Source organism: Platalea leucorodia, assembly GCF_965183815.1.
Source record: "Platalea leucorodia genome assembly, chromosome: 7".
In the NCBI taxonomy this organism is placed as follows: Eukaryota; Metazoa; Chordata; class Aves; order Pelecaniformes; family Threskiornithidae; genus Platalea; species Platalea leucorodia.
This window is the reverse complement of record NC_138829.1, coordinates 53,388,746-53,532,924: the sequence shown is the minus strand read 5'-3', so window position 1 is coordinate 53,532,924 and position 144,179 is coordinate 53,388,746. Positions and strand designations below refer to the sequence as shown.

General features: G+C 46.0%; 3 protein-coding genes across 6 annotated transcripts; 1 reads left to right on the top strand and 2 right to left on the bottom strand.

Moving 5' to 3' along the window:
• Positions 1 to 52,058: 52,058 nt before the first annotated feature.
• On the top strand, positions 52,059 to 57,015 carry POLR2L (RNA polymerase II, I and III subunit L). Of its 3 annotated transcripts, none has more exons than XM_082317360.1 (3): positions 52,059 to 52,140; positions 52,805 to 52,912; positions 56,544 to 57,015. In XM_082317360.1, the coding sequence occupies exons 2-3, from the start codon at positions 52,818 to 52,820 to the stop codon at positions 56,650 to 56,652; spliced, it is 204 nt and encodes a 67-aa protein (XP_082173486.1). In that variant the 5' UTR covers positions 52,059 to 52,140; positions 52,805 to 52,817; the 3' UTR covers positions 56,653 to 57,015. The 3 variants fall into 3 exon arrangements, with proteins under 3 accessions (XP_082173486.1, XP_082173485.1, XP_082173487.1); XM_082317359.1 differs by having other exon boundaries at positions 52,132 to 52,262; XM_082317361.1 differs by lacking the exon at positions 52,059 to 52,140 and adding an exon at positions 52,311 to 52,329.
• Positions 57,016 to 73,357: 16,342 nt separating this feature from the next.
• Positions 73,358 to 110,834, bottom strand: CD151 (CD151 molecule (Raph blood group)). Of its 2 annotated transcripts, none has more exons than XM_082317221.1 (9): positions 110,735 to 110,834; positions 93,258 to 93,378; positions 87,327 to 87,430; positions 86,008 to 86,199; positions 81,205 to 81,279; positions 78,599 to 78,703; positions 77,575 to 77,730; positions 76,653 to 76,739; positions 73,358 to 73,659 (listed from the first exon to the last, which is right to left on the bottom strand). In XM_082317221.1, exons 3-9 carry the CDS (start codon positions 87,408 to 87,410, stop codon positions 73,651 to 73,653), a joined length of 708 nt encoding a protein of 235 aa, XP_082173347.1. In that variant the 5' UTR covers positions 87,411 to 87,430; positions 93,258 to 93,378; positions 110,735 to 110,834; the 3' UTR covers positions 73,358 to 73,650. The 2 variants fall into 2 exon arrangements, with proteins under 2 accessions (XP_082173347.1, XP_082173346.1); XM_082317220.1 differs by lacking the exon at positions 73,358 to 73,659 and adding an exon at positions 73,674 to 75,853.
• A 5,621-nt stretch (positions 110,835 to 116,455) lies between these two features.
• CRACR2B (calcium release activated channel regulator 2B) lies at positions 116,456 to 142,870 on the bottom strand (the record flags this gene model as incomplete). Its single annotated transcript, XM_082317394.1, has 17 exons — positions 142,643 to 142,870; positions 141,015 to 141,126; positions 138,050 to 138,221; positions 135,690 to 135,836; positions 135,293 to 135,383; positions 135,070 to 135,162; positions 131,694 to 131,881; positions 130,931 to 131,002; positions 130,451 to 130,505; positions 126,158 to 126,237; positions 123,395 to 123,689; positions 123,074 to 123,215; positions 122,761 to 122,842; positions 120,160 to 120,274; positions 118,361 to 118,468; positions 117,572 to 117,648; positions 116,456 to 116,540 (listed from the first exon to the last, which is right to left on the bottom strand). Exons 1-17 carry the CDS (start codon positions 142,853 to 142,855, stop codon positions 116,456 to 116,458), a joined length of 2,127 nt encoding a protein of 708 aa, XP_082173520.1. The 5' UTR covers positions 142,856 to 142,870.
• Between the last annotated feature and the right edge of the window lie 1,309 nt (positions 142,871 to 144,179).

Sequence of the window (144,179 nt, the reverse complement as noted above, 5' to 3'; positions counted from 1 at the left end):
ATGCCAAAAGGCAGGTTCAGAATCTCCAGTTAACATATGCAGAAAAAAAGGAGAAATAATTTTTACTAAGCAGACATCAGTTACGCAAAGAAGCAAATGAGATCCTTCTGATGATAGAGATTTTTCTGTAACCAGGTCCAACATCTCAGAGAGCTCAGAATTACAGAAAATCTGAAACCACACCACTGGCACGTTAAGGGCAAGATTTTGTGATCCAAGCAAACAATTTTTTAAGAGACCTACAGAACTGGAGCAGTACCAGATACTTTTACAGATTACATCCTGCTACAGCCATTGTGCGTGAAGTGCTCTAAGTATATTACAAAGAAATATTTGTCCCTGCTGAGGACTTTTTACTCAGTATGACTTCGATTTTCCCCTACACACCTTAATAGAGTCTGAAAAATACAAATCAGCTTCTCCCAAGCTCATTTGGGTGTTGAGTATTTCAAGCTCTAGGTAACTCAAAACTTTAAATATAGCAAAACAAGTTGAGTGCTGCCATCTCACTTAACTTTGCTGACTGCAGAAAAATATCCTAGAAACCCGTTTCCTCACTCAGCTAATTCATCTTCCCCGCGTGGCCGTACAACAGCAGAACAGTGTGCCAGTGACAGGCACTGATACACTGCCTTTTAATGTTGATTTCATATATCTTGTTGGAGTGAAGCCATGACAGAGGCATTTGTTATTCCTTCTCCTCCAAGCTTGTACCGAAACAGAAACAAACAAGGTCTTCACTGTAAGACCAGTAAAAAGTAGTTAGCTTGTTTCCTTAAAGCAACATAAAGTATCTTAATTCTTATTTTTAAATTTAAAACTAGGTTTGCCTTCCAAGAGGATTTCTTAAAAGGAATTATGTTACAGCCTAATTCTTCCATATTCTACTTAGGACATACAAATAACCTTTCAAGTATTCCAGAGAACAATGCCCACCCCAAATTTCAGTGTTAGAAGGTTCTTTTTAAAGTTGCACACATAACACAGCTTTCACTTTTGAGGTTAACTCAAGCTTTATAAATATAGCAGTGCCAAATACTGCTTTCAGTAAGTACCAAAGAGTGAATGCTCCTATTTGCATTTTCCCCACATGCCAATACTTCACTTGAAAAATAGAGTTGAAAAATCAGGGCAGTTTGTTTCTCTTTCCTGCTCTACAGCTACAAACAAGGTGGAAGAGTCAGAAGTCTACTTGTTCTAGAAGCCTAAATGTCATAGGACCCGTCTTTTCTTTAAATTAGTGCCTAGCTGCATCTTTTAGTGTCAAAATATTTTTTGTAAGTCAAGCTCCCAGTGACCAGAAACAACCACCTAGTAATGGCTCTGTTTAAAAATTTAATTAATGTTATATGCAGGTCACATTATGATAAATCAATCTCTTTTCTTAACCTGCATTCAAAATATGAAAGGTGGGGGAGCAGGGAAAACAAGTTAAAGTGAAACTAAAATTAAAGTACTGTATGGGTGTCATTTCAGTCTCTATTAAAATGTATTCAAATCACCAGTACTCAATTCAGCTATAGCAAGCAATGGCAAAGCTAACAGAAAAAAAGCATACAACACAAGATTTAAAAGGGGTTGTTGAAGTTTTCTATTTGCCAACACAGATCACAGTCACCATCAGGGATATGTGTCTCTGGCTTGAATCGTTATCCTCAGCTCCAAGCTACAGCCATATGTTTCACATTAAAACGAAGGACAACTAAGGGTCCTTGAAAGATCAGACACAGTTATCTTTTTAAAATCACGCGCTCATCCCATGGTTGCATAACTAGGCACAAATGGACCTCTGCTTCCCCGTGATTTCCCTGCTGCTGCTAACATCTGACAGCATTCCCAAGCTGGACACCAAGAGACGAGGAAACAAATGCAACTTCTCAAAATAATGGGGATGTGTCAAAATAAGTGTCATCTCCAAGGCTGGCAATACAGAGGACTACCATAGGTGAACTGGCTCCACCCTGCAAGCAGCTTGGCTTCGTCAGACATTAGTGATTTGGCAACCTCTGTTTGTTACCACAGAGCTCCACCTGTTCGGGATTGTTGTTGACCTGTTGAGAAATACTTAATGAGCACCACATGTTCCCCCAGTGTTCTGGGATGTAACCTAGCACAACAGAAAAACACAGCCACGGAGACAGCTTAATAAATGCCCATACAAGCATTTTGGTTTCTATGGGTGTCTTGCAGCAAAACATGCAGTGGTCCATGCTCTCTGCCAGCTTTAGAGAGCCTCTGCCATGAATGCGACTGATAGTATTGCCAACAGTAAATCTACCACCCCAGCTGGGATGAAACACTCCTATCTTTACAGCTGGAGCCCTGATCTGCAGCTGGATTAAGATACACAAATCTCCCTCTAGTGTTGCAGGCCACATGCAGAATTTCTGAGCATAATATGAACATATCACACAGCCACATCTAAAGACTTATCATCAACGTGAAGATAGGAAGCATAAGAGGAACGCTATCAGAGGGCGCCATTTGCAAAACGTATTTAGAGACTTCAAAAAAAAAAACCTACAACACTGATTTAAGAGTTTTCAAATCAGGCCTTAAAAAAAAATTTTTTTTTACATTCAGAGAGAGCAAGCATCCTACACTTTAGTTCACAGAGCAAGTTAGCAGCAGAGCTCCAAGTCTGCTCGGCCCCATAAACCACCATTCTCACTGCTACAGCTGCAGTTATGCTAAAGATACACACAGCCATATGTATTTACAGCATTACACAATAAACCAACATAAAAATCAATGCTAGGTTATATTGTGGGAAGTGTCATCCAGATGGCGGGCAGATCTTCAAGTTATTGCTGCAGGCAGCCAAGAAAGAGACCCTGGATGGAGGGATGCTGCACTGGCAGGCAGATGAACTAGAATAGCAGCTCTCAATCAGCAAGACCAGCCTCTTCAGCAAGGCGCTGATGTACTGGAGATGAAGTACGAGAGACGGCCTGCAGTATCCCAGAGTTGTACTCCTGGTACCAGGAATTCACCCTTTTTCACCAGAAAGGCTGCAGGAAACATGGGAACCATTGGGCAGCAGGATCTGAACAGCTCCCCTCTATGCAAGAGCGAGCTCCCAGAGAAAGCAATACCTTTGCACACGCAGCACAGCAACCTGCTTATCTATGCCTCAGGGACAGCAATAGCTACAAGCAACCTGACATTATGCAGAGATCAGCTGAGACTTTATTGAAATACCACGTCACCCTTAAGATACCAATATCCACTCAAAATCCATAGATCTGACTAAGCTGGCTCAACACTCCCATAGCCTCTATCCCTCCCTCCACTGACCTACATTTACTGCCCCTTGCAATCAGACAGACATTTTTCCAGCCTGAATCCTCACCATACTGTAGAACAGTCGCTTGCCTTCGCAGTTAAGTGTAACACAGCTCCCAAGACCTAGCTGAGACAGCACAAGTCTAAGTGGCACAGAGTCCTTTCAGTGCCGGGATTTAGTCCCACCTTGCACAACAATTTAGGAACAAGCGCAGTGGTCCCACCACAGGCTCCTTCCAGGGCCTAATGCAAAGCTCAGCAGAAGCAGGGGTCAATGGAAAGTTCCAGTTGGTTCAGGCACTTTCATCTTTTTTTTTTTTTTTTTTTTTTCCCAAAGTTGTCAAAATAAACTGACACCGACTGTCAAAGAGTCCCAGTGTTGGATACTAGAGATAAGAACCGTTATGCAATAATGGAAGTGGAGAAATTAATAACACTGAATTATCTCAGAGAAAGAGAGAGGCTGAGAACTTCAGAAGTGAAATAGGCTACAGCATCACTAAATTCAGCCTTCAAAGGTCCCTCCTTTAATCATCTAGTGCATACTCTAGACAAGGAATGCATTACTTTTTACTGCTAGCTGGCTGAGGGTAATTTCATTTTCTATAAGGAGCACCCATAAGACATGATGGAGCAAATGTCAGGAACAAAATAAGTAGTGTATGGTACAACTTTCAGAGACAATTATTTCCCAGCAATCATTTGATCATTTGCAAGGTTTTATTGCATTGGGTTAATAGTCATTTTTTTTTATTACATAAACAGAGCCCTGCAAAATGTAAAAAGAAAAAATAATCACTGGGAGAAAGTAACAACCTAAATGGTTCTCAAAACAAAACTTAATTGGCAGATTAGCTTTCTCAAGGAAATTTATCCACACACTGCTTCCATTTGACACTGAAGTCCTTAGCATTTCCACTTAAAAATAAAAATTCACACTGCAGACGACAAGTGGAGATCCTATTTACCTTACTTACTAAATTAGTAAGTTTGCTAAAATTTCCTCCATGATCCTAAGTAACATCATCCTCATACTCATTTACTAAAAGACAAAAAAAAAATAATTTGGCAATAACAAACACCAGAGACAGCTTCTAACATGAGACGCAGCTTCCTTAAAGCAACGGAACTGTTTCCAGCTATCACACAAACCTCATTACACTCACTGCTTGGCATGCACTATTTCTTGCATATTTATTCTGGCAATCTCTTCCAAAGCTTACTGGAGCTAATGGGCTTCAAAATCAAGTTCTAAAATGGAGTCAGATTCTAAAATGAGCAGCCCAAATGCAAGTTATTCAAACCAAATACATTGTGGGAAAGAAATCCATCAACTTTTTATTCTGCCTGAAACTTAAGAGCTCTTTCCCTCTACCGCTGAGCTATCATCACAACAGGACTGATTTCAGCTCTGAACCACGGAGGAACATTTCTGAGTAATCTCAGTGTGCATCCTGGATTGCAAGGACAAATTAGTGCACTTTTTGTGCACGAGCTCTGCCATCCATCTCCACTGTAAGTTATTCAGTTAGCAGGCAAGAAACAGAGAGATACAAACACTAAGGTAAATCCCTCCCCCTAAAATACACATCTGTTTACAATCATGTTTCCATTGGCAGGAGAAAGTGAGGTTGTAATTGTGTGCAAGCTGTACGATGCTATAAATCAGTGTAAGTATATTTCAACATTCAAGTAACATCTCTTTTAGACAAACTTCATTTGAAGAAGGGATGTTCTCAAAGAATGAGAGCAGAAACCCCTCTTTGCAACAGGACAGATGCTGATAACAAAATCCACAAGCCCTCTACATCAAACAAATATTCTGAGAACATCATACACCTGACCTATTGATGGTCAGATTTAAAACTGGGACCCATTTGCATTTACACAGTTACAGTCAGCATGCAAGTCTCCCAGCTGCAATAAATATACCTACAGAAATATGGACAGAAGGCGGAGAGTCCAGACCTCGTTCAAGTCCTGAATGCTGAATAACAGGCTCTAAGGATTTGCAAATTTATTGAGGAGATTAAAGGCACGCAGACACCTAAAGGGGTTTTCAAAAGCACCTAAGCAAGTTAAAAGCCTTTGAAAATTTTACTAAGCATCTGTTCACATCTTTAGAAACTTAAATACATTTGAAATCCATCCCCAAGAGCATATTAAAGGCAAATTCAATCTGGGGAACTTAAAAAGCATACTAGACCTCATATTCTCCAAAAATTGTGTTTATTCGCACTTGTCTTAATTGAGGAGAGCTTTTTAGATGTCTCTCTTCTAGACTGCTTGGCATGAGAAAACAGGAAAAATTGTGCATGTGAATGAACAATGAATCTAAGAACAAGAAAAGACAGGTCGGTCTAGGGGACAGCATGCTTAGCAGGCGTTCAGAAGAAATGCAGTCATACAACATGACCTGGACAGTCATTTTCCCACTCTGAGCCGCAGTCTTCCAACATTTTTCAGCCTTGTGAGTTTGCAGGCTTTTTGGGTCAGCGAATCTCTCTTACTATATACCTGTACAGGGGGGTAGTCCATAGCCACCGTGACCTCCATCAATGCCTCTAAGCAAACCTCCCCAGCTCTAGACCCATTTTCTGATGGGAATCTGGTTAACCATATAACATTTAGAATCACCTGAGCCTACTACTGGCTGCAGTTTTTCCATGTATGTCTGTATCCAACACCACTGTTCAAATTAAAGGGTCCTTAAATACTTAAAACATGTTTAAACATGTTTTAGTGTGCCATTCTTTATACACATATATACACTTTTTTTTTTTTTTTAATATATAACACAGAAGAATGCAAACAGCAGGCTCTTGGGTATGTAATTGGCATTTTATAAAGGTCACCTTTCCATGCAGAAAGAAAGACTGCTGAAGGTTAATTAAATTAAATTCTACATTTATCCAAACTCTCCAAAGCAAGGACTTTAATAATATCCTTAAATAACAACTAGCATTTTTAAAAGAATTTTGAAGACGTAATGATCAGATAAGTCTTGGAGCAAGACGAAGAAAATCAACTGCATCGTACACGTTTTATTTCTCAATTCTCTTAGAGAAATCTGTTGTGTGCTTTAGTGGTTTTTTTTTTTTTTTAATATAAATATAAAAAAAAACACCACACATTGGAAGTAGTTTACTGCTTCTGAACTTCTGCTGTTACCATTCCAAAACTTGTGTGTAACAATAACCTTTCACAATTTAGCCTATACAGGCCTTCAGATGGCAATGACAGCCTTTCAGTCAAGACCTTTGTGCTGATGTGTGTTGGCACAAAACCCAGCAGAAGAAATCCTGTAGTAATAAAACAGCGAAAATCCTGTCAAAGGCCAAAGTAATTTCAACCATTACACTTCTGGGTGCTTGCTGCAAGCACGCCACAAAACACAAACAGGGTGAAGCATGTGAGAGCTTATCGCTCTCTTGAATTCAAGGCAATGCATAACACATGTATCCCAGCTGCATTAGGATACTCTATCCTGTGCACGCCTATCTAGGCCCCAGAGTTGTCACGCACTCTGGACCGGGTGCTCTTATTCCTGTGAACTCACATGAAGAGAAGAATGAACGGTTGGGAAAGCAGCCCTGCGGTGGCATCCGCTTCCACCAGGCAGGCGGAGCAGGAGGATCAGCTCTCATGGTTACACGGTTCCCAACGGAAAAGGTTAGAAGATCTTGCTGCTTCCCCCATGTCCTATAAATCACGTGCTACAAGTTAACACTAGACAGCTATAATTTTTAGTCAAGCTTTGTTACACAGCACTAATGCTGAGGCACTTGCTATCACCACATCTGAAAAATGACACAAGGAGACAGTGCCCTGCACTGACATCAGGACAAGAAGAGAATCTACAAATGTGGCTTTTCAACCTTGCAATTTAAACATGTTGTTCACAGAAACAGAATGAAAGGAAGGTAACAGCCCTGTGCAAAGGACAACTAGCACAGCAGAGAACTCATCATTCTTCAGGAAATAACGTTTTAAAGTTCCTTGCTCTGGACAAACCTGACAGATAACCTACAAATAGAAGAGTGAGCAATAAGCAGCCACCTGCTTCAGCGTATCCTCTCCAACCCACAATGCTGGGTCAACCTGTAGAGAAGCAATAGCCGAGATGGCTAGTGAGCCAGAACAACATTCCCCTCTTCAGATTTTCTTATGAATAGCATACAACAGGGTCTGGTTTCATAACAAACTTCAGAGGAGTCAGTGGGAACAGCCACAGCCTTTTACCACCTAGAGAAACCCTGGTAACAAACTGTGTTCTCAGATATCCAGCTGTTCCCATCTAATAAACACACACAAGAAGCCCATCAGGGTCTATGCTCTGTACATAGGTCTCAGAGCATTTAAATTACTGTTACAGCAGCACTGTTAAAAACAGACTACTTATAAATAACAATTCCCTACCACAGATTTCATTAGCAGCAGACATACTACTAGAATCAGATATCTACTGTCCGGACCAATCAAAGCAATTAAAAACTCTGTTTCTGCAAAGACAAACTACATAATCCCTAGGAGTCATACCACCCTTCGTGCATAGATCCAGTGTAGGCCAGATCCTATGATGTGAATTATTGGCGGGTTACTGATTTCATTGGGAATCTGCCAATTTACACCAAAATGACAGCAGGGGAAGTCTTTCATTTCCCATGTTGCTGCAAACACTTCCGTCCTCCCACTAGCTCTATGCATTTAATTAGATCCCTCAGCATGGTGAAGGAATTCACTGCAATTCATTGAACTACATGTAGCCAAGACACCAACATCTGCTCCTGTTCTCAACAGGAGACAACAGTCACTTCCAAAATTTGTTCGCTAGGACCTGCCCTTTTCAATCTGGCGTGGTCTGTGAAGAGAGTTTTTTAGCGTACGACAGATTCCTTGCAAATGAAGGGAGGGGGCATAAAAAATAATCTGCATATCTCCCACATAAATCTTCACGAATGCCTTGTGATTTGCAGGGAGTGGAAGATGATTCATCATGCTAGTTGGTCAGATTGCGTAGAGAAGAACAGGACACAGAGAGGCAGTCTCTGTGCTCTGCTCAGCTCAAAGTCTTCAGCTATGGGTCAGTATGGCTGATCAAACTACGTAACTTCATTATCAGGTGTGACTGCTGAAATTATAAGTATTTCCCACAGTTTATGAAAGGTGAAAATATAGTCTCCTTTGACTAGAGGCTGAATTAGTTCATTAGACAGTGCTGCATTTCATGTAAATTTTTAAAGGTTTATTTTTATATCATAAACAACAAGGGTATTTGTGAAGAAACAGAAATCCTCCCCTATATTTTCTAGTATGTACATATCAGTAGTAAAATACAATACATACATTCATAAGTTTACATTTGTATTACCTTTCACATCCCCGTGCACATTTGTCAGTCTCTTTAGTTGCCTGGAAAAGTTAATTTTCCTTCTTCAGGAGAGAAAAGTCTGAAGCTATCTTGGAGGATCCTTGTCAAAAGTTAAGGATGAGAACCCTTGTTATTCCTACTAATTCCCCTTGTGCTTGTCTTCTTGGAAGCTCCCACCAGAGAAGTACAGAGACAGCATAATGCCTCAAGTTTTAGGCAAACAATGTTTCCACTAAAATAAGGTGAAGAAACACCTGCCTAATCCAAAAGTATTGATGCATTTAGGTTAAAATTTGCCAGGCTTTGTTGGCTTAGAAAAAAAGAGCCCTGGGCAACAGAGCCTCCCTCTCTGCCCTTCTTGTGCCTCATAGTTCGATTCTCAAGCATCTCAAAGACTGAGCTCAAGCTGATGCTTTTCCCACAGCCAGGACGGTTGTAACATCTAGGTCAAATCCTTCCCATTTCAACACAGAGCAGGGATTTGAGCCAGAGTCTCCCACAATTTAGGAGAATACATTAACAACTGGGCAGTTTGGAGCAAGCCTCAATTGCTCCCAAAGAAACTGTGCTATTTGGCATAAACAACTCTATACTTGGTGGCCAGAGGAAACAGGAGAGAAAGAAGAACATGAGCGCATGGCCAGCCATCGGGATGTTCATTTGCAAGGTAAGAATCCACATTGCAATCTTTGCCATAGATGACCATTCTAATGTGGAGGCAGATGTCATTTATGTAGCTCTAGTCATGCTCCCATTAGAATTTAAATTGAATTTGCAGTGCCAGATCCTCACATACAAAAAAAAAAAAAAAAAAAAAAAATTGAAGAACACTCATTTGAGCCAATAGGGCAATATAAACACTTAACACAAAATCTGTAGTTATCTGCTTGGCTAAACCAAGAGTGCCTCTGTCTTCTCTGGAGCTCTGGGTGTTTATACCACTTAAGCAGCTGACCCCCTCATTTTCTTCTTGGGTTAAAAAAAATACCTTAAATATGTCAGCTGGAATAAAGCCACATTAGACACAGAAAACAATATAATCTCTGATGTTTACTATTTATCTACATGACCCAAGATATTTGTAAGACACACTCCCATATTTCTGCTCCTTATTAGGAATCCTAATATTACTCCTCTGAGAGCCCTACTTCACTAGTAGCAAACGCTTCCCAATAAGTTGCGAAATGACAATTTGATTTTAGAGGGATTGCCAACCACCGGCATTTGGCATAAGATCAATTTGCTTATTTATTGTTAACTAAAACACACACAGAGGAAAAAGGGAACAAACTGCACCAAGCTGCATGTTAAATCATGTCACTTAACATGCTAGTGGGTGCTCAGTTACTATACTGACAAGGAAGAAACACCAAACAATAATGCAGTTACTTTAAATGTACAATTATAGGGGAAATTCCAGAAACATGAACTTCAGCAGAGCTATCACTTCATCCAGCATCTTCATTTTCTTCAAATACATATATTAATATTCAAATACATATGTATTCAAATACATATATTAATATAAAATTAATATAAAAAGCAACCTTTTCTCCTTTATCACATACTGAAGACATCAGTAAAATTCAATAGCTAGCACAGTACTCCACTTAAACTCCGAATCAGTAAAAGATATTTAGTTCTCCCTTTAAAAACACACACATTTAATAACTCTTCTTTCTATACACAAATGAAATCAATTCTTGTGGCATTTTATAGAGGGGTTTTTTTGAGTGGGATTTTTTTTTTTTTTAATGCAGTTATAAGAGTTACACCATCACTAAGCAAATATCTTTGTGAAGTGCAGAAAAGCTATGAAGTAACAACGCGGTGAGCAGAGGGGGACACACAGGGGATGGAGGGAGCACGGAGGATGTTATGCGGCCAAACATGGTTTAATTGTCTGAAGAGATGAAAATATAGAAATAAACAACAGAATAGGTCTAAAAAGCTTTTCAAATAACAGAAAGATAGCCTTTAACCACTAATGAGTTCAAACACTTCAAAAGATGAGTCATTGGGGACAGACTCTCAATACACCACTTTTAATTTTGACAGTATCTTATTAAGCTCATAGCCTGACATCGTGCCTGCTACAGTATTGTTTCCAAGCTTTTAATTTCCACAGCAAACTTTAGTATGAAACCACATCTGATATTTAGCAATGTTACTTATGAAATTATTTTTTTAAAAATCTAACTACAACAGCTTTAGTGTAGTTTCATTAATATTCTCATCTGGTTAATATCAGAGCACAGAATGAGAGAAAACTAACAAAGCATGCATCTTGTTCTCAAATTAAGGATAATCTAGAAAATACACTACACAGTTATGTAGTTCATCTTCTCAATTCCATTCATTTCAAATAGCAGATTATAATAATAGCCTTGATACACACCACAGTGTTCAATGCTGAGGCTTCACTGGCAAGGAAACAGATGTATGTGGTGAATGGTTGGAGAGGAAGGAAGGAAATTTTCTAGCATTGTATAGTTTAATTTATGTCTAGACTATAAGTCTTTGAAAGCATAATATTGTTCTTAAAAAGAAGGGCTATTCATATGGTGAATAATACTTGGGGGGAGGGGAGGAAAATAACCCTCCAAAAAATCTCACCCCGTGCAATCATATGTACTCCTCCCACCTATCTTTCTCATACTAAAGAAAAAAAAAAATCCACTTGCTAGTACCGTAAGCTACAGGTGGAAGTTTTCTCAGTGTATCCAAAATACCAATGATCCACTACCTGAAGAAACGATCTGTCAAAGCAGCTTCCACATGTCTGTAGTCAAACAAGCAGGAGTCTGATATTCTCAGTTCTACTTGTAGCTCAGCCATCGACTCACCTTGACCCTGGGAAAGTCACCTGGAACAAATGAGCAAAACACTCTGCGACAGCTCGCAGCACAGCTTGTGGAGGCCCAGGAAGAACCAGTTTTCAGAAATTTGTATGGGCAAAGACACTTAGAAAACTAGGCCAAAAGAAAGCACAGCAGCAGCACTGTCATGTGCATCAATTCTGACTGCAGAAAGAGCACAAATCCATTAGAAAGGGTTTTGGCTCTTCTATGCTGTCACCTCCCATGTCTCCAGACGTCAGTTTATCTCTACTTCTATTGACTAGGTAAAAAGATATCAAAAGCATGAGTGGTCAGAGGCATCTTGCCACCTAAGCACAAATAGATTTAATAAATAAATCCATAAAGAGATAAAAATTGGGAGGTCAGTATTAATTACACAGTTACTAAAAGCACATGTCCTAGGAAAGCACAGATGCATCACTGCCATTTCAAAAAGCCTCTCCTCACAACATTTTTCCACCGCCCACACAGCACTTCTGGACCCAATACACAGTAAAGCATACACAGTTGTGCATGCTTGCAGCAGGCACTGTAAGAGCTTTACAGTGGCGGGGGGGGTGGCATGGATGGACTCTCTCAATCAGAGACCTGGAACATACCCTGAAGAAAGACTCACTACTAGACAGCATGGTGCTTCTGCAACCAGATCAGGTCACTGGCACTGTAAATACCTTGCAACCCTACCAGCACTCACCTGGATCAAGATACAAATTAACTCACGCCTTTAGTATACACTTTGTCCTTGTGTCCTCTCCCTACAACACTCTTCTCCTTCCAAGAAAGAACAAGCATAAACTTAAGTTTACTTTATACAGTGGAGAACCTCTTGAACATAATACTTTGCACTTCCAGACCCAAGTTCACAGGCACTGCTCGGTGGGCCACACTATTGGGAACCGGCACAGAGAAGCCTCACCACCTTCAGAAGAAAGCACTTCTAGAACACGACAGAGGTGGGTATAGGCAGCTGAGCTTAATCTCTCATTCAAGAGGGCAGAAGACACCCTATGCAAGTGACGGGGTGCCCCTCGGATCTGTGCTGTAACCCCTCTCCCTGCAGAAAGCTAGCAGGAACTCGGTCATGCAGTGGCTGGTTGACAAACCCCATCTGCCCTCCTTCCTACAGGCCGAACAGGCAGCAAGTTATTTTGCTCTGACAGCACCTCCTACTTTCCATAGTCACGGCAATTCAAGGCCACCACAGGACAAAGAGCATCACTGTACACAAACGGAACTGAGCACTACGAAAGGACCTCTGCCACTGTTTTTGTATTGGGGTTGGAGGGGAGCAAAAGTCAGCAGGAGTCACGCAGGAGGGAAGCAGGGAAATCCCACAAGTGAGATGAACCTACTCTCCGATACCTTCCCCGTAAAAAGTCAAACAAGGCTGGAAGTGAAGTGATCTTCAGCAGCACTCACCAAGCAGCGAGTTACTTATAACAACTTTCTGCAAGTCTGGGCAGCTCAGGCAGAAGGAGCAGCCACAGGCCCCTCTCTTTGAAGGCTTTCAGCACTGCACAGCAGCAGCAGTGGCATGGAAAAGCATGTCTTTCTGCAGGTCACATGCAGCTGGTCATCTTCAGAGAACGTAGAACCTATGAGCAGACTGGGAATCACCCAGACCTCCTCTCTGTCCTCCCCTCCCCAGTTCAACACCGCAACTGCATTTATAGCCTCCTCCCCTCTCACTCACAGAAAAATTGCAGCTTGAGTTCTCAATGAAGGCTCAGCAGCCAGAGCAAATCAAGTGCATGTCCAGGTTTGCTGCCCTTTACGCTCACAGGAAAATATAGAGTCTTGACGACAGCACTCATACAGTTCTGTGGAGAGTCATCCCTCATATAAATGACCAGCACACAACTATTTCTACATACGCCTGGTGTTGGCCTTTAGCACGTTAACCCATTGCACACATCCCCAAGCATGCACACAAAACCTTTGTGTGTACAAAAAGTGGAGGCCCACAGGTGCCCTCTACTTCTCCTAGTCATGGTCTTCTACTCAAAGGAAAAAAATGTGAAGCCGGCATTCTCCCTCTCCCCTTTCTCTGTCCTTCAATTCTACAATCTTTTTACCTTTTTTTCCTTTGGAGGGGAGGAGGTAGGGTACATGCCGTCTCTACACAAAAATGAATGACTCTAAAGCAAGCCTCCTGCACCCTCTGGAGTGTGCAAAAAGTTCAGAGCTACCTTATTCATCTCACTTTCACAAGTTGTGTGTGAAGTTTATTTCACAAGCAGGCCTTGGTAGACCACTGCCTCACTCCACTCCTCCAGACTGGCCTCTAGTCTGAGTTACTGCATCTGTAAACCGAGAACAACAAATAGTAAGACAAAGTTATCAGGCACATAGCACCCCGTTGAAATCCCGCATGACAAAACTGAAAAGCTCAGGTGTCAGGTTTTGAAATTCCCACCTCAGTAAGTTTACTCTCAACAGAAAAGAAGCTCCCTTCACATTGTTGTTTCATCCAAACACACGTCTGTGTGTACAAGCCATCAAACTGCCTGAACAGATTCAGCAGGTCCGTAATGAGCACAACAGCCAGTACATTCCTGGGCAGCTACGTAACACTTCAGGCTAACCAAACTGAGGTACAGAGTAAGGACAGCCTCTTCAGAAAGGCAGATAGTCTCAGAGAAACCTGCCGGCTGCACTGTCCATTGATGGCACTGCACGTGCCACCTGATGACAACAGGGAGAAAAGCCCAGGGGGACTTACTGGGTGTTACAGCAACAGATAAGACAGAGTCAAGGACAAAGTCCTGACTTTTAAAGCTATTCGTTTAAATACATGGTCATTATCACCAAACTGAAAGATGTATCTGAGAGGGCGACCAGCAGCTTTTTAAGCAAAGGTAACAGATGAATTTTACAATAGCTATTATATAGATCCTCCTCCCATTTAGCATTCATGGGGTGCATGAACTCTGTTCCTTTCATTTGTACAGTTCCATTGCTAACAGTAAACACAGCAGATAAACAATACTTCATGATCCTTCTCTCACACAAAAAAAGTCTGCCTTCTATGTGCTTGACAGAAAAGAGTAAGCTCCAAGAAGAGATACTCCATTTTGCTGTTTCCTTTAGGTATACTACATTTTAGATGTACAGATTAAATCAGTCTTTACAAACGCCTTAGAAATAGCTGCACTCCTTCAAAGGCAGATGCACGGATAACTTTCTCCTCTCCCCATTTCTATGAATGGCATCTTGTGGTGATATAATACACTTATTCTTAACTTTAATGGACAGCCACACCAACCTGTTCCAGTTGAAAATACATTACCTAACATTGTATAGTGAAGAAGCCTGAAAAATCACATCTGCAGGAACAAGGTGTAGAAAAAGCCTGCTTCTGTTCAGAACAAGCTCCTGTGGGTTGAAGAGGTAAGAGCGATGCACTGTTCACACAGTTTTCTATCAGGGGAAATTGATGGCATTTGCTTGACCTAGAGTACCAGTCAATCAAAAGTCAGTAGAGAAAAAGCAGAGGGAGAGGGGGAGAAATGAAGTTTGAGCTGCAGCAGTCATTTGCAGAGAGAATTATGGCTGAGAAGATGGTCTGATCTTTTGGGGATGCCTGCCACAAGCTGGCTTGGGGCAGTGCTGTGGGCCATCCTCTCTTCCACGTCACAGAAATCTTTCCTTCTTAAAGGAAATGCAGCAGCTCATAGGTAAAGCATCAACACGTACACGTGTGTGCAAGAAAAACAGAACAGGACTGGCCCGCAGACCAGATCTGGCCCAATTGCTGACACAGTGGAACCTCTGAATTACATCACTAGTTCATGCCTATGGTTGTTACACCCTTCCCATCTCTATCTGATTCCCTGGTCTTCACATTACAATATATATTTTTAAAAATTGATGTATTAACACCTACCAAATTACCACTCATCTAGCATTAAAGATATTTTCTCCCTGAAAGGTTGTTGCTAAAGCTCTGCTGTATTACCTGGAATCGTGTGCTTTGTTATGAACTGTTATCACATGCGCCATGACCACACATTCAAGGCTGAAATGTGCAGAAAGATGAGACAACAGGATCACAAGAATAAAAGAAGCAGCTATTAAATAGCTGGTCAGCATGCTTCCCCTTGTCCTCCCTCACCATGATAGTTTGCTGCTTTTGAACAATTGATGAAGACCTGCAAAACCCCTGCTACACAGACAGCTGAACACCATGGCAGTAAGTCAGATACCAGAGCCTGAAATCCACTGAAATCTAATGACTGATCACCACCAACTCCAGTAAGCCTTTGATCAAGCCCAACCTCCAAGTGCTCATTAAACTCATTTTTATATAAAAATCAATAGCCCTTTTGCTGCCTCCCTCAGCTGGGAGGGAAACAACAGAAGCACTTCTACAATCAGACTTACATCTTATGCAGGCTAAAAGAGTAAAGAGCTCCACAATGAGATTAATCAAAGTGAAGAAGTTGTTAAAGGCTTAAAAATGAGAGCACATTAATAACTGCTCCCTTGTGGTAAACAGAGCTGGTAATCAAGCACAGGTTCAGCAGAACTTCTTATCCATCGCTGAAACAGAATTAGCTCTGTAGCAACATGAACGAACAAGTGATTGCCCTGCACAGACACAGGCCAGGGTGGAAAGGCTCTGAAGAAATTCAATTCATCCATCAAAAACCCAGGAGAAGAAAAAGACACTCTTCTCTTAGAAAAGAGATCACGTCTGTTGGTCATTTCAGTGCAAAGCTCAGGCTTCTCTGTCCACCATCAGGACATTTTGCACTGCCAGCACCTAGCACGGCAAGGATGATATGACAGTCCCTGAAAGCAATCCTTCTCCACTGTTACTCCAGGGCTAGCACAGGACCCCAGGCTCCAGCTGGAATGAGCCATGCTTCTTCAGCACAATTCATTTATGAAGACCAACTGATAGGTGTCCAGTTTTCTTCTTCTGTATCTGTGACAAAAATGTATCCTGACAGTTCTTTGCTGCCTTTGTCTTGGGTCAGGAAATTTGCCTGGAGAAACTCGCTCTCCCACTGATCTTTCTTTTGTCAGCTTAGCAGTCTACGATGCTCTGATGCTCTTTGAAATTTAACAGAAAAAGCAAAACAAATGGAGTCTCATCTCTATTCAAAGTTATATTTTGTCAGTGAAATGTTTTCAGAACTTTCAAGCTAAAACACTGAAATGGGAGAGGAGAAAAGAAAGCAAAACTGGCTGTATGCGACTTTTCACTAGACATTCTGGTTAACCCCAGCCAGCAACTAAGCACCACACAGCCACTCGCTCACGCCCCGACGGTGGGATGGGGGAGAGAATTGGAAGAGTAAAAATGAGAAAACTCATGGGTTGAGATAAAGGCAGTTTAATAGGTAAAGCAAAAGCTGTGCACACAAGCAAAGCAAAACAAGGAATTCATTCACTACTTCCCATTGGCAGGCAGGTGTTCAGACTTCTCCAGGAAAGCAGAGCTCCATCACGTGTAACGGTCACTTGAGAAGACACTCCAAATGTCCCCCCCTTCATTCTTCTTCCCCCAGCTTTACATGCTGAGCATGACATCATATGGTGTGGAATATCCCTTTGGTCAGTTGGGGTCAGCTGTCCCAGCTGTGTCCCCTCCCAACTTCTTGTGCACCCCCAGCCTACTTGTTGGTGGGGTGGGGTGAGAAGCAGAAAAGGGCTTGACTCTGTGTAAGCGCTGCTCAGCAATAATGAAAACATCCCTGTGTTATCAACATTGTTTTCAGCACAAATCCAAAACACAGCCCCATACTAGCTCGTATGGAGAAAAATTACCTCTATCCCAGCCAAAACCAGCACAACAGGAACATGCAATACCTTCCTGTTCTCCATCCTCCTATGGGCACTCAATATATGAACTCAAAATCCTGACTGTACTTACCTTCAGAAGCCCCTTGGAGATAGCTATCTTCATTTCACAGACAGGTAAGTGGTTTGAGAGACAAGCTGGCTTAATCAAAGTCAAATAGCGAGTCTGCAGCTCAGCACTGAACTGCATGAGATTGAGTTTTGTTTTTATTTATCTACCAGTTTTAGCATTTTTAAATTCATTTGAGGGAAAAAGAAAAAGTTGGATGAGTAGAAAGGAAAACCACACCATTATGGAAGAAGAAAAAGCCCACACATGAGAGGCTAAAAAAACCCTTCTGAACTTGCTGGAGTCTTTACAGCAGGGCCCCAACGTACTCTTTAACCAGCTCCAGGACATAAGACTTGAAGTGAGAATATTACCTCCCCCCTCCCTTGACAAAAAATACTAGAACGGCTAGATAACCACTTACTGCCATAGCTCATCTTCCAAATGAATGACAAGCTACCAGGAGGAATGCCAGCTGGACCCTGAAAGGTCTGTAGAACTTGGACAACAGTAGGATTACTGAGTGAATTCAGGGGAGGAAAACAGACTCCAAAACCCAAAAAGAGTTGACTCCCAGCTCCAAAACTTTTGATTTTACATAACACAAGCTCCTATTTCAAAAAGCCCTTTTTTCATTGAAGATATGTTCCCTCTGTTCTTTATGATTTGTTGTACCATGCTGACAAAATCCACCCTTCTTCATCATTACTACAGTAAGCAGTTAACTGTCCAAGCAAACAGACTGAGCTTCTTCTAAGCATGTTGTGAAGTCTTTGCAAATAGACTCTGTCTATTCAACAGGAGAAGAGGTTCTGAAGCTGGGTCTCCTTCACACAGTTACCATCACACTCAACTAAATACATGTAAGCTACCAGCATGAGAACCCCACAAGCCGAACATCAGCCTCCAAAGTCAAATGTCTCTGATTGCAAACACTGCGTGTTCTCAAGGTACACCCTTCATAATGAAGTCAGTTGTTGCTCTAAGGACTATGCTTGGGATTCAAGCCACACACACACAAACACCTGTATACAACCTGAGCTGTTTAACTGCCAGATGCAGTCTCAGAGGGACATCTTAGCTCCCTGTACAGCCAAAGGAAAGAAACAGCAACTCCAGTATAGCCCATCTTGAGGAAAGCCCTATTTGAGGTGGGATGAATCTCCTTCTCCGAGTTCCCTTTCTCTTTCTTTTCCCCCACTATCTGCAGAAAGAAGCCCTAAATGATTGGTTAGATGTTTAATTCTTAGACAGCTTTAGTTACACAGAATTAACACAAGTTGAAGGTTTTACTCTTGACCATAAAAAAATTGCTCCACAGCTGGAGCAGTCCCTGTAGCAGCCAAGCATCTCCTTTGCAGGAAAAGCAACTTGTTGGTTGGGGGGGGGGGGGGGGGGGGGGGGAATTGATAATGGGCAAAAATACAGTTTTAGGCTCTAAACAGAAAGAGATTTTGCTCTTAATAACCAGACTACTCCCCTTCTCCCCCCAGTGCAGTTTTCAGACATAGATTCAGAATATTAAAACAAAGGTCTGGACCAATTATAAATATGATATAAAGCATAGAGTTTCCTTGATCATCAGAGATTTTACTTATTACCTGAATTGCCTTATTTGCCTGATTCACATGATGAAGGTTTTCAAAACACCACTTTGTTCTTAAGTGATAAAAAAAGCAATCACTATAAACAACATCCTCAAGTGTTGTTTCACCTACTGACTAAGATTAGATGCCAATTTAGATCACAGGAAGCTGTAACACTTCAATTTCTGTGTACTATGATATTTTTACTAGGTTGCAAAGATTACCTACATAATTCTCTCTTCATTTTTTAAACCATAAAACTATCTTCTGTCATATCTATGTGATGCCTTGAACAAAGCTTTTCAAAACGAAGCTACTGGAGCTTGTTCACAGTGCACTTTGTCTCGTTGCTTCTGTCATTTTTATGTTGCCCTTCCAGCACAGCCGAGAAGATCATACAGCATCCCAATTCAAATGCATGACTGTGACCCTTGAAGAAGGGTTTCCATAAAACAGGGTCAAACAAAACAGAAAGCAGGTAAGAATTTCTGCACACAGAACAGGAAAACAAAGGCAGAAGAATTTATCCAAGAAAAAATATCTCCACGTAATTGTCAGTTTGAAGACATTATCATCTTTTATGACACTACTGGCTTCAGGCCTCAGAAAGAAGTAAAAGTCTCTTTGAACAACATATAGGGAGAAGCCTATCTGACAAGAAATCAGCACAGGAACGTGCCCAAAGTGCCAACATACAGTGCCCATGCAGACATAGCATTTTTAAAGATCAAGTTTCTTAAATTAAAACAGTGCTTCTGAAGATCAGTCTTTCATGGCTAGGAATATAAAGTTCTCTATCAGGAAACCCTTTCAGAAATGAATTCAAAATTCAGAAGCCTAGATTGAACAGAGTAGCTTTGCTGTGGCAAAAAAGAGAGATGGAAAAGCCACAGTCTTTTAATGTCTTTCCTGCTGTCCAAAAAACTAGATAACTACAGTTGATTTCAGAGTAAGCACGTGAATTTTACATAAAAATAGTGATCAAGAACTTGGTATGTAAGGCATGTACTCTCCGACACCAGCACCCCTTGCAATATCAACATACTTTCTTCAGTTGGCAGCACTTTCACTGCAAGTCCCAAAGCCTTGATACAGTCTACTCTGTAGGTATTGTGGAGACAGCCTCTTTTCCCCCCACAGATACACAGTTGATACATAAGCAAACCATTTCTCTCCCTTGCCTGTAAGGCCTCATGAATTGCTTATACAGCATTGCCAGCATCTTCAGAAGGATGCTGTAAACAGCATCCAGATGCTCTCCAGATAGCTTCAGAGAATCAATGTTCATACCCCAAGGAAAGTCAGTGACAAGTAGGTTCCTAAATCCTAAAGGAAGTTTTGGAAAAATCCTGTCCATAAAAATCATTCAAGAAATTATATTGTATTAGTTCATGGATTCATGCTTTCTTTGATCAGCAAACACCATGGGGATGACAGGAGCTTGCCAGCTATGCCGAGGTGAGTTTTCCTGGCAGATATGGCTTGCCTCAACCTTAACAAGAGCTGCCTCCCTACTTTCTTGCATTTGCTGGAGCCACAAGGTGCTCTAGCTGTATTTACAGAGTAGTTAGGGGCTGTGGAGGAAAAATGCTTTTGGCTTAGGTGCTTAAACATAGCTGTGCTCTAGAGAAATACTGTAGTGAACATCAAACACATAATCCACTGGCACAGACACATTCTCTTCTGTGCTGCATCACTTCTGACGCTGCCTATATCACTGTCATATCCAAGTGCCTCCCAGCAGTGCACTAAGTGCTGCAGCTAATATCTGATGTTCAGTTTATTCTCTCTCTTCCCTGAGGGAGAACCATATGCACCACCGTCTGAATTGTTTTGAGAGAGTATAGGTTTTAAACAGGTACAAATAGCTTCTTTTTGAAGCTGAAGGCACGTGCCCTGAATGAAAGGCGCTTAGGCACATCACGCACAATAAAAGTTCATTTCACAGACTAGGGCAAATATTCCCTCTTCATTCCATTAAAACAGTCTCTTCTGCAAATAATGGCTTTATCCTTTTGGAACAATGTTCTACTGAACCAAATGCCAAATCCTCAACCACTGTCCTACCATAAACATCCATGGAATTTTTTATGACACATACTAGTGCTGAAGTACACCGTGACTGTACAACCAAATCACTCACTGATGCTTCTGAAGTATTTTGGAATCCTTGAATAAGAGGAACTATCAGTTTATCATCTGATATAAGATACCAGCCTTTCTTTCCTCTCTGTTTTGCAGACTCTCTCATTTTCATCTCACCTGCACCAAATGCTTATACTCTGCTTGAACTACAACAACTCTTTTCCAGGTGCTTGGCAATACTCCTCACTCTAATTTGGCTTCCTCAGCTATGCACATCTTTAGCCTTGCATGCAGTTCCTGAAACAGGCCTGCCTAGAATATTTGATAAAATCTGAATGAAATCGCCTGAATAGTAACGTTGTTATGAAAATGCCATATCTCTAGGGAATGATACAGTTAAAAGTTTTCTTAACAGCTTGTGCACTTGATGGACAGAAAACACCTCCTCCTTAGAAATGAGCAGAATGGATTAAACAATTCCAATAACACTGGAACAAAGAATTAGATTTTTCAATGCAGAACTTTCTCATAGGACAAGAATGGTTTCCAGAGGTGTTTGAGGGTTTTGTTATTGGTTTTTTTGACAAGTCATCAAAATCTACAGGCCTTAATACTAACGATTCTTGTTCACAGACCAGAATTTTTCCTGTATTCAGAAAAAGACAAAAAAAACAAGAACAATTAAAAAAAGATTCCTGCCAAGAGGACATAAGAAAAAAACCTAATCAGTTCTGCTCAAAAAGAGCTTTCCTATAATTCCCCAATGGACCTACAAACAGCAACCAATATAACAGTTCCTAACTCTCCACCTGTTGATGTAGCTTTCTTTTCCACGAAGAATGAGTCCACATTACCAGCAGAAAACAAAAAACAAAAAAAAAGAGAAGTTACAAGAAAAGAGACAACAGCATCCCTGTAGTCTTAACACTATTTCAGATTTTCAACAATAAAAAGTCTTCTAAGAGCCAGAAAGTCACATTCAAGTCCCATATGTAGGTCAGAGACAAACTGTTCTTTCTAAAAGAAATTAGCAATTAAAATTTAGAGATTTGATTTAACTTCACACAAAAAAGTTTCCAAAGAAGCACATCTGCCATCACCGCTGTGCTGGTGGACTGAGATGCTGTGAGTGCTAGAAGCACTGTCAGCACAGGAACCTCGAGATCCTGGAGGTCTAGAGCTCAGCCCCCAAGCTGTTAAGTCCAAAGTCACTGAACAAGTTCTGGTGACAAGCAGATGTTTTAAACTGTAGGGGTCTAGCATGAATAACCATCCGATTTTCATGGATGAAAAAACAAGTCCGAGGTACACAACACATTGCTCTTATCACAGTGGTCTTCTCTAGAACGAGCACCTCCAAGTCTCAGCTGAGGACTTTTCTCAAGTATTGTAGCAGGTGAAAGTGTCAGCCAACACAAGCAGGGCAATGGAAAGGATGGAGATATAAATATGTAAAGAAAAAAGATTCTTCTTGAATTTTGATGAGTGCACCATATGAAATGGGATCAAGGTAACTCAAAAACACTACAACCAAACAGAACAACAGTGCCCAAGGGAAACTTGTATCCCAAGTTAAAATTTTTCTACCTGTACCTGCTTCAGGCTGACTTGTTTTGCCATGCTGTCCTCTTTATCACAGAGCCAGTTTGATTTCAGAAATGCTTAACACACAAAACAGTTATATCCCCATGTAAATAATAGAAATACTTCTCTTACAAGAAACATTCAAAATCCCAAACCTCTGCAAAATGCTACAACAGAATTTGCACATATCTTCTAGTGCTGATGGCATGACAATCCACTTTGAATCAGCTCCCATGGTAACCACAACATTAAGGTCCCCAGAGAACCATCTCGCACACACACAAGATTGGAAGGGATGTGTCTGTAGCTTTGCAGTTGAAGAGACAGAACACAAACTTGATTCAATGCAGGGAATCTCTCCACAACAGTACCCTCCTTTCAGCTAACAGGATTCAGAAAGATACCATTTCTTTCCCTTAGGAAGGGGATTCAGCTCTCATGTCACCTCCAAGACTAGAGCACGCACTTCTCTTTAGGAACTGACCCTTGCTACCCTCTTCCCTCACACCCCAATGCAGCCTAACTGTAACACATGTACTTACATCATTTCACTAGGAGCTTTTTCTTCCTCAGCAAGACCCTGCTTTGTAATTTTTCTAGTTGGGTTGGTGGAAGCCCAAAGAAGCCAAGAAACAAAGCTCTGCATATTTTTCAGTCAAATGGAGAGCTAGCTGCTCTAGAGAAACATTGCGGTGTAGTCAGCCCAGAGATGCAGCCCAGGGGAAGTCCCCTCCCCTCCCTTCTTTGCCATACAGATGACTCCAACACTCCTGAAAGCAAAGACATCCTTTGCTCACTCATATTTCATCAAATTCCCCTTTCCAAGGGCATGCCTCATCTCACAGTTTCAGCTCCCTCACTAATGATTTTTTTTAATTGGCCAGTCTGAGCTGCTGCAGGATGACACAACATCATGCTCCAACAGCGCACTGATTCAGGAGCAAGGGAATGAAATACATCTCTCCTACTTTGTCAGCTCATGAAGATGGAGTAGTAATGACTAGACTGCAAGCAATGAGGCAGCACTTACTGTTCCACCACATCACTGTGCTGTTCACTGCCACACACACAAAAAAGTCTGTGTCTTTCTCATTTCCACCTGCTAGCAACTGCATTTCATGCAGGACTTGGTCTAATCAGAACTCAGAGACCCTCAAGAAAGGGAGTTGATTTAAAAAACAAAACAAAACACCATAATTACATTATCAGTACCTTTCTGACCTCTAGCTTACTGTGGGGTACACACTATGACAGGCATCACAGATTTTTAATGCAAAAAGATCTCTTTGCATAAGGAATATTTATCAATCCTTTTCATGGAATACCCCTTAAAAATTCAGATAAAGAGCCCTAGAAGAGGCACTTTCAACAATATCCCACTGACAGACACAACTCCATTACTGTCCCTCCTTTGCAGCCCACTGTAATTTATTAGTGTCATAATTTGCAAGCTCAGACTCTAGCAAGACAGAAAGAGGCAGAAAAGCAGTTTGAGCGAGACCTAGAGCAATGAGAAGGAAGTGTTTTTCAGGAGAAAGACCAGAAAGTGATGGTTCACTCTTTGCCCCGAACGAGGTTATGTCTCTCAGAAAATCAAACCCTTTTGTTCATCTCCCAAACATATTTTGGCTGAGCTTCCAACATCTAGTAAAGAGGCAGGAAATAGCAAATTAATTATAGTATCATTAAAACAATAGTAGCTTAGAAGTTTATACAGCTTAAGGCCTCTATTAAAAATAAGGGGGTTTTGTCTATTATTTTCTAAAGTTGTTCTGCTTAACATTTATATAACTTCAATTACTTGTAGATAAAAACAATGCACACTATCTAATGAAGATTACTATGAACACTACCCTTCCTTTGGGAAAGTATCTCCAAGAAGATGAGCCAGAGATACTTATGCAAGCAATGGGTATTTTTGATTCAATTTCTCAGAAGTGAGAAACAGAAGAGAATTTAAAATTCCTGCCCATTAAGCAGAGCACAGGGCTCTTTCTGCCTCCCTCTCTGAGCCATGACACAGTAATTCACAAAGTGAATTCAAGTCCTGAACGTATCTGCTATTTTACATCTGGTTCCTGCTACTTTAACCTCAGAAGCAAATTGGGGGGGAAAAAAAAAAAAAAAAAAAAAATCAGATTTCTGCTGATTGCTTACACTTTCCTAAAGTTCCCTTCCTTTTTTCTATCAGCCAGGTTATTTAGAGGGTTTTACCCTAATCCAACAAAGAACTTGAGAATATGAATATTTCCAGTGAAGGCAAAGGCTCTAATGGATCAAAATGCTTTATTTATTAGAGTTCATCAGCTCCTGCTTCATATCCTAACTATTCCACTGAAATACCCTTACAGTTTCATTATTATGCCTGTGGTATTAGTGATAAGTCAGGCATAGAGCATGTACGTTCAACTTGGGAGTTCAGTTCTACCTTCCTAGGGGCAACTTTTCGTACATCAACTATCAGATTCTTCTTCCTCTAAACTTTTAGCACAGCTATTAACAGCTGACACGGGGCCAGTTGCCTCTGAAGAGCAAGCGGTCAGAGTGCACATGCAACATCCTGCCTGCCTCGGGGAATAACCAGAAAACTAGCAGCACAACACTTGTGTACGAACAGCCAGTCTGCTGCTGCTCTCTGCCCTCCGTACGGTCATGATTGCCCAAAGCAGACCCACCATCAGATAAGACAGGACCAGGCTCTCCTCCGTTACACCGTGGCAGTCCTGCTCACTTCACTGGGATTTGCTCATTTAAGTCAGAATAACACGCAACTTTGTACGACCACAGACTTACCTAATGCAGTTACAGAGCAAGATCTGCAAGCAAGTTAATGAGTTTGTAAGGGCATGTTAGTCACTAAAATAAACACTGCTCAAGGAAATTCCAACCGCTTCATTTGTCATGTCTTGTATTGCCTGACAGAAGATCACGTGAATTAGGAACAAATGGCATTAGCATTGCAATAGTCAAGAATTCAAAAGAAATGCGTGATAAGACAGAAAGGTTGTTCCTGCATCACTGTTTGCTTGCTGTATTTGGCACCAGCTGTCAGTACTTCCACAGAACCTGCTCTATTCCACTCTTGCTCCATCCCATACCAGTTACCCAGCAGACAGGCCAGAAAACATCACCTCTGAAACAGAGAAGAGAGAAAGGGGGCAGGGGGGAGATACTACATACTCCCCTGGCACCTTCTTTCTCAAAGTCATATTGCGATACCTCCACAGTAGCTTCTGCTTCTTGCTCTCCTTCTTTAAAAATAAAAAAAGCAAGCATTACCTTTGCCTGCTGGTGTCAAGGAAATAAACAATCTCAAAGCTCAAGAGAAGCAAGATGCACTCTCACTTGGAGCTCCCTGTAGTGAATCCTATAGGAAAGGGCCCATAGCTAGCACTAGACAGCTGCTATTACTACTGGAGTCTAGATCCCTTTTACCAGCTCCTCGTGAGAGACACAACCCACTCAGACATGGATGTGGCAGGTTCCAGGTACCAATGCAAGCCAGCACTGCTATCCAAAGCAGAGACCCTTCTTTACTGCACCTCACTCGGCCTCCCAGAACCACTCCCTCGCATGGCTGTTTGTGTGTTCATGGTTTGTTAAAATTAGCATCTTCCCCAGAAGAAAACTCCACAAAAAGGGGCCTTGGTAAAGAAATAGTCAGCCATTAGCATGGGACAACCTGACCGGCAGGGAGGGATACATCTCCCCCTTGGAAAATCTCCTAAGGCCAAACTGCAAGTCCACAAGTCAGCAGCAACACACAGACATCCCCAAAGCCTCCCATCTGCCTCTTCTCATAGTTCTCAGATTCCCCTGTTACAAAATTGTACAAAGGATCTTGTTTTCTTACAAGGGAAAGGAAGAAGAGCCCAGAAATTGAAGGAACATATTAGAGCAAAAACATTTCAATAGGTTTCTTTGGACAACTGATGCAGAATTCATCTATAGTGATAGAGTGACAAGGTACCAAAATATATCAGTGCTCTTCAGAAAGCAGAAAGACAGCACTTACCCCTCTTTATTCCAGCTTGTTCATTTAATCCTAGACAAACAGGAACTTTAGACATTTTTCAAGCATTTCATAAAGTAATAGCAATAAAATATCTAGGTAAGGAAGCTGTTTTACATTAAATGAGGGGGAGGGGAAGGGGGGGAACAAACAAAAAAATAACCAGCCTCCACTTCCTAGCAAAAAGTATGCAAGTGAGGGGGTGGGAGGAGGGCAGGAAATGGGATGTCACATACTGCAAAGAAGAAAAACTACTGCATATTTAATGGAGTACAAGATTTTTATTTGGAAACCCATCAGATTCTGAAAGCCTCATCATCTTCCTTCCCTCCCTTCCTAACCATTACCCTCTCTGCTGCAAGGGGGGGGCACACTACAACACCCCACTGCCCTGCCAGGGGGACTGTATCCCAACTTTACAATAACATGCCCCGCAGTTTATTAGGCTCTTCTCACCCCAAAACACCAAAACCAAACCAAAATCCCACACTTTGCCAAAGCAAAGAATAACAGAGTCCCATCTCAGAGTCTGTACTCCTGTGTATCCCATGAAGCTTGCAAGGGAGCAGACCTGTCTACATTAGGAAACACGCAGATCCTGCAATTCCTGAACTGTTTGATTGGCCTCACTGATCCAGCCTCAATGTTGGACTACACATGTTTTCTGTTGTTCCATGGCCATACCAGCCAGTAGTCTGGAAGAAAGGAAAGTGGTGGTTGACATCCATGAAAATCAGAGAACATTCTTTATCTCAAGGAAAGAGGGAGAACTTTATTCAAGGCAGTGCACAAGAGTCATTGTTACACACCAGAATAGCTTACAAACTTCATCGATTAAGGCACACAGTCTGATCCTGGTGTGAGTTTTGAATAAGAAAATGTTTTCCTTCCTTTTATGCCAGACCACAGTCTAAAATTACTCATCTTTACCACAGCAGAAAGAAAACCAAGTTAAAGTGCTGACAAAAATGTTGCTTGAGAGTTTCAAGTAACTGCAGCCTCAGACCTCTTCCTTACTGTATTTTGAAAAGGAGAAGAAGAGGAGGGCAAAAAAGTTACACCACACATTCACAGAACATGACTCTGATCTGTCTGAAGGAGAAGCCAAACTCTGAGTCTCTCCTGTCCAAAACAGACAGGGACACTCACACCTATTAGGTTTCCTATGCTAGCACCAGTGCGCTAAAGTCAGCTCTTTCACAAAGTTGAAGGACACAAGAAGGGTACTTGGGTGGGAAGGTGGGACCTCCACCTTCTGACAAATTTGATTAAAATTGGCTGACAGAGTCAAACATTATCAGCATAGAGTGATCGTCTGCATGTGCCTGACAACATCACGCATAGCATGATCATGTAAGCTGATTTTTTCAAGTGTAGTTTCCAAAGGAAACATGGGAGGGAAAGGCATTTCACTGGCACTCCAAGCAAAAACAGAGTTTAATCTGGCACCCTTCACAAGTACTCAATTAGTTTCCAATTCAAGAACAGAAAAGAACAAATTAATTGACCAGTAAAGTCTTAGAATAAGCCTGGTACTGTGCCATCAAATGGAAATGAGGGGAATCAGGCTACAAACAGCTCTGCTGCAGGCGTCCAAAGTCCTCCTCTGCCAACACTTTTCCCACGGGACACCTTTGGTTCTCATCAAAAGAGCCAACATCATAATTGCAAGAAAGACAGTAGATTTGAATGCATGTGCCAAGAGAATTTCCAGCAGTCAAAATCCACACATGCAAAACCAGTGAGCTGACATACAGACATACCACACAGATCAGACTACCAAGTGGTCTAGCCTACACAAACGTTACCAGAGCACAGATCAGTACCGTAACATGCGAAACAAAAGTGGATGAACGAAAGCCACCAAAAAGCTGCATTCTGCAATCCGTCTTTACCCAGGAGGTTAATCAGAATGAGTAAGGGAGTGAATGTTTTCACTTCTGTGTGCGCAGTATTTCCCAATGGTTTAGTCATTACAGCGAGAACCGAAGCCTTTAAAGATAGATCTGCCGAAGAAGCTGAACACTTCAGAGAGCAAAATTAACTTGGTGGTTAGCTTCTCTTCCCAAAGAATTGTATTAGACAATTATCTACAGAAGTCAAAATCAGGCCAACATTTAAGGGCCACAAGGGGAATACTACAATGATTGCAAAGGAAAAAAGCAAACAATGGCTAGGTGCTCATATTTGTTTGAGTCATATACACAGTGGCATTCATAATGAATACTAATTTTGAGTTCTGCTTTATAAGGCATATTCCTAAAAGGAACTTATTTTCTAATTATGAGCTCCAGTGACCATGCACATTAAACAATGAAAACAAACGGCAGTAGATATTAACATTGTGACAGTCCCATTATCTCTCAAGCAATGCATGAGGATAAAGCTGTTAGCCATCCTCATAGGCAAAATTTACTTGAAATGTCAGTTCTATCCAAGTTCCTACAGCTGTCAGTTTACTCTCCCTCTATCCATACCAAAAGGAGGCAATTAGAGAAAACTGACTTAAAGATTAAAATTCTTACTCACCAAGAAAATATCTATAGTTTAGAGTACATGTCCTTTAAGTGTTCTTGCTAGCTTTTTAAAAGCAAAAACTCGAAACAATCACCCTTAAAAGAGATTGAGAAATGACTGGAATTTTAGGTTACCTGTTCTTCAAGCAGGTGAGGCTTTGCTATTTTGTCACAGAGCACTTAAGGCATGTAACAGTCCTTCATTACCTCCCTAAGAGCCTTCATTGGCAAACACAGCAGTACTGTATTTCTCAGCTGAAAGGCTTTAAGAAGTATCTTTTAGATGTCACCTCAAGGCTCAGCTGAGTCCAACAAGCAAAAGCAGAAGTTTGATGCTCAAGAGCCCCAGCATACACAGCTCCCTAGACAGGGTTTTATTTCCTATTTTACTAGATGCATTAAGCAAGAATGAGGCATGACAGTTTCCGAAGACATTCACTTAGAGCTTCAGCCTTGCAGCAGGTGAATTTCAAAGCCAAACGATATTACTAAGAGAAAGAAAACACCCCCCGATTTAGAAGAGGCAGGAAAGTAAAAGATGTGCAGCCTATGGTACAGTTAAAACACCCCCTTGTAGGACAAAACCATGTTACTTAATGGTTTTGTGCCTGCTGCATTACTGCGCTCTCAGCACCACAAGTGATTCCAGACAGACATCAAGCCCATAAACAGAACAGAAGCCCAGAAGTCTCAGAGGAGGTAAAACCTACTGTTTTATCAGTGGCAAAACCTATAGGTATTTCCTAATGCAGCTTTTAGCTTAAACATGCAGTAACTGGCACAATACCATCATTGCAGGGCTGACACCAAAAATTAAAAAGCTACAAGACTGCACAGAGAAATCACAGGCTTCTCCCAGAACAGACACATGGACAATGAAGAGTTATGTTTGGAAGACATTTGAGTTATCCCACTCAGATGAGAGAACAGCAGCTCATTTCAATTGTGGGAACACGACTACTCAGTTACTCCTCAACATCCTGAAGGTTAAAGATCAACCTCTAGCAAGTCTTCCAGCGATTCCACAGAACAGACTTTCAAGGACAATAGCATGTGATGAAAGAATATTCAGAGACAAGACCACGTAAGACTTTTTGTCTTCTGTGCACTGTTGCATCTTCTCATCAGGCGTAAAGGATGCAAGCTAGCCCTTGCCTTAGTCTGAATTCCTGAACAGACACACAAATAGCAGTAATATAGGCATATGCTTAAAAACAGGATTCCTATGCTAATTCATATGGAAGCTAGGACAGAGAATGACGCGTTCTATGCACTACATTTCAGAAGTTTTGAACAAGGCATCCAATTTACATTTCTTTTAATAAAAATAGATCTGCTTTATTCAGAATTGCAGCTATTCCTATTGTAGTTCGTAAGAAATGCAAATTCCCAGAAGAAAAATGCATTATTCACTTCCAGTGTGTGAATCAAGAAAGATTTGCATATATTAGACTGACTCAGAGGTAAGTTCAACTAATGCCAATCACATGAAAAATCAACCACAGGATCTACTCATTACACAATAGCAGTGACTGACATCATGCAGCAAGAGAAATATTTTGACCTATCATATGACACTCCCAACATGTAAGGGTTTTTTTCTGTGTGAGCACACAAGTGTAACCTAGCAACAGCCAGAGTCTGTACCCTCTTTCACATGCATCTGACCCCAATAAAGCACATCTTTTGTCCCAGACCCTAACAGGTTTTTCTGGCAGAAAGTAGTAAAAGAACAGCGTTCCCAAGAAAATTATGAACTACACGCAAATACGAACATATTAGAAAGGAGGAATATATTCCAGCAGATTAAAGGTTTTCCCAACTTAGTTTTTAGTCTAATGTTCTCTAGGTGCTCAATATATATAACCAAATCCCTGCTTAGCTCCAGGAAGGTTTACTGACACTTCATTTCAAGTCCAGGATTGCAACCTTGCTTTTTGTCTTGTTTCCTCCACTCAGGATCCTGAGCTCCATCTCATGGTCACTGCAGCCAAGGCTGTACCCAGCCTTAATATCCCCAGCCTTCCCTGTTTTTAAGTATGTATGCAAGCAGAACGTCTTCCACTTTTGCTCTGCACACTGCTTTTTCACAGCACTTCCTTTCCCCTTGCCTAGCCCCTCACACGCAGGGCACAGATGAGCACCACTAGCCTTACCCAACTTATTCCCATCAACCAGAAGTAGATGCAAGCTGCCTAAATGCAGCTCAACAGGAACAAACCTGCAAAGCAAATAAGCTGTTCCCAAGGGCCCCCATCACCCACATCATTAGCATTTTCGGATAGGGTACTTTGGACTAGACTATGAGCATCATATGTGCTCCTGGAACACAACTTCCAGTTTAGTTTTGTCCAAAAAGGAATCAAATACACATTATGAAGCTACTCCATTATTCAAATTTAAGTGCAGTAAGGTGGGACAATCGGGAGAATAAGCTTCAAAAAATGCACTCCTAATGCAAATTAACTGTCCAACATCAGTGCACACACAGAAGCCTGTGGTCTAATTCACGCTGCATTTGTTGCAAAGGGCCAGTACTACACACTTGGAAGATGCAAGGTGCTCTGCAGAAAGCAATGTGGGCCAATCTGGCCCCAAGGAAATCTTGTTCTAATTTCCAGAAGTTAGGTATCTATTCAAAACCCCCAAAACACCAAAGGCTTGGTATCTCTTCCGAAATGCTTGTTTAAAAGTGACTGAAAGAAATACCAAGTAGTATATCTCAATTGTTCTACCTCAGTGGCATCTGAATTATTTTCATTGTTAAGACACATAAGTACTTGTTTTTGAAACACATTAAAGGGACACAATCAGGTTAGAAACAAGCAGGCGCATTAAGTGGAAGTCAGGCTGAATGAAGATAAGTCTTTGGCCTTTACTTGCAGCATTAGGCAACACTTTGGCAAGCATGAAGATGTATATGCTAATATACAATGCCCTGTCCTCCAACCAGACATATTGCTTGGGTTCTTTACAAGAAATTCTGCCAAAAAGGGCTTTAAGGCAAATGCTAGCGTTTTCTGTGTGTATTCTGACTAGACAAAAAAAAAAAAAATTAACATTAACATACACTTTCCTAACTATCCAAAGCTTAAGGTTAGTTGGAAAAAATATTTTTCTATATACAAATGGGGGACAGCATTTGTGCTCACAAGTATAGCATTGGATGTTATACAATTAAGTGAAAATCAGGTACCTATTTCCATGCTCAAAGGTCAGGCCTTCAAGAGTCCTCATGTCTACTGGACAGACTTTGTACAACAGCTAGATCCACGGAGTGCTTCTTAAGTTACACATTTGAATAAGAACATCCATCTTTGAAAATCTAAATGTCTCAAAAAAGCAAGTGGTTGGTTTTACATATGTATTTTTAGATGAGGAAAATAAGAATGACTGAAAAGCCTCATCTAGTAAGTATAGTTCTGTTCATCCAGAAGTCAAGCTTATCTCCTGTCTATGGATACACACATACCTTTGAGAGGCAGTGGGAAATCCCAATTGCAAGCGTAACGAAGGAGCATCTATTCTTAATGACTCAGGCTAGCTGTTTCAAATGCCTTGAGAAGTGGTCAGTAAACCTACATAGATTAACCTACATAGATTAAGAAATGAGTTGTTGGTACTTTTCAAAAGAAGTGGTTGTAAGCCAAACAGGCAAGAAAAATCCTTTATGAAGTTCTCCTCACCCTACTCTTCTCGTTTTCCCTAACTATTAAATGGCGTAAGGAAAATAGATGTCAGCTGCATCAATGGCCCCTCTGTATGGGAATTCAATACCGAAATACATATTTTAAAAACAGTCAAATCTGCAGCCTGGGGCAATTTTGGAAACCTAAGCAAGACATTCATAAACGTTCCTCCTCCAGATTTCGTGTCAATTCACAGACACCCACAAGCATCAGGAAGAGAATCCCAGCTTCTACTAGGAACCTGGGGTCTTACTTATTTTCATTCCCCTTATTTGCACACCCAAGTTCAAAAGTTCTCCAGCTGAATGGCCACAACAGAACAGCTATTTCCAGAGAGCAGCAGCTAAAATATATAACACACCAAAGATCCAAAATCAGCAGGCTAGCAAAGAGTGCCACACAAGCCTGTGTACCCATCAGTAGCTGGGAGGCTGGACTAAGTGCTCAGGAGACCCGGGCTCCATTCCCAGCTCCAGGTATGCTAGAGACACTCCCTGCTCATCTTCCTCCATTCAGAGGACCTGTTCCCAAGGACAGGAGCTCTCTTTCCTTGCGCAGTGCCTTAACGCAACAGGGTCTCCAATAACCAGCAGAGAAAAGACTAATTTTCTCCTCTTCATGCCTGCAACAGGAACAGGCTGACACAAAACTGCAAACCATCAGTAACTGTAAATAAGAGAGAAAAATACATAATTGAGGAAAATTAGATTTGGAAGAAAACATTGAAGGGAAAGGAATAAAACAGCACTCTTCATCAGCCGAGACATCACTTAGTCATGATCTGGAGTGTTCACACCTGCTCTGCTGTCACAAACTCCCACAGCTCTGAAACGCACTGCAGCAGCACCCCAACACCTCTCCTTCTGCCAAGTCGAACCAACGTAACAGGATCATTTTGTCATTCAAGTTCCCATTTAGCTAATCGCTGTAACACCTTCAAATCTCTACAGTGTTTCTCACGCAGAACGTCTGCACAAAGTAAAGCAGGCTCATGGGTCTGCCTCCGCCAGCCTGGTGCAAACTCCTGAGCTGCTGAAACCCATGGGCGGTCTTGCCACCAGTCAACAGTGGGCTTGGGCTGCTGGAACAGTGGGCATCCTCATTTATCTGCGTATTTACACAGTCATTTGGGCCTACTAACAACCCTGTTCTGGTCACCGTTTCCCATCATTCTTTTTTGACCTGTTACATCATGAAGGCCTCAGTTCAGAGAAAAGCTTTGACGTGTGCTGCTCTGTCTTGGCTAAGCCAGACCGATGCAAGACAGGTCTCAGAGCCAAAGTGTTCAAGGAAAGAGACTAGCCAAAGACCTAGGAGGAAATTCGCCATGGACTCTGGACGTCCAGGGCATCTGTAACACATTTTGAAAGCCCTTTGAAGTGCTGCTCTCTGTGCCTTCATAGACTTGAAACCCTTTGGAAATGCACCTCTGAATACTTAGCTGAATAGGGATTTGTCAGTACTTTGCTGAATAGGGACCCAGATGACAGCAGAATAAATGATACGGGATCTTTATTTTCTGTACCTTGAAAATTCCTTCCCAGTTCCCCTTTCTTTCACCCCCTCAGCAGTGGCTATTTATCCACGTTACATCTATGCAGACCTGTTTAGTTCAGCTCCTACTCTGTTACCGTGGGCTTGGCAGGTGATACAAGGAATGTTTTGTTGTTGTGATAAACATTCTTTATCAGGATGTGATATTTTCAACTACCTAAACAAAGAAGTTTATATTGCACCTTCCAACAGCTAAATCAGTCCTTTATTTGAGACACGGTGGTGACAAGAAAATTCAGCAGCATAACCCTTCCTTCCCAATTACAGCTGCAGACAGCCACATGGGTTGGTGCCAGTAAAATGTAAGCTTCTGCCTCCATGGAAGTGAAATAACCTCTACAGACTGAAAATGGAGGAGGAATAAACAGAAACCAACATCAGGTCTTGTAACTCATATTAGTGCCTGCATGTGGTTTAGTGTTGAAAGTTTCCAAGGCAAAACAACGGGCAGATTTAAAAACATCTTTTTGAAACTGCAATGCAATTGCCAGATTCATGGTTTTCAACCCTAACTGTTCCAAAAGTCCTGGGTTCCCCGTCTTATTTGGTCAGATATCCTCTTCTGACTCTATAGTATGGAAATGACAGTATTGTCACGATTCCCAGCTCCTGGTCTTCTGCCACAGGCTGTGAACCTCTACCGTACATCCAAATGGTCTGGCCAAGCGCAGAACCACCCCTCCCACGTATCCAGAACTGGGGTATTTATCCAAGCCACACACTATGGCTGTCTCTGCATACCAACTCGTAACCGAGTTTGTAATGAATCTTCGGCAGGGCCAGCTATGAACATGACACTTGTCCACACATCACAGCTAAGTGCTTAATTTATGAACAGAGCTCCAGTTTATGTTTCTGCAAGCCTAAGTCCTGTACACAACCCACCAAGCAGCTGACCAGAATTATTTTGTATCTGTACAGTGAGGAAACTTTCAGCTCGCATACAATTGTAAAGCATGCTGCTCTGCACAGTATAGCAAGTTATTACCCAGCAGCTGATTTGCAGTGTGGTTTTTTTCTATCCATTGCAGTAGTTGAGTGCTGCCATCAGACCAATATAAAATCAGTTAATCCCAGGTCTGGGGCTTGTTCCACCAGACATCCCTCAGCAAAGCACTGAGTGAGTAATATTCTGACCACCCCCAAAACTTACCAATACCACCTCAGGTAGGCTCAAATCCCAGCCTGAATCCAGCAAAAAATCCTATCTCACCATTTAGGCACCATAAAGGTACACTGAAGTCTGTGACAAATAGCACACAAGCAAGTGATGGGACCAAACAATGTGCCCAGCTGCTGGCAAGTTTACCTATTTAATGACCAAACACCATTCAGCGTAACCAGGTACCCACTCAAAGCCAAGTCAACAGGAAAGAGCTCCTGGTATGAGTTAGCTCTTTCACCAGCTATTACACTGCAAATCTTCCATCAGGTAAGTTAATAACAGCAAAGAAAGTTGCAACATGGATACCATCACCTGCGAACCACTGAGATGTCAACAACTCCTAAATGGCTGTAAGATGGAAAGAAGGGGAGGAGAACTACACTACAGCAATAGACATTCATATTTTGTTTTTTTTCTGGCCTAAATCTATGAAGAATTAATTAAGTTATTTTTCTATACTACTGATAAACTACTGAAAATACTACTGATTAACCATCCAAACACAAAATGCTGGCTATTACAGCTGCATTCTTTCCTTCTCTTTCAAAAGATATTAGCCACAGTTCAGATACTTAAGTGTATAAATTCAGCCAGGCATGTTTAATGAAAGCGTTACCTTCTATCACGGCATTTTTAAAGTACAGAATAGGCTGCCTTTTACCCTTCCAGCATCATAATGAAAAAGTAACTCTCTCCATGGAATTGAAGAAAATACTGTGGCTAGCAGAGCCCTGTTGAGACACAGATTAATTATCTACTTGAGTGTGCATGCAAGAGTAAGCTTGTCACAGCTAAGGGAAAAAGAAAAAAGCCAATCAGTTAGGGAAGGTAGCAAAGCTGCTGTGCTAACATTCTCCTCCCTTAGACCTTCTGCACAGCTCAGTGCAATGAGAGGGGTATGGTGTTCAGAAAACAGCAATAAAGCAAAATCAGGCTGGGGAATTTGCTGCCCTTTGAACGGGACAAGACAGGTACTACTTGCAACCCACAGTGCCGCCTTACCACACAGGGCCACCCCACTCCATTTTCAAGAGTGGGGAAGACACATTCTGAGTGGCCAACCTAGAAGGGAACACAATGCCCTTCAAAACAAGAACAAAGCTGCAGCCTAAAACAAGCATAACCAGAGTGCTGGCTTTCTAGGGACTGGATGTTGCCTGGAGCTCTGCATAGCCCAGAGACACCCAGTGGTTGAATCGTACATCACAAGCATGTATAATCCATGGGAAGGTTAGGGAGAGCATCCGTCCAGTTCATTTATTTAGTACAATCTCAGATTGACATGATGCTTCTCTGCTCACCTCCAGCTCTCAGACTGGGGGTAGGAATGGTTAGGGAGGTCTAGGAGAGAGACCTGATTCTGAATGAGTGACAAAAAGCAAGAAAGTTCAGAGAAAGGAGGAATCTGCAAGGTTTCACACGAAGTAGATGTTACCGACATCCTCTGGCCCTTCCTGTGCTCTGCCATTCCTGAGGAAGTCCCTGCAGGCAAGGTTCTGCCTTATTTGAGGACTCTGGCTGAGTGTGGGTAACCATTACCTGCAGTCTGAGATAGGGGCAAGTGCTATGGCACACTGAAGGTCAAACGGCAGCTAAATGCTCCTTGTTGAGCTGCTACCATTGCCAGCAGCAGCTACGCTTCCTGGCTTAAAGGAGACTTAATGACCCACAACAACCAGTCAAGATACACATGCAAAGCAGAAGTAAGGCATCACCCTTCACATTACTAGAAGCATAGGACATCGACTCTATACTAGAAAAAGAGAGAAGGAAAATAGATCCAACTTGAAGCAAGCTTTTAGCAGCTCTACAAAAGTATAAGCAGAGTTTCCTTTAACCCAAGTAGCAGCAAAGCTGCAAAAGGTGGCACGCACAATGGGTCTCCCATGCATTGCATGGGCTCTCCAACACTAGGCTTAACTCCATCCAACCCAGCTTTAGGCACTCATGAAATACCCAAGTTAGGCAGATCATCACAGTCAGCCTTCTCTAAGGTCAATGGAGACAGATGGACACCTCTTCCCACTAAGATGGAAGTCATCATCGAGACACAAGCATCTCCCCACCTCTTATTTTAGATGCGTCAATTAAGTGGCATGAATCCAAGCCAAAGTATATTAGGAACAGCTGGATTACACAGGGCCAGCTAAACAGGATTAATATTATGCTCCCTTACTTGGCCTGCACTATTGTTAAATCTGAGTAGCAATTCAGATGAAAGTAAATGGTGAAAGTACGGTAATCTCCAGAGACACAGAAGTGCGTATTTTAAGCTTCTTTGTGGCTCCTTCTGGAAAACAGCACAGCAAACTTTGTTTACAACCCATACCACATGCACAAAGACAAATGCAACCTTCAGCCAAGTTCCAGCAAAGACAACACTGTTTTTTCTAGAATTGAACTATCATTTTCCTAAGGAAACAGTGCTTTTTTGGAAATAGCAACTATATTGTAGCAAGGGACAAACATCATGGAAAAGTAATAGGTCAAGGTCATGAATGGGTGACCTTACTGTGATCATTCTACCATAAGAGACTTAAGAATAGCTTCATTCCCTGACAGAAAGCTCAGACATGCAGCAGCACCAGTAACCCAGAAACACTACAGTGACTCACTTGTGTTCAACCAAGTATCAACTCAGATGCTCAGGGGAAACAACGAAGGCATTCAACAGGCCACAGGCTAGCCAAGTAGATGCAATATGGCAGCACAACCTGGACTCAAGCCGTAGCTCTTTTCACTGACTTGCTGGACACCTCACTTTCTGCCTCACTTCTCACATCCCATAAAATAAGTCCTCTTTTAGCAAAGGTTTGACCTACAGTTGAACATTACAGATAAGCAGTAGGTGTTCTCAGAACACAAGCTGATCATGGCATACTGATGACAAAGAAAACAGTACGAGGCCGTTTCATGTTCCAACACCCCCAACCCTAATACACATACTCAACGCAGAGAGGAAGCAAGGGAAACATCCCAAGTATTGCAGGAAAACTCACAGACAGAGCGAATAAACCTGAGAAAACAGAGCAGGCAAGGTTGATCACCGAGAACAGCACATGACTAGGGTGAAATGAGAGCACGAACAAGCTTGGAAGGCTTGAGGTCTTCTCGCAAGCAGAGGGCAGCATTCAGGATCCTGCTAGACCCCTTAAATCACACTATATCTGCTCTTGGGCTCTGCTATCACAATTGGCAAAAAAATAAAATAAGAAAAGAAGAAACAGGTAGGGGACAGAGGTACGTCAGCTGCAGCCCCCTTCTCTCAGCTGCTCAGAGCTCCAGCTTCCAGTACTTGCCTCTCTCATTCAGCCCTGCCCATGCAATCGCTTTCAGCTGTCCCCCATATGACTCAAATTTGTGGCACTTGCTCTGCACCACTGTGCATACAGAGACACTGACACTCACACCGTGTTCTCCTTCGTCAGTGATACATATAAGCAGCAAAAAATTAAGAGGAATGGTTCCTTCTCCGTCCCTCCTCCTGCATAATTAGAGCCTCATCTTTTGCTCTGCGAAGCTTTTAAAAAGAGAAAACAGATCTGAAATGAAATGGGAGGGGTGTAAAAAGTGTCTGGAACAAAATACCATATGTGCAATGCCTCTTCTCCTGTTCTGTGAGCTGCAAAAGAAAACAGCACCTTCCCTGACAGAAGCAACAGGGCTGTCTTAAGTAATTGGGGGATGAGGGGAGAAGAAAGGGGCAAGAAAAAAAAACACATATTGTCCACAGTTCAGAGAAGAGCCCCTTTCAGCTGCCATGAGTAAGAAAGTTGCAGAAGTGACAGCTTCACTGCCTCCCTGCCCAGAAGCAGCATCCAACACCACAGGAAGGGCTGGCGTTGTTTTCGACACTGTTGGCCGGTGGCCTTATACACAGGATTACAGAAGGCTGCTTTCCTCACAAGTTATGATGGGGCAATTTATTTTCATTGGCATAAGCAGAGAAGGAGAGTCCGTCTGATCCACTCTGCAGCAGCAGGACACTGTGAAAGGCAATTTTACGTGTGTACATCATAGAGTCATAACACAGGATGCACATTACGCACACCCTGTCTTAGAAGGAAACCTTCGAAGAGAGACCTTTGACTTCTGAAGATAAACTGAAGCATCTACAGTCAGAATCTTCAACCTTCAATCCCCATCATCCTCTGTGTGCTTCTACATCAAAGCAAAACCCTGTTTTGACTTCCTTCATGACTTTCAACTCTCCATTTCCTCGTATTTCCACAGCAGTCTGCCCTATAAAGTCACAAGAGGATTTTCCCACCCTGTTGACATCATCTCCTCCTTGTTACACCCAGTCCAGTCCATGCCACTCAGCACGAGCTGCAGGCTGAGTGCTGGGTAAACAGTACCAGATCCATCGCACTCCAGTCATCCTTGCTGACATTAAGGCTCATGGGCAGCTATTACAAGTCAAAGCCAGCCTAGTGAGCAACAACTTTCTGTGCATCTGTGGTGATGCAAACTGTTCTACAGTAAACCTAGAAACTACTGTCGCACTCTGCTCTCATCATCTGCACACACACATGCACTTACACTCACAGGTGCTAAATATCAGCCTGCCTTTCTGCATCCTCTGACTTCTTCCCTCCCCAGTCCCTCACATTTGTTGTGTCCACTCTGACCCTTCAGACTTAATAAACACTGAGGCAGCTTGGCAGATCAGATTTCAGAAAAACTTCTTTCTCCCCAATACTTCCAGCTTTCAGTCAGTCCCTTGCACCCCAGCTCTTCCAAACTGTGGCTCAGGAACACATCTCCTGACTTGTTTGCCGATATCCATGCAGCTGACCAAATGCTTAGCTCTACTGTAGTGCTATCATATGTAAATCTTCAATTACTTCAAATCAAGTTCCAAATTAAAACAAACAAACAAACAAGAACAAAAAACACCAAACACAAACAACTTAAATGACTGCTAAAAATCATCAATATATCAGCTGCAATAGCAACATTTTGGAGAGGATTTTGGGGGGCTTTTTATTACTACTATTATTATATCTGCAGAAGGCAAGCCAAGAAGAGGGAGAAATAGATGGAACCAAGCCCTGCATCCGAGCAAGCTCTCGGCGAGCAAATGCAGACACGTTTCAGGGCTGGCAGAACATTGTGCTGAAATTAAGTGGTGTGGGTTCTGACGGAAACAAAATTTTTCAGATCTGGTATGAAATCTGTAATGCATGCCACTGAATAAAAGCTTCCATAGGCTGTACAGCAGCACCTAAATATTTGTCCTACTGCTGTTCATCCATAGCTGGCACGCATTCAGAGACTGCCAAAGAAAGCCAAACCAGAGCTCAGACTGACTTTTCTACCTCCAATTTGCATTGCACTCTTCCCTCCAGGGATCTCGCATGGTTTGGTTTGGATTCCATCCCAGCTCAGTCCCCAACAGAGAGATGTATCAAACAATTTCAATGCACCAACACATTTCATTTTAAATTTGAAATGACTTTGAATGCACATTCTCGACATTTCAATACTACTCTGGATAACTTTTTAATCCACCCATTTTTTACTAAGTGGTTAGAGTGTAGGGCAATTAGACTAAACTAAAAACAGAAGAAGATCGCACCAAGACAGACATTCACAAAATAAAAGCTGTTCGGGTGGAGTACCACCTTCCCAAGAGAAATGAAAACTTCATCACCAGCTATTCAAAATTTGGTTGTATGAACACTGTCCACCATGAAGCAGGACAAAGCCATGAGCCAGCAGCGAAAAAAAAGGAAACTCCATGAGGCAAATAAGCTAGTTCTTACTTTCACCCCTTTCACTGCAGTGGCAGATAAGGGGACAACAAACTGCCAAATACCTTGAGGATCTGAGGCAAACATGCAGGTTCAGAGCCAACTCTTCAACTTACACAAAAGCCTGCCCAGCAGAACTAGTCAGCAACAGGCAAAGGCAGGGTTAATACATACACTCTGTGTGTATGTATGCACGTATATAGTTATACATACACTAAGGAAATACCATGAGGAGAGGTCATCAAAACCATTTTCCTCACGGTAACAAATAACTTGGGCAGCAGTAAAGAACAGTTGGCTTGTCCACAGCAGCACTTGCCATCAGAATCAGTTCTACACATGGTAAATGGGGCTTCCAGCTGCCAAAAGCCACAGGGTGCAAAAGCAGTCTGACTTTGGATGAATCATTGCTAGGACTGAACCTGCCACAGGTAAATTGGGTGGATGGAGAAAGAACCCTAGGGGGGGGGAAAAAAAAAAAAAAAGCCAGAAAACAAGGCTTATTAAACTGTAAATGCTTTGATACAGAGAATCTTCTGTGTTCTTACATTGGCCAAAGCAATGGCCCAGAACTGGTTCTCATTTCATAATACAGTACACAAAGGAACCTGAAACCATTATTGTCTAGCAATGGCTCATCATGGGTCCCATGAATAAAGGACTTGGCAATAACCCAGAAGCCACAAGGCTTATGACAGCTTTCTGAGGAACCTAGGAGAATTTGACTTCTTTCCAATAACTCCCTTAGGCTCCCAGAGGAATCCCCAAACAGCTTTTCAAGCCCCAGGAGTCGGGCCAGTTGACAGCAAAGAGTATACCCAAAAGACACTGCAATGACAATCCCGCAGCAGAGCAAGAATGCATGCAAGCAATAAAACTGATGCTAAACAGGTCCACAATAAACTGACCCTAACCATAAATAGTAGGGCACTGCAAAATGAAATGGTCATTTACTGACAGAGAGCGCAAAGAAACATAAAACCCCAACAGAACAGTAAGAGATCACAGACAACTGTCAGAAAACAAATGCTTCTCAAGCCTACCACTGCATCTAGATGAAGAAATCTCCTCTTCTACTTCCGAGTGTAGCTCTCTGTGTCTGCACCTCTAGCAAGGAAGCAGGATCTTCTGGGCAGTTCTTGCTTTCTGGTATAAAGGCACTCTATTATCCATTCTCCAAGGAAGAAATTTTCTTGTGTGTGTGACAGAAAAGTCCTAGTCATCCCACAGTCCCTTTCCTCCAGATGTCCTGATTCACTCTGACAAAGGCAGAATGCCTAAGTAGCAGTACAGGCAGCAGAGCCACTGCAGCACAGCCCTAGCCCACTACCACTGTGGCTGAAGCTAGGAGTGCTTCAAAGAGGGCATCGAACTGGCACTTCTCTACAGCAGCAATAGCTCTTCTGTGCTCCACAAACCCTTCCTCGATCCATAAAGTGGCTGCACATGTGCTGGGGGCAAAGCCATTCTTTCACCCACATACCATTTTGTTCTGCAGGATAGAAGGGAAAGTGTATTTGTTCAGCATGCATTTTAAGATAGAGCATCTCTGCTTTAAACTGACCCCACACACTGGGGATGTGGCTCAACAGAGAAGCAGAAAAATATATCTCCTTTGCAGGAATGCAAATACATCCAAATACACCTCTGGCCCAGATGCGGACAGGTGGCATCCTTTGAGTAACACTGTGCATAGCTAACATTCACCCACATAACTGAATTGTGTGTTGTTTTAACCGTAATTACAGAGCTAAGCAGAATCCGCACACAGACATTCATCTTCGGAGGTTTCTCAATACAAAGAGAAAAAGCTATCTTTCACAGAATACAAACACTTTCTTAATACTAAGCTTTTTAGCTTCTCTAGTGAGACTGGCAAATGTCATAAATCAAGAAAAGTGAAGCAGCTTGACAAGGTCATACAAGAAGCCTGTGGGAAAAAGCCCTGGCTGGGGGGGACGTCCCAGGGAAGAGAACCCATGGCCATTCGCTCAGCATGCCACTCATCCGGCCAGAGGGGTGCAAGGGTGAAAGGTGGAAAGATGTCTTTGTTTTATGCCTACTTGGGAGAGAGCCAATTTAAGGAATTAAAATAATTTGGGGGTCCTCAAAATACTCAGCATATCCTAAAGGAGATGGGAAAAGTGCTCTCCAGATAGCTTTGGGGAAAGCAGAGGTATATACAGTTAAGTACCATTTTAGATCCGGCAGGGATTTGAAGGCAAGCTGCGAACAAAACTGCAACCTTGATCTCACCGTTCTTTTTCCTTAGGCCAAAAATGAATGCAAAACCCCAACCAAACCCATCAGTCCCTGGGCACAGCTCAAGCAGCCTATTGTTCCGAAAGGACTTATCAATCACTACAGACAACTCTCTCTGATCAGGTCATATGATTGAAGGCTTTACTTTATTATTCCCTCACACGACCACCAAGCAAAACAGCAGCAGCGTATCAGATTAGACAAAGGAACTGCTGCCCTTCAGAACAGACTCCTGAATAACTGCTCCCTGATGTGCACGTGTGTGTGATTTAGCTGTGCGCAGCGGGAATGCAAGAGTAACATGCCACGTGTGCCATTACTTACTGAGTTTAAAGAGGCAACACAACCAAAAACAACCAGGACATTCAGAAGTCAAGTTGGTCTTGTATCTTGAGTTTATTAAAACTTCATGACTATTTAACCCAGTGTGTTGCAGCATTCCCAAGTACAACACACATGCTGAAGAGTGCTAGAACTGCTGGGTAGAGGCAAGAGATGATGGAAAACTCAGTGAAAGCTAGCTCTCCACAGCTCAGTCCCAGCTCCAACATACTGTGTTTCACCAGTGCGCAGGCCTCGGGGCTTCTCTGCAGCAAGCTGGAGACCCTCCCTCAGCTTCCTAGTCCTGGGGCTACTACACCCCACAGTTTCCCAACCCTCTGCTACTCCAGTGCCACTGTGTTGTGATTAAAATGCTGGAATTGGCTCTTGAATGAAATTCACCTGCAAGCAGAACAGCTGCAAAATCCATATTCATAAAGAGTGCTTGAGGAATGTAGAGGCTTCTCCCCCTTTACCCACTGAAACATAACAGTTCTTGGTCTTTCATACAAAACATGCCATAATTTCTTTCCTTCCTGCAGAGCAGTCACTGTGCATGTGTCTACCACTGTATTACCTCAATATTTTTTTCAAGAAGCACTTCTCTAACAAAAAGGAATTCACTCGTACAAAGAAAACTGTATTGCTTCTGCAAAATTCATTTGAGAATCCACAGTGGAAGTGCAGGACCCCTACGGTTACCAGTTCTGCAGTGTGATAGCTTCAGCATCCCTTGTGAGATGAAGCATGTCACCTTAATGCATCCTTAAGGTGAGAGAACAGCCAAGCTGATTGGCTTCATCACCCTGAGGACACACAAAGTGACATACTTAATCTGATGAGAGACGCTAAAGCAGTGCCTCTTAATATTTTATGAAACGTTTGGCTGTTCTTAATTTTAAAAACAGCAGCTCAATAAACAAAGCAATGGAACGTTCCCTGTGGATGGCACAACGATAGGTGCATAGCAGCCCACTCATCTGAGTGATAACATGATACCTTATGCATCAACTCTGTCCTCCTCCCCACGTCCACACTGGAAGTCCCATGCAGCGGGAGGTCTCAGGCTCTGCACACTAACTGGGACTTTTCCAGAAATAGCTGTCTTTCACCAGGATGCCAGACATAGCAGGGGCAGCTTTGGAGCTAGTTTAGGACATCCAGCTTCTATACAGCACCTTAATCTGGACACAACAGGTAGACATGCCCAAGCTGAGTAAGTGGTTTTAATCAGAAAAACTGTGTTTTCTTCCCTACCTGGTCAGTTCTGGAAGAAGACTACAGTTACAGACTTTCATGAAACACAAAATGCAAGCATTCCACTGTATTACTGCTGCACACTTGCTTTAAGCTTACCTTCTTCATTAAATAGCCACTACTGGCCACTGTCAGAGACAAGGTACTCAGCAAGATGGATCTTTGCTCCTGCTTGCAACAACCATCTTTTATTCCCAGTCCCATGAGGGCTTGAAGGATACAAGACCGGCCAGAAGACAGATGGAAGGAAAAGCCCAAGCATCAAGTTTAAATACAGACATAAGCATCCCCAAAAGGCCCAAAGGAGAGCCTGCTCTTTAATTCTTTGTTCTAAATACATCCATCATCACTTATGAGACCCTCAGAGATAAGAACTCAAAAATAAGTTCGAAAATCCCCCATTCCTTTTCATTGGCATTCAGAGACTCCTAGATGCCAAGGCAAACTATTACAAGAGGACTTGCTTGCTGCAGTCTCTTTAAATAGAGATAACTCTTGATGGGAGAGGACCTGCTTATACATACGGAGAAAAAAGTTCCCAGCCAAAGAGAGGAAGTACATCAGAGACAAAAGGCATCCATGAGCTCAATGGGAATGCACATATTGCTTTCATCATGGAAGAACACCACCTTGGGGCTCCCCCCTTCAAGCATTAACAATTGACAAGTCCTGGCCTCACCTCAGCTTCACTGTCCATCCTTTACTCTGGAAGGAAAGATTCTACAGAAATGAAAAGCATTATCCCAAGAAAGGGGATTATTTTGTCATCTGAGGACACTTGCATGGAAAAGCAGAGCTGATGGGCAGCTCCTGTGATCTTTCTGATTAAAATGCTGCCTCAGGATATTACTCTCTCCCCACCAACATGAAACAGTCAATTAAGCTGTGATATATTCATGTAATAAAGGCTTTTTCTTATAAAATATGTCAATCCAAGACTGGCAAACATTATAGTTTTGCCTTGAAGTGACCTTACTGAGAACAAACATGACAGATACAACCAGTCCTAAACTAGTTAAATACTGACATCTGAGGAAGCAGAGAAGTGAGGGAGTAGACGGGTGTTTTTTCCAGTCCCATTTCAGTGCTTTAAAAAAAGAAAAAAAAGTGGGGAGGAGGGCAAGGGGGGGTTAAGGATGATAAGCCATTTCCATGAAGGGCTATCTTACCTTTTGATTATTCATTTCATATACATGTACATATATACACATACGCATGTATATACATATACAGACACACAAAAAACTACGCTCACCTGTCACTACAGCAACCTCTACAGGTACAATAGCATATCACACGAACGGAATTTTGCGCTGTTTGGTGGCATCAGACACAATGGTGTCTGATGACCATCAACAGACAATTCTTAGACCAGTCTCTTACACTAAGGAACCTTACACCACATTAAAAAAAGTCATTATTAAAACAAGAACTGCCTTTGTGGAGCACCCATCCCTAGCCAGAAGAACACCTCATCTCTCCTAAGCACAACCAGGATCACCCTGAAAATACAGATGGTCGAGCTATGCTTCTCCATAGCAATGCCCTGCCTCCAAGGGCCCAGTGCGAATGGGAGGACACCCGAAATGGCACTAACATACACAAGCAGCAGGGAAGGATCCACAAATCTTAGAAAGCTACTAAACACCACGACTGCTCGCCACCTCCTCCCAGTTCATTAGCAGGAGCGATCACTAGATATGCCACAGAGATCATTAAAGATATCTTTACAAATACATGGACACTGTCAGAGTCCCAGGTACAAAGCACCATCCCAGCATCTTAACTCCTGTCCAGTGAAGCAGAACAAAGTCTCTGCCCCACAAAAATAGCAAGATAAAGTCTCTGCCCCGTTCTCAAGTAACAGGCTTACATCTTTACATCTAACACAAGGACACCTGAAATCGTTTTATGGAAAAACATTTGCATTTTTGGACACATCTATGGGACTTCCTCATACACTCTATTTAGCAGAGACATCTGTTACTCAATATATATATATTTCATATAAATCCCACCTTCTGAATCTTTTCCATCGGTTGCCACTAATGAAGCTTTGTGTGCAAAACCAAGTGCATTCTGCCCCCATTAGGAAGCCAATTACAGCAGGAAAAACAAGCAATTAACAAGGTGTAAAATAAACATCCTGCCACCTGCCTTTTAATAGCAACCTCACTTCAAACATGTCACAGTCTCAGCACAGCTTTCAGACTTGGCAACTGATATTATATATGTATTTATGCAGCAGCTGCTCTTCATTGCAACAAATATTACAGGCTTACCAGATAAGGTCAGCATATTTAAAAAAAAATATATAGCAAGTATTAAACCCTGCTTTGAGGCCCCAAATGTTGCTTTTAATGAAATCAGCAGCATCAGGCTTGTCTGGTATTACAGTGAAGCTGCAGTCACATCCCCAGCTTAGAGAGGTTTCTCTTCATTTCTACTTACTTAGCAGCTTCTGTATTTGTTTCACTAAATCCAGGGGCCTGAGCAGCTATTAAACAGCATGCAGGGCAACTAAACAATGCAAAGCTCTACAGAGTAGACAAGTCTTTCCTCCTTCCATCATCCCTACCTCTCCTTCTTTGCTTTCTCCACCTCCCTACCATCACATATAAAGCTATAACCAATTGCGGGGGGGAGCGGACACATAATGGGGCAGAAAGCCACCCACTCAAAAAATCAAGGGGAAAGCAAATCAAGATTCCAGCTTAGTCTTTGCTCCTTGAGCCTGCAAGTTTTAGAGGGAAAGGAGGAAGTCCTTCCAAAGTCACACTAGCTAGCTCCAGAGGGAGCCACTTTTCTTTCCCTTTTGTGGAACGGGATGAATGACACACTTCTGAGTAGTTAACCAGGACTAGAGAAAGCCCAACAGCAAATCTGCAGGTTTTAATAGACTTGGAGTGGAGAATGTGCCTGAGAAGACAGCAGCCAAGCTTTGTCTTGCATGTTTGGGGTTTTTTTTGTTTGTGTTTTCTTATCTTCCCCTCTTGCTCTGGCTCGCTACTGCTACATATTTATTCATTAAGTTTTCCATGTCACATTTCAGTTCCTGACTAATGTCCTATTTAATCACCCATTTCAAGATTCATGCAAGTCTTCTCAGGGAGTTCTTCTCTCTCTGGCTTTGTTGAGATCTAAGGACTACAACACTGAATATGGTACCATGAACTTTTGCAATCATGTACAAGATTCTGAGGTATTAGTCAGAGATGGAGTGAAAACTGATAACATTCTTTCTCTAAATGGCCACAGGAAGCAACAGGAACCAGAGCTTTTCACTCCAAACAGAGGCAACAGGGCTATCCACAGGTCTACAGAAGGTTGCGAGTCATGATCAGTAGTACCAAAACAATCCTTCACTGAAAAGTTCTTCTAAAAAGCCCTGAATTTAAATAACAATTCACTACCCTGGAACACAACTGCTACCTAACTGGCAAATCAGACCTTAAAAGACTCAAGTCTTCAGTTCTGGTGATTATCTACCTCTATGCAGAAACAAGCAAAGTCAGAAGAAGGGGAACAACCACAGAAGATGAAAAGCAGTGAAAGGTGAAAAGTCCCCAGACTCGTGAGGGTGCACACCCAAACTTGACCTACTGCAACCCACAAAGTGGAAAAAAAAAAAAAAAAAATTCTCAGCCACTGGTTTCTCACGCTACCAGTGCAAGTGCAGAGATCCCACGACTCCTTCCTACAGCCCTAATTACAGAGACAAGGTCACAAAAGACACAATCTGCCAACATGAGCTGCAGGAGGTCATATGGCCACTCAAGCTATAAAAGTATTTTAAGAGTAGTTCAGTCAGTCAGGTCACTTAACCGACTTTTTTGGGGTTTGTTTTTTAAACAAGCAGCAATATTTTCTCTTACAGTTTGTAGATGGGAAAATAGGAAGCAGGATCTACTCCTTAGTCACCAGTCTAGGATTTCAGTACCCATCACTAACAATGCCATGGAGCAGTCATGCCTAGCTGCATTTTGTAGGTCTAAATCCACAAAAAAATGCCAAGAACAAGCCTCAACCCAACAGTGATGGTGGGACAGAACACTGTCAGCTTTCAGAAGTTGTTCAAGATCACTGGAAGAAGTCCTATACTGCATCAACCAAGAAGTGAGATATATTATCTGCAATGCTCCACAACACAGCTTCACATAACAGAAGCTGCTCCAGAAGCGCATCAGAAAAGCAGTCCACAGTTCTCAAACTTACTTCAGCTCGATTAGTTGTAGGAAATTCTCTTCTGCTGAATGCTGAGGAGCACTCCAATGGGTTTCCTGACCACCAGGCTGTCTGAAAGCCTTTGGGGACTGCTGCTTGTTGAAGGTGGCAAGAGACCAGAAATGAGACGAGAACTTACTGTGAGAAAGACCCATGCAGTTCTAGGATTAGTTCTAGGAGACAGGACTCAAATTCTTACAATTCTTCTTCAAAGATGCTTAGAGAGACCTAATTCTCCAATTCTTCCAGTCCTCTTCAGAAGGATGGTTGAAGAGACCAAATTTGACTAAATACTAAACTGCAACAGCTGAGTGTTGGCAGTACCCAGCTCACCTGAAAAAGGGGAGTTGAGAGGTGGCATGCCACAAATGGCTCACTCTGCAGAGTCACCCTAATCAGCACGAGCTACAGCCCATAAAACACTGACTGATTCCTAATAGTCACATGTGTGCACATCCCCCCCCCCCCAACTCTTTTAAACAGACTTCTGTGGTTTGGCAAACAGTCAGATTAAGCAGAGGATACGTGAAGTTGAGTTGAGAATGTTCTCAGTGTGTAGCAGTCTCTCCATGTCGTAGATCATAAAAACCCTTATGCCCATCAACCAGCCAAAGCAGGTTATCCAGAAAAGGCATAACAAAGTTAAAGTAATACTATGAGAACAAGCCGAGTAAATTTTTGTTTGAAAAAAGATGCTAAGCAAAGTCAGATATAAGAACTAGGTCTGAAAGTTAAAATTCAGTTTTGTTTTTAAGAAATAAGTAAGCACATTTCTACAAGGCAGCTATAAGATGCTAGCCTATGTCTAATGATGTGGCTCTGCCATGAAGCCCCTGTGACAGCCCCTCTCTCTCACTCCCAATTGCAAATTTCCATCTCCAAATATAAATGTCTTTCACTACACAGTTCAGTAAGAAAATTACTTTGGAGCCCTGGTGCTGAAAATGCATCAAAGCACAATCTCCAAATTCTCAACCCCCTCCCCAAAAAAGAGAAAAGACACAGTTTGGCTCCTGCTGGCCTACAGTAACAATAATGACAATAATCTAGAGATCACAGGAGGTTCATCTACCCTCCATGCCAAGTCAATTTGCTCCATTCACAACTGCGTATAATTGTTCCTGGGACTGCAAAAATTACTGTCTTTTCACTAGCAATCAGAATTATAAAAATGATTTCAAACAACCTCAAACACTTATTTGTTATTTGCTCTTTTACGGTTCAAGTTAGGTCTGGCATTTCTGTGCAGAGGGTCAATAATCCAGTCGTTCAAAAAATAGTCACGAAAGACGTATTAACATAAGCTGTGCATTAAGACACAATTATTTATATGCCTGACAGTAATGGCTCTGCGCTGTGCACTGTATCAACTCACAGATACTTTAGCAGGGAAATAAAACACTTTTGGAGAATTTCTACTCTGCTCAAGGACAATTAGCATAACGCTAACGCTGTGACAAGAGAACAATAAGGACTGACAGCGTTCAGACTAATGCTTCATCCCAGAGTCTCCACAACAGCAGCGTCTGTCCCTAAAGTTTGCAGCCACCACAGCGTGCTTCCCCTGGCTAAGCACACGTAGTCCGTGCCTAATGCTTCCCCAAGCCTTGGATTAATGAAACACAAGTCAACAGTTTCAAGATGCATTACCCTCTGCTACCAAACCTCCCCGGCTTAGGGTACGCAACAGCACCGGCCGCTTTGCCTGCGAGCGGCCACCGCCTCCCTCGGCCCCCGGGCAGCGGGGGAAACGCCGAGGGCGCTGCCCCGAGGGGCCGGCAGCGCCCCGAGGGCAGCGTGCGCCTCTGCCCAGCCGCTTCGTCCTCGCTTTCGCCGTGCACCGCTCGCAGCAAGACGCAGCAACGTTAAAAGTTAAACGGGACAGCGTCAAGTCCAGTCTGACCCCCGAGTTTAAAAACTCTCGGCAAATCTGCGGCCACGACAGCGCCCGCAACTTGACTGGGACTCGGGGGCGGGTCTGCCTTCCAAGAAATGAACACTGCCCGGGCTGCGCGGAACAACGAAAGAAAACCAAGCGCCCCTGGGCCGGCGGCGGGGCGGGCGGCAGCCGCTCCTGCCTCCCCCGCCTGAGGGAGCGCGGAAGAAGCCGAAAAACGGCCGCGGCGCCAGGGGCGCGACACGGCGGCGCCGCGGGCCGAGCGCTGGGGGGTCCCGGCCGCCGCCCCCCCCGGAGCCCCTCACGCCCTCCCCGGCCGGCCGCTCCTCAGCCACGGCGGCGGTGACGGGCTCTGCAGCCGCGGCGGGCACCACCGCACCGGCGCCCCCGCCCGTGAGGGAGCGGACCGGCGGGCGGGCTGCCGCGGGGTACCCCGGCTCCGTCCCGCAGCCCTGCCCGCCGGGGTCCCCATCACGCCCGCCGCCGCCGCCGCCCCCCCCCCCCCGCGCCGGACAGGGCTGGCGGGTGCCGGGCTGCAGCCACCAGTTGCGCTTCCCGCCCCGGACGGCTCCGGTACCTCAGCCAGGATAGGATGAGGAGTCTCGTCGCTGCAAAAGCCCTCTCGCAATGCAACAAGTGCCCACCCACCTGGGAGCGGGGAGGAGCAGGGGCGGGCGCCGCGCGCGGTCGGTCGCGCCGCCGGTGCCGCCGCGCTGCGCTCCCGGCGCCCCAGCTGCCACTCAGCGCGCCACACGCGAAACGCGAAAGCAAGCCCGCCCCGCGGCCGCACTCGTTTGAGCCGCCCGGGACGCCGTACGCTCGGCCGCTACCATCCCGCCGCCCCGCGCAGAAACAGGGGTGCGCCGGATCGCCTCCCGCCCGCCCGCCGTGCCGGCCCGCGGGGCGACGGGGCGCCTTCCCCCGCCTCGCCGCACTGGTAGCGCCCGCAGCCGTGACGGGAGCGCGGAGGAGCCGCCGCGGTAGGAGTCGCCGCTCGGGGCTGGGTCCCCTCCGTGCCGCGGCCGGGCTGGGAGCCGCCTCGCCGCCGTAGGGCGGGATCGCGGGCGAACTCCCGGGGAGGCCCGGCCCGGCGGGCGAGGCCTCAGCCTCAGGCTGCGGCTGCCGCGGCCCTATAGCCGCCTCTTAGGCCAGCTCCAGGCCTGTTTCTGCCGGCCGCGGGGCAGGGGTAGCCCGCTGCCGGGCTCGGACGCTGGCCGGTTTTACCAGCCAGAGGCTGCTGGGGCTCCAGCTGCCGGCAGAGCGCCGCTGCCCGCCGCCGCGCTCGGAGCGGCCTGGCGCGGGAGTCGTGCGGCCCCGCCGTCGGTGGTGGAGCGCGACCCGAGCCGCGCCGCGCCGCTGGAATCGGCACCGCCGTAACGCGGCCTCCTGCCTTGCTTACCGTCACGTAGTCTGCCGAGCTGCCGTCTGGCACTCGTGCAAGTTCTCAATGTCCCTTCTGATATTTGAATATGGTATTTAGTCATTTTGCAGAGGTGTGATACTGTGTTTTTTAATGTTACAGCCACAGTGCAAAGATGATCATCCCAGTCAGATGTTTCACATGCGGCAAAATAGTTGGAAACAAGTGGGAAGCCTATCTTGGCCTTCTGCAAGCAGAATATACAGAAGGGTGGGTATTATTTCTGTATGTTCTTTGACTCAGATTTTAGATGAGATTGCACAATGCGTAAGATGATACACATAAGTGCAGGATCGTGGCGTTACGAAGTAGCTGTGAAGAGGCTAAAAACCACAGATACATTTGGACGCTGTTTAACCAGAGGTTAGAAATTGCAATAGGTAAGAAAGCGCTCATTTCCCTGCTGAATCTTTCTGGGTAGGAATGTGGAAGTTGCCAAGTCATAACCTGTATACCCAAAACAGTCTCAAATGTTTAACTCTGTGTGGAACAGGAAGGAAAGGCATAAGTAGTACAGGCAACTTTAACACCCATGTGTTTTTTTTAAAGGGGAGAGAAACAAGTAGTTACAAGTGTAAGAAGCAACTAACATTGTTAACAAGAAACCCTTTTAGCTTTTCTTAAAAACATTTCACATTCCCTACCCAGAATTGCTAAACTTGTTTGAAAGCACTGGTTTGCTGGGGGGAAGGGGAGGTTTAACTGTTCTAGATACCTGACTGATAGTCCTAACAACTCTATTTTAAGAAGTCTGTGCGTGCTTTGCATAGCCATAATGGTCTTTTAATAGTTCAAGGAGGGTCTAGCTGTGGTAGGACTACTTCAGAAGGGTTTGAGAAGGTAACTCAGGAGAAGTATTTACATTGTTACCAAGTTTAAGTATGAAGAAAAAAAACCCATGGATGTTTGCAATTCAAAGGAGTGAAAAAAAAAATTAGGATTTTGAGAGACTTGTAGAAAGAAAAGAGTATTTGCTCTGCGTTCAGATGACTAGGGTTACTAATAGGTTTTTAAATGGACTTTGTATATTAACAACACAGATTTCACTGCCTTTTCTCTAAAGTAAATCTGAAAACATTGGTATGGTTTAGGATACTATTTTGTCAAATGTTAAACAGTGGAGCACAGAACAAACAGGGAAGGAAACCTTTGTTTTTTAAGCCTCATCTAAACTTGTAGGAAGTTGTGATTATTCTCTGTGCTTCTCACTGCTTGATGTGGAGTTTGCAGGGGAAAGATGTCCTGTCCCCCCACCATTTATCAGTTTCATTAAAAACTGTCCAGTGAAAATCATTCAATACTTTTCCTAAATCTCATTAGGTCTGTGAGTGGCCTTTTTAGAGTGCATTTACATCCCAGAACCTGTAAAACGTAGCAGAGTAGAATATTGCAGCTGCTAAACTAAAGGTATTTGGAAAGTTCCTACAAAAAAATATTTTTTTCCTTTCATTTATGGAGTTAAAAGCATTAAAATAGTACGGGTTGCTAATCGTTTCTCACTAATACTGCAATTTACCAGAGCTATTCTGGTAGCACTTCTGACTTATTTTCCAAGTATTACATTTTAATATTTTTCCTGTCTCCATTATTCCTCTGCTTTTGTATGGGACAGGAAGATGTACGTTGTTATTGATAAATGCTCACCGGAAGACGACTGCTGTGGTCACTGGTGTGGTTCTGGGATGCCTGTTCAAACTGATGCAGTTATGGTATTGTAAGATCAGAAGCAGAGTTTACAGATATCGAACAGTGAAAATCTTACAGTGCAGTGTCAGAATCACTGTTCATAGTGACTTAAGAAATGGATGGACAAAATGGAAGAAATAAACTTGTCTAAACAATTTGTGGTTAAAAAAGACCCACACCTTTCTGTTTGTCCCTTAAAATTGCTCTTTTTCCACAAGTTCTTTGAAGCTAAAGGAAAAGGGAAATACAACTGAAGTTGTTTTAGCTGAAATGTATGGTATGACTTCTAAAGTTGTGATTAATGCTAGTATTTTGCATCTCTGATAACTGCATTCAGTTCAGAACTTTTCAGATAGCTCTTAAAACTTACATATCAACAGACTTCAGATGCTTTTGTTCTCAAGTGTTTTAGAAAGTTTAGATATCATGTGATATTATTTATAAACATTCTTTTTTAAAAAATACACTGTTCACATACTTCTCTTAAATAACTTTTGCAGGTGATAGTCCTAAAACGAATAGCCCTGCTATTTAAGCCCTTAGAAGAACAGTTCTTAGAGGTTCTTAGAAGAAGAACAGTTCTTAGGAGAACTGTTGATAGGTACAAGGACTAATTGATGTCATCAGAGAAGCTGCTGGAGTTTGACTCCATGCAGTTAGACTGTACTGCTTGAAGCCAAACAACCTTTTACCATGGTCCAGCTTACGCAGAGGCTTCCTTTCAGTCGTTTGTGCTTCAGAAAAGTATCTATCAGCTTCTTCCTACAGGAGAATTACAGGTTTCAGGAAATGATATTTGTTTTAAGCAAACGCTGGATTGTTGCACTGCATCATATAGATCTAAAGACCCAAGATCAGTCGTATTTCATGGATGTCAAATTCTGAAAGGAGTATCAGACTGGCTTTGTGGTTAACAGGTTGGTGCTAAAGAGCTTGGATAGTATCACTTATCTTTGAGACGTCTGATAGCCATAAGCATTGAAAACACATGCAGTGGTTTAAGCTAGGATGACTCATACATTCTCTACCCAACTGTAAGAATCCCGAGCAGTCAATCAGAAGGAATTAAGACTGTAAAACACAAATTTCTTGTTGAGCAGTCTGTACATCCTTATTTGTATATTTGTGGAAAACAGGTTGTATAACTGAATGCCTTCTTATATGGGAACTGGAAAGGATTTTAGCCTTCCTCAGAATTAGCATCCCATCCATATGTGAGGTAGCTTGCATTTTGAGTTATTTTAGTTTCTATATATCTCTCACACTTCTAACATGGCTTAGATCACAAATTTATCTTGTGAAGTAGGCAAGTATCATCCTCAGTTTACAGAAATGTTGTGTTGTAATGGTGCTTAGAGATGCTAACAATAGCATGGATAGCAATGCTTAGAGATGCTATTCCTTATTCCTGTGTCAGGAGACTGTCCAGTGCCTTCGTGCTGCCTTCTACCATACAACTAGCAGGAGCTGTAGCCAGCACAGGTAACTACGGACTCTCCAGGATTTTAAGAGGAGTGGAAATTACTTCCCACGTTTCAAAACTATGTTCCTGTTACCACATTCACACCTCTTGATTGATCGGATTTTTAACCAGATCAGGTCCTCTCTTTTCTACAGACTGGTGTTTGTAAAAGGAAGACCGAGTTACTGTAACTAAATAATTGAGGTTAGAAATCTACCATATTTCGAGTCTCTTTCCAGCTGCAAAGACTAAAATTTTATTTCCAGAACCAAAATACTTGCATCTCGCTTAACCTTGCTGTTTCATGACCAAATATGCCCTCAAGAGTGCGGTGGTTCAGAAGAGGAAATTTGTAAGAGTTAGTCTGTTACAGTTCTGTTCCTATGGGAGTTTGGCAGACTTGCCTCTGAAAGTTCGGTAGTTGTGTCAGCTAGACACCATCTTCAACAGAAGATCATGTGGTCTTGCAGGCCAGAGAAGAAGCAAACACCCTGTCAACAGCAGTAAATGGAAAAGAACATTAACAGCACATGCTAAATTTCTATTTCTTAGTTTGAACTGCAAACAAGTTCTCCTCTATGACTAAGCTCAAAGTAATCAGTATGTTGCTTAGGAACACTTAGAAGTGGTTCTGACTCATTTCATCCTTTTTTTTTTTTTTTTTTTTTTATTGTTGTTCTTGTTCATTAATAGAGATGCCCTGGATGCCCTTGGTTTGAAGAGATACTGCTGCCGCAGAATGCTCCTAGCCCATGTGGATCTGATTGAGAAGCTTCTGAATTATGCACCCCTGGAGAAATGAGATGAAAAAAGTACCATGCTGCAAGCCATGCGGAACGTATCTCTGCTTCTAAACTTGAAACTGGACTTCAGGCAGTAAAGGATGAAAGCCACCTGTAGTGCAACCATTGAGAGATTTTTACTTTCTGGAGAAAATACTGCCCCGAGCCACTAACCTCTTTCAAGGAAATGAAGTAAAGATGAAGTCCACTTAATCAAGATTTGGAGATTAAATTAAAAGTTTGGATGCTTCTTTTTAAATCTGTGTTTGCAGTTGTTTTGTGAACTTTTAGATGCTTCTGCTAGCAAAAATAAATGTTTGTTCATGTAGAAAAAAATATTATATTTCATAAAAATGTTGAAATAAAGGAGGTATTTCCTTGTAGCCTTCCTACAGTTTCTGGATAGAGTTAAGTGTATGCTTGCCTCTTGCCATTTGCTTGTGCTGGTTACTTTGAGGTAACCTTCACAAGCCTTGCACCTCAGTGTTTTGTTCCGGCAGGAGAGCACAGAGCGCTCTCCGTTTGGCCAGGCACTGCCACACCACACGCACAGCACAACGTGAAGCCAATGAAATGACTAACAAGTGGAAAGCTTGCATGTGTACCAGCTACAGAGCGGTGCAGGTGCTTGGCAAGATCAAGACTTCGATCCTCTTCACACTAGCATGCGTAAATTCTCACATCCGATGCTTTCCGTGGGAACACTCGTACATGTTTTACCTAAATGAAGGGCACTGCACCATCTGAATCACTGTTTTTTATAACACAGCAGCCCCAGTGTTTTGTAAGAACTGGAGCAGAGACCGCAAGTTGACTTTAACTGCGGTGGAAAGCGCACTCTGCTAGCTCCAGCGCTGAGAGACAGGCACTGACCCTGCCAAAAGGTCTCGCCTTCCTATTGCACTATTGGCTTCAAAGCTGGGCCACGTTTCACGCTGTTCTCTGACATCCAGAAAATACATCGTTCCGGGTGGCGTGTGCACAGGCAGACACGCCCACCTTACCTGAAAACGAAGGAGGCCAATGCCTACGTCTGTGCATGCTCGGGATTCTGTTCACATGCAGCGTTAGCCCGTATGCAAACGTAGGACAAATCCTTGTTACAGCAGCCTTGTAGAAAACAGGCTGGAACAGGTGATAATCCCTTAGCTTGCAGGCTGTTATTCCTCGGTACGGCTAAGCTTTCAGCACTTGCATGTCGGCTGCTGGATAAGAAGTATCTCTGTGGATTCTTTTCCGTAGTTTAAGAACTACAAAGAAGTTGGTTTGAACAAAATCTGGGTTTCCAGAGATGGCAATTATTTAATGTGCTTACTAGGTCAAACTTGTACGCACAAACCTTAAAACTAGATTGTCTCACAAAATAAGTTGCAGGACAGCTTGCCTTTGGCTATCACCCCACCAATCTTTACACTTGAACTCGCTTTTCAATTTGGTACAAGGCAATAGTAGATGTTTCCCATATTCAGCAGTTCTTCACTGAAGACATTTTAAAACAGTATGCTTTATGCTAATGCAAAGAGAATTAAGCAATTAATTCTAGCATTTGTTTCATAGTTGGTTGGATAGCTTATGTTCTGCATGCCTGCTGTATTAGCTAGCTAGATGCACTTTTTAAAAAAAAACACACGTTCACTTCTCTTTCAGGCTATTTTTTAAACAGGACGCTATGAAATATAGGATGACCTTTCCAAACTGAACTCTTGTAGGACACTTTTCCATGTTACAGCGGAGCGTTACATGGAGATACGTGCCAGCTCGTTCACAGAAAGATCAAAGCGCTCGCTGTGTGAGCTGTACTGAGAAAGCGCAGCAGCCCAGGCTGGTACGTCTGGCAGAGGCAGCCGTGCATTATGCCGTGCAGAAAGCTGTCCTGCATCAGTGCCAAAGAACTGGATTAGACCAGCCGACAGGACTTTGTTTCGATCTGCAAAAGCAATTTTCTAATCTAGTTTTCTGCTTTAGAATAACATGTTTCTTTTCAAAGCTGATGCCAAGTTGTCTGATATGAAAAGCTATGGCTCTTAAATACTTATGATGAAGATGCAATTTGCAAAAACACAGCAGGCCTCATTCAAAAATTCAAAGGAAAAAGAAAAACCACCTTGGTTGCTCTCATTACTGTTTCTCAAACAGATAACAGGGTGCAGTGGAGGCCGATGACAGTCTGATATCGCTCCGTCAGACAGATGTTACACAAGGAGCAGCAAAATACCCGAGTAGCAAGACTAAGTCACAGCAGGCATTAATATTAGCTCATGCAGCACATGACAACCTGGCTGCGTCGCAGCTTTTCCTTGGGAGTTTGCAAACGCAGCATTGACCAAAAAAGCCATTTCTGTAATACGACGAAGCAAAGAGTTTATTGTGTTCATACGAAAGGTTGTCTCAACAGTTTTGTCCTTGGGAGGGTTAGGTTAGCAGAGCTTAAATCCTGTTCCATAAAGAGTCAGTAGATTTTTCAATGGATTTCTATAAATCCCAACTTTCACCGCTGCTCTTTGGTAGCTAGGAAAGTAATTCCCTTTTCGCTGTCATTTCTCCTGTGCTTGCTTCTGCAGCTGTTAATAACATAAGCGTATTGGATCTGCTTTCTAACCTGCCAGATCTCTTTGAGAAGAGCCATTCAATATGCCCACAACAACCGTACTTTTTAAAGCCAATGTAAGAGACACATGCATATACACAGGAAAAAAAAAGCAAGCCTCGGTTTTCCCTGAATCTTAATAAAAGGGAGCCCTTAGCAGAATCAACAGAGAGGCAGAAGTGGCAAAAAAAGAGACATTTTACTGAATATGCGGTCCTTAATTACATGCAGAAATCTGCCAATTGGAAGATTGCCCAAAAAAACCAAAAAATCCCACCACCCCTCTACAGTCGTTTATTCACTTTATATATAAAGCATTTTGGAAATTTTTCAAGTCTGTTTTGAAAGACTGTTGCAGGGACTGTTGCACCGCTAACCTGGTGTTGGAAAAGCAAGCAAGCACAATCATCAGAAGTATACCAGAAGAACCCCCATCCCCCAGGCTGCAGCCTCCCTGGGGCCAGGGTGGCCTCAGGCAGGACTTTCACACATCGCTATCATATAAAAATAATGAAGCAGTGCCAGAGAAGCACATGGTGGGAGTTGAGGTCATGAAAGTACAGAGGAATCTGCTTGTGGAGTCCAATGTCCTGCTCCTACCTGCAGCATCAGCATCAAGGTATGTGTGTGCTTGGGAAGCTTTACGTTTCTTGAAAGGACAGTTTTAAACAACAACAACAACAAACCCTCTTAATCATGATTCTGAGCCCATCTGCAGGAAGGAAGTGAAGTGCTTTCATGCCTATCCCTAACGAGCCTCAAACCTTATGTTTCAAAAGGAGTTTTGCTCTGAAAAACAACTTCTTTTGAGGGTCTTGCCCCAGGGTGATTTACTGAGAGGAGAGTGCTGGCTTTTTGTTCTTCCCATGACCCTTCCCCAAACGCAGCCTGGAATGGGATACTAAGGTCTGGCTTCCTGTAGATGCTCTTGTCTATACGAAGAAAAATGAAAACTCTGAAAACCCTGATTACAACCAGGGCACAAATCCCGTGACTGTACATTTCCATAGAGATGTCTAACTATCCTGTGGCTACAAATCTACATTTCATTGGTAATAAACTATAAGGATCCAGAACACAAGCTACCTCTTTCCCTGCAAATAGCAAATAGCTCTACAGGAAAAAACAATTTTTCTCCCCCTGCCAAAAAAAAACCCACCTCCAAAACCAAATAGCCTATTTGCCTCTAAAAGCAGTTTCATTCCAAATAGTTTCTAACTTCAGTACTGATCCTAGTAAGAAAATAGCACTTCTGCTTAGTCCGTTCTCTGAGCAGACCCATGTACATCCATTTGAGCTTAATTAGCCAGCGAGATTTCCTTACTCCTGGAACTTCGCGGTTGAGACATCTCCAAAATAATGTTGTTTCCACCTGGCTCTGACTGCCCAGATGATGAAAGCAGCTTTAATTTCCCCTTCAGCATGTTTGCACCATGATTTACGTTGTGGCTTTGTTTTCAGGAGCATTTGATCCAGTTCCTCCAGCCAGTGAGAAAGCATTTTTATTTGTTCAATAGGGACAGCACACTAGCGGTGTTTGAAACCCAGGGACAGGAGGCACGTGGCTGAGACTTTGGCTTTGCCATGCTGCAGTTTGATGTGCTGCCCACTGAAGTCTGTGGGAGTCTTTTCATTAACTTCAATGTGACTTAAAATGGCCTGGTAGCGTGCGGTGCCTTACACCACACGAGTGTACAGGATTAATTCGTTTTGTTAAGTTCTGCTAAGAAAAGCTGTTTGAGGTGCCCAAGCCTTAGATACTCAAAGAGCTTTCAGATCTTGCTGCAGACCTCAGCTGTGTGCACCTCCAGCACATAAGGCCATAAAAAAAAAAAAAAGGTAAGAAGTTATCTTTGGCTTCAGCGACTCCAGCCACCTGGGGGGAGCTGCAAGGCAACTGGCTTCGCTTTGGGCTAGTGCTTGGAAACAGCACAATATTTACATGGGAGTAGGTCTCATTTAAACCCTCATCTCTTTCTCCTTGACACTACCTTACAGAAATACATAGGGGATGTAGAGCCAAGACATGCAGAGAGCATTAGGTTTCGCACTCCAATCTTATTTCTCCTTCTCCACAAATGCACATCTTCCAGACTTTGTCAGTCACCCATTTTGGTGACCTACACCTTGTCTTGTGCTTATAGGTCACACGTAGCTGGGGTGAAGACATGGAGCTCCCAAGGACCACATGAGTTTCCCCACAATTTCCTTCCTGATGCATCTGCTCCCGTATTGAACATTGTGTCTTGTGCAAGACAAGCTAGAAAATCCATGCAGGCAAGTGCATGCATTTATCCCTCCCTGCATTTATGCCTCCCAAATACAAAGCAAGTCTTTTAATAAAACGGGTTCGTTATTTCCTGCTTTCAGGAGCTGAACAAATAGTGATCAAAGAAAGGCAGGGAAGAGCAGACAAAAAGCTAAAAGCCCGTATACTTTGGGGAGGGCAAGAAACTGGCAGTTAACAGCAAACTTCAAAGCAAGCAGCAAAGGCTGTGGTCAAGACTTTCTGTAGGCATTGACGATTTTGAATTAACCTGCACCCCACCCCACGGGCTGGATTTGGAGCTAGGAAAAATGAATACTGAATACCTGCCCTTTGGGAATTAGACCTCCTTCTTTTAAAAGCAGGTCTACTTGGAGGATTCCAAGAAATGAACTGCTTTTAAAAAAATATAGGAAATAAATAAATCAGTGCCAGCAGTAGGACAGCTGTGCTCAGCACCCGCCTTTTGGTGCTGACCTTTCTTGAGCTGCTGCTTTCCACATTTTCTAGTGGTTCACCACAGTGGTATCCACAAGCTTTGAATTACTTGAGAGTAACATGAATGACACTGTCCTTACGAACATCTCTCCAGAGACCCGATCCAAGTGCATGAAGCTCAATGGGAATCTTTCCTCCAACGCTGGTGTACTTTGGGTCTATCCCATTCCACCCTCTCTTTGCTTTCTCCGGGCTGATCACATCAGCAACGGAGACTCCCTTTGCCCATCTGCATGTAACGTCATTGCTCGTGTCCTTCAAAGACAGAAAAATGCATCATCTTAATGTGTATGTTTAGGGACAGACCTTGACAAGAACAAATAGGCTCATTACGCAAGCCTTGGGCAAGCCACCGGTGAGGTGCCTCAGTTTCCCTGCCTGTACCTCTGAGATGGCACTCATCCCACTCTTCGGAAACCATCAGAGATGGGCAACAAGGAGAAGCCTAATCTCACCCAACCCCTGGTGTCTTCTTGCCTCCCTCTTATCAAGGACCCCTATCATATACTGCCCTCAAATCCTAATGGGATATCTTTAAACAGATTCAAAAAGTGCTTTTTGACTGTGAGCAGAGCCCAGTGCAGGAACTGCTAATGGAAAGCTGCTGCCCTGAGCTTGTGCAGTAATTCAGAGATCAGCAGCATCACTGTCATAGCAATCCAGAAGGTACAAGAACACAAGTAAAGCCCAATTATCTCCAGCTATTTACTCAAAGCTACCTTAAAGTGCTCCCCCCCACCTTTTTTTTTTTTTTCTTTTTAACTAAGTCTTCCTTCTTGCAGCCTGTGTGAAAGTGTGCTCCTTCCCAGACAGTGCTAGGAGAGGGAAGGGAGAAAACGTCCACTTAATGGAACAACAGGGTAAATGGTAATCAGGGCACTGTCCACTACTCATGGTTAAAGGCTCCACTGATGAAATAGGATGTGCTCCTACCAACATTGATCAGCCACTACCCACCAGCTGACAGGCTCTGCCCAGCGCTTCATCGATAACAGTAACGCTTTGCAATACAGCCAAGCCCTCAAGCCTCCCATTTCCAAAGAAAGTGGAAATGCAGAACTTTTATAATTGAGTTTATAAATTTATACACAGCAATGGAATAGCTAACACTTGGGCTGGAGGTATAACAAGAGATTTTGCTGAAATTGCCCCTGGAAAATTTAAAAACAAAAACAAGAAGATGAGTGCTGCTCTCAGCTGTAGGCCTTTCCTTGTAATGAGATGTGCAGCTGAAGCAATTACTAACTTTCATTTTTTAAAGGAGCAATAGCAGTTTGACTAGGAGGTCTTCCTCCAGGAACAAGCTAGTAAATGAAAGCATTAAGTTAATAAGGGCTTGAGTGGTTCAGATCATTACAGAGACGGCCTACAGCTCCACACTTCACCAACTTGTTGGGTTTTTTTTTATTATTATTTCAAAACAGCTTGAAGAAACCCCCCTTTGAATCCACTCAGCATTAAATGCAGCCTAGACAAATGGCTGCTTTCCTCCATTAAGCAACATTTTTAAAAGGCAAAAAAAGTAATAATTAAATTCCACTGATGAATAATTACCTCTAATAAATAAAGAGAAACAAATGCCATTGGCTTCAGCAGCTTTCATGTCAGCTACCGAACCAAATGAACATTGTGTGCTGCAGTAGCTGGGAGCAGCAGCATGGAGAAACTCCTGTTTCAGCTACAGCGGGAGACATCTTGAGACACGGCTCTTGCTGGCTGAGCAACAACTGGAGCAGCTGGCGGTTCTTGACAGCCTGGCGTCCCCCGCCCATCCCGTAGCCCCGTGCTGAGCACAGTTAAACCCCTTTTACCCTGCCCTTGTCTCAAACCACAGAGGAGCAAACCTGCTTTGGGCCAGGTCCGGGACATAGATGTGCGTTGTCCGGAGCAAAGCTGGAGCCTCCACCTGCGATGCACTGCCTGAGGGAAGGTCCTTTATGGAGGCTGTGGCCATACTGCCCCAGACCCACCAAGACAGCGGTGTTTAGCCTCACTCCCTGCCAGTGCAGCACGCCCAGGAGACCAACAAACTCCAACTGCTTCCCCATCTCAACCCAGGGCAGATTTTCACAAAAGAAGGTGACTCCTCCAGGGGATACTTGGTCAGCAGAGCTCTTCCTTCTATTGGAGGCTTCTTATAAATTATCCTCATCCTTTTTGCCTCCCAACTCACCTCCCCGAGGCGTGTTCCCAACTCAAAACATCTGAAACTTATTCTAAACTCTGAATGTGATCAGCTAAATGTAACCAGAGAGAGCTTCAGGCCTTTGCTCCCTTCTGCACATCTGCTTCCAGGGGGCTCTGCCAGCAGAAGCGGGGAAGTCATATTGCATGTGAGGTTAGTACAATATCACAAACTTAAGCTGGTTATTTCTTTCTTCTTTATTTTAAAAGAAGCTACAATATTCAGGTAGCTCAAGGAAAAACAACCTTTGGATTTTGTCTGCTCATAAATCCATCACAACAGCTTGGGGGAAAACAGTAAATAAGATATTGGAAGAAGAGCACAAGAGGCCAAAAGAAGAGTATCTGCCTCTGGATGTGCTATTTGCAACCGAAGCCAGGTACCAGGCTGTGATATTAGTATGTGGTATTGATTTGTTCTTAATCCACAGAAATGCCCCTGTAATGAACTCTGCTGTGGCCTTAATGATTTCATATCGAAGGATGTTAGGTGCCTTGCTCATAACAGAGTAACAGCAGTTCCAAAAATAGCAAGCCTCATAATAAAATGTTATTGAGGAGCCTGAATTTCAATATAAAAGGGACTCTGCTGTACTCAAGGGCTTACTAGATACAAATGCATACTTTAAAAAGTTGTATTAAAGTCATGTTGGCGCCTGAGTTACAGAGGCAATGTGACATGCTACTCCAGGGAGTAGCTGAGCCCCAGGTCCCCAGGAAACTTTTAGGCAGATGTGATACAGGCTGGATTTAATCCCACCAGATGACTGGGGCCAGATGCCTAGAAAGCGCCGAAATGCTTTTGAGAGCCGCCCACAAGGGCAGGAGAGTGCGGCCATGGTGCTCCTCAGCAACAAACAGGGACAGCACCTGAACTGGGTGCTGGACCAGATGCCACGTGCCTGATCCTGGCTCTGCCGCTCACCCCCCAACCTCGGGCAGGAGCTTCCCAGAGGGCCACCAGCGAGCTGCCACTGCAACTGATGCAAGTGGGCTTGCAAGAGAGGGCAGCCACCGCTGCCTTACCAGTGGGAAGAAGCCAGCATCCCCACCAAACTCAGGGCCACCGTGAAGAGCTCAGAGTTGGGAGCACCAGATCTAAGGTTGACCTCACTTGCAGGTGATTCCTCAGCCTTAGCTTGGTCAGTGCAGCAAATAGCAGCCCCAAATTAAGCCTGCCAACCGGGCTCGCCGGCCTCTATCAGCATGGACCTCAGCCTGCAGGCTGGCCCAACTGGTAGAATCCCAGCGGCTAGGGAGGACGGTGGTTGCCCATCTCCCACTACATGCTGAGGCAGCAGGGAGCAATGGCTGATGTACAACCTGGTGTTGAGATGTGCAGTTGGCAGTGGGTGTGAGTTATGGGGTGTATGCTTGTATAAAATCAACACACCAACACCTGTGGTGAGGAAGAAGGCATCTTCCCAGCTTCAGGAGGTCGGGTGACCTCTCCAAAGCAAGGGGTGGATGATCTCAGGGGGCTTGGCCCAAAACGCAGAGATGTCTGTCTACACCTAACTACACACCTGGCCTTGAGGAGGTCTTTTGGCTTAGAAGAGGCCAGAGATATGGAGCATGCCACCCAGCTTCCTACCCAACTCTACCGAAGGGCACTACCAGGACCCATTTGCACCTTAAGCCTTGCTCACACTCCTGCTACCTGGCTACCACCTACTTCTGCTGGCTCTATTCCTGCCCATAATTTTAGGCTGCTGCAGCCCAGGATGCAGAGCAAGTGGCCCCAAGGTATCCCAGCAATGACAGGAGGGAAACACAGGGGGGGGCAGCACTGCTCCCTTTCAGGGAGGAGACCCCACTCTTGCTTCAGCATAGCCACCCCTTTGCAACCCACTTTTTCCATCTGCCCTTTTCCAATCCACTTTCCCCAGACCTATTTGAGGCAGCATCCCTCACTCTGTCAGGACAGATCGAGACAAGGTCTCCTCTCTCCAGGAGACATCAGAGATTTTCTCTTCATCGAGTGCAGTGGGAGAATGATTCTTGTAAGCAGGCAAATGCTCAACAGCAAGTTCAAGTGGACATTTCAGCCTAGCTGCATAAGAGGCCAGCTGCAAAAAGTCATCACAGAGACAGGCACAGCTCTGTGAAATGGCTGAAGGAAAAAGCATCTCTGTATTTTCTCCCCCTTCATTTCTGTATCACTTACCCAGCAGGAGCGATGTTTACTCTGGCCCTGGGACCATCTCTTGCTCCCTTCACTCTGGTGTCAGAGACATCCAAATTAGCACTTACCTGCGTAACAGCGGGGCTGGGTTTGCTCTTGGAAATAAAAACTGGAGCAAGCCACAGCTGAGAGGATGTGACATTTGTTTTGTTCACTGCAGGGTTTATTTAACCCTTGCTCCCAGCACACAGGATGCATCCCCCATCCCTGGCTCATCCCGCAGCTCCTCTGTAGGAAAGGGCTTGTTGCAGAGCTGCTAGAGCTAAAGCCAGTGGTGCAGCCATCCCACTGCTGCTCCTTACCCTCTGCATTGCAGAGGGTAAGAGCTTGGGCCACTTGCAGTGTTGCAGCCCCCAAAACCTAAATCCCCCCCAAAAGGGGCTGTGGCAGCTGCTGCTTTCCCAGTGGGCAGGGACAAGGATGCTGTGATGGCTGGGATGTGCCAGGCAGGGCTAGACACGCATCTCACCAGGGCAGGGCACCGGGGAGGAGGCTGCTCCTGTCCTTGGCCCTGTGAGCTGGCTGATGGTGGTGGCACATCAGGGACACGTCGCTGGCTTTCTGCTGGCGCTTCTGCAGTGTGGGATGGGCTACAAAAAAACCACACGCATCTTCATTTCTCCCATTCTGCAGCCTTTCCTTCAGCACACAGCCCTGGGCCTGGCCCTCAGTCTGGACCGCTCTTGGGTCAAAGCACATCTCCTCCACCTGCAGCTCAGTCACCGTGCCAAGGGCTCGGCCCAAACGCGTCTGTTTTGGCTGGCACCAGAGCCCCTCTTGTGAACTAGAGGGGCAGAGGGGAGGACCCAGCCCTGCAAAGAGCCACCTGAGAACCCCTTCAGGCCTTCAAATAACCCTTATGCACCAACTGGCTTCATTAAGAGCAACTGGGGGCATCTCCTGCCACCTCTAGCGGGACTGGGGACAGGATTAATTAGCTGGAGGAAACAAGGGATGAAAATTTGTCTCCTACAAGCCCTAAAAGGGAGCTCAGAGCTTGGCTCATAGGTTATGCAGGAGAGAGGATGTAGACTGGAAAAAAAGCCATTAGCTCAATTATGCCTAATTAAAGGCATAATTGCTTTAATTATAGCCCGTTGTTTCTGACCCATGCCCAGGAGGTGGTGTCAGCAGGGTTGCAGGTGGAAGCACCTTAGGGGGCTGTGGCTCGCTGCCTCCTCCCTCCAGGAACCCCTTCCTGGGGAAAAGGTGCATTAAAAACTGGGCCAGAAAAGTGAACCTGTTCCCCTGAGCTGGCTCTAAGCAGGTGAAGTGGGTACTGCCTCCCTCTCCCCAAACCCCCTCTCTGCTCTAGCCTTGCTCCTGCTTCTAGTTAACCCACAGGCTGGCAGCACATGGGAGACGACAAGCATTCTTGGACCCTGTCTCCAGGAAGGACTCTGAGTCCTAAAGCAGTGAAACAAGAGCGTCTCTCCAGCCATACATGGAGAGCAGAAGTTATTTATATTCACATTCCAGAAACCTCTGCCTGCAAGAGCAGAACTGAGTTTACTTGAAGCTCCAGGCTATGCAAAACTAGAAAAAATTGCTGATGCTAAACCAGAGGCTGCAGTTTGGCACCGATTTGCGTTTCCCATTGTTGGTTTCAGAAGAGGAGTGCCACCAGAGTTCAGCAGTTTAGTAGGGTCGTAACTCCTTTGGAGCAATATTTTTATTGTTACTTAGATTACAGGCAGAACTCGAGTAGTGCAGCTGCAACCAGGGCTGCGCGGAGCTTGGCACAGCTTGTACAGACACTAAAAGGAAGTTTTCAACCTAAGGGGACAAGGAAAAGGAAATATGATTAGAGGGGGAAAAAGAAACACTGATAGGAATTAATTTGTCCACCGTGCTTAGTAGCCTCTGGCAGTGGGCTCGCAGGTGCGGAGGAGCTCAGCTCTCACTCAGGCAGGTGCAAGGATGGACTTCCCCTGCGGTGCTGCGTGCCCGTCCGCTCCCATCCAGCACCAGCACCGATAACATCTGAATATCTGGTCACTTTGCTAAAGGGGTCATTGAGCTCTGCCAAAAACCCCGATGCAAGAGGTGTCCGCAAACCTCCAGGCAAACTGGGGATGCAACACCAAGCTCCTGTATTCCCAGTCAGCAACCCCGGTGACCCACCACTCTGCTCGTGAAACGCTGCTTATTCTTGCCCACATTCATTTAAATTCAGTTCACCTCCAGAAGGTAGCATTGCTTTTTTGGTGAAAAGGGCACCAAGAGCCCACATTTGTTGGGACTATGATCCCATCCAGTGCCATTAACTATGGTAAGTGAACTGTAAAATACGTTTGAATAACATTTGGGGTTTGGTTTTTTTTTTTGGTTGAAAAACATATTTAATACATATGCAGCCCTCTTTGCTGTCCTATGATTTAGGGCTCCACTCCCGGCTCTGAGTTCATGATTGTCCAACTTGGAAGTGCGCACAAACCTCAGAAATGTTTCTTTTGAGTAATTCAGCCACAGCTGCCAGCTAGAGCCCAAACAACTGAATCATTCATGAGCCCATCTGTGGAGCATGAGGTATTCAGCAAAAGAAAGAGCAGGTCAGCCTTCAACTGACTGCTGTTAAAAACTTTAATGAAAGTTCTGGAAGAGAGCGGTGGGAGAGGGAGAAAGGAGGAAAAGGAAATAAATTATAACATTGATCACGTTTGTGGATCGATGGAGAAGGAGGGATAGAAAATGCAAGGAAGGACAAAATGTGAATTAGCCTGGGATACCTTAGAGAGTCAGGCACGTTTAAATGGGACAAGATTTAATTTAGATAAATACAAAATGGTACCTGACAATGTTCAGCATATAACAGAGGAATAACATACAAGAGAGGAGCTGTAAGAGCTGAGCGTGGAGGGCCGTGCCTTCAGATGTCATTCTGTAGTGACATTAGTTGTTATTTTGGTCCAGGGGGAACTGAGCTGACATCCTCCGGGAGTGGAGAAAGCGGCTGAAGCCCCAATCCCAAAACCTGAGCCTGGTGCCTCACATCTCAGGCCATCATTGCTTACTGCAGCATCCCAGAATGGGCAGCAAGAAATCAAAGCATGTAAAACAACCTGGGAAATCAACTACTCAGTAAAGACTGCTTGGGAGGGTTAAAAGGCCATTAAACAGGCAGCTCTCCCAGGAAAGAGGAGGCTTTGTCAATACTTAAAATACGTGCTATGAGTACAGCGTGCTACTGAGCGGCGCAGGCAGCTCTCTGCCCAGACACCCCCACGCCGTGGTCCCCCTCCATCATGTACTTGCCGTATGAGCGTAGGTGAACCACTCGCCTCAGTTCCTCCTGTAAAACAAAGCAAGGGGCTTAAGCTTTTTGGTACTGCCCTGCATTCCCCCGCGGACGATGGCTGTGCACTGATGCAGGCGCCTGCCTCCTGCCATCAGCGAGGTGCTGTTAGGCAGGTGACTATTTACAGCCAGTGGCAGGCAGGAGACATGAAGCTGAATGTTAACGAGGTACCGCTACGTTAACGAGAAAGCCGTTTGCTGTGTGGTACAATTTGCCTTGGTCCCTTGCTAATCTGGGGCTGGGGAGCCCTTGAGAAGAGGGCAGGCTGAGGCTGTGACTGCTGGCAGGTAGGGAGCATCCCTGGCTGCTGGCTGACCCACCAGGGGAGAGGACGGCCCTCCCCTGGGAAGGGAGAGGGGGACCATGGCTCTGGAAGGACAGAGCACATTTCTATGGTGGCAGGTTTCTGGGGCAAAGGGGTTCCAGCATTTCTGAGCAAAATAAGAAATATAAACCTCACCTGTAAAAGTTTCCTGCAGGCAGTGGAAATCCTCCAGCATGGCAGGAGGAGATACATAGCTATATGTACACACACATATGGTTAAAGTTGTGATGCGTTGCTCCCCACGCCCTGCACCCCAGGGTCAATGGCTGGTTTGGGTTGGCCTGTAACCACAGAGGGGTGCGAGGGGCTCAGCGTGACCCTCACGCTCCCCCGATAGCTGCCGGAGAGATACGCGGCAGCCATCGACGCTGCCTCCGGGACTGCAAGGGGGGAGGGCTGGGGTTTGCTGCCCCAGTGCAGGGACACAGCAGCTGTTGGCAGGATCAGGCCCTGCTGGGGCACTGGGTTCTCTCTATACTCTGTGTAGGCAGAAACTGCTCTTTCCTTGTCAGCAAGACAGTTTGCTACTCAAAAAATGAAGCCTGGAAATGCCTGATGCTCAGCAACTCCTTTTCTGCAGGCAGGAGCAGTTATCAGAAGAGAGAAAGCTGCTGATCCTGATGGCCTCAGCGCATGCAGCATCCTTTCTGCTAATGCAGGCAGCCAAGAAAGCGGGAGGAGCAGTCTCCTTCGCAGGGAGTAAGCAGACTTCAAAACCCCAGTGTGCCTGATGATCTGCTGTGCTGGAATGAGTCAGTGAATGAATCCGGTGGGCACCAGCATCCCTGCTGTTCATGTGATTATAGCTCATTTGAGAGCATCATGCCCCCTCCCCGCAGGGAATTTGTCATTTCTGAAGGCACCACACGAACCTGCTCCCCGTCGCCTCCCTGGCCAGCCGGGCGGTGCCATCAGCGCCACCGCCACCTCTCCTCCCGACCAGACTTTGGCGCAGAGAAGCGGCAGACAGACGCGCTCCTCCTGCAGAAGCGGCTCGCCGGGGAGACACGGCCCAGCGTGGCCAGCAGCCCGAAGAGCTGCTTTTTAATAGCGCGGGAGCCAGCCCAGGACCCCCGCAGCAAAACCAGCCACACCAGGAGAAGCTGTCGGTCTCTGCTCACGCACACCTGTGCCCCAATTCAGCAACCGTGCTGCTTGAGGCATCCCCGGTCGCTGCTCGGTGCTGTGCAACAAGGAGCAGCACAGAGCACCCAGCACCTTCTCCCAGGGGTGCATGCACATGCGTACGCATACACATGGAAATGTGGGGAGGTTTCAAGGCAGGAGAGGGCATTCCCCTTTGCCATTTCCCAAGCAGGGTGTATTTGTCGTATCTTGCCAGGAAGGAGAGTTTCTCTGCCTGCTCCTTGTCTTTCCACCGCCACAGCCCTGCTCAGCCCCAGCACAGCAGGAAAACAAGGACATCACAACCACCACCGAAGGGAGGCTTTATAAATGGCAAAAGAAAGGGGCACCAGGGCCTCCCTGGGGGGAAAATTCCTCCCAATTAAACGGCAGGAGCAGAAAGGACATGTTTGTGAACTGGTTTCAGGTTAGAAGCAGCCCTGCAGGGGAGCATGAAATACTTGTGTCTTGTTTGAAACTGCAGGAACAGGGTGACTGCCCCGAAGCCGGACCCTTGCAGAAACTATTTACTGCTCCATCTCTTTTCTCTTTTATTCCTGAGCAAATTGTACTGACCACCCAGGCACCCCAAGAGAGCAGACCACCAGCTGAACTAATTACTGCAACAGGCAATTACCACAGCCCAAATCTCCAGGTCCGGAGGGGCAGAAATCCACACTCTCGCCTCAAGACAGGCGGCAGTACCCAGAGACCTGAGGCTGCAGGGGGGGATCCCATGGCGATGCTGTAAGATGGTAATTGCACCCTGATCACAGACACTGCAGAAGTCAATTCAAACCAGAAGAGAAATTGCTTTTATGCAATTGCTTCATGCCGAAAGACACTGTGCTACAGACTTCACAGATGCCACCCCATGATGGTCTTGCAGAAGGGGGGCTAATTTCCCTTTGGGGATGAGAAAGGGTGATGGGAACCACACTGCACCCCTAGTGACAGAGGGGAACAGGATGAGGCATGAGGAGTGGAGTTGTGGGCATTTCTCTTTCTACCATGGCAGAACAGCCAAGGTGGCCTGGTGGCTGTTTGGGACATGCTGTTAGCACAGAGCCATCCATGCCACCTTCTGTGGCCCCACTGCAAGCGTGCAGGCAGGAGCCCTGCCTGCCCCGCTCCTCCAGCCCCACCTCGGTGAACAGCCCTCCGGGACGAGCCCTCCCTTCTTCATCTGTGCTCCACCTTCAACTCACCTCTCCTGAAAACCGGTGGCCAGAGCTGCACGCAGGTCTTGGGACAAGGTCTCATAAACAGACATGACCACATCCCTGTCTTATCCGATGCATCTCAGGAGTGCATCTGCCTTCCCCACAGCAGTACCATAGCAGTGGTGCTGGCTCATCTTGCCACTACTGAGCCCCCCAGGTCTGTCTCCTCGCCATATGCCAACACATTTGTGGCTTTTTTTAGCAGAAGTCCCTGCTCTGAGCTGAGTGCAGGCCAGGTCAAGCCCTCAGCCTCAGTCTTGTACGACCAGTGCCTTGCCGCAGCATGAAAATCAAGCACGTTGCCAGGGCTGGAAGGAGCGACCTTCCCTTCCAGGCGAGGGAACAGCAGCATGACCTGTACTGTGCTTCCCTGGGGCTTGGTGACACCATGGCCCTGCTCCCCACAGAGCCAAGCAGCTTGAATTAGACTCACTTGAATTGCAGGAGCTGAACCGCCGGCGCATTGTGCCGAGCCCCGAGAGCCACCGTGCGGCCATGCCCATTAGCTGCAGGCAGGCGTTTCCATCTGGCTGGATATAGGCGTATTTGAAACTTGTGTCATTTTCAACCTTAAATCCCAAAGGGTAATAAAAAAGGGCACCCATCTGCTCCGTCTTTTTGACATGTCTGTGATGCAAGGTGGCTACAAGCTACTCCACAGCACGTAGAGCAAATACTCAGCACACACCAGCACGTAGCACCCCCACACACCCTGTTATCCCACAGGGGTAGGACGAGGCATCCCCGCTGCCGCAGCCCACCTATGTCCTTACAGTCAAGATGGAAAGGGGAAAGATTTCCACTGTCTTTGGGGTGAGTAGGAGAGCACAGCAGAGCCCTGAGCCAATTCGTATCTTCAACTGGTCATCTTAAGCAGACCTGACTGGTAATCACAGGGAGCAGCTGGGCCAGCAAGGTGAATGTAAGTTACCTGATGGCAAAGGCCCTGTTCCGTCTGCCTCAGCGCCCTGCATGAGACAAGAAAGTGCAGCCTGAGTGACAAGGCTAAGAGAGGTCACTAAGCATCCCAGTGAGCGCAGTGAGGAGTACCACAGACCCTGGAGTAGTGCTGGGTGCACAGACCATGGCTGACATGCAATACCTGGTACCCTGAGGTTCTGCAACTTCAGCTCTCGGGGTGCCACACAGAGGAGCATTCTGCAGCACCCCACGGCAGCAGATCATAACCACGCTGGCAAGATCAGTGACGCGAAGCAGATTCTTCCCCAGCTTCCTTCTCAGCCTGGTCCCTCAGACCAGCTTCTTCTTGAGGAACTGGCTCCTCAGCAGCAGGATCTGAGGAATCCATCCGGCTCATGGTACCCCTTCAATTTTGCTACACAGAATAAGTACAGAATCTTAAGCTTTATTTTTCTATTGGCCAGCAACTTAAACTGGGTTAAAAAAAAAAAAGCAATGAATATTATTACACAGAGAAAAAGTATAAAACAACTCAAGGGACACAAGCCAACTTACTGTTCATATCCCATTCTTCCTGGCCTCTCCCAACCCTGTACAACATATTTGAAGGGAATGGGTGAAGGCAGCTATGAAGATATGCTTAAGAAACTAGAAATATTGCTTCAAGCAACATGCTCAATATTTTCCTCTTAGTTAGTAGTCAATACTTGTCAGGAACTTGATTATAAAACAAGAAATAATTTAGAGATTTCTCCTTTAGATCATTACACAATAATTTAGATTTCTTTCCCCTCTTTCCTACTGCTGTGGAACCAAGGATACACATCAGTTCCTCCACTTCTCTTTCTGCATTAGTTAAGGATTATTTCACAGGGCTGATGTTGATGGGGGAGTTTCAGATTGACCTGCTCTGAATTTTAACTTGTCACCCTTTAGCACCAGTCCAAGATTCCTGCTCTGCGAACTAAAAACCCTATGATTCTGCAAGACCCTGTAGGGGTCTGTGTGATTTTGCTCATGTTAACTCTCTGCTGCCAAGGGACAGGGCTTAGTGGGCACCACTAAAAGGCCAGGAGAGGGAATAAATTTGTTTATAAAAGGGCTTGTCTTCACTGCTTAGCAACATCAAAACCCCACAGCCCGTTCTGCTTCATGGGTGTAACAGGCACACCAGGAAGGTGAGAACAAGACAAGAGGCACACAAGATCCTATGAATTCAGGCTAAGAACCTGTTGGCATCACAATGGCACTAAGTCCATGGCAGCGGTGATGTCTATATCCTGTATGTATCCAGGATCCCAATGCAAGGAGAATATTTAATTAAAACCTATTCCTCTGCAGCAAACAGACAGTTAACCCAGTACTACCAATTTACCAAGTACACTGGGGCAACTGGCTGAAGCTGACTCTCCTGAGCTTCTCAGCAGTAACCAGTAAAGTGGGCTTCCAGATCTCATTAAAGCCAGAAAACCCTCAGCTGATTAATGAGCTCTTTGGAGGCTGATAAAACATTTGTATATATTTATTTCCTGCCCAAGAGAGACAAGCCTGGAGGTTTTAATTAGAAAAATCAAGCCAAGGGCATCTCTCAACATGTAAGAGATGTGAGAAGGTATTTCCACTAACCAAACAGGCCAAAGGGTAGCAAGATATGCCAGCTCCACAAACAGACCAGTTCCTCACCAAACCTCAGCAGGGGATAGGTAGGAGGAAACAAAGTTTTCTCACTCACACTGGAAGCCACTCAATAAAACAGACTAGACTCAAAAGAATTAGAAAGTAGTCCATCGTCTTTGCTCCAGAATCGCTAGGAAGCAAAAGGCCTCTTGTGGCTCCTAATGGCACTGTGTTGGGGGAAGCTTCAGGGAAGAGGAGGAAGGATTGCTGAGAAATCCTAAGGCACCCACATCTTGGCAACATCAGAGTCATGACAAGATTTCAACTGCACCAAGTTATGCTCCCAGTCAGCAGGGAGAGTAGCTCCTGCCCCAAGCAACCAGGCAGGCATCCTCTCAGGTGGAGAACAGCTGTGTTAGGACATTGGTGCACCCTTGGGAGGAGGGAAAGAAATCTTCCATGTATGAGAGACTCAGCTCTGGCTCCAGCTCAGCACAGAAACATCATCTGTCCTCACAGTCAATGCCTGGTGCTGCTGAGCCACTTCTCAGAGAGCAAACCATAGTTCTTGTACAGCATCCTGATACCTTCATGTTGGCTCAGGAAAAGCCTCAAGAGAAATGGCCCTGGATAAATCTTACTTCGTAGTTACATCAAGGGACTGTTTCGCTAAAGCTTCTAGCAGAAGATCCACAGCTCTTTTGTTTCTTGACAATGAAGAGGACCCGCTGAACTCCTGGCTGCCTTGTACACAACAAGGAGGGTGACTTTTCCCCAAAGGGGCAGGTAAGGCGGTGCGTGGTTTGAAAGGCATTTAATTACAGAGCCAAGTCCTCAGGTTACAGACACTTCTGTGGTGGTGGTGGAAAGTGGTCAGGTTGGCAGGCGCTAAAGGAAGTGGCAGAGGGGGAGCGACAGAGTTCCTGCAGCTATTAATATGGTTCTGGCTTTAAACTCTTGTACAAGCAGCAGGTGAAAATCATCCCAAAGATCTACAGGGTGTAAAGAGAAGAGAGAAATGCATGAAAAAACAGAATGGATGCAATGGAGGCAGCAGCTTGCAAACCCAGACTGGAGTGGCAGCTAGCTCCTGCCTGGGAATACTGCACTCCAGCTTGCAACAAGCAGCAGGAGAAAACATAATCTGTGCCAATCCTCATAATTAATCACCAGCAGCTTCTCTGGGGTATAATTTGGCTACTTGCCAAAACAAAGGGAAAGATGAGGAACTCCCAGAGACATCTGCATCTGGAAGAAAAGAATATTCTGTGCTCTCCCCTCTAAAATGGGAGTGCGGGGCATCCATATCCTAGCCCTTTATTCATCACACCCTCCCAAATCATTTGCAGACCCACAGTGCCGTTCTTCAATATGACACAGCCAAGGGAGAAATTCTGGATGACTTAAAATAATCCTAATGAACTGGGACAGGAATCTGCTCCAGACTGGCTCTTCAGCTGCGCGGGCAATCACAGCACATCCCCACAAGAGGTCTCTCTCAGGCTGCCAAACCGCTTGCCATGGCCAGCCCTGCCCTTCCCACAGCCCTGGAGCAGAAGTCTCTCCCCCTTGCCCAGCTGGTTGCACTTCTTCACCAGAAGCAAATTTTTCAGACTGGCAGAAGAGGCTTTTGCTTTGGAGCTAGTGAATCCTCGGGTTCCTGAAGTACCTGGCAACTTCTCCTTCCCAGGGAGAGAAGAGCCTAAAATATCCAATTTTTTTCCATCCCTCAGATCTGGGGTTCCTTTAACTTCTGCCCAGCACCCCTAAAACCCCACGCAGCCCGTTTACCTGCACACAAGCAATGCTGATCCCCACTGCCCCGATAATTTTCAGATGCTCTTGAATGAAGTTTTCCAGCTTGGTAATGCAACCGCTCTGCAGGGTGAAAGGAGGGACATGGAAAATCAGCTTCATTTTAACCTCTTGTTCACTTTAATCCAATGGTTGTGACCCTTGAAAGCAACGCTATAAAAAGCAGTGTCTGTGAGCAATCTCTTCCCCCAACATCACTGGAAAAGCCACAGAGATGATGTAAACTGCATCATGTTTTGTGTTGCTCTGGACCTACTGGCTCAGGAACCGTCGAACAAACACAAGGTGGCTGCTAGCTGGGCAGGAGAAATGCAGAACCACCCACATCACACGGAGGGGCTACCTGTTTAGTTACTCGGCTAATCTGGGATTCAATTTGGTTCTTCTAGAAAAGAGATAAGGCGCTTTTATCTCAACTCCAGCCTTTTCAGTCCAAACTGCAGCCCACTGGAACTGGCCTAATTTGTCTGCTATGAGGCCCTCTTTCTTCCCCATATGCTCTTTCTTCATGCTGTAGGTCAAATCCCACTATCTCAATCAAGAACCAGAAGTATCTCCATTTGCACCTCACTGAGTAATGCCAATAACAGTAAGCTGTGTAAAATGTAGGACTCATATCCAAGTCTCTTGCAGAACCAACAACCTTTCCCACTTCCCCCTATCACTAGCATACTCTGTAGTAACAAATATAATTTATTATTTTTCTCTATATCTACGTATAAAATAATAACCTAGATGGCTGAACGCTCAACTAGAGAAATTAATTCTGCTTTCTAAGGAATACTACTGACTTGGAAGCCTACTGACAGTTTGCAGCAATAACCCAACACCTTCACTCCCTGCCCACCTCCTCTACATACTTTGTGACAGGCGGCTCTGAAGCCCTTTTGCTCTTTACCTCCTTGTAGATGTTGGAAGGATGGTCTCTTCGGCCACACAGGTCAGTTACCGTCTTACAGCAGCTGTCTGGGACTTTCCGTCCATTGGCCTCTGAAGATTTGATCCACAGGCAGTCAGCCCAGTCTGTGTAGTTGTTGCTCCCACAGCACTTGAACTGCATGCACACAGAGCAAAGCTGAGCCTGCAAGCACTGTAACCTCCTTCTCCCTCCAGTCTCCCACACCAAGCCCTGGGCTTCACTTTGCAGAGAGACTCCAGCTATCTCATGGGCTTTTTTTTTTAGGCTACTATAATTATTAGTGACTTTTGTGTTAAGAGTCTCCAAAATGGCCACTAAATATCAGCTTCATCCATCTTTCAGCAGCTGTGACTTTTTGTTACTGCTGGGATGAACTGTAACCAGAGCACACCTGCAGGGACCTCAGCTCTTAACCACCAGACTGGAGAGTGTTAATGGTGATAACAGGGTGAGTTTAATTACCAGTTACTATCACAAATGCACCTGCTATGGCAGTATGCATATAGTAGGCCCCATGCTTTGAAAGCACCTGTGCGCAAGGGTCCTTTCTGTAGGAAAGCCTGTCAGAAGTGTGGCAGCCCTAACCTGAACCACCCCTGAGCCAGGCACAGGAAGGCTCTTCTTTCATCACATCTTGCTCTCTAGGGTACTGAGGAGCTTAATGAAAAATGTCAGCAATTTCTCCAAAGCTTTGAAGTGGGAAGTAGAAACAGCTCTCAGAGTGACTAGACAGCTCCAGTTCACTCTGGGAGCAATTCAGATGTTGTTTCCCCAGTGCTACTGGGCATGCAATTCAGAGATCACACCATGCAATTCTGCCAGTCGCATGGCCCAGGCCCTGCACCCCACCCAACCTTGTCTTCAATCAGAAGAAGCAGAACGTACGCTCAGCATACAGAAGAAACACCCGTATGTTGGATGTTAAGAGCCCACAATGGCTTTTGTGTGCTTGATTTTAAGCCCTGCAATTGCATTAATTCTCCCTGCCTCTAGAGATACCTACCTCCTGCTGCAGTTTGTCTACTGCGCTGGTAACACTCTCTTCTCCCTCCTTCCGGTACTTCTGCGTCATGGTGTTCTTCAAATTTTGCTTCAGCTCCATGCTCAGCTGAATGGAAGAGACAAGTGGGATAAAATCACAAGGCAAACTCATCCCTCAGAGCGACCCAGAGCCCTGTATACTTTTCATTGCCTTGGCTCCAAGAGGAAAGCAGAGAGCCTAGTGGAAGCTACAGATTCCTTCAAGATCATTCTCCAAGGTTGGACTGGACAGGCTTATTTTCAATTGATTACAGATCATGCCTCCATTTTAATAACTGGAAGGAGGAGCTTCAGGAGCAGATTTCAGCCTGCACTACACATCACCATATGGGTCCTCACCGCGAATATGTAAGATTGCCACGACATGCCTGCATCAAAAGAGAACACAAAACTGTGCCCACTTAAATATGAATATGCCTATGAAACCATGTGCAGCCTTCTCCCTCCAAAGCCTGTGACAAAATACTAAAAACCAAATCACTCTGTCCAGGAGCAGGAAGAAATCAGAGTCCTGGGCACGCTGGGCTGAAGCCACGTAGTCTGAATAGCTCTTGTATTGGCATCAAAAAGGATGCCACAGGAGGGAATTAAGAGTGCGACTGCAAAAGTACTGCAAGGCCTTTCTTGATAACAGTGACAGAGAGACAAAGTCTGATTTTGCAAGTACAGAATTTCTGAAAGCATCATCATAAACCACCGGCACATTCAGGCGATTGGCTTCAAACATTTACTCCTATGAAGGCTCTTTTAATCTAGCTGAATTCTTCTCACCCATCCAGGTGACAGCCAAAAAGTGCCAAAGAGCTGCATCTTTTTTTTTTGTCATCCTGGTTCATACAGCAACACTGCTTTAGTCCAACACCTGTGAAATTCTAAGTTTCTTATACCAATAAACAACGTCAACATGCATTTTAGATAGGGTCAATGAATGAAACAGGTGGGTAGCCTCTCTATACACCTTTTATTCTACACAGTAAGTAGTAAATGAGAGGTCAAACGTCTGCTTATGCTGAATTGTGCAAATCTATTCTCCCTTTGAAACACTGTTTTTTCCAACCCCATGTGTCAAATGGGGACAACACCTACCTCACAGAGATGATATGAGGCTTCATTCATTAATATTTGCAAAATGCTTTGAGATCCTGGGCTGGGAAGCTCTACAGAAGTGCAAAGGACTTAGTGTAATGAAAAGAAAGGAAAAGGTTCAGCAGCTGGAAGGCATCAGAGGCAAATAAAGAGGAGAGTCCATTAGCAGAATTATTACTTGGGAGAAAAGCAGTTACCTGCGGGCTCACGGGGAAGAACTGCAGCATGGAATAGAGATAACAAAAGAAACAGTTTAGACACACACTTGCAAGCCTTAGACACCAAAGCAAGGGCTGAAATAAAAACAGTGCCAAACAGAGCAAGCAGCCGGCAACGAGGAAAGAAGGGGGATTTGCAGCCAGAGGGCAAGGGGAAGTGCAGCTATTGATTAGAGACGCCCTCAAATCTCTGATCAAAGCGCTCGAGGGTACAGCTCTGAATTATGTTGTCCCTTATTTCAACCTAAGGATCCGTTCCTCTTCATCCATTGTCATAGATGAACCTTGTGCCTTTGCATGGGTGGATGGACGGACCCTGGCTTCCTGCCATGCCTACCAAGACTGATCTTTCCCTGTTAAATACGCACACTCATAGCACTGATCCCTCCTGGCAGGAGCCAGCACGGTTCTTTGGCTCCTCGCAAACTGCCAGTGCCCATCTTAGTGAGGCAAAGCACAGAAGGCCCAAGAGAAAAAGGAATGACAAGGAATCCTGGCAGCGAAGTCAACAAGATGGGATGTCCAGCTGCTTTTCAGACAGCCACTTAACAACAATCCTAATTTGCCATTTCCAATCAATTTCTAGACATGAGAGCAACTTTGCAGGCTGTTCGTGCCTTGGCGGTTAAACTCCCTTTGAAAACAAAGCGATGACTTAAACCTCTGCTCTCTGCAACTGCAAAAAGTGCCAAGCTAGAACTGCAGCTGTTGGGAGTCTGTGCTGTTCTCCAGCCCCTCAGCTGGGCTGATTAAGTAAAGCTCTCAAAAACTTCTTGACCTGAAAGGACCTCTCAGCTGGACCATTCATTATCTTTGCCAGTTCAAAATTATGGCAGCTAGCTTGCTGGATGCAGCAGGAACTGTTCCTATGTCCTGAATATACTAAGTGGCGCTAACGTGATTTCAGTTGCTTGCACTATGCCTTGAAGGGCGTTAGGAGAGTTCCTAGCTCTACACAGCCTCAAAGACTGTCTTCTACAAGGCTCTGCAGAAAAACAGCACACAAAGGTGAACCACAGGAAGGAGCTGAGCAGCAAGGCTGAGCAGCCTCCCTTACAGTAACCACCACCACTTTGTCAAAAACAGTAAATAATCCAAGGTCTTCTGTATGGGGAGGGGAGTGAGTACAGACATGTGGAAAGGTGAACCACAACCAGACCCTAGGTCCCAAGCCTCCAGGCTCAATTCTGGCTGGAGAAATGGGATGATAACCAGTTGTTTTCTTTTCCCTGGTTTGAGTCTCTAAGGACTAATGTCCACTCACCTGCTGGTAGTAGATATAGGCCAGGATTCCAGCAATGATCTCCAGGAGAAAGATGCACAGCAATAATATGAAGTACTGTAAAATAATGGGAAAAGCAGGACATTAGAACAGAATGTAAGGAGATGCTGGCAGCCAGCTCTTCATTAGCTGGTAAAATGCATGACTCTGTCTTCATCGATGCTTTTCTGCAGCAGTGTTCAAAGGCAGGAGCTGGGATTAAGACCTCAATAGGGTAGGAAAGGAACAATCCCACAGGTTAAAAAAAACCTAAACCACAGGATAACTGAAGACAAGCAGCAGCAAGTGTGAGTTTAACTCACAGAGCCAGAGGGATGTAGAGAATGGAAAAGTGCAAGCAATGAGATAAGATCACTGGACAAAAGAAAGTGGTTGCTGGGTAACCTGATGACTGCACTCAATATCATAGAAACATTTGACATCAATACAAAAAAAATTGAAACTTTTGCTTGTTTCGATATTGTTCAGGGCATTTCACCAAGTTACTAAGGAGCAATGTATATTGTAACAATGATTAAATAAAGCAACAAAGGGCCCATTTCACCAAGGATATAGCAGACCAGCTAAGCATAAGCATAAACCATAGATTTACATTCCCAGTAACTTCTGTGGGGCTCAACCACAGGCTGAAGGGCACTATTGAAGCGGATAGACTTTAGCAATGATTCACACTCAGGACTGTGACTGTATTTTCTGCTGAACTAGGATCTAGAGAAAAAGTCTCAGTATCTCAAAACCAAAGTGAGAAGAGCTCTTAGAAGACTAAGAGGAGAACATGACTATTTCTTAAAAGGGCTTAATGGCAGTGAAATGGAAAGGGATGTGCCCTGCTTACCACGAGGAGAATCAAATGGACAGTACAGAAAACTGTTTGGGAGCACTGTTCCTACACACAAACAGGAAGGTAAGCCAAACCTTATATAGTAGATTAAAAGGACTGGGGCAGGTCTGAAGACAGAGGGTGTTGTGGCCACTTCCTCCTTAGGGTCAATGAGAGCTTTTCAGGGAGAACCCCTGTTCTGACACACAGCCCCTGCCTTGCAGCAATGCCTTGCCCTTGGTCAGCAATGAACAGTTTCTTTACAGATCCAGGCTGTTCTGTGACTGCTATTAAATTCATCTTTCTGTAGATAAAGCTGAAGAGACACCAGTTCCAGCCATAACAAGGACCTCATGCTAAGTCTCTGTAAGAGTTGGCCTCCCCAGGACAGAACAAACGAAATATCTCCCATTTTCTGTTTTACCCCGACCTTAAGAAACGGCTGTTCCCAAGGGATGAAGCAAACAGCTCTCTACAAATGTAACTGGATGTCTAACCATCTCTCCCTGGCACAAAGAAGGACAGTGAAGACCTGGACACAGCAAGGTGACCTACACAGCATGGATGCCTTTTGTTGCACAAGGGTTACAATCCCACTGTGCATCCTTCTTCGATAGGCATTTCCAAGACCCTTTGCAGGAGTAAAATGACACAGATGCCAACACTCAGGCTTCCTCTTTCACCCCTGCTGGGATTCAGCAGCTGCAAAGGATGGACAGCTGGGTTTTATCTGCAGACTGGGCTTTAATCTGAGCACACAATCTCAGGCTTTCACTCCCCAGCCCCACACTCTCCCCCATGGTTGAACACTGACCATCTCTGCCGTAGCCTGTACAAGGTACTCATTCATACCAGGGGAATGAGTCACCCAGCGGAGGGCGGGATAGCTAAAGGCTGGTCCCAGCACTCACAGGAGGTTGAAAGGGGGCAAGAAAGGATCGGCATGCCTTGATACAAAGGCTGGCTTTCTTTTGTTGGGACCTAGTTATACCCTAACTGCTCTGACATCACCTCTCTGCCAAGGAGGGGGGCAGGAGGGAGGCAGGATGCTGAGAACAACCAATGAACTGGGAACTTTCTTTTATTTATTTTTCCCTGCTCTGTGTCGTCATGTCAGACGCATTCAGGTAGAACTGTTGTGTCACCACAGCTCAGCTTGTTGTGCTTACGGTGGATAGAAACAAACATGTATCCAGCAGACCTTAAAAAATTTGAGTCACAAGGCCCTTGTAAAACCTTGTAAGAGAGGTTAGTGCATCTGCCACCCAAGGATCCAACCTGTCTCTGCTGATACACTGCCTCATTATCCTTATCTCAGTTTCATCATTCCCTCAGGGCCACTTCCAAGTATCATGCTGACATAGGGGAGCAGCAGCTTTCACTCTGGACACACACAAAGCACAGGGCTGCTCGTCTTGCTCTTCATCAGGAATTGCAGGGCTTTCCTACAGAGGTCCGCTCTGGAAGGAGTAGGCCAGCTCTGGCACGGAGCTGCAGTAACATGCCTTACTCGCTTCCCAAGAGGCTGCGGAACAAGTCAGAAATGTGGGATCACCCAAAGGCCAGTAGTAGACATATGCCTGGACCTGGGTTGGCTCTGGGCAATATGTACTCTTACTCTGGCTCCAAGCCAGAGTCAGGACTATCTGGTGTCTCCTCAAGATCTACGGGGTCCAGATTTCTTCCATCCAGCTTCAAGTGTTTAAGTGAAGCACTAAGCTTTAGTGTGTTTTCTCTGAATAACCCAAAGAGTGATTCAACCCGCCTACAATCCAAATCACTCTCTGGAGAGATCTTTTTACTACCTGAAGAAGAGATATATAGCAACTACACTCCTAAATCAGCAATCTCACTTCAGTGGGAGGGCTCCAGGCTGAAATGCAGCAGGAACAGAAATCATAACCGATGTGTGTTCCCTTCTCCCTATCCAAGGCAGCTAACTAGAAGTGGCAGAGGGATGGGCCAAGCCTGAAGAAAGCCACCTTCTTTCTTTACATGCAAGGTCTTCTATTTGATGGGTCCTTTCCTGAGACTCCTGCTTGCATACTTCTGTGTATCTTGACTGAAATATAATACAGTAGTGGTTTGTGTGCTTGTAAAGAGCTGGACTGCAGCATCACCGCCAGCCAGGCTGCAGATCCACTGCCATGCCTGCTCATAGAGCCAGAGAAACTCCACATCTGCTGCCCAAGCCTCAGTGCCATCACCTGGCTAAGGAGGGACACGAGGAAGGCAAATAAGCAATGACATAAAAAAAGTAGAACAACTGTGAGTGATGAGCAATGAAATACTATGAAAAGCCTTGAAGTGGGCCCATAAAACTCATAGGTAGAAAGGCAGCAAAAAAATTCACAGCTGCCTGACTCTTCAACAGAAAAACAAACTAAAAACCAGATATGCATTTTACAAACAGCACCCAAAGTTGTCAATAATTGACATTTAAAAGCACCAAGGAGGCACTGGGGAGAGTGGAGAGTGCTGCTTACAGCGTTCCCTCCCATATTTACGTGGGCCTCTGGTACAGAAAGAAATTGGGACAGGCTGGCACAGACCCCAGGGCGCTGACTGTGAAGCTGTCAGGATTACTGTCTGAGCTCAGAGCTGGCAAAGGCCCCCAGCCAGGCTCACCCAGCCCTGGCAAGCACAGCCCTATCTCTTGTGCAGATTACTCACCGGCAACCAAAGCAGAGCACAAGCAAGAAGAGACAATAGGCCTGTCGCGACCAGCCACTCCGAAAGGACGCGTGGTGTAAGGAGACAGAGTGACCTTTTGTTCCCAAGAGACAATTATTAGTTTTCTGTGGCAGAATAACAAAGAAAACCCCACCGGATTTTCATCCGTAGCTTCTGGCTGAGGCAAAAACACAAAGGGAGATCTCTCTGGCATGGAGAGCAAGTGAAGCAAGGCCAAAACAGACTGCCACAGACCAGGAGCCTAATGAACAAGCATCAGCAATGCACTCACTGTGTCCTCCTCTGTGTTTTATTCTCCCTTTCTGGCCCTACTCTGCCTCTCACAGGGATTACCAGGCCTTCAAAGCAGCGGTACAAGCATCAGGCTTGCTCACAACTCCTATTTCTGCTCCTCTATCCAAACGAAAGAGGGGAAATGGGATAGTCAGGTGAATGAGGACTTGCAAAGGAAGGAGCTGGTGAAGAGTTGCTGAAGTATCCTTTTCTGCAACTGTGAAAGCAAAGAGCCACAGACTGTTATTTCAGTTACTGCACTCAGCACTGTAGCCTAGATACTAAAAGGGACTGCTGCCACACTCCAGACTGAAAGGGAGATTTGAGAGGGAGGAAGCAGAATAGAAACCCTGGAGCTGGTCAAAAACTTCAGTGTAGGTGGGTGAGCAGGGAGCTCAGGAAGTAACATGGGGAAAGGCATAAAAGAAGCAGCAGATTATCAAAACAGCGTGGCTTTTTTTGTGGAAGCAAAACTAAAATAATTTTTTTGCAACTAAAGAAAATATTCATTGGAAATGTTCTGATTTTTGACAACCAAGTGAAAAAGTATGTTAATTTGGCTTGAACCTACTGCCATTAAAAGCCAGTTTTGTTACAGGTCTCTCACATTTTCCTCTCTCTTCCCATTTTCCAAAAAGAGAACATGGGATTAGCGGGGAAGAAGGAAGAGAGAAAAGCCACAAGATTTTGCTTTGAATAGTTTCAAATAGACGTTCTTACACAAAGTATAGGTATTACGACTATACTTTGTACTTTTGAACCATCCAATGGTAAGCATATTCTTTGGGTGGATGAAAGGAAACGCTCTGCAGTAGAACCTGCCCCTAGAATAAGGACAGCACTGCTGTTAGGAGCTGGAGGCCTTAGTGATATTTGCTCTAGGACAAACAAATAAGGTTGGTGTAGAACACAACAGAGATGTTTCCCTCCCTCCCAGCACAGTTCAAGAGAAAATGGGGTGAATACTCCCACAAACAAAACAACCAAGGAAAACTTACCACTCTTAGCAAATTCCGACGCTCTTTGAAGGTGGCACAGCAACCAAGGATGCCAGTAACCATGACAACCACCCCAGCCACCACCAGAATATAAGCAGTTGCCGAATACGTGCTGGAAGAGAGCAGGCTGATGTAGTCACTCTTCTCAGCTAGGGTCCAGGTGCCCACTGCCATCACAGCCCCGCCAGCCAGCTGGGTAGAGAGAGAAGCAAGCAAATGAAGGGCATCTGAGGTGTGAACTCCCTCACCTCCCAGAACAACTGGACTGGGATACCAGGACGTGCCTCAGCTCCGTAAGCTGAGCTAAAGATGATCTACACTAAAGGAAGGACCCCCAGAGGTCACTGGGAGGCACTGGGCTTCAACGCAGCCAGTTTAGCACCCCAGGCAGCCTGAGATGCAAGCTATCTGAAGCATCTACCTGTGCACAGCAATTCATACTTGGACCAGAGCCTTCCCAAACGTAGCCACGCTGTTATCTGGGCAAATACGAAAAAAATCTATTGGGGTGCTACCTAGCTGCAGAGTGGAAGACAACAGCTTTACATCAGCAAGCTTTCCACTATTTGTCAGGGAGCAACACAACCAATAAATGACAACCATGCCCAATATCTCCTTCCTAGACTATGCATCTGGGGAGAAAACAGTCAAGGAGCTAAACAGCCTGGCTGGTTAAACTCTAACCCTTGCAGCAAATAAACATGGAGAAGCCAACCAGACTCCTAGCAGTCCCTTCTCTCTTTGCAAGCCTTGTGTTTCTGGAGGGTTTTATGCAGCTTCTAGTAAGCTCAGACAGTTTTCCTTAAAGGTCTGACCTGGACACTGCAATGCTCTGTCCCAGGCAGCAAAGGAAAAAACAATCCTTTTGCATCAGTAACTTTCTGGTGGAAAGCACAACTCTAGGAAGCTCTAGTGTGGATCCAGCTGCAAGAAAGTGTTTGTTATCCTTGCTCTACCTGTCCCACTCCACTGCCAGGGCTCCCTCCTTTGAGAGGAGGAATGGCAAGACAGTGGAGTCCTCAGGCTCCCTGAAAAAGCAAGCCAGGTGAAAAAACAAAGTATGCTTTCAGGCTCCCTGTTATTTTCTATACTTGGTAACATGACCTAGAAAGAGCTAGAGACTACAGAGTCAAACCATCACTTCTGCAGCCTAGGCAGGCAAGCCCAAGGGATGGTATTTCACCCCACAGGACAAAATATGTGTCCTACTGATGTGAGTGCTTTTTGCCAAAGACTTCATCAAGCGAAGATTTCTGCGCCCCTGACAACAAAACCGCAGTGCCACCTCAGTGCCTCTGAAACAGACTGAAGTTTCTTACCCAGAAAAAGAAGTTGAAGATGAAGAGCAGGTACTTGAGACAGATGGTCCCACATGTTTCCTTCTTTTCTGTATACTCACGCATCTTTCTGGCTCAGCAAGTTCCTGAAAAAAAAAAAAAAAAATCAGAAAAGCTTGAGTCAATCAGTCATCACATCCTTTCTCCCAAAAGCCCAGCATTACTAGTCTCCTCCTGCAAGAATTCACACTGCCAACCTTTTGCTGAAGTAAGCCAGTGAGCAAGCGATTCAACTGACTTCAGGGATGCTAAACACTGCTGGCTTAGATAAAGAGCTCTTGTATCCATTTGGGTGACCTACACAGCACGAGACCTCGTACAGTGTGAAAGGGAGGCAGATGGTACCAGCATGTGGCCTTCCTGTACTGCCTTAATCCTCCTTCTCTCTCTCCCCATCCTGTTGTCACTGCTGGAGACTCATTTTCCTTTAGATCAATACTTGCAGTGGAGGAACTAGACCTAGTGTTGTGCGAGAGGTCAAGCCAAAACCATGAATTGTGATCAATGTTATGATGAGGAAATTTCAGTATAGTTCATGCTCACTTCTTCCTATTTAAACTGAAATAAATGAAATCCCAGACTCGTTATCCAGAAAATCCCAGTATCTAGCTCCTGACTGCAGCCTGTTAACTGCTGCTTCTGAAGACAGCGACAGAAACCTCTGTCTTTGACATTTACTGAATAATCTGTCTCCAAAGAATATTCTTTCCTCACTGGCATTAGTTACAACTGCCTTAAATAGATCCCTCTCTAAGTTTGGGGTATTTTTAATCTTTACAACTGTAACTGGGAACATACTTGTTATCCACTCAAAGGCCCTATCCTTTCTGAACCCCAGCAATATGTTGGAGTAATTAATTCTCTTCTTCACTCTGCGTATTTGTCATGGTCCTTCTCACTGGCCAGCTGTTTCCTAAGGCAGCTGTCCCAGCTACTACGAGTAAGTAACATAACCATTGGCTTCAGATGATCTGACAGAGTAAAACACCGCTGCAGATATATAACGAATGCGAGTTCATTGTGGGTCAGTCCCAGTGCAGTGTTACAGATGTGCTACACTCTTGAGCAGGTTTCTCAGAAGTAGGTCTGCAGCAAGTGCAGCTCCATGTCACTTCACTGCCTCCTGTTGATGCCAGAAGGTCTGAACCTCTTGAAAAAAATATTGCCACCACTGCCTGACCAGGCAGACAGGACAAAGGCGCTGCCCAGAGCATCACTGCCAGCATCACCTGCATGAGGCAGTTTGCAGAAGTGCAATCAAATCCACACCACCTCTCCTGCATTGAATTAAAAAAATCAATCCTTTCCTCCCCTACCAGCCAGTGGGGAATGACGCAAAAATCTTGCACCCATATCAGAGCAAAATGCTTTCCTAAAGCAGCAATTTCCCTGGAAGCAGGCAGGCAAACAGCCTCTCCCCTCTTCCAGAGGCATGGAGTTCATGCTCGCTTAGATGACAAAACTGCTTCCCACAAGTGACGTGAGCTTTCTCGGGACCCACTGCAGCTGCAACCCAGCCATGCGGTACAGACACTCATCTACCTTGGCAATCCCACCGCAAAACACCTGACAGTAAAGAAAGTGAGCAATGGGTATGCACAGCCTGGCTGGACATCAAGTGGCTATCAGGTTGGGTCAGTCAGGCAGTATGATCTCTGCAGCTACACTGCTAACATCTGGCTCTAAAGCCAGATGAACCAGGGCTGGGAACACCAGCTGCCCATTCTGCAGCATAATTGTATTTTATTTGCAGGGAACTGTTTCCTTTTGCTTCATGCCAGCCCACTCGAAAACCCCAGCCAGGCCTGTGATTTAGAAACTAATAAATGAAGCCAACAGGGAAGGGAAGGGTGAGAACGTGCCAGCAGTCCCACCCATGCCTGTCCCCCATCACCATTTCACAAGGAAACATTTTTCTCTAGAATAACATATGGCAACAACAGTTGGCAGCAGAAGGCTGTTTCACTGGCAAAGGGAGCAGCTCTGAGATGGTGGCATATATCAAGGAGAATAACTCTTCAGAGTTATCTTCAGAAGAGATCAGAACCTCCAGCAATGCTCAGATTAATTACCATGTTGCAGCACAAAAAGGCCCGGGGCAATGGGGAGGAATGGATGCTAGTAGTACCGTATGCACCGAACAGACTTGTAAATTCTCAATGAGAAGACGCCCCATGAATGCAACGTTCATGGAACGTGACAGATTTACAGCTCCCAGAGGCTTCATTTAGCCACAGAACAGGAACGGCAGCAGCAAGGCAGGCTCCCACAGCCACACACGCCTGCACAACCCAAAACAGGTACCTCAGCCCAGACCTGAGAGATGCCCTCCAGTAACAGACTCTAAGGGCTCCACTTGGCTTCTGGCCCACCCGTTCTAACATCAGGGCTGTATGTAGAGGAAAATGCACGGCAGGTTTGCTGAGACTGACCCTGGTTCCTATCACTGACAGCCAGGGGACGGTAACAATGCTTACTGTCCTTGGGCTGGCTCCTTGGCCCAGTTCCCCTCTTGCTCCAGAAGATTTCAGGAACCTTTCCCCATTCTCCTCAAAGTATGTCCCCCACCAAAAAAAAGCCACTACAGGTATTTCCATGTATCCCCATATAGCAGATGCTGGGTCCTAGTGAAGGATGTTAACTTGTCCCTCCTTCTGATCTGAGAGCTCAGAAATCCCAGACCGAGCTGCATCTTGTTCTGGGTGAGGACTGGGCAGACTCACAGCTCAGACCGTACTTGCACTCAGACAACAGTCTGAAATTCCCCTCGAGACTGCAGGTCCTGCTCCACCGAGCACCGCGTACAGGCCTTTCAGGCGGCTCAGCTTCGCCGCTGGGAAGAGAGGATCTGCCTGTTTCCAGAAAGCTGGCAGGGAACAGCTGCAGGTTTATACAGCACAGCAATTCACGCAGGGATGGCAGGCCATGAATCAGAAAGCAATCAGGGCTGTCTCCTGTTTGATCTATCCTTCCTAGCCAGGAGCAGAGCTGATGGCACCGGCTGCCTCTGCACGCTTAATGACTCACCCAGCGAGCTATTCAGGGAAAGGCAGCTCTCTCCAGACCCTCTTTTTGGAAATCATGTGTTTGTGCTCCTTGCGTCACACAGGGTGGCCTGCTACCTCCTGTCGCCTGCAAAGACTGGGTCAGGCTTTAGGGAGCTACCCTGGTCTTCAGGGAAAGCAAGTGAGGGCAGGAGACGCTGGTGAAATGCCTTTCCCAAGGAGCCCAGGCAGTGGAGAGGTGAGCCACAATCTGCCTTGCAGGCTAAGGGTGACTTCGGGCTCTGAGCCTCATGGTCCCAAAAAGCGGAGGCGTTGATCAGCGCCACAGCACCGGGATGAACGTGGGGGACCTCATCCTGAATTCACTGACATAACCAGGGTCTCTTGGCTTCAGTCATCTTTATAACAGACTCTCAGAAGTGACATGAATCACTCTTGAAACCAGACAAGAAGAAGCAACGTTAATTAACACACACGCTTATATTCTATTTTAAAACACTGAGGCAAAGGTCTATTCTGAATCACATTGATAATTATGAACGAGCTCTCCAGTGGACAGAAAATGGTGAGCTATGCCACAGGGCTGTATTTACAAATGCATAAAAACATACTAATTAGACATGAGCTTCATAATGAGAAGCGCTTTGCTAACTGAAAAAGTGGTTAAAAGACCAAAAGCACTTCCATAATGAAGTTCAGTTGGTCCAGTCAAATAGACAGTAGCTTCGTCAGCAAGTTAAATTTAAGCAAGCAATCATGGGATACAGGCTGTGACATCTAGTCATACAATGAAGAGAGGTATTTTTATGTAATTCACCAGAAATCAACAACAGGTTCCTGCTGTGCCCACACACACTGCAATGTAAGGGACAAGGAGAAATAATGCTCTAAAACAAAATGCACAAAGATGGGAGGAAAAAACAAGGACAAACAGCATGACAGAACCTGCACATGAAAGGGAGGGGTAACAGTTTGAAGATTAATTCAAGAAACTGGGACTTGAACAGCTTGAATCCAGTTCTCCACTCTGACACAGACTTTGTGCATGGCCTTGGGCAAGTCCCTTAGTCTGTCCCTTGCCTCTGCTCTTCCTCCCCAGTGCAGGAACCTCATCTTTCTCTAAACCCAGTGATGTTGTAAGGATCAGCACTGAGAACCCCTGCTGACAGAGGAATGCCAGCTGTGAGGCATGACAGGCTCCAGGTGACTGGGGTACTGGCAAAAGCCCTACAGCAACACAATTCCACAGCCTAAAAAGTGCTTCTGCCAGTATAGGCTACTTTGGCCAGTAGCCTATACTGTATTCGGTAACTTCTGGGGTTAGTAAAATCTGTACTTATAATGAGAGGCCTGTCTGGTAAAGTGATTTTGGCAACCATTTACATGGCATACTGGCTCAAATACATCAAAGATGGCGAGATGCTAGTAATGAAGGACGAGAGAACAGAGTAATAGTGAAGCACCTACATGAAGAGCAAGAAGGAAAGGATGACCCACCTATATAAAAACGTCAAAAAAGAAGAAAAAAAAAAAAAAAAAAAAAGAAAAAGAGAGTGAGCTCATCCTGCCCTGTCCAACTGCAAGCAACCACCTCCCAGCTGGGTAAGAACACACACTGCGTGACTGCTAGGCAAGGCAGGGGTCATTTCAAATGTGAAACCATTCCATGGCCTGATTTTCTTGGCCTCTCACCCTACAGAGACTGAACCCTCAGGACAAACCGGACAATAGGAATGCACCAGAAGTTGTGTGGTTTGGCTCCAGTTGCAGGCGCTGAGCACCTGGGAACACAAGCACTGCACAAACAGCTGTTTTGTTGTGCTGAGCCACCTAAAATCTCAGTGGCAGGACTTGCTCTGGTTATCCCACATCAGACCACTGTATTTTTATTTGCAGGCCCAAGGGCACATACAGGCACGCACCCACATCCCAGCTCAGAAAGCACGTGGCATGCACACACACACACTCCTGCTGGCTAGACATTCATTTAGTCATCGCAGACGTTGCTTGGTACATTTGCCTCAACTTGCACAGTAATAGTACTTAATTAAACAGCAAAGAAAGCCAGGCCTGCAGGCTTTTTCTACACAACCAGCCCTAAAGCAGCATCTGACGTATAGGGAAGAAACAATGCCAAAGCAAATGAAATAGCTCCCAGGCCATTAAAAGCATCATTATTTTTAACTATTGATTTTTGAATGATAGCAAGAAAATTGGTATCCAGTGCATCAGTGATGTCTATTTCATAGATAATTTGTATGCCAGAAGTTAGATAACTTCTAACATCTTTGCCAACACACACAAGAAAGACTTGCTGCAGGAAATCCCACTGCACCTATGCTGCTATGAAAGTGCAGCTCCCAAAGGGCTGCAAGTCCAACATCGTCAGCCCCCTGCCCATACAGCCACCTCACACACCCAAGGGGCACGCTGCTGGCCTGGAGGGCGAGGTTCGGCTACGAGTCTATCTGAGCTGGGCCAGATAACCCTGGCCCTGAGGCAGTTCTTGGCAAACAAAGCAGACGTCCTCCCCTTGGTATGTGTAATGCAGGTGTGGGCCAATAACCTATTCTCTTCAGCAAACTGACTGAAGATCACGTTTTCCAGCAAGGCTAAACTTCAGCTTTTGAAAGCATGACCTCTCCAAGTTCCGTCTCTGTAAGATGAAAATATTACCACCGCTGCTTTATCTACCCCACTGAGCATCCTCAGAAAAGGCCTCCAGCTGCTTATCAACTTGCCAGCACATCTCATACAGCCCACAAAGCAGCCAGAAGTCATTAAGCAAAGCCTTCCCAGGAAAGGAACTCCAAAGCTGGCAGGTGAGTGCTCTGATTTACACAACTACCGAGTGCCATTATCCACCCCAAACTGATAGCCAACATGGGTCAACAGTCTTGATGCTGACCTTTCACCACCAAAGCAGCTCACAGCACCAGTGCAAATGTTCAGTCCTCTTCAAGTGCTTTCTTCCACCCCCTCTCTTCTTGCTGGCTCTGGTCCTCTGCTAGATTCAGGAAAGCAGAAAGCTGAAAAAGAAGAGAGAGATGTAGAGAATCATGAACTATGTCAAAGATTACTCTGGGAATCAATATGTGATAATATGCCTTGCCATCAAGCCATCCTTTTAATAGAGAGCGCATGATTTCAGAATAAACCTTATGAATGCATTTGATTAAACTGCAAGTGCGCACTGGGTAACGGGGGAGAGCCAAACTGCGGCACTGGGGAATGCAAAGACCTTCTGATGGGAAGAAGCTGTCATAACAGGTTTATATTCACTGCTGCATCCTGTAAGTGTTGCTATTGTTTCTGTCAACGATGGTTCATTCTGGTTTAAAAGGCCCAAAAGTAACTCCATGAGAAAGCTCAGGAAGAAGACCCTTCTATGCACTGTGAAGCCCTAGCTGGCATTAGTGCCTCAAAGTGATCATTGCTCCTAGCCCTCCCATAGGAACTGTCTGGGAAGAGGAAAGAGGTGGGCAGACAGTACCAGAACTCATTGCATACGTCTGTCTTCTACTCCCAGGGCTTATGAGCCCCAGGATACAGAGCACAAACCAGAGCAAGGCCCCTGCAGAGAAAAAGCATGCTAGGAAGTCACCATTTTCTTCAGCCTCTATCCCTGCTGAAGCATAATCAAGACACAGGTCCTAAGCACCACAGCAGGCTCTGATGGAAAACAGCTCCCCTGAATTCATCTGCCACTGCCAGCCCTCCTAGAGCAAGGCTTCAACCTCCCAGTGTAAATGCACGGTACCTCCCTCAGATATCAAGAAGCCACAGGAAGGTGCCTTCAAACTCAACAGGAGTTATTCCTCTACAACCTTAACTACATTTATCATAGAACGGTTTGGGTTGGAAGGGACCTTTAAAGGTCATCTAGTCCAACCCCCCTGCAATGAGCAGGGATATCTTCAACTACATCAGGTTGCCCTGTCCAGCCTGACCTTGAGTGTTTCCAGGGATGGAGCATCTACCACCTCTCTGGGCAACCTCTTCCAGTGTTTCACCATCCTCATCATAAAAAATTTCTTCCTTATATCTAGTCTGAATCTACCCTCTTTTACTTTAAAAACATTACCCCTTGCCCTATCGCCACAGGCCCTATTAGAAAGTCTGTCCCCATCTTTCTTTTAAGCCCCCTTCAAGTATTGAAAGGCTGCAATAAGGTGCCTTCTCTTCTCCAGGCTGAACAACCCCAACTCTCTCAGCCTTTCCTCATAGGAGGGGTGTTCCATCCCTCTGATCATTTTTGTGGCCCTCCTCTGGACCCCCTCCAACAGGTCCATGTCTTTCCTGTACTGAGGACTCCAGAGCTGGGTGCAGTACTCCAGGTGGGGTCTCACCAGTGGGGAGCAGAGGGGCAGAATCACCTCCCTCGACTTGTTGGCCCACGCTTCTTTTGATGCAGCCCAGGATACAGTTGGCTTCCTGGGCTGCAAGTGCATATTGCCAGTTCATGTACAGTTTTTCATCCACCAGTACCCCCATTTCCTTCTCCACAGAAGAGCTCCACAGCTCTTCAATCCCTTCATTCCCCAGCCTGCATTGATACTGGGGGTTGCCCCAGCCCAGGTGCAGGACCTTCCACTTGGCCTTGCTGAACTTCATGAGGTTCACATGGGCCCACTTCTTGAGCTTGCCCAGGTCCCTCTGAATGGCATCCCATCCCTCAGGCACGTCAACTGCACCACTCAGCTTGGTGTCATCTGCAGACTTGCTGAGGGTGCACTCGATCCCACTGTCCATGTCATTGATTAAGATATTAAACAGCACTGGCTCCAGTACAGACCCCTGAGGGACACCACTTGTCACTGATCTCCATCCAGACTTTGAACCGTTGACAACCACTCTCTGGATGCAACCATCCAGCCAATTCCTTATCCACCAAACACTCCATCCATCAAATCCATATCTCTCCAATTTAGAGAGTAGGTTGTGTGGGGGACTATGACAAAGGCCTTACAGAAGTCCAGATAGATGACATCCGTAGCTCTTCCCTTGTCCACTGATGTAGTCACTCCATCATAGAAAGGCCACTAGGTTGGTCAGGCAGGACCGTGAAGCCGTGCTGGCTGTTTTGAATCACCTCCCTGTCCTCCACGTGCCTTAACACAGCTTCTAGGAGGATCTGTTCCATGATCTTCCCAGGCACAGAGGTGAGGCTGACAGGCTGGTAGTTCCCAGGGTCCTCCTTTCTACCCTTTTTAAAAATGGGTGCAATGTTTCCCTTTTTCCAGTCACCAGGGACTTCACCTGACTGCCAATGACTTTTCAAATATCATGGAGAGTGGCATGGCAACTACATCAGCCAATTCCCTCAGGACTCTGGGACGCATCTTGTCAGGTCCCATAGACTTATGAAGGCTCAGGTTCCTCAGGTGGTCTCAAACCTGATCTTCTATAACAGTGGGAGGGACTTTGCGCCCCCAGTCCCTGCTTTGAGGTCCATCCACTCAAGAGGTGTGGGAAGAGAGACTGCCAGTGAAGACTGAGGCAAAAAAGTTGTCGAGTACCTCAGCCTTCTCCTTGTCTGTTTGTTACCAGTTTGCCAGTCGCATTCATCAGAGGAGGTATGCTCTCTTTGACCTTCCTTTTCTGGCTCACATACCTATAGAAGCCCTTCTTATTATTCTTTGTGTCCCTTACCAAGTTCAGCTCCAGCTGCAGCTTGGCCTTCCTGACTCCATCCCTACACAACCGGGCAATGTCCCTACACTCTTCCCAGGATACCTGTCCCTGCTTCCACTGCCTGCGCATTTCCTTCTTGCCCTTTAGTTTGACCAGCAGGTCTTGACTCATCCATGCTGGTCTCTTCGTGTCCTTTCCTGATTGAGAAAGGGATGGGGACATGGGATTGAGACACATGGGCATTGAGAGCTCTTGTGCTCTATGGAAAGCATCCTTAAAGACCTGCCAGCTCTGTTCTGCTCCACTGTCCCTGAGGACAGTTTCCCAGGGCATCCTATTGACTAACTCCTTGAACAGCTGGAATTTTGCTTTCCTAAAATTCAGGGTCCTGACTTCACTCTTCACCTGACCCGTATCCCTCAGGACTGCGAACTCCACCAGTGCACAATCACTGCAGCCCAGGCTGCCTCCCATCTTGATGTCACCGATTAGCTCACTTGCGTTGGTCACCAAGAGGTCCACTATCACATCCCCTCTGGTAGGACTGTCTATTACCTGGTTTAAGAAGTTATCCTCGATGCACTCCAGGAGTCTCCTGGATTGCCTACAGCTCACTGTGCTACTTTTCCAGCAGATATCAGGGTGGTTCAAGTCCCCCAGCATCATGAGAGCCTGTGAGTGCGATGCATCTTGTAGCTGGAGTAAGAAGGCTTCGTCAATAGGCTCTCCTTGATCAGGCAGCCTGTAGTAGACACCAACCACAAGGTTCCCTTTGTTGCCTCGGTCTCTAATTCTTACCCATAAGGTTTCAACCAGCTTGTGGCTATTCTTCAGAGACAGCTCTTCACAATCTATCCATTTCTTGATGTACAGGGCAACCCCTCTGCCCCTCCTTCCTCGCCTGTCCCTTCTGAACAGCTTGCAGTCATCGATAGCAGCGCTCCAGTCATGAGATTCATCCCACCAAGTTTCAGTAATGGCAACTAGGTTGTATGACAACTAGGTTGTAGCTTTCTAGCAGCACAGTGGCTTTCAGCTCCTCCTGTTTGTTGCCCATGCTGCATGCATGTAGAGTATAGAGCATGTAGAGTATAGAGCATGTAGAGTATAGAGCATGTAGAGTGTAGAGGCACTTCAGCTGGGCTGTTGGCTGTGTCACCTTTTTAGAGGAACACACCTTAATTCTTTGAGGTATTTCACCAGTGTTTCCTTGCTGGCTCCTATTACCTCAGGAGCCCCTGGCTCCTCTCTGTAAGACTTCAAGTGTGCTCCAGTGTACCCAGCACATCGCAGAGCAACAGGGTGAGGGCCCTTGCTAGCACCCCATCCTTCTAACCTTGGCATGTCATCCCATGGCTTGTCATTTCTGTAGAGGCAGCTAGGCTGCATAAGGCTGCTGTACAGGAAAATGGCTTCTAGCATCCCCTCTGTCCCCTGCTTTTCTATGATAAGAGGGTCCCAAACTTTTTGCAATCATTTATACTGCCACATCCTCATCTGTCTCACCCTCATCCCACAGCAGGCAGGTTCCATTCTCCCTGCAGTCTGTTTCCATTGGCATTGCAGGCAGCAGGATGGAGGGGGGAAGACAATAGCAATTCTTCCTCCCTAACCTCTCTGTTTGGATACTGAATTAATGATCCTTTGATCTACACCCTGACACTAACTTACTTCACAGCCTAAGGCTTAAACTCTTATCTATTGCTTGTACCAGGATATGGAAGCAGTAATACTTCCTGACTTGCCTGGGTGGGATAATGGGGTGTTTGCAAACCCCCTGGGAAGAGAAAAAAGTTACTTTTTATTAGAGGATCAAATTTAACACAATTCACAATCATTTTAACTTCCTATTACCATCTTCAGGGGGAGGTTCCTGCAGGCCTTTACCTAGGATAGTATGGGCGACACATTTTCATTTATAATCAGCTTGGATTACCCCTGCTTCCATTCCCTATGAAAAGGAATGCTCTGGTAAGAGCTAGAAACTTGTTGATTCACATTGCTGTGTAGCCTCTAGACCACAAACACACCTCTGGAAAGAAACAGTGGAAATCCCAGAAGTTGAGTCATTGAGAAGCAGGACAAACGAAGTCCTGGAATCATTAAATAAAGATCAGACAAGGGAGCTTTCTGAGGAACTGCGCAGAGGAGGGAACGCACAGGCAGCGTGGTCACCTGCAAAGCAAGCAATAGCTCTGCAGCATCCTCAGTCCTGAGGCTGGGCCTGAACTCTCCTCGAGCAGTCCTTGTGCCCTACCATTTATCCATCTGCTTCATGCTGCTCCCACACTCCTGCCCTTACAGAAGAGAAAGCCAACCCAAGATACAAAGCTGAACACTTTGCCTTCCATCTCAGCATGTTGGAACATGCTGGAAAGTCAAAGTACTTGTGCCTCTAGGTTGGGGTGAAGGCAAAACACGAGCCAGACATCCAGTGAGGCAAAGCAGCTCCTTCTCAGGAATTGTCATTTATACTTGTGTGTGGGGCAGGCACACAGAACAGATTTTGGTACAAAACCGTTCTCCCTGACCCTTCACATGGAAGCTGAACTCATTTGGCACTGCTGAATGAGATTCCCCAGACCACAGCCTGGAAACTGCCTTTATCTCCTTCTGCCTGTTGTCTAAACTGATTATGTGCTCCTAAGGGCATGGAGTCATCTTCCTTGACTGTACAGTACCTAGCACAAAAGGATCTCACCCTGATCCTTTTAGGGGCTGCTGAGAAGTGAGGAATACAAAGCAATGTTTTCCAGCCGCATCACCTGCTCCTACCAGGAACATGCACAGTGGTTGTGGGAGAGGTGGAGACAACTTAGAAAGCCACCTACATTCAACAAGAAGTAAGATCTCTTGGCCATCTTTGGCAGACCCTGCTTGGCCCTACCTCTTGACTGGGAAAGCACCTTTCTGAAGAATTTAGAGAGGATAAGCAAGATCCCATCCTGGGAGTTTGGGAGGATCTCACCTCAACACCTTCTGGGTCTAGGCATCATCTCCATAGGCGCATTATAGTCCTGCTGTCAGCCCTCGGGACGCTTGCCAAATCCCTCCTTTCTTCTACCCTGGCTCGAGCTGCTGCGTTTTGACCAGACTCCTCAGGAGAGATGTAGACACTTAACTCCTGCTAATTTTGATGAAAGTCAGGTATTCAGCGAGGAATTGTGTGCCTAATACACCTGAGGAGCCACCCGTTCTTTGAGATAAGAGCTGTCTCTCAGAAGAGCACTTAGCCCTTCTGCTCATTTTTTCGAGACTGTTTACTCCCCAGGGGAGGGACTTACTGAAGCATAAATAACAACGGGCATAAATTTCAAACTCAGCAAGGATTTACATGTTCAGCACCACACACATACCTGCAAATTAAGCATTTTATGAAGGAGTTAGTCAGTCCTGGGCAAGGTGATGGCTGGCTTCGGGATCCTTGAGGATAAAAGGGACCTCAGTGTAAAATCAATTTCACCATTAAGAAAAAGAAAGAGTGAGAGAGAAAGAAAGAGTGATCGAGCGTGCCTGCCTGTGTCTGCTCTAGCACTGTTCCACTACAAAGCAAACAAAAAACCCTTCATAGGGCTTTCTGGTCCTAACAAAACATATGCAGCCAGCCACATCCTGAGAGCAGAAAGCCCCTGTCTGCTGCTCCCAGAAGTGGATAACCAGGGAAGCCAACAGTCCCTCCAAGCACCCAGTCCCCATCGGGAGCTGGAAGGCAGGCCAGACACCAGCACGCACTGCATGACCAACGGGAACTCCTTCTGCGTCAAACAACATCCTCTTGTATCTCATAAGGCCTCCTTTATCCTGAAGGATCCCAAAGCACTTTACGCTATTTATACACAGGAACCACTTCACTAGTCATTGAACTGAGGAGAGGAACAATAACTGTCTCTTTTCTCTCACTCAAAGCACCAGAAATCAGTGCCTGGCGTGTGTTTGCAGAGAGCTCATAGCAATAAGGGTTTGCCATGACGAGGAACAATAGTTCCGATAGGTCAGGGTTAGTCAACAGACAAGGCAAACTCTTCACTGCAGTCTGCTACTGGTATTTTAAATTCCATTTTCCCAACTCTGTTCATGGGCATTGTGGGGTTTGTGGGATTTTTTGTTTGGGTTTTGTTTTCTTTTTTTTAAAGCAGTGCTTTGTCTGCACTGGAGAACTTACCAGTAGCATTAAACCACATTTCTAAACAAAACAGTTTGTGCAGAATCAGCCTTCCGCTTGATCCCTTCCTATTCATTACCTTCCTATTCATTACATTCATTTTCAGCTCACTTCTCAGAAGCGAAGCCACTGGGTCCTCAGTGTTTTCAGGGAGTGCTCACAAAACCTCCCTGCCCTGTAGCCATGTCAGTACTAGGACCAAGCCAACAAGCACTAAAAATCCCGAGGATAAAAACCCTCCCAGCCCCCACAAAGCCTATTCAAGCAATTCTGTACAAGAATTCAAAGCGCTCTCCAAATAATGCAGCGATGATGAACATTTGTTCACTCTCTACAAATAGCTGGGTTTTTACACAGTAGTTTGAGCTCAGGGCGAAGACTAACCTAAGAGCACGTGCCGTGGTGTAGCTAGCACACAGTCACACAAAATTTGGCTGCAGTCTCATTGCAGAGGTACTTTCAGTTTCATACCCTACAAATCTCTGCACTAAAAAGGTGACTAGCTAAAAGCTGGTAGATTTTCTACCTACCCACAGCATCAGGTGCATATCCCATGGCAGGCCATCATCTTCACCTCACCGAGCTCACGAATGAATCGCGGGACTTTAAATCCCGCTGTCAAAAATACGTGCAGCAGCTTTTGGAAGAGAGGGCAGGCAGCTGGTGTGTCTCCACGGGGTACATTTCTAGCCTCTCAATGACAGAGTGTTCTATAATCTCACCGCCTGAAACACCCTTTGCCTCCTCAAAGCATCCCAACAAAGAAAAAAAGGTAGCATGTTATAATAGGAGCACAGAGAGATCAAGTGACTCTCCCAGCTGAGAGAAGGGGTGGATTCGCTCTCCTCGCATCTCAACATCTATCCTTTATCCGCCGAGCTGTTCTGTCCTCTGGAAGACCATTGCAGAACACAAAGCTGCAAAATGCGAGGTTTTCAAGCTACTTGTTAGCACTGCCCTGCCCATGCCTGAGACACCTGACTGCAGACGGCACAAAGCAAGAAATGCACAAAAAGTTGGCATCAGCTTTAGCTTTTGTACAATACCTGTTTTGCTTTGAGCAGGCTGTTCCTGGTCGCACTTTCTGCAGTGTAAACAAGCAAAGCAAAAGCCTCTGGAGTCAGCCCACAGATCTCACCCAGGCAGCCTGCCTCCATTTCAACTCCACAAGGATCATATTTTAAAAGCAGCTGAGAAGGGATTTGACAGTGGAAACTAAGGTTAACGGTCTTCTTGCTTCAGCCATGTTGCTGATTAGCTTGGGACTGGTGCCAGACATGTCAGAGAAAACCTCTCAGCGTATTAGCAACGGAGCTGGTACCTGCGGTCCGAGGAATGGGGCAATGCACTCTGCAGCGCCCCAGTGCAGCGACACAAAAGGGATTGTGCAGGCACAGAATGGGGCGACCGCAGCTCTCACCTCAGCATGGCAGCTAGAGAGATACCAGTGACATCTCCAGGAGCCTCCCTTCCTACCCAGGACAGCCACCTCATGTGGGAACACTCTCGCAGCTGGTATTACCCACTTCGCTAACAGCAGTGCCAGGAATGGCCAAGAAGTCTCTTCTGACCATCCATCCTTATATATCCCCGGTGTCCATGGCTCTGAGGGTGTTTTGGAGTGATCATTGAACGCTCTGAGGAGTTATATTCCTCTCCAGAGCTAAAAACACTTTACTAGAGTCAGATCAAATATCAAGCACAGTCAAGGGCAAATTAAATGACATTTCATTTCCCAGAGCCATAAGTCCAAGTCCATAGGAGCTCGCTCTCTCCTGTTGCTATAGGAGCAATGCTGGAAACAATGCTCAAGCCATGCTACTTAAGGCTGCCTTGAAAAGGACCATTCTTCCAGTAAAAATTAAACAACCCCCAACCAAAAATAAAACATTCCTCCCTCTTCCGCCTCACTCTTGTGTAGCAGATTTTAATGACTCCACCAAAACCATTTACGCAGCTGTTTTTAGACCAGCCTGCAAACTTGACAGGGAGGCACCAGCATGTGAATAAATAACTGGGAGGCAAGGGCTGTCCTCAAGGCAATTACTTGCTGGCCCTTCACCAAGGCTGGGGGCAGAAGAAAAGATAAAAAGAAGTCTCTGTCCCCAGAGCACACACCAACAAGCTCTAAAGAAATCCCTCAGCCGCAAGCCATCAACCGCTTCCCTGAAACACCTCGCTCCAGCAGTTTGTATACGCACCTGCGCGCAGAGGCACCGGGAGCTGGGCTTGCTCGGGTCCTCTCCACTGCTTCAAATAAATGCACAGGCAAAGGGCAACTCTCCATGAAGGGTACAGAGCTATAATCAGTAAAGAAATTTTGGCAAGTCTGTCTCAGCGTATCATCCACTTCATTTAGAGCTGGCAGGAAAAAGTAACTGGAAAAGCGTTCCTCTACCAGATGCCAGCACAAACCAGCTGGACTTCAAACGAAGCCGGGAAATCCTGCAGGGGATTTCTCCACCAACCCACCCTCAGGTTACCCTAGCACTATATGAACAAGCTTCATTAAAGGAAAGCCTAAAAGGAGTTTGAAACTTAATCCTCCCCATGCTTCCCCCCGGCCTTGGAGGTAAATTTTCAAGTCAAGAGGGACCATATGATCTCATCTGATCTCCTGTTATGTTAAAGGTTAAAATTTTAAAGGCTAAAAGTAGTCTGTTCTGCAACTCTGGGACACCCTGGATTAACCCTCAAATACCAGGAAGACTCAAGAAGACTTCAGGAGATGGGAGAAACCATATGCTTTATTCCCTCGGGAGCCTCTCCAAACATTACCGGCACATATTCAGCAGACTACTTCTTTGAGCTCAGCAGAAAGCAGCAGAGCATTTTCCTCTGCGTCCAAGAGACACAAACATGGCAAACATCCGGCGCTGGGCAGGCTCATTATCCATCTCTCAATGCACCCCATGCCATTAGTGAGCAGGAGGGGAAAAGCAGTCCACAGCATGGTTCACTTGTAGGTTATTTAAGATGTTCAGTAAGTCCTTAAACATTAAAAGCAAAAAACACTCAGAGAAACTCCAGGAACAACACAGCCGAAAAGTTTCTGAAGAAACCGAGTAACTACCTTCACTTTGACCTGAGTTTCGGCCAGTACTAAATGCCCACTGTGAAAATGAGGTCCCTCTAGGATATCAAGGGACAGAGGAACCCAGAAAACAAAAGTCACTTCTTGCTTTGGAAGAACTAAAACTCTGAAATTTATTCTGGAAGTAACCAGGGCAATTCTGGCACAGAAAATAATCCTACCAACCTCAGACGAAAGGGTGTTCCAGGACTGACTGCTCTGGTGTCAGGGCCACCTTCCTGCCACCCAGAAAACTCACTGCAGTGGTACATGTGCACACAGCAGCAGCATCTGACTTGATAACCACTACCGTGTGCACAGACGCAGGAAAACAAAAAAGACTATTTGGTCAGGGTGATACAGGGAGAGGGAGGGGACCTGGGCAGGCCAGATGTGGTTATAAATGTCCAAAATTGGGAGGATGCTGCTGATCTGCAGCAGTGATGCTCTTCATACACAGGGAAACCAGCTTCCCACTTACATACTTGTAAATATACTGTTGATAAGAATTGCATTGATATAACTACAACAATTCAATTTGGATACTCTCACCGCTCTCATCTAAGTTGGCTTCCCCTTCCTTTCTTTTTTTACTAAAAACTTGTTAAAATTCCTGATGAAGTAGCAAACAATAAACCCCCTTTTTTCTACAGGGGGGGTTTCTTCCACATGGAGGCAGATGCAGCCAAAGTAAAGCTCAAGTTTTTCCTCTGCACCTGTGTCTGCTTTTCCCTCCTTCCAGGCTTCTCGCAGCACACCTGTGAGTCAGGATCCACGCTTCCCCAGCGCCTGACCAACTCTTGAGGGCAAACGGCCCAATGAAGTCAGCAACCAGGATTTTTTCCTGGTGTAAGCACAGTGGTTTAAATTTCCTTTTTTCCTGTCTTGGGACTCACTGCACACACCGGAGGTAAGCCCTGGGCAGTGCACAATGGACAGAGCAGGCTTTTGTTAGGCTCTCCAGAGCCCATCTCCAAGGCTAAGCACAGCCTCATTCCCCACGTACAGCACAGGAGCTCAGCGGGACACTTGTACTCTTTCCCTGCTCAGGAGGAGGAAAAAACCAGCAAACTGGGACTCAAAGGCACAGAAACCAGCCTGACAGTTCCTCCTCCCCAAATACAGAAAGAGGTCCTCCCGATAACAGGAAATTTGTCCTTCCAAAAACCCTCTGAGTGGACAAGGTAACTTGGAGACCACATCAAATCTCTCATCTCACCTCTGGCAGATCCCTCACCTAAGCTAAGTCTTGAAACAAAGATGTAAGAGGGCCACTCCATATAGCAAGGGGGAACCTGCAACTAACCATAGCTTCCAGCTTGCTGGCAGCTCAACTCCTCAGCAAGTTGCACTTCCACACAGGACTGGACTCATCCCTTCTATGCTACAACAGCCGAACCCACAAGCGCGAAGCCCAACGCTTTCCCATAGGCACCTTGCTTGCGCACAGCACTCAACACACGCAGCCGAGACCCGTTCTTGCTCCAGAGCTGGCTGCTCCGAGGCAGCGCCTGCCACTGCCGTGGGTCCGGCTTCTACGCTCGCCGTACGCCGCTGTGACTGCACACACAGCTGCCCACCACCTCCCTGGGAGCTCTGCGTGCAGCTTACAGTGACCACGGAGAAAAATAACAAATCAGCTCTGTTTCCAGAGGAATGTGGGGGGGAGATATGGGATATGAATTCCTCCCTTCTGGATTCCACCAAAGCTAGGAAGAAATACTGACATTCACAAGCCATGACTCATGGCTGCCTCATCCGGCACTCCAGAAGTCCCGCTCACTGGCTGGCATGCCAGAAATGCCAGCGTGGCTGGCATCTGCCAGCTGGCTCTGTTAGCATATAAATTTGACCAAAACCATCCTTCCCCCTTATTTTCTTTATTGTTGCAGTATGGTGGTCACTGAGGGTCAAAGCACTCCCTGAAAACACAACCACACAGGCATCACGGCTGTTGCTCTGGCAGCTAACAGGTCAGTGAGGTTCAAAACTTGATCCACTTCACACAAGACAGAAACCTCTCCCCCAGAAATTCCTACCTCAAACCACTTTTGGTCCCAATTTTAACTGGATCTCTTAACAGAGCCAAAGAATCCGTTGTTCATACTCCAGCTACGCTGGTAAGCCATACGGTTGTATTTAAAGCACTGCCAAGGACGCCTCCGTTAACCTCCACAGAGCGTAATTCCTGTCTGCCCCTCCTCCTCCCACTAGACCAGTATCCTGCCCCCACTAGCAGCTACTTATGCTTACATTCTTCTATAGAGGACCCGGCTACACTTTCAGTCCTGTGTTGGGCTTACTGCACTACTGCCTGAAATGCACCTACCAAGCTGTACAGCACTTTTCCAGCTCGGACTGGAGAGCCATAACCACCCAACCAGCAAGAGGAACTTAGGTTAGAAACACGGACCAAGCTGGTCATACCCAAATGTGGCCCAGACCCCAAAACACACCTCTTATTCTGCCATGCAATACCAGGAGTACAAAACAGTAATTATCTGCTTGGTCTTTCTCCTGTCTACTTCTCCCCCATAGGGGCAGAAGTGTTCCAGGGAGAGGTATTGGACATGATTTCACCTCACCCGTTTCTACAGCATAGCCGGATCTTTCTCCCACAGCATCTCAACACACATCCGGAAGGTGTTTGCTCCTCTGAACCTGTCCCTCTCCAACAGTGGCAAAGATATCTGGGACAGATGCTGCAGACTTCATCCCACTCCACAGCTTCTTAGGAGCATGCACCTTCCACTTTGCAGCTACAGCGATAAACTCCACTGAAGCACAGGGACTTAGACAGAGCCTCACAACTCTTTGCACTGCCCCAGCTCCCCACTGCTCTGTTTAAAACCAGCTCCCTGCTGCTCTGTTTTTTTTCCTATAAAAGGAAACAGAACCTGGGTTGGAAAAGTGAACTTTGCTCCTTTTGCATTCAGATCTGTTACCAGCAATAGATAAGAAACAACGGTCAATGCCAAACATTTTGTCACCTAGTTCTGGCTCAGCTTTTCCTTACAAAGCCTCATTGCCGCTGCCAGCAACAACCTGTGGGTCTGAGCAACAGCCGCTCTCGCACCTCCCATACATCTCACTTTCACCTCTCTTAAGAGGCCGCGCCACATCCCACATCCTCCACACTCGGATGCAGTCACCTCTTACACACGTGCTCAGCAGGTAGAAAAAGCGATTCCGCAGCAGCCTACATGGATGCAGGCAATACACACTGTGCAACTCACTGTACAATTAAAATTGCATTTAATTGGCTGTACCCTGCTGCCAGCAGCTGTGGGTCAACACCCAAATCAATTTAAACAGCTGCCAAGGACCCTCCCTTAACCTCCACAGAACATAATTCCTGATGTCCTTCCTTATCCCACTAAACCAGTATCCTGCCTCCAACAGTGTCCAGCACTGCTGGCATCAAAACTATGCATGAAATACACACACACAAATATATATATATATCAATAACTCCACGAAGACCCCAGCTGGCATGTCATGGCAGCTACTCTTGCTTGCATCCTTCTAAGGACCCGGCTACACTTTCAGTCCCGTGTTGAGCTTACTGCACTACTGCCTGAAATGCACCTACCAAGCTGTACAGCACTTTTCCAGCTCAGACTGGAGAGCCATAACCACCTGACCAGCAAGAGGAACTTAGGATAGAAACACGGACCAAGCTGGTCATACCCAAACGTGGCTCAGACTCCAAAATACATCTCCTACTCTGCCATGCAATGCCAGGAGTGCAAAATAGTAATCATCCTCCTGCTCATTCTGCCAAGGGTTTTATTACTGTGCAGCAGCCAGGATGCAGGACTGACTGAATCCATTCCCCGGGATGCCAGGCTGTTGAGATCACAAGAGAGGAGTCTGTCAGGCGGGACAGAGCAGGGCACTGGCGAGAGAGATGCCCATCAGCAGTGCTGCTATTACAGTGCTGATCCTTGCCAAGAGGGCCTGGCAGCAAATGCTTTTTGTGCCACGGGGAGGGGTGGTATGAGGTGCTCTCCGCAGAACTGACAAAACACCTCATCTCCATCCTGCAGCCCTGCTGTTCCTGGTTTCTCCCTCCACACCCTGGCTTCAAGCACGGGGTGGCAGGGAAGAGCACATTTCTCACAGATTGGGAAGACGGTCACCACCCTGGGGGAAAGCTCCGCCAAAATGCATGTGCAAAAAAGAATGTGAAAATGGGGCGATGTTACGAACAGTGACACTGTTCATTTCATTTTAGCTTTGCTGTGGCAAAAGGAAAATCATGTTCAGGGTCTGAAAGGCAGGATGAGCAAGCGAGATGGAAGGAGACCTGGTCTTCACCTTCAGGATCTTGAAGGTTTTTAAACAACCAGGGAGACTAAAGTTTCTGTTCCTCACAGCCAGGGAAGCTGAGATGAGCTGTAACTTCCAGGAGTCACCCTCCCTCAGGCTTTCCATGACCTCAGCTGTCGGTGCTCACGCTCAGGGAAAGCTGGAGATAACCCAGTGTCGAGCCCAGGAGCAGAGAGCAGAGGTGGGGAGTGAGAGAGCATCTTCTCAGGAGGCTTCAAGAGCAAAACTGATGAGGCCACTGGGGATAGTAATAGTAGACTGGGACAAGAAAAAGCAAAGCTCCCCCCCCCTTTTTTTTTTCAGAGTCAATCCATCCATCTTTTATCTTTCTTAGCTTCTGTCTTAAACAGAAGGCACAAGAAAAACAGAGGGACAGCATGATTGCTTTATAAGTGACCAAATCACCTGGAAACGTCAGACGGGATAGTTTGCCACATAGAGGTATACCCAGTGATAGAGATGTTACATGTACAAATACATGTAAATACGCATTTTCCTCCTATGCATAACAAGTAGCCCAACACACTCCTTAGAGCAGAAGCCCAACTTTGTAGAAGCAACGAGTGAATTTACCTGTGGGATGACCCAACTAGAGGAGACACAGCTCACCATTCAACCACTTCAGGGCCGTCTCAAGAGCAAGGGAGTTGTTGCCTGGTCTGTGCATGTGCAATGGGAACAGCTAGAGTTGTGCTACAACTTTAATTAGCTGGGAATAACAAAATACGTCTGCTGGAAACTTCCTAAGGGGGACAGATAGCACTCTGTCAGCCACTCCCACCTAGCATTTTTGCTTGACAAGGGAATACAAGTAGCTTTCTTCCACCCCCTTCCTGAAGAATCTCTTACACCCATCAACACAAACTTTCGGAGGCTGCAGTGAAAATACCCTTCACAGAGCCAAGATTTCAGCCGTGCATGCCTTACCGTACTTGAAGGGAAGCCTCGGAGTCCTGCCCACTTCCAAACTGGCATAAGACTTCCCTTCTGCACAAGGGGGCTGGGAAGCTAATGCATTGGAGAAAAATCTTCTTGGGTTGGTATTCCCTGCTTACTCAGAAGATGGCTTTTGTATTAGATCCAAGAGAAGGACAGCCACAGCCCCAACTGGGCTGTCAAAGTTCCTCCTAGTGTTCTGCTCTTTGCACTAAGCACAAACCTTCTTTTAATGCAGCTGCCTCGAGACGGGAGAAAGAAAACTTGACTGTTACGCTCCCCCAAAATATATCGCAGGATGGACTAACCACCTCAGACTCCAGAGTACAACAAGATGTCATACATGGGACATTATCTCAACCACATAGAAAAGGCATGTTCTTATTGTTTACTGGAGTCAACATACAGCAGGGCCTGCCAGGACTTTTACCAGGCAACCGGGGGAGTCATTCTCCTCCATTGCAGAAGGACTCCACCAAGAAGGTAAGCCACTATTTTAAAAAGCCGCAGGCCAATCAATATATGCAACAGTTTGGAATAAAACATGCTTCTTACAGAAATACAGCATATGGACAGAAAGACATCCAGGTCAGGAACTCAAAGACATCATCAGGAAACTACAGAGCAAGAGTGGGATCTCAGGATAGTTGTTACATGGGAGAGCTCAAAAGCTGCCAATTCCTCCGACTCACAAAGCAAGCTTTCAGCAAGGACATCTGACTCGAAGTACTGGCACCCAAGAGCACCTGTAGCAAACTAGACCCAGACCCAGACCCACCTATGCAAGCCAACATTATGCCTTTGACAGGGACCTGTCACCAGATGCCTCAGGTAAAGCGTAAGTGATGCCACCCGAAACATTGCCCAGCTTCCAACAATTTGCAGATCGGGAACTGCCTGTCCTAGGCACACAAACTCCTTCAGAGAATCTAAATACACTGAAACTTTCACTTCAACTTTTCTAGTTTCCATTGAGCTCAGCAACAGCTCAGAAGAGACAGATGCTCTGCCCTCTCCATCACAGGCAGTCATCTTTGGTAGCAGCAAATCACAGGAGGACTGGGATGGACTTTTGTCTGACTGATGACATGCTAAGAGACTCTTCAGCCTCAACAATACAGCAGTAGGTATCCCCTCCCACCAAAAGCTTCCTTAAGAACCTTGGCAGTGGCCTCACAGATGACAAAGGAAACGCATTTTGGCAAAAGAGACTTCTCTCAAAACTGTTTCAACAAAACGGCCACCACTGGGCATTACCTTGATGGGTGATGCCATTTTAATCAAACGTTCCAGCAGACGCCATGTGAACTCTCAGAGCAAGCCAGGAAGGGCCGCAGCAGGCCAAAGGAAGTGAAGCAGCGTAATTTAGCGGATGCTATAGAGTAGGCTGAAATAAAGATATGTCATTGCTAAAATTCAATGGAATACTGCAACAGGTTGATTACAAAAGGACTCAGGAAGGATTTTTTAAAATTTACAGCAGTTAATGTTCTTCCTGAGATGACACAGAGAAAAGGCGACTGGGAAAGCTTCCTTGTGGCAAGCAACACCGCAGTGCAACAATAACCCATCGCCATCAGCTTCCCACCTCATTCAGCTTCCAGAAAATGAAAGAAACAGAACACTGCCTGGATTTTGTGGTGAACAAGGGCGCACTCTCCCTCTCTTCTGCCTCCAAGGGTCCTACGAGCCCGACATAAGGGCCAAGCCTTATCTGTACAACAGGGAGACGTAACTGAACAAAAGGCAGAAGGAGATAAATATCGTTTCACAAGATCACGGCAACATTCATAACACCTTTCCTAACGCACTGACTGTGCACAGCCTCTGACACCCGCCCCCCCCCGCAACAGGTTAAAACACTTTAAAAAAAAAAATGCAACAGCCAAGCTCCTCTGAAGTTGTACAGTGCCGCTGGGCGCTGACGGGGAAGCAAAGCAGTGCCGAAACAGAGCTGGCCTTCGGCGACGGCGGCCAGGTAGGGACGGGCCGCCTCACGGCCCAGCGTGCCGGGAGGCAGCGGCGGGCGGGGGGAGCGCCAGACCCTCGCTGCAATAAACGGGGCCCAGGGCAGCGCTCTGCCGCCCTCTCCCAGGCCGGGCTGTCAGGAGCCGCCGCAGGCAGCACCCGCCGCCGTCCCGGCCCCCCCCGCCCCTTCTCCCACCGCGCTTCCCCGCCGTGCCGCTGCCCCCCGCCCTCCTCTCCTTCCTCCCCGGGCGGCCGCCATTTCGGGGGCGCCCCGCCTCACCCCTCCGCAGCGAGCCGCGCCGGACCCGAGCGCTCCGCGCCGCCTCACGCCCCGACCTGCCGCGCTCTGAGGGAGGGACGGCACCGACGGAGGGAGGGCGGGGGGGCGGCGCGGCCGCCCAGCCCAGCCCAGCCCAGCCCAGCCCAGCCCAGCCCGCGACGCCCAGCGGGGGCCGCCGCCACGACTCCGCGGGGCGGTGCCTCGCCGGGGGCCTCCCTGCGGCAGCCGGGCGCTCGGGCAGAGCCAGGCGCGGCCCCGGCCCGGCCGTGGCCTCCCGCCGGTGCTGCTTTTCGTTTCCTGCAAAGCAAAGCGCCCCGGAATCCGGCGGCTTGCGGGGCCTGCGGGCTCGGCGGAGCGCTCGGCGTCGCTGGTGCTGTGCAAGCCTGCCACGCCGTGCCCCTGGTAGCCGTGAGCCCTGGCTCTCCCCACCTGGGCCTCACGCTGGCGTTTCCATTGCCGCAGGCAACGCGTTACTGCAAACTCGAGCTGGAGCTTCTTTCTCTTTTTTTTCTTTTGAGGCGTCAGACCTGCTTGTTAAAGAGTTTTCCATGAAACATCCTGTAAATCAAGATCAAGCCCTGACTGGCACATTGCCTCATCCTTCCATTACCTCATTTCAACTTCAACCCAAACGCCTCTGCGCTAAGAAACAGCCCCACAGAGGCTGGGCTGGGAAGAAAGACCCTCGCCCCCTCGCCTCAGCGGCTGAGCGGTTTCTTAGGGGTGGGTGGGAAGAGCGGAGACCTGAGCAGGGAGGGAGGGAAAAGGCCGGCTTAGCACCTCCTGGGTGTTGGCCTTGACGGTGACACTTCACCTCTGCGGCCCACGTGCCCAACTCTAACATCACTTCATCCTTCCCCATGAGTAAACCTCTCCCCTCAGCCCACAGGGATCCAACCTAAGCTTTCGCTGGAGAGCCAAGTCAGGGCCTTAGGGGACCAGCTCACACTTGCACATTGAGAGGTTTCTTGCAGGGAGCGTGCGGCAGAGGAGGCAACAAGAGACACCGGCCCCTAGCCCAGACCCCAGCCCCCTTGGGGCGTCCTGGGTAGGCAGCCGTGCGGGACAGCTGCCTTCTTGCCGTGGCCAGAGATTTCATGTACAAACAGGAAAGGCCGTAACCTGCCGCTGCGGCAGATTTGGGTCAGCAAACGGGCACGATTAGGCACAACTGCTGCCTGCGCGGCTGTCGTGTGCTTGGGAAAGCCTGCAGGTGAAGGTGAGATATACCACAGGACCCCCCACCTCCCAATCCTCAGCTTATTACTGCAGTAATATATCTTTACTGGAGATATGTGTTTACCTTGAAAAAAAATAATTTTACCTGGTCAGCTCTCCTGTGGACTCGTCACTTCAGAAGAAGCGCACAGCTACACTTGTGTTTGCAGGATCAGGGCCTTATTAAGCCACATGGCTTGACATGTGCATGAAGCATGCCTTGCAGGCCTGAAGAGTCTGGAGCCGGATTATTGTAGCTGTGCCAACTGAAATTTCTATCTATCTGACTCATAAACAGCCAGATAAGTAACGAGCAGACTGACAGCGGCTCAAAGAGGTAACGAAGCTCTGAACTGCAGGACTGTGTGGATCTGTTGGCGCTGAGCAGGGGATTTCCAAATAGAGCATTTAAAGGTGTATAGCATGAGCTATGAGATAACATTTATACTTGGAGTTTAAGTACTTGGACAATATATAAATGGACTAAGCAATTAACAAGTAAAAAGACCATGAAGACACAAACAGAAGAAGGTGACAGGACAGAAAATAATGTGTGAGAGACTGCATGATCCCTATAGCAGGAACAGATTAAATGTGTGTAAATGAAAACTGTCCCTTGGAGTTCAGGCTGCTGGAGTAAAGAAGGTAGAAGAAAACAACATCCTAAACCTTTGCAATTCCTGCATTTGTCCTGTGGGAAAGCTTTAAACTTAACACTGTGGTTTAATGCTCACTCTTCAGCCCTGTTTTGGCTTTTCAAAGAGATGCTGTCAGGCTAATCCTGTTGTGCTTATCCTTAGCATATTAACATGAAAGAGAGAAGTGAAACGCAAGACTGAGCGGGGTCGCTTTGCCTGGGTGCAGAGCGTTGTGCGACTGTGGCTGGTTGTCGGAGCAGCTGGATTTTTTACCTTTGCCCCGAGATCTGATTGTATACACAGCTGCACTATTGCATATGCCAGGATAAGGCTTCCCAGGCTATAAGGAGAGTACTTTCTTGCGATAGGATTCCAAAATTACTTTCAGAGTTATGTGCAAAAAGTCACCTGTCCACTATGAGACTGCAGCCAATACGGTGCAGGAATAAGCCCCCAGGCAGAGTCTATTTTGCGTTCTCCCTCGTCTCATGCCACCTCAGGATATCCCCATTATTTCCTTTTTATTTATGCCACGGTTTCCAGCAGTGCAAAGGGTGGCTGCTCCCAGGGCTTCCATTCAGAGGCAGGAGAGATTCTGACAAAAACAGGGCGATGTAGTAAAATGAGGAATTTTGTGGAAAGTCTGGTCTAGTTTGGGTCTGATATCAGACAGGTTTAAAAACTCACAACATGCCCCTCTAGACTCTAAGTGTCTGGGTCTTCCAAAAGGACATTTAAATATTGTGCAGAGAGGCAACAAAAGAGCATCCAGTAATAAAACCTACCCCGGTGCCTACTGTTGTCCAAGCGCAACCTGCTCAAACTCTGTGTCACTTTGTCATGGTTGAAACAGAAGTCCACCCTCTTCCTGCTAAAAAAAGATGTTACAATGAGCTAACTGTGCTATCAATTGATAGTAGAGGAAATGAGTAATTATTTCTTTGGTCAAAGCTGCAGAGAGTTAGTTCTGTAATGCACAAACAACCAGCTGGAGCCATGCCAGGGCACCTTGTGCTTAAAAGCTACCAAATTCCTAACTCTAGTGAAAAGGGTACATGGGGAATTATTAAAATAAATGTTTAGTTCTACAAATATGGGTACAAGGTGAGAACATGCCCTCTCTGAAGGCGCTACGCTGCCCCCAGACACTGGGGAAGCATCTCCCCTTCTTCTCCTCCCTGCTCTGCCTTCCCTGATCAGCTGGACTCTGGCTGCTTGAAAGAGATAAAAAAAATAAGACTTGCACCTGTGCTACCGCCAAGACATGGGTTCCTGATCAACTCTCTCCCTACTTATAAACCTCCCATTTGTACCACTATGGGGTACAGGCTGCTCAGCGCTTCCTGAGCAGCAAGAAGGGGAGGTCACACTACAACCAGCGACTGAAGAAGGGAGGCTGAATCTCCTGCAGCGCCTGAAAAAAATCTCTCACGACAACCATTTTTAAGACAGCATTTCTTTATTTCCTGTACTCTGCTTGCACACTAAGAAAACATGCTTAAAGTTGTACATTAAAAAAACCCACGTGGTAGTTCTTGCCGTTGCAATATGACAGCACTGATAAAGGTAATACATAGACTGGCCTGTATTTGTGTGTCAGCTGTATTTCACACCTTTGTCTTTCACGTACGCTGTGCACAGTGTGGGAGGCGCGCGTTCAGACCACATTAGCAGGCTGGCTCCTGCTCTCTTCCTTCTGCAGCAACTCCTCAAATCCTGCTGCTGCAGGTAAGTAAGTGTTAGCATTACTGATGTGCCCTGACCAAAGATGCCAGTTCTTAGTCAGCGCCACTCCTTATTAACCTGCGACTGGAGCATGATGCAGAGGAATCACTGACAGCAGCTCCCCCAACTCAGGTAGTGGGTTTGACCTATTCGACGGGTGGCAATGTCTGTGCTCCTCCATGCCCACATTGGCTAGAAAGCCAGAAAGCCATGTCTGCGTTCAGATTACAGGTGCTTTCTGAAAACAGAGAGGATTTCCCTTCCCAAACACTGTTTCTTGCAAACACGAGCAGTTCCACTGGCAGCACTGCTGGTGTTACTCTAGACTCCACACCAGCAGCCCTGATTCCTTCTGGACCTCTTCTAACTTTCTGATCCCCAGTCTCTGGAAGGCATTACTGCAGTTAAATACACTGTGAACCACAGCCAGCCAGCAGTAAGGACTGAGCAGGAGCTTATTACTTTTAGCTATTCCTTTTAGTCAGGAATCCTGCTCTTCCTGAGAAAAACTTCCTCTTTCCTATCAGGAGTAAAGGGCACAGGGAGGAACCGTGGAAATTCTTTGTAACCCTGATGGGCTGTAGGTGACTCAGAGCACTTTTCCTGCATGGGATATTCCCAGAGAAATTTGTGCAATAAACAGACATTCAGAGTAATCGCCTTATCCCAAGAGAGGAAAGACAGTGAATAAATATAGGCCTTCCCTATGCTGCAAGGTTGGGGGCAGCTGCTTCACAGCTGCAGTATCGCATCTTGCGCCTAAAACGTCAAAGTCACGTACAGAAACAGGCTCAAAGAAGAAAGGGAACAGGGCATTATAAAAAAAAAGCTCACTTAGTCCCACAAGGCTTTAAGAGCAACGGAGCTACCAGACAGAAAGCGTCACACCCCAGGGAACACCGGGGGCTTCATGCCCAGGCACAGCGGCAGCTACGCTGAGAAGCGCGCTTTTGGGGCCAGTGCCTACCTCAGCCCGCTCCTCCCCTCGCCCTGCTTTGCCCCACTCCTCAGTGACAAGGCGGCCCCTTCCCAATGGGAACAGGTTCAACCTTGCTCTTTCTCGGGCCCTTCACCAGGAAAGTGAGGTTATTGCATGAGGCCGCCGCAAGAGAAGAAGCTTCACTAGGTATGTTTCACACGGGCAGCTCCCTTCTGCTTCCAGCCCGGGCACATTTGAAAGCACTGTGCTCAAGCTAGCGGGGTGGGGTCTTCCGGTACCGCAGACCAGTCAGTTCCCAGTTGCTGGAGACTCTTCAGGAAAGGGTAAGAGAATGGGAGGAAACAGGCAGCATTCAGCCTTAAAACAGGCTATAGATGGCCCCCCTAGTATGTACAGCACAGCTCCCGCAACGGGTTATGAATCAGCAGCACATGCCAGCGCCTGCGAGTCCCAGGGCAACTGCTCTCTGTTCTGTAAACAGTAAGAGAGGGACAGTGACAAGGTCCATTCGGGTAACAAAGTAAAGAAAGCCATCGGGATGACTCGTTTTATCAGTTCATACTATATCCACGTATGGAATCAGTTAGCTACAATATTGGCAAGTCAAACCAAATTTCACAGTAAATACAGGGCCTGATCCAGATTTTACAGGAACCGGTGGAGATTTTCCCGCTTACCACAGCAGGCTTTCAGCTGGGCTCTGCTGTTACAGAACCAAGAAGAGATGCTGCTTTTTGAGATGGATGTATCACTGCCTAGAGCTAGCCCAAATTTAAAATAATTTCTTCATCTCTTACACTAAAATTCTATTTAACACAGCACCCACCATGTCCTCCATTCTCTACTGATAGGCCACTTCTTTGCCAGCAAGAAAAGGAACAAGACTTCATCCTTGTACAGGGAAGCAACCTCTCCAGACAGAAGGCCCAGTTTGTGCTATTAGCCAAGACCAGCCGAATTCCCCCAAAGAAGCAGAAGCCTCCAGAGACCAGGGCTGAGTGCAGAGCTGGGAAATGGAACAATGCAGATCATATGCACATTTTGGCCTGATTTAGTGCCTTGAAATTCCCAGATGGGGAAAAGCTGCAGCTTCCCCAAGTCTCTGCAGAGCTGATACCATCAGATTTGGCTTGCTCGAAAGGAACCCCAGCTTAGTGAAACGGTGTTGGCACATGTCTCTTGCTGACACATCCATGTGCCTTATGTGCAGCACCCTTTCCTCCTGCTGACATCTTCCAGCTGCAGGGCACTCTCCCTCTGCCTGTCTTCTTGTGCCGTCAGCAACCTGGAACAAGCAGCACAGATCAGGAACACAACCCAGTTACCGAGATCTTCCTGCCAAGGCATTTGGCTCTGCCCTTTGCTCCCTATCAGCCAGGGACATTTAGGATTGTAAAAAGCGACGAGCCCAAAGACCAGGCTTGTCTGGAATTCGGGCTAGATAAACCACACAGAAAATGAGCATGAAATTCCAGGGAACGGGGAAAGAAACTGAACACACAGAAGAGGGGACAGTATGGCTTAGCAGTCAGAGCATCAGACCAGGGTGTGAGTGGTGCCTTATTCCCAAGCTCCCACATCATTGATGGCAGAATCCCAGGCTATTTGCTTCACCTGTCCGGGCCATCTTGGGCAGCAGCATGGCAATAAAGCATGCTGAAGGCACATGCTACGGGAGACATGGTTTACCTGGCTAGTAAGTAAATCATCCCAGTTAATGAACAGCTAAGTCCTGCTCTGAATTTAACAGAGATGATGCGGCAGGAGGTGAAGGGATAAAAGAAAACAAAAGGATATTTTTCTTGCAAGATTTCAAAGACTTTTTTCAAAACTACTTGCTTTTTTAAAAACTAAAAGTCTTGGAGCAAACTTCTTTCAGCCTTACAAAGTGTCTTATCTCCCTTTAAAAATATTGCCACCAAAATATCACATTCTGTATAATGCTTAATAAGATAAGGAAGAAAAAACCCTTAGAGATGCATGCAGACTTCACACTGAAAACGCCAACTTAAAATCTGGGATAGTACACAAGGTTTTTGTGATGAAATATTCAAATTAAACTCCCAATCTTTCAACAGCCAGCTCTGCCAGATGAAGCTTTGCATGCGATAACGTCCAGTCTGCACTTGGTGCTCTCCAGGCACAGAAGACAAGGACCTGGAGTCAGGGGGAAGAGCACATTGCTCCAGGTCTTTTTTGTGACATGGCAGAAAGTCAGTCTGACAACCCCCTTTTCTTGCCCATTCCCCAGGAGAGCCCACACCAATCACCTACAGCTGGGGAAACATCCCAGGGTGACTGCTCCTGGTCACTGACCTGGCCATGTGCAGCATGGGCTCCATGATGTTATAGCCAGTCATCGCGCTGCACTCGTAGAAGACAGCCTTGTATTCCTGCCAGAGAGCGCAGCAAGCACCCATGTTGGCTGCCAGTTCTCCCCCACCATTCACCCACACCCCCGGGAGCTGGCCCACCCTCATCGCTGGGAACTCTGCCGAGAGCAGTGGGGGGCCAGGAGGGTGGCTGTTACCACCCTGCTCGGGCGCACGCCCTGCTCACCAACCCAGCATTGGGGGCCCAGCCAGAGTGTCCAAAAAGGAACACTGGGGGAGTTATTTGGGAAGAAAAAACATCTGCCCAGGGTACTTGGATTCTCTTATCTTTGTGTTACGGAGTCCAGAAGATGAGGAACACCTCTGAAACCCTGCATCCTCCCACCCAGAGGCCAAGGTATCAGTGGGCATGCAGGGAGTGAGAAAGGAGGCAGGACGGTTTTGCGAGCGTGCATTAGGGGAGTCCTCAAAACAGCCATGCATGCTCCCCTCAGAAAGACTGAGCATCACTGTAAGGAGGCATCAAGCCTCAAGAGAAATACATGAGCATGCCTCAGGGGCCATTGTCTGCCACATGCTGGCCACCACCTCATCCTCCCTGGTACCAGAGGGATATCGGTACATGTTTGCATTGGAGAAACGGGGCGGGGGGAAAGGGAAGATATGATACTGGGAAATGGCTCCAAGAAGGGCTTCCTGCCAGCCAGGCTGCCCTGCTCACAGCTGGAGGGGGGCTGCAGAGTGGGTCTAGCAGCAGAGCACAGAATCACACCTTCGCCAGCCTTTCCCCCTCCACCTTGGGCACATTCCGTGTCTCTCTCTGCGCAGCATCCGTTTTATTTCCAAGCAGAAAGACCACAGCTCCATCCTCTATACCTTCCTGCAAAAGAAACAGAGTAAAGCACGCTAGAGACTCAGCTGAGGCAGAGAAATATCTTTGAGCAGATCCTGTTTCAGCTCATGCAAACAAGACCCTCCGTGGCAACAGGATCAGGCCCTTTAGCTCATTAAAGGGCCATTCTTCAAATAGCCCCAGGGATTTGTGGAAGGAAGCTTAAACTACAGAACGTATTTCAAATATTTGGTATGTACAGCTGGGATGCTGAGAGAGGGGAGTCAGGATATGTGTTCCACTCTGGGAAATAACAAGCCTAAAGGAAAGTAGTTTGCCCCATAGGCTGTTTGCAATTTAAGTTCAGGCAGAGCTTCTTATTAAGTTGAATAATTTTTGTGTGTATGTGCGGTACTATTCGTCTGATGTGCTGTCCTAAACTCAACCATCCCTTGCAGAAAATCCACTGGCCAAGCAAGCTAAGCAACTTTCAACTCGTGTAGAGTCACTGTAGGAACTGTTATTCCTAGGTGATTCCTGGAGCCCATTACCTTTGATAAAACTCCCTCTAGTTCCACTGGCTCACTAGAACATCACCAGAGTAAGGACTGCAGAATGGGGCTCCAAGTTATTTCTAAACTTGACTGCCCTGGATAACTTACAGTACCTGAACAGCTTCAAAGCAAGATAAATACTAAGATGTGGAAAGGAAAAGAAGAGAGATTATTAAAAGTTACAGATTTCAGGTGCTTTGATTTTCTGTGTGCTCAGTTTAACCTTCCTGAAGGGAGCCTGATTTTCAGAGGCTGGTTAGTTTTGAAAATCTTAACCTTTCATCTTTTAGAGTCCAAAGAAATAGCTAAGTGGTGTTTGGGTTGTTTTTTTTTTTTGCCAACAGGCCTGTGGAAGTTAATAATATTAGAAACCTCCAACCTATGCTTATTCATTTCACTTAGATCTTGGTTTTTGAGACTCAGCACAACCAAAACAAAACCACCCTTGACAATTTCCCTTCAGCTCTGAGTCATCTACACACAACTTATTTAAATTATACAGACAGGTATTTTTTGTCTCTGCTAGCAGATACAAGCCACAGATGAATGCTTTTATTGAGAGTTTGAAAATAAAAAGCAGGGGGGCAGATTACAGTATTAATACACAGTCTCCAAATAAAAAAGGAAAAAAAAACCCAACTGTTAAAAGTTGAAGCAAATGAGGAAAAAAAAAAAGCTATTACTAATATTTCAATCTCATCTAGAAATCTCAAAGCAGAGTCAGGACGTGATCACGCGAAGCGCTATGCATGCATGCTGCAGGTCTGAGCCTAAATGCACCAGGGCCGTCTCCCTTTCCTGTGCGTAGGCTGGACATCAGGAGATCTCCTTGCCTGAGCACAGGTGTGATGTGACCATGTTTAGGAAACATGGCCAATGCACATGGGCTGCTTACAAACACACATTACTGTTTTGGCAGGTCCCACCATCTTCTGCCATAGAAACAGCCCTCTCTCATTTAATGGGCTACCACTGGCTTTGGTATCTTCAACAAGAAGCCCCTGGTCCCAAACTGACTACCACAGGCAGTACCCATAGCATCTGCTTTGATAATTCATCTTCCCATGGTCAGTAGGCCCTCCTGGGGCGTCAGAGAACATCGCTCCCAGACAGACTGCTGGAGCTGGTCTGGAGCAAGGCAGTGGCAGCACCACCGGCATTAGAAAGCCAAGGCCTCACTCTCACCTGGACGCTGCTCATCCAATTCCGCACCGCCGTGAAGGAGCACTCAGCCGTAATGTCGTACATCACCAGAATCCCGTCCGCCTTCCGGAAATACTGCTTGGTAATGCTCCGAAACCTGAGCCCAAATGAAACCAAAGGCACTCTCAGAACCACAGCTGTGTAATGACCAGAAGCAGAATGGGATTATCTGTCTTTTAGTGCAGGCTCTCTGCAAGGCCTGGCAGCCCCTGTATGTGAGATGTGTCCCCTGGGGCTGGTGCGTACACACTGGCGACAGACAGGTCAGATCCTTGCACCTTTGAGGCAGGTCAGGCAGCCATGGGTAAGCAGGAGTCTTTCCAAACACATGGTGCTGAGAAGGCAGGAAGACCTTTGCAGGTCAGGAGGAAAGAAACAGAAGAATCTGTTTAGGTGGGATAGGAAAAGGTAATTGCCTATAAAAAGGGAAATGGATGGAAAAGCCATGACCTTTCTCTAGAGTCTGGAAGAATGGGGAGACTAAGCTGTACCACAGTATAAACAAGGCATGCATAATATCTGCCGCAGTGCTGCCAAAACAGCAATTAACATCTTAGCTTCAATACAGTCTGTTTCCAGTTTTGAATCTATAAAGCAATGCCATCATACATAAAATCAGCAGTTAGACACAATTTCCAGGATGAACTCCCACCAGACACCTACTGTGTCCTGTGGGTACCAGTTAGAACCACAGACTTGTATTTTGGGAATAAATTCCAACCAAAAAAAAAAAACCCAAAAAACCCAAACCGTAAAATCTGTAAGCAGTTTGTGACAAGGCCATGATATAACCACACTGATTACAAACTGATGAAATTAAATGCAACACAAATACTGAGATCTCACTGGAGAGCTGTGTATTTCAGCCCTGCACAGGATAACAAGCTCTCCTATTCTATTAAGAGCCAAGAAAACCTACAGCAAGTAGTGACCCTCCTGAACTCTTCAGATGATTGCCTGAAGCCTGTTCTTTCTCACCACAGTAAGGGCATGACATTCTGGCAACTACCCAACTGAGAAAGCACAAACTCTATTTTTGGCAGTCAAGGCACACCTCTGGAGCTACAGGACAGGCTAGATGCTCCAGAAGAAACATCAAATGTAGCATGCACCCGTCTCAGGAAGTCACTCCTTGCACGCTCCAAGTGGTTCCTCTCTCTCTTCCATAGGATAATCACAGTTGGACACCTCTAGTTAGAAATAATTAATATTCCTCTAGAAGAAAGAAAAGCTTTTGCTTCTTCCCAGGTCTCCTATTCAGTATCAGCATTGAGCCAAGTTCTCTCTTGCAAGTACATGTCTAAGACCTGCTAATGCTGCAGGGGCCTACCCTAAAGGTCCTTCTGCAGAGACAATATCTTGAATTTGGCCTCTGATGCAATCTCACCTCAGTAAAATGTCACACTTCATGTCATAACAACTCTCCTTACTGCTCAGCTTCAGCACTAAAATAGCTACAGGAGTCCCCTCAAAAATCATTATTTCATCAGCATGAAGCTTGATTTTGGAAGAAATAGTTTGCTTTTCAATAGGTACTCCTACATTCCCACCAGGTCTGCATGGTCTAGCTGACTGCGGTAGACGGCATCATTGCTCTTTTGGCACAGCTCAGGATTATAATATTCCCATGACCTCGGCTGCCTGCATAACGTATTTAGCCCAAAATACCCAGTACTTATTTTTGCCAGGCTCTTGAGGTTAACAGCCCCCTTGAAATAGCTTTTCATCTTCAGCTTCCAAGTGCATCCTAAATAAAGTCTAATAATTTACATGACGGTAGTGGTGGGCCTATGTCTCTAGTAGCAGATGAGGGTCAAGTGTGTCCTCTATTACTCTGATCCTCACCAACAATGCTGGTAACATCCAGTGACAGCCCATGCTTTTGAAACTAGAGGCCTTGAGATGAGGAACCTGTATTCACTGTCGCAAAAAGCTACACTGCCCACCTATCAAGGATTATCATTTCCATGAGTCTGTCAGCAGAAGGGATGGTGGAAGGGGCCAATAACTTCACTGACAGAGTCCAGCAGGGTACTTCAAATCACAGGTCAAGCTAATTCAGCTGGCTTTGTCTGAGTCACATCTGGAAAGGTTCACACCCTCCTTTCCACCCTCTGAATAGCAAATGGGGGTGAGCAGCTGGGGACCGCAGTAGCGCAACTGAATCTGAGAACAGGATGTCTATCCAGAGCCTTCATTTCTATCCTAATCTGCAGCCCTGTCCTGCAGCTTTTCCAAGAAGCAAGCTGATGCAGGAGAGCTTTGAGGGCTAGAGGAGCTTCGAACCCCATATCATACAGTGATTTATGGATAGACTACCTGAAGCCACAAGCATGCAGGTCAGACACATGGAATACTACTTTTCTGTCTCTTCAGGCCACGCTTCGCAGCCACAGCTTCTAGAAATCTCCAAAACAGACCTTTGCTGCAGGTTCAGCACTGGAATAGCTTCAGAAGGACCAGAGAGGTTGCAGCAGCTAACAATTCTCCCAGAGACAGAAACCAGGTGCACGCACTCTTTCCCTTTCCTCCCGTTTCCTACACTGAGTCTGGCAGTAGGGCATCCTCACAGAAATTGCTTACCTTTCTTGTCCAGCTGTATCCCACAGCTGTAAGGCAACCTGGGTGTTATCCACTATCAGACTCTTCACCTGGTAATCGATACCTGTCAGGAAGGTAACAATGATCATAAGATAGGATGGGGAGAGAGCAGCTTGCCATTGCAAGGCAGATGGCCAAGATCAACACTATTTAGTTCAGGGAAATTGCAAGATTGATTCAAAATTGGGCAAGGGACCATCTTTACCTTTAGCTGGGCTAAAATACAGGCAAAAAGCATGTGTCCAGGCTGACTTTCCCACCCTTAGCCAGATGAGTCAGGAACCCTATTACTTACCAATGGTTGCATTGAGGTCAGCCAAGAACCTGTCATAGCAGAAGCGGTGGATGAAGGAACTCTTCCCAACACCGGAGTTCCCTACAAACACCACTTTAAAGATGCGGTCTGGCGAACAGCTGGCTGGTTCTAGTGCCTGGAGCTACAATGGAAGAAAGGGATGCAGTTTTTAAAAGCCCAGCTGCAGACTGTGCTTTGATTTAGGCATTGGACCCCTGCACTATAAACCTATGGACCTGGAGGTAGACGGGAAGAGAGTCAGAAACCCTCAAGTCCCTGGTAGCTGGTGTTTGAGGAAGAACCCCAAGTAATTAGACTCACCCTGGTTTCGGTGCCAACAGGCTGTCCTCTAGGAGGCAATGGAGCATCATCTAATCCATCTGCATTTTTTCTACAGTCAGCATCACCCATCAAAGTCATCTTCAACCACTCAGCATCTGCTGCCAATGACCATCTCTCCTTGTCTCTGCTCTTCTCTTCGAAGTTGGTGCTGCCTCCTTCTCCTGTCTTCAGCCATGTTGCGTTGCCTGGGAAGTATTTACAGTTCTTTCTGCTGGGTTCTTCCGCTGCCACATCCACCGGGAAAGTGAAGGGAAGGTCCGCAGAGGACAGCTGTCTGTATTAAAGCGCACAGGCACCACAAATAGGGTGGGAGGGGAAGAGGAAAAGGAGGAGGTTGCAAGTTCCCAGAACAACCAATGCAATCCAATTAGTGCATATGCAACGCTTGCAGGAACTCTACTTCATACATACACTCCCCATACTCCCTGTGACTAAGGCATCAGCAGCACCCCTAGGGAAAGAGAGACTGCTCACTTGACCTATGCTGTACTCATATGTGCTGACATATATTTAATTAATTTTAATAAAAATTCCCACCTTCTGGATTTTTCAAGCATTCTTTGCCTCCCACTTCCCTCAGTACTGAAAAATGAGGCAAAGCATACAAAGGTGGCAACAGGAAAAACATTAAAAAAAAAAGGCAACCCCCCCCCCCTCTATTTTTGTTACCAAATACAGCACAAAAAGAAGTAACAAAGGTTTAAAGGTCAGTGAAAAGGGTCTTGACTGCAGGCAGCGGGGCGGGGGCTGGCTGATGGTCCTCGGGGGGCCGTCAGCAGCGCGCACACCCGTACTGCCCTCTGCTGAAGGCACACGGCCCTGCGCCTGGAAACCGCCCCATCACCTCCCGAACACGGCTGGAGCAGGGTCTTACGGAGTCCAGGCAGCGGAAACCTGCCACAGGTGCGCTAATTGTAGCGAGCATGCTCACACCAGGGTCACTTTGCCTGGTGTTGGCTCTGCTCTGGCCTGCATCCACCCCTGGCCCGAGGTAAGGGAGCCAGGACCCGAAAGATGTTTGTTTTATAAAGCTTCCAACCAGCCACGCTGCGCTCTCAACAGCAAGAAATCCCCGGGACCCCTGCCCGAGCTGTGGTAGTGGGGAGCAGGTGGTGCAATGACTGTGCCTACACAAGAGCAGGCTAACACACTTTGTTCGCTGGGGGTAGAACTGACGTGGTAAGTGGAGGAACAGCGTTCAGAAGAACAGCTAGAAAAAACAACTTACACTACTGGAATCATTGCTGAGGAGCAAGGCAGCATCTCAGCTCTGCCTTGATGACTTTCTATGGTTAAAGAACTAGACAAAGGGAGTGAGAAGGCTTAGAACTCAAAGGGCTTTATCCACCACAGGTATCTCCATTGCCTTCATTGCCCACCAGATTGCATTTGGAAGCAAATTAGAGAGACAAGAGGCTTACTACAGTCAATCTCTTCAGAGGCAGCACATCCCACCTCTCTGCAACATTTTTCTCTTGCTACTAGTGCAGAAATCAAGGCAACAACTCTCCTCTCTCATTCCTGCGAGTACACCTCACCAGGGCTACAAAATTCACCTGCTGCCATGCCTACACTTTTTCCGTGAAAGGGAGCTCACATTCCTGGTTGTCCTCCCTACATCTGCCCCAAATGCCAGCCCAGAGCCAGGCCAGGTGGAACCTCTCCCCATGGAAAACAGATACATCCTCACAGGCTCATGGGAATGGCCCCCATCTCCCAGGGCTGGCAGGAGGCACAGCAATGAGGGGCTGAGACTCAAAAGCCTCTTTGGGAGTAGGGAAAAAAAACTTTCTGAACAGTGCCTCCAGATCTAATGGATTTTATTCATGTTTCTCAAGCAATGTGGTGTGACACAGCACTGGGACAGAGACAGGACCAACAAATACTTCTCCCCTCCTCACATCACCCTCACCGCCAGACTTCTCCACCTGTTGTTAAGCCTTTCCGGTGGGTTTATGCCAGCAGCAGCTAGCAGGATCTTTTCAAGAAATAGCTGGGGCGGAAGATGGGAGAACTTGGTTGTCTGACCCCATGGATAGCACGTCTGCCAGTCACACAGCCATGAAAGAGCTCTGCCTCAGACCTATCCAAGCAACCTCCCAGGCTGGGCTCAAGAATCAGCCCCGCTCCACCCAGTTTTCCATCAGTCCATGAGCCCAGGAGCCTGAAGCTCAATTCTTCATTAAGTGTGGAGGGAGATGGGCAGGATGAACCCACCTGGAGCTGGGCCCTCTCCTTGGGGCTTTTGGCTGCCAGATAGAACACAAGCCTTGTGCAACTCCTGCCCTCTCCCATGCCCCAAGGATATGTGCTCTGGCATGAGGTGCCAGTGGACAGGATTTCTGCCCAAGGAGGAACTGGCACACTTGGGAGATGATCCAGTCATTTTAATGGAGCTGCCTGACTTGGTCAGAGGCAGCCTTCGTGACTCCCATCCCATGAACACCCCCACAGCTTCTGATGGCACTTAGGTTTGCTCACCCATTGCTGCATGTAGAAGCAGCCGAGGAGGGGTCACCCCCCTGTGGAAATTAGCTAACAGCATCCTCAGCTTCACACTGAGCCAACACCACCTGGTGCCAAGAGGCAGCTAGAGCCACAGTCAAGCTCCAGCCCCGCCATGCTCCCAAAACCAGCCAGCACCAAGGTGGGAGAACTTAGACACAGGACACAGCTTGACTGACAGGGTACTCCAGTGGGCACAGACCGACACCACGAACACAACACAGACGCCCGTCTAACCGTTTGACTGGCTTGTCGTCCAGCAGGTAACTGCCTAGCACTGACCCTTTCTTCAACAGGGGCTTTTTGCTCTGAGTCGCCTGGAAGTTGAAAAGAGAAGGGATGAAGAATGTGATTAGGACCCAGGAACCTTGACCAGCCCCAGTTCAACCACCTGCCACCTCCGCAGACCATTTTGGGGAGGCAAGGCTGGAGCTCTTGCAGCCCCACACCATGCAGTTGTAGTGCCCCACTGGCAGGCTTGAACAGAGGTGAGCACAGGGCTTGCTTTTCTCAGTTCAGCTCGTTTAACTCATGCAAGAAGGCATCACTGATGATGCTTTCCCCTTTGCAACAAAATCTATCAAAAATGGTGGTGCTCCAAATTGAACTCTTCCTCTAGCCAGCCAGAGCTTTCATTTCTGTGGTTTGTTCTCCACTTGGTCTCACAGCTGAATCTCTCTTTCCCCACCTGCCTTTTTATTATGCTGATGTTTTGTGGGACAGACCAATTGCCCCTTCCTCAGAAGGCACTAGTACCCCTCCTCCACTGGTACTCACCCAGAGCGGCCCATGCACCATAGGAAAGAAAGGAGACTGCTCTGCAAAGGGCCATGCACATGGTGTGCCCTACATGAATGTCCCTATCCACGCTTTCCTCCTACTTACCTCAGGCTACACACTTCCTACAGCCAGTGTTTACCAGCTCCCCAGAGGAGAAAGCAGGACAGCTCTTCTTGCAACCCTCTTCCCCCCCATACAGCAGCTTTGTCATCCCCAACAGAGTCAAAGATGAGCAACTTGCCCAAGATCACACAGGAGAAGCTGTGGCAGAGAGGATTGCCCTGCCAGCTCCCCCAGATGCCATGCTAAAGCCTAGCCCCCCACCCCATCCCCCAAACGGACTGGCTAACCGCTCTGGCTACACACACAAAACGTGAAGTGAGACAGTGTGGCAAGGTGCCCACTGCCTCGGCGCTGGGGAAAAGGGAGATGTGCTCACTCTGTAAGCCTGGAGATTTCTGACACGTCCTTACAAGTTATTTCTGGGGGTAAAGGTGGGGAAAGAAGAGTCTGCAGCCTGCCAGATCTGCCTCTGGCAGCAGTTTTGAACTGACCAAACACCTGCAGGCAGCTCTGGGCAGGCCTTCCTTTGTGCTGCCCACAGCCCAGGGGAGGACTATGGAGATTATTTCTTCAATAACCCCTGGCTTATTTTAAAAGGCAAAAAATTAAGCTGCTGCTTTGTTGGCCAGAACTCCCAGGACACCTTTACCGCAACACAGTCCAACAAAAGGAGACACTCTGGTCTCCACAGAGGACCTCACCCAACTAGGAATTTTGAGGGAAAAAAACCCAAAACATCTTTTACATGTAAAACTGGTGTTCAAGAAAAGCTCCAGCCTCAGAAACAATCCAGCACTGAGAGGTTCACAGCTGTGGAGCACCTATCTTCCAAGGCAAAGGACCCCCAAGTGTGTAGTGACCCTTTGGTCAACACTGCTATCAGGCTGTGGTTCAGCCAACCCGTGGTTCTCCAGTGGGGAAGCTCTCAGTTTGAGCAGGTTCACTCACTGGCACTCTCTAGACACACAGAAACAAATCGTGTTACGGCCCACTGGGGCTGAGTCACAAGCTTCAAGTCATCTATGGAGCAAACGGAGTCGCAGGCAATCTGCTATAGCACCACCCTACCTGGAGAGGAAGCAGCCTGCGGAGTACATACCTGGGTAAGAAAGGAGAAACAACGGGCACGTTTTGCCATTGGTTCTGCCGTGCTTTATTGGCCTGCCAAGTTTGTGTGACTTTTGGCTCTTCACCAGGATGGTAAAGGGACAGACGCAACATCATAGCTGTACAACACACGATGGCAAGGATTCCACAACAACAGTAGCACATGTACAAGCATTTTGGATGGGAAAAATTCTGGTTTATCAGTGAAATACAAATACGTGTCCAATGTAGTCAAAGTCCCAAAACACTCTTCATGATAAGCAGACATGAAATTTGCTCTGTCAACATAACAGCATGAAAGCATAACTCCATAGCCAGATGGGTCATGGGTGTGAAATTGAACCTGCCACCCCTGGATCTTAAAAGCACCCAGCAGTGGTTTGCACACAGGCAGAAATAGCCACACGTTGCTATCTGTTACCTAGCCACCAGGGCAAAACAGTGCCCCACAGTGCCATGGGGCCAGGGTCTGCCCACCCTGGCAAGGGCGGAAACTCTTATGAAGAGCAAGGTATTAAGCTGGGCACCGAGAAGTGCAAAGGAGCAGCGGCTGGGTTGCTATCAGCTGTGTACAGCCCAACTCCTCCTTCTAACCACTTCAAAATCTTTGCTATGAAAGATCCACTGTTCATCACACTTTCATTTCACAGAAATAACACAACTCTTCCCAACACTAACAGAGGGTATTAAGGCCTTGGGTTCCTTTTTAGCCTGTAAAAGCATTGATACACTCTGCCAGTGTGTGTCACGTACTAAGGATCCCCATCAGAAGGCTGGACTCTCCTTTTTGCTGCTGCAGGGAAGTATTGCTATTTTCTCTCCCCCTTAAGGTGGGACAGGCTGGACAGCAGATCTTCTGCAGGTGTATGACGATAGCAGCATCTCTGCAATCCCTTGGAGGCCTGCTTTCCTGTGCACTGAAATGAGAGTGGCCAACGAGATGTCCTGGCTGACAAAGGAAAAAAAACCTTACTCCAGTACAGGCTTCATCTGCCCAGCATGACACAGGCTTGCCAGATGAGCAATGACAGTAGGAGCAGTTCACCCTGCTGCCCCATCCCTACTACCAGTACAGGGAGAAGGGAGAAAGCGGCTCCTCTGTGCTATGACTCTCTCTGCTAGGCTCTCTCTTAGGTCCACCTGCCAACTGTCATGTTTCAGAGCAGCCCTGAGCAGGTCCTAGCAGGGGAAAAGGAGAGAATAGAGGAGAAGCGGACAAGCTTTGCACACACAGAGGCACATACCTGAACCATGGTCTCAACGGGCCACCCGCCCCACACACAGGAACCCAGAAGCTGACAAAGCACCATGCATGGAAAGAGGAGAACAAACCATTTTCTTTGCCTGCTTGCACTGGACTGCTACAGAGTGACTGTGTTTATTACTTCTCCAAGAGGGAGCAGGAAGGTCTGGTACACACACACACACTTAGCAGCTTTAAAAATGAAAAACAAAACCAAACAAAAACCAACCAAAACACAACAAGAAACCCAAAACAAAACCAACAAAAAACTCCAACAAAACAAAAACAAAACAAAACTTCTTTCACATTTCAGAAACACACACAAAGGCACATGCACACACACCTCACCTCCATCCATACCAGTTATTTAATTTATTTTACACAGCTGCTGCTCCACTTGGAGAAGAACTCCAGCCTCTCCCCCAGCAGGGCATCTCGTCCCCTACCTGGGCATGATCCGTGTGCTTCCTTCCCTGTTCCCTTACACACCAGCCAGAAAGTCTCTTGCAGCCTACCACTGCCTGTCCTCACTGCAAGACAGTTACTTCCAGATTTCCAAGTGGGGCATGGTGGCAGAGCAGGCAAAGACACATGGTGACAGGGATGTGTCCAAGAAGAGCACAGAGCAGCCTTGCCAGTGACATTTGGGAACAGAAAGACTTTTTCATGAAAAAATAATAAGAATTAAAAATAGATCACATATTCGTACTTATCTTGGAGACTGGGAAAGGCCAGAGATGGAGTTGACTGTGCCAGATGTCAAAGAGGTCCCCTGCTTTCTCCTAGCCCTATGACACAAGGCTCACTGCTGTACCTCCACCCCAGCAGAGCTCACGGGAATGGGGAGCTGACCCAGAGGAACATCTGAAAACATCCGCTACAAACTCAAGGGGTCAGAGAAACTCCAAAACCCTCCCATGCCCCGCCACCCCCAGTCAGCCAGCAGCACATATGGGAATCCATCTTCTTCCTCACCACCCAGCTTCAGGGATGCATCCCGCTTCACTCCCCTCCTTGCATGTGCCCAGTGCCTGTCACAATGCACAGACTCCACGTGTGCAGCAGACAGCACCCTCTGCAGCCCTGCACGGGGCTGCATGACAGTCACAAGCTAGCACGCCTTGGGTTAAACCTGGGCAGTTGGCAACAGCAACGAGCAGAGCTCATCTCTAGCACGGGCAGAGAGGTGCTGTGAAGTCTGTATTAAGCACCACACCAGGCCTCGTGAGCTCAGGTCATTGTCCCCCGTGGAAGTGACAGGCCACCGAGTGGTGACAGCAACAGCAGCAGATGGAAGGAGGGTGGTTGGGAATTAGGATTTTCTTTCTTAGACTAACCAGCTTCTTGGCTTCAAAAGCGTCTCGCTCATCTCGAAGTTTCTTGTTCATCTCTCTGCTCCAAAGGAAGACACAGGAGAGACAGAATGAAGCACTCATCAAAAATGGAGTAAAGACCAACATTTGAAAGCTAGGACAGAAAGGGAGCTTGGGAGACAGATAAAGATGTTATTTATTGCCAGACATGTTGGGATTTCCATGTATCCCAGCTCAGGTAATGAGCTCCACATGGTCTCATTAGCCAGCAGGAAAGACTAAATGCCTCCAGTGGAGGGATTACTTGGTGAAATAACACAGCCTGTACTCTGCCAGAGCTGGCCAGATTGCACAACTCTGTCTGGACCTAGAAAAAACAAGCAGTGTCTGAGCACTGCTTGAATACACTCCCATAGCTTTCTGTGGGAGAAACGAGCACAGTGCTGAAACCTCAGCCCCTTACGCGCACAAGATCTCAGCATCTCCCACCAGCCCTGTGCTTACCTGAGGAGCTCCAGCTGCCGAAGGAGGCTTTGTTTCTCTTTCTGCATGTTCTTGGAGACTCTAAACACATCCCTGGGCAAAGAAGATTTTAAAAGGGGCAATAAGTTAATGGGAGAGGAAATACAAACCTCCCTTTCTCAAGGACACTCATGGTATTCTGAGAGATAAGGGCCTGCCCTATGGTAGGAGGACTCAGAAGAAGCAGCACTCCTGCAGGAGCTGGGATGTCTGGGTTGTACCCCAGTTCTCCCGCTCTCCTCCAACGTGAGGGCAGGCAACCCATTTTCTCCTTTCACACTGCAGTTTCCTCAGCTGCTAGAGATGGGAAGGATGCTCACTGCCATCCGGATCTGAAACACACCAATGTTTCAGCTATGTATTACTAGATTAAGCCCAGAAACTGGAACACAAGGGATTAGAAGAGGATCTGTAGGAACTTTATAGAGGTGATGGTGAACTGGAAAATACATGGAGAAGCCTCCTTTAGGCTGTGGAACATCTGTATTTTTTACAGTGCTTTTATAGCCAAATATCAGTGAACATACTCCTTTCCCACTAAAGACAGGCGGGAGGCAGCAGTATCACTCCCTGTTTAGGCCCATAAGACCATTAGGATATTACTTCTTTTCCTCAAGAAGAGACAGGCAATCCTCTGATGAGACCAAGGCTTCTAATCAGAGATCGTTCTTCTTTAACTACTTGCCCACCCTTCCTCCTCTACCTGGGTCCCTGCCCTGACAGCCCCTTCCCTGCCCATTCCCACCTGTCCTTCTGTTCTTGCTCAAGCTGGGCCTCCTTTTGGAGCTTCTGTAATTGCCCCTTCACCGCCTCCAGCTCCCACTTGCTTTTCTCCAGCTCTTCTAGCAGGTTTTCATTCAGGTGCCGGAGCCTTTCATTCTGCACACGGGTCTCCAGCTGCTCTGAGTTCAGAGACTGTAGCTGATGTTCCAGCTGCAATGGGAGAGGAGAAGGAGGGGTTAAACACAGAGAGGAAGGGTTTTGTGCTACAATCATGCCTGTAAAAACCGGCTGAAAAAGCAGATGTAAACAACGAGGTGGAAGGGAGGTAAACACAACTTTGGTCTACAGGACCACCAGTGGCATCGAGAAGGTGAATTGGAAGCAATTATTTCTTATCATGCCAGCACTGGGGAGCAAGCAATGCAATTAGTCAGGCATAGCTGAGGAAGTGCTTTAGGCAGCATGAGGAACTTGTGGCTATCAGGCATTGCAGAAATCAGAGTGCAAATGAGGGTCAAAGGAGGACTGGAAAAATTTGGGCAGAAGCAGGGGTGTGTCTGTCGGGACTTATTAAGCACACTTGTTGAAATGCATCCTCTAGTTTGGGGGCTTCCTGAGCCCATGGCAGCTGAAAGGGGGATATAACTGAGGTGCTAGGGGGATCTCACACTACACCTAGAAAGTCAAGTGATTGGTTGGCCTTTACTGCTGTTGGAGACAGGACCTCAGGCTAGAGATGTTGTTTAAATGCCAGTTTATACATATATATATATGTATATATAACAACTACAGTTGCACTCCAGACAGCACAGGACCCCAGCACAACTAACGAGCCTGATTTGGGAAGTTCAAAGACTGCTGTCACATACTCAACCAGTGATGGGATTCCTCATAAATGGCTGGTGTAGTCTGGGAAAGAGTCAAAAGACAGATGCAGCAGTCGAACCCACTCACCTCAGATGACAAGTAGGGCATCTCGAGAAGGATCATACTGACACTTCAGTACCTAGCCAGCCATACCAGCTAACTAGGGCCCTCTGCTGAAGCTGGTGCTACGCAGAAATTGTGGTAACCATCTGAGAACTTACAGCCCCAAAACAAAGTGATACAATCCATGCTTGCAACCAGAGGGGAGCACCAGGAACCAGTTCTGACCAGTGTAGTAGGTGGCAGAGTCAGCCTCCACAGGGTTCAAGGCTAGGTGGTTGTGTTAGAGACAGCAGCACAGGCAGAACACAGGACAGGAGATCACATTTCCTAAAAGTTCCCAAAAGTTTTGAGCACAGAGCCAAGGTTAGCCCTTTAAATACCACATGTGACAGCTTCTTGCCACATATAGACAGAAAGTTAGGCAAGGACATGGAGAGATGTGATCTCACCACAGAGCAGGGACTCTTGTGGAAACCCATTTATACCTTCAGCCTGCCTTTTCTGCACCTTCAGATAGACTCTCAAAGGAAAAGTAAAGCAGCACACTGTGGCACAAGATAAAGTGCTTTTTTTCTTGCTAGCCTGCTCTCTGCCAGCACATACATACAACAGTCATGAGCAGGAGTGAACAGAGCTGACCTTTCCTAGGTTCCTTGAAACACAAGCCCCACATCTCTCCCCACTGAGGCTACAAGCACAAGTCACACCCAGCGTTGTCTGGAGCCTTCCAGTCCTTTGGGCATCAGAGAAAATTTGAGCATGACCACATACATACGCTGAGCAGTGGAGTTGAGACTAAGAAACAGCAACTGCTGCCCACAGCGTTTGGATCTTTCAATCAGCCAGGGAACAGGCTTTAAGCAAAGCACCTGTCCCTCCCTAAGAAATCTCTATCGCACACAACGCTCCCATTTATGTTGTCTACTTGGAAGCGATACAGTAGAATAGCACAATCGCAATACTGGTCTTAGGCCACAAGAGGGACCTGATTATCCACATAGCTTACTACAAGCCTCAGAGTTAAGAGCATCAGAAATGACCCTTTGAGTAAGAATAAGTGTCCATGTAGCCCAATACTCTGCCTTGACCCACAGCAAGAGGAGATGCTACCTAGAAAGAGCATGTCTGGACACCTAAATATGGTCCATTCCCCTCACACACCCCCTGCATCTGTGGTCCCTAGGCCACATCCTTGACTATTCCTCCTTTCAATAAACATTTACAAACCTGTTGTCCATTTGTTTGTGCACTCCGTTTTTGAACTGCTGATACTGCCTGCTGCCTGTGGCAAAAAATCCAGGACTAATCTCTATGTAAAGAAGTATGTTCTTCTAAACCAAATTCATACTGGTCTCACTGAGTGTCCCTCACCGTTGCTGTTGCACGATTTACGGAATAACAGTTCTATGTGGACCTTATTCACCACCTTCCTGAGTCCATAAAGTTCACTTATATCTTCCCTCAGTCTCCTCCTCTCCAAAATCAAGTCTAAGCTTTCCTAGTTTCTCTTAAGGCAGATGCTCCATTTCCTTAATCATCTTAGTTCTCTGTATCTTCATACTCAAGAAGGACACAGTGGAGTTAGAGGAGACCAGAACTGCACACACCAATTGAGGCACATCACGGGTGTGGGCAGCAGGAAAGTTAATTATGAACTCTATCTTATTCTCAATATCCTTCCTGATGGCACCTAAGTTTGGCTGACTTCTCCAGCTGCTGCACAATGAGCTGATGATTTCAGAGAAGTGCTGTTTCATCCACGTCACAGCTAGGTATCCAACTTGGATACCCCCAGTCGCCAGCATCTTACAGGCACCTCCCATGACTTGTTTCTGTGGGGGTCATGTCTCAGTTCTTCAGACAAAAAGGAAAAAAGACATCCAGAATGGACCATCCCATACAAACATCCACGCTAGGGACGGCAGGCTAAAGGAAAGTTTCTGCTTTGATCTTTTCTGTGACTGATTAATCAATAGGTCATTAGGTGCTGAAATGCAAATATACAGTACATACAGCTCTAAGCGTCACAGAATTGTTCACTCTGGGTTATTTTGGAGCAGCCAGAAAACACAAACTAGAGAAATTTGGCTCTTGTATGTCCATAGACAGCTTTCTCACACACCACAAAAGGCTGCAAATACACAGCTTCCAAATTTTTACCCCATCTTCGTTGCCAAATAGTTATTGTACAATTGATAGGAAGAAGAAAGAGAACAGCAAGAGAAAACAAAGCAGGTAAGAAAATGCATGGACAAAACATTATAGGAAGATGTTACAGTTGAAGACAAACCAATCACTTGAAGAACCACTTCAACACCTTCAGAGACAAGAGAGAACTAGACTACCTAGTACCGGATTAGCTACTACCAACCCTCAGCAGATGAAAACCATTCTCAGTCAGAAAAAGCCTTAGCAGAAAGACAGTAGAAGGGGACATGCTTCTTTAGAAAGGATTTGGGTCCTGTTACCTTCTTCTGGCGGTAGAGGATTTTCTCCAGCTCCTGTTCTTTGCTGCACAGTTCCTTCTGGAGCAGGTTACTCCTGTCATGTCTCAGTGCTTCCTGCAGAGGTAAAGATACACAGCTGTGCATACAACACCCAGCATAGTAAGAGCTGTTCCTTGGCCAGATAAGCCACCACCTCTTCTTCAGACCAGAGAAAGTTTGACTTCAGCCAAGAGAGATGAGGTACCTGGCAGATCAACCTCTCCCGTTCTGCTTTGATCTGTTGCTCCATTTCTTCATAAAGGCACCTGACTTCTCGGTCATGGTCTGTCTCCTTCCTACAAAAGGCAGGACGCACACAGGTCAGGAGAGAGAAGGAGAATACAGAAAGAAAACAGGAGAGGAGGGTGGAAACAGATTCCCACTAACACCTGTGTGGCATTGAGTGGGATTTTAACCAGACCAAATGTTATGGGTGGGCACTGATGCAAAACAAACCCATGGGGATCAGATGAAGATAGAGAGTAATTTTATTACAGCAAGCAAAATCTCTGCGTCCTGTAACCCAGTCTCTCCTTGCATTTGAGGCAGCATCCAACCATCAGCTGGTTCCTGACAGCAAACGACCATGATGTTCTCCTTACCGCTTCAATGCCTGTTCCATAGACTCCTTCTCATGATTGACCTCCCTTATGTACGATGAAACACGCAACAGAAACTCTTCAAAATTGGATAAGAGCTCCGGTCGCTCCTTTCGTAGCCGAGCCCAGAGCTCCCGAATCTCACGTGGACTGGAGCAAGCATACAAGAGAGAAGGAAAGCAAATGAGTTTCTGTGTCATCTTATGGACTGTTATTCCAACTCCAGCATGCACTCAGGACAGACAAACTGCCTGTGATGACCTCCATTATACCATCATAGCAAAGAGGGAAGTTGGACAGTGATGGAGCATGCATGTGGAGTGAGATCTACTGCAAGGTTAAAATAAAGGAAGTCATCTGAAAGAGGAAAAGAAAAGTCATCTAGGAAGCAAACCTGGAATGATTATTTTTCAAGTATTCAGCAATAACACATTTGGTGTCTAAACCAAGACCTGAAGAGATGAACGTTCAGCAAATTTGTTGTGAGCTGTGGTCAAGCAGCAAACTGTTATAGCCCAGGGATTTTAGCACACATCACATAGGTGTTGTTCTCACACCAGGACTGTACTGGTGGATGCTACTGTCCTTGTTATTTATTTATTTTACAGGTTTAGAAACTGAGACACAAACAAAAGAAGCAAATTTGCCAAGGTGTCACATCAGGATAATAATGGAGGAAGCTCTGGAAACCCAAAGTCTTCTTTTTCTAAACGTGCAATAACAATTACACTGTTTTGGCATTTAATTCATCCCAGTTTGAACACAGCACTTATAAACTTACTCTTTCCCAAAGAGTCTTATAAGTCTCCAGACATCACTTCATTGCTTCTTTTCAGGGAAGAGCTTTTTATTATTTTTTTAAAATTTTTTTTTTTAAATCCACGAAGTAGTTTGGAGGAACTGCCTTGAAATGTACAGAACAATTATACCTATAGACATTATCCAAATAGATATTTTTCTTTGTCTATGTGTTTGTCTTCCTTAATATTCTTTGTGAAAAAAAACCAAACAAAAAAACAACTAAAAAGCTCTTGATTCCCCCTGCCACCATTGCATGATAGCCTCCTTTTTCTGTCCCAAGTTGAAACAATTACTAGCACTTCATCAAAACTTCATGTTTTAGATAACAGAACATATTGAGTCCCATTAATAAACAAAGCCATTTCTTTCTAGCAAAAACAGTGAAGATAGTTCAGATTCATGCTCCGACCCCAATTAGCTTCTGTTTTATATTACTTCTTTACAACAGCTGGCTTGGCACAAAGGCACGACATGACTGAACTCATTGCATAAAACTGCAAGTAAGCGGTCAAAATAAAACATGGGATAATTCCACTTTAAGACCTGATGCTTCTCAAAGCAGAGTTCTAAACAGCAGAAGGTATTTTTCCAGACCAGTAATATGGCCTTTCACAGTGTCATTCCATTATTTGAGGCATAACAGCTTTCCAGAATTTTTCAGGACAGGAGAAGTTGTTTACCACTAAAAGAAACACGCAGGTGCTTTGCATCACAATACAAATGAGACAAAAAAAAAAAAAAAAAAAAAATCTGTTTCATGACAGATGCAGCTCTGAAAGCAGCAAACTCCTTCACTCTCAGCTTCTGTCTCCAGCCCCTACCTGGGCTGCTCCCTGAAAACTGGCAGCACCGTTGGTCTACAATGCCTGAAAAAATGGGCTGCCACAGATGCTGTGGGGCACCCCAGTCCCAGCAGATGTGCATCAGTTAGGAACCAGTTATGCATAATACTTCACTTGGGAAGGCCCTAAAAAAAGGCTGGATGACACCGAGGCCAGCAGACTCTACTGGGGCCACGTGCAAGGGCATTAATATCAAATTTCAAGGCTCAGGTGAGCATCCCTTGCCCAGTTTAGCCTTTCACACTCTACAAGATCAGCCCAGTCCCAAACAGGCCCTTGAGCGCAGATCTTTCACGGACACTCTTAGAACTACGATTGTTTGAACACATGTGAACAGTCACCCACCATTTTGGAGCAGACAGCACACTCATCCTCTTACCTTGTCTAACCCTTACATGCTTCTTTACATTTGCTGTGTGCAGACAGGCTTCTATGCCACCAATTCCTACATTTTACAGCTGTGGTATGAACTCTAGTTTGGGAAATTCTTTGCGAAAAGTACTGCACTAAAAGTAATCGTAAACTGATGAGAAAACCCATACTTCACTGCATTTGTTACCAAGTGTATGAAAACCCAAGACAGCAGTACAGAAAGCCCAAGCAGTGCTTCAGAGAGCAAGCAGTTCAGTTCACCTCTTTGATCTTTGCTGGTACTTTGAAGTTTTGGTATTGCAAGATCAAAACAGGGTAGCAGTAATGCCATGCGACACCCCTACTTACTCTTCAAACATGTGGGTTGCTCCGAGCTGCTCCATCATGGAACAGAATCGTTTCTCTTCATCATCATCTGCTGGGTCCAAGTCATCTGACCAGCCTGACTCGAAGGTCTCCTCATGTCTGGAGTGATCCATTCTCCCAGCCCCTTTACACAATTCAATCCCTATTAACTTTCCTGGTAGAAGGAGAAGGGAAGGAGGAGAATAAAGTAAGTCAAATTGGATGTCATTTAATAAGCTGCTATTTAAACGGCAGCCCGACAGAACCCCATGAGAAGCTGCCTGCACACTGCTGGTGTAGAATACAGCTCCTGGTCAGTAAAGAGCCTCCGTTCTGACATCCTGAGTGATGTCAGCATCCAGTTTGCAATGCTGGGAGTGAAACTGGCTCCCAGACCAACAACAGGCTGTTAGGGCTCTGCTCACATCTGCGTGAAGATGATCTACCACCCACAGCCTTGGATTCTCAGCATGGGAAGCATGCGGCATTAGGTCACTTCACTCCCATGGAGCGGCGCTGTGGGTTCAGTTGCCAATGATCCCACAAGCTCCCTCTGGGACTGCAAGCCCGGCACTGAATAGCACCATGCCTCAGTTCCCCAACGTAAAAAAAAAGTGAGGAGGAGATCATTACCCTTCCCTTCTCTTGTGCTACATCTGGTCTGATTCAAGTGCTATGGGACAAGGACCGCCTCTTGCTAGGATTGTGTGGAGTGTCTGAACAAAATGAACTTACCCTCCAAACACCCCCTCCTGCCCCATCCCACATATGGATGGCTTCCAGCTATCTGGATCCTGTTTCATGCTGAGACACTAATGCCATGAGAATTTCATGCTATGCAAGGCACGTGACAAATATTGGTGCTGGGAACAAATTCTTCTCAAAGAAACAAATCAAGCAATCCTATTCAAAACGTGGGCCCCCATCCTGTATACAGAGGTCAGACCTCCATTAGCAGCTACTCTTCCTTTCCAAAACATATCTGCTTGGTTCAAAAGGCAGAAGTGACATCCCAGCTACAGGGCCAGGAGCCAAGGATGTTCAGAGCACAGATGAGAACATGAAGCTGCTCTAAGGGGAAAAATATCCACTATTTGTGTACCTCAAGTCACTTAACTCGACTACTTCTTAGCTCCATATGTCCAGAACCTAGCCGCTTCTCTCCGGCTCTTAAAATGTGCTGTAAAAAAACTTGCAGTGTCGAGACACAGGCCCTACTCAGCTTAAAACCTGAGGTTCGGACAGTTAATTAAGGTGATGGGTTTAGATTAGGCACTTTGGATGTCTGCTTTAAAGAGTCATTATCTCTCATTATCTCTCTTTTACAGCTGGGAAAATTGAGGTAGAGAATGATCTGAAGATTGTTTTGACATCCTAGAAAGATCTCAGATTGCTTTAAATTGAACGTTTTAAATGTATGCTCTTTTGTCAGCTGTGCAGATGCACCCTGTAACTTCTCAGAGGCCGTGCAAGGAGCCCTCTCAAGAAGCAGAGTTGATTGCAGCTTGAACTGCTTCCCTTTATTTCCCCCCTGCACACTCCAGAAGGAAAACAGCAATATGCCAGGCCAAACTCTTGAGTTAGGGTCAAAGTCTGAAAATTATTTCAATGAAGCCAGACAAAAAGAACAACCGAAAAGAAATGCAGAAATGAAGTGTTTTGCCTAGACTGGGTCAAGTCCCACAGAGCCAAGCCACCAACACGAGGTGGTACGTGACAACTGGTGGCTGACACAAAGAGAAATCTTGCCTACCTCTGCCAGCAATGGCACTGAGGCAGGTACCCTCATGATGTCCATCTATGGCTATGGCTGGGAAAAATGCCTCAAACAATGAGATTTGGGAATAACCAAGTCATAACACAGAAGGCACTGTGGATGCCAAGGTGCCTAAATGGTACCCGTTCACCTTCTACACTGCACTGGGCAGGAAAGCCCATGCTCCTGAGATTACTCTTGTTTCTGGCAAAGGTAGCAAAACCAGCAAACGAGGCTTCACCCCCGCAGGCTGGGGCACAAGGCGGAAACAGGCATAGTCAGCAGGCACTCAATGGGTTAACACATTCCCAGAACAGGCTGACCCAAGACACAGCTTTCCATGTTTATTCAGAGGAAAACTTTACAGCTTCTCCTTTCAGGGCTGGCTGTTTCTGGCCATTCAAATTGAAGCACCAAAAAGACTCCCCCTCTCTCCAAGTTGTGCGAAAGCCCTGAGCAACCACCATCTGAGCAATTAGGACACTGCAACTCAAAAGCCTCCTCAATCACTTCTGAAAACCCTAGACCACCTGTGATCACTTGCTTTGACCTGATCCCATTAACACATCTACATGTCCAAGGAAGGTGCTAACAGGGTGCAGGTTTTCTGAGAGCTTAGAACCAGCTAAGGCAAGTAAGCACCCACGGCAAAGGGTATTAATGCAGTGGTAGTTGCCCCTCCTTAACACCTCTTGCACTGGTGTGCAACTCTGGTATAGGATTAGCATTCTCCTAGTGTTTGGAAAAGGCAACAGCAAGAGGAAAACAAAAGCTCTTTTGCCAGTGTGCTAGCCTACTAACAGGACTCCTACTAATATCCTTGAACAGCACTGCATAAACCAGCTGGAGACAGTTGCCAAGAGGCATATTTCTGTCCCCTCACCCAACGAGGGTCCTTATCCAAATGAACAACTGTGGATCACATGGCCAGATACAGGCTGCAGTATGTACCATCTCCAGTAAGAGATGTTCAGAAGCTGGCTCTACCACGTAGGCAGGTAACACTTGTGGAAGAAGGCAAAACAGAGCCTCAGGAAGGGGGACAGCAGTATTGCACGCACCCCTTCTCCAATGATATTCACATAAGCACAGGGCATTGCCCTTCATAGCTGGTACAGCTTCAGCAGAACCACTGCACTTTCTTTCTTACCAACATAAAACATCATGTCACAGGTGGGCTTTTTCCTTCCTCTGCGTCTGTGCAGTCCCTACCTAGTCCCATGCTGAACTCCACAGGCGTCAAGTATCCGTTATTGTTCTGTTCCAAGCTGTCAAAAACAGTCTCCAGCTGTTCAAGGGTTAGGGGGAGTTCACTCTGGAGCCGCTGCAGAGACAGAAGAATGAACAAAATAAGGACATGACTCAAGTCTTACCTGTGACTAGCTCCTGTCCCTGCTGTCCTCAGCTTCGACCCATAGCAATGTGCACTTTCAGCACTGCATCCTCGCCGGGATGCGACAGCCTGCCGGTACAGCTGCGTGATGACACAAATGCCTGTTTGGACCCACTGATATGGCAACGCTTTCCATTACTGGATGATTCAACCAAGACTGCAGAGAGGGAGCTTCAGGTTATTTTGTTTGGAGGAAGCTCAACCCTCTTCCTCCCCAACTTCAGAACAGCTGCCTCTAGTTCACTGCCTAACTCCCTCCACCCCCGCCCAAGCCCTGCCCAAAGGTGGCTGCCCCCCCCGGGGCACTGCCAACCTCTTGTGACCACTGCTGCTCCCAAGAGAGCTCTCTAGAGGCACATCAGGTACCAGCTCCATCTCTTTGGCCAGAGAAGGGTGACAGACTTGTGGGTGCCTGGATTCAGTTCCCAGCTCTTGCAGGAAATCTTGCAGATCATAAACAAAATGGTCAGCCCATAACAGAGAGTTAGCTTTCTTCTGTCATCTTGCGCCTGTTGGGACTGTATCACTATTCCCACAACACAGACAAGGAGCAGAGAGATTTCCCTTCATAATACACCTGTAGAGCATCTAGTGTGAAGGGGCACCCAAAGAAGCTTCCAAAATACAAGAGGTGTAGACTAAAACCTCATTACTGTCCGTTAAACATGCAGCTTTAGATAAAAGCTTAATAAATAATTATTAATGTAACTGTACAAAATTAGGCATCACACAACGCAAAACAAAGTGAGTCAATAATTAAACCAGCATGGACCTGCCAAGGGTTAATTATAGATGGAGGGAGACGTGAGGCAGAAGAAAACAACCCACATGTAACCTTCCTGATAAACCACTAAAACAAAACTCACAAAGAACTGCAGAGATTCTGTTTACAAATACTGGTTTTAGCAGAAAGCCACAAACCACATTATTCTAGAGCAAAGTTATAGTTCAGGCCTAAAGTGAGTTTTTTGAGATCAGGCTTTAGCTATGATTGAGACAAAAAAGTAATACAGCTTTTCTTATTAAGTTGGTGAATTCTTTTTGTTATTGACTGTGTTTTTTGCAGGTGGTGGTTTTTTTTTTTTTTTTTAAATTAAACCAAAGATTTTTTCCCCACAGATTTCCCATCCACTGAATGCTTAATGTTTGTAGGAACTGTTGTGTTTTTTTTTTTTTTTTAAATTTTTTTTATTTTATGCATTCCTTAAAAATTTGGATTTGCAGTCCCACTTGTCCCAGGAATTCCCTGGAGATCCAAGGTCCTCCTGGTATTTTTGGTTCCTAGCAGCTGGCTGCAGCAGAGTTTGGTTCCCAGAAATCTGAATGAGACAGAGCCCACGTGCACACCCATACTTGCCAAAAGTAAAGACATGCCACATTCTCCCCTCTTCTGCCACCCATGAGTTTACAGTTCCTCCCAGGAAAGGGGAAAGATTTTTTCCCTCACCTGCATGTCCACTTTGGTGATAAAACCCTTCTCGTCCTTGTCACACAGCTGGAAGAGCTCCCTTGCCTTCTCAAGCATCTCCACCTGCACATCTTCCAATTCGCTCGCTTGGCTGGAAGGGGAAGCAGCAGGAGCCACCCCATCCTCCTCATCCCCTTCCTCTTCTCCTTCCCAGTGGATGTATCCCAAGAGCGCTCCCCTCTGGTTCTCCATTGTCTCAAAGTCTTTTCCCCCAGGGCAGGGGCAAACAGAAGAGCTGCAGGGCAGGAAACAGAGAAACCCCAGTCAAATGTGACCCTCCACTTCCGCCCCACACATCATCTAGTTATGTGCCTTGTTGGTTTGAAAAAACAATATTCAGCATCCATATCTGTTACCAAGAGAAGGGGGGGGAAGACAGACAGTGTGCAGAGAGTTTGTGTCAGAGGTACACACTGTACACAACATGGGCACAACCAAGCCTACCACACAGCTGTAACCCTCCGCACTGTGATGGGCTCCAGACCCTGCACTGAGTAACGATGCTCTTTTGCCATCTCTCCTCCTCTGGCTCAGACCTACAGGGCAGTCAGTGTTTTCTGCTGGTGAAAGCCAGGTGCCAAGGGAAGGTTTCAGTGAAGATGAGAGGATAGGAAGGGGATGTTAAAGCATGCAGGTAAATCTGCATGGGAACACAGTGATAGTCCCGCATTAGCTGAGACAGGGGGCTCAAACACTGTAAGCAGAGCCAGCTCCCAGCTCTTGCGCAGCTCCCTGGATGCCTTCACCAGGATGCTTCTCTGGTCTTGGTTCCTCTGGTAATACCATGTGCTTTTCCTCCTCCTGTTGCTTTTCTGCACCACCTTTGAACACCAAACCTGCATCACAACTGCAAGAACCCAGAGCAGGACGAAAGCAGAGAGGAGGAAGATTTGTGCAAGTGACGGAGGAAAGAGAAGGAATGTCTCTCCCAGCCCTCTGCTGCCCAGGTCCCCTGGCTGGCCTTCCACCTCTGACATTTTCTTGTTAACGCTTCCCAAATAGTAACTCCATCTCCTACAGCACAAAGAAAGGTCAGATAATTCCTACACTGGGAAAAATGTAATAAGCTGGGCACTCCTGCCCTCCTTGCCTCCCAGCCTCTGTTTTGAGAGCTCGTAAGCTGCCAAACAGTATTTTAATCTGAAATGTTCACCTTTATAGGAAGGAAACCACACAACTATGGACACATTTCAGAGGCCAAAGAAAATAATTCCCATTACTTACAAGTACCTAAAACAAAAAGGCTAGGAATGAGAGCACCCCTTGAAGCACAGAACTGTGATTGTAAAGACACGTACAACACATCCCTACCCGAACCCACCTTCCGACTCACTGATGCCACGTAACACTCTCCAGCTTTTCTTCAGCAACACCACCACATTTTTAAGCCTTGTTGCACTGACTGCTTTAGACTTCTGCAGATTTGTGTTCTGCATTGCAAGGCAGCAGTGAGCTGTGCAAGCAGGCTGAGAGCAGATTTAAACAGTACTAGACAAAGGGGGCCTGAGGGTTGGTT

Excerpts from the sequence above, each read along its gene's own strand:
- POLR2L (XM_082317360.1), top strand. The coding sequence starts at position 52,818 with ATGATCATCCCAGTCAGATGTTTCACATGCGGCAAAATAGTTGGAAAC. Across the intron at positions 52,913-56,543 it reads CAAGCAGAATATACAGAAGG|AGATGCCCTGGATGCCCTTG; the intron begins GTGGGTATTATT and ends GTTCATTAATAG.
- CD151 (XM_082317220.1), bottom strand. The coding sequence starts at position 87,410 with ATGCGTGAGTATACAGAAAAGAAGGAAACATGTGGGACCATCTGTCTC. Across the intron at positions 86,200-87,326 it reads TCTTCAACTTCTTTTTCTGG|CTGGCTGGCGGGGCTGTGAT; the intron begins GTAAGAAACTTC and ends CTCTCTACCCAG. Across the intron at positions 78,704-81,204 it reads CCTATATCTACTACCAGCAG|CTGAGCATGGAGCTGAAGCA; the intron begins GTGAGTGGACAT and ends TCTTCCATTCAG.